The sequence below is a fragment of the Strix aluco genome, chromosome 9, assembly GCF_031877795.1.
Source record: "Strix aluco isolate bStrAlu1 chromosome 9, bStrAlu1.hap1, whole genome shotgun sequence".
Lineage (NCBI taxonomy): Eukaryota > Metazoa > Chordata > Aves > Strigiformes > Strigidae > Strix > Strix aluco.
The window spans coordinates 13,551,094-13,688,110 of NC_133939.1; the positions used below are offsets into that span (position 1 = coordinate 13,551,094).

At 42.3% G+C, this 137,017-nt stretch overlaps 1 protein-coding gene and 1 long non-coding RNA gene across 4 annotated transcripts in view; both read right to left on the reverse strand.

Moving 5' to 3' along the window:
* The window catches only part of LOC141927317 (uncharacterized), a 16,194-nt gene extending 1,052 nt beyond the window's left edge, over positions 1-15,142 (reverse strand). Inside the window, exons 1-2 of the long non-coding RNA XR_012624361.1 lie at positions 15,034-15,142; positions 1,664-1,819 (exon numbers count right to left, since the gene is read on the reverse strand). This is a non-coding gene — a long non-coding RNA (uncharacterized LOC141927317). The remainder of the gene's footprint in view (positions 1-1,663; positions 1,820-15,033) is intronic.
* A 17,741-nt stretch (positions 15,143-32,883) lies between these two features.
* Positions 32,884-120,776, reverse strand: PID1 (phosphotyrosine interaction domain containing 1). 3 transcript variants are annotated; one of them, XM_074834543.1, is made up of 3 exons: positions 120,678-120,776; positions 86,169-86,315; positions 32,884-34,873 (listed from the first exon to the last, which is right to left on the reverse strand). In XM_074834543.1, the coding sequence occupies exons 1-3, from the start codon at positions 120,705-120,707 to the stop codon at positions 34,397-34,399; spliced, it is 654 nt and encodes a 217-aa protein (XP_074690644.1). In that variant the 5' UTR covers positions 120,708-120,776; the 3' UTR covers positions 32,884-34,396. The 3 variants fall into 3 exon arrangements, with proteins under 3 accessions (XP_074690644.1, XP_074690647.1, XP_074690645.1); XM_074834546.1 differs by lacking the exon at positions 120,678-120,776 and adding an exon at positions 117,277-117,735; XM_074834544.1 differs by lacking the exon at positions 120,678-120,776 and adding an exon at positions 106,476-106,589.
* Between the last annotated feature and the right edge of the window lie 16,241 nt (positions 120,777-137,017).

Here is a 137,017-nt window from a genome sequence, read left to right on the forward strand (position 1 = left end):
ATGTTCAACATTTCTGACTGTCTCTCTTAATGGCATACAGTTAGGGCTACCAAAACTGGAGAAGCCTCCTCTCTACCAGCACCAATATTATCTTTGGCTGAGCAGTAGCTCATGGCACACGGAATTGAAAGAAGAGCCATCTACAACAGCGCACTGTTATCTCACACTGTGAAAAGCCCTTGCCCTTCCGCCTCCCCATGCCTCCATCAATACAGAAGCCAATTGCAGGGAAACTTGCCAACGTCAAACCCAGGAGAGCTGCACAGAGGCATCAGCCATGCCATTCCCCTTCACCACCAGTCCCTTTCTTTCATGGGCAGGTTCTGGCGCATCCAGCAGATTGAACTACCCTTACTTGGGTGCAAAGCATCTGTGAAAAGTCAGTAAATTTTATGGACTGAACAAAATCTTCCTAACCCAGGCTTTGTCAGTATCTCCCTGGGCAACAGCAGAGTTCCTGTAGCAAAAGGTGAATCAAGCTTATAAAATGGGAAAAATTTGGTGTGGGTTCAGGAGACATTCTACAGGTAATGGAAAGTTTTCAGCCTAAAAGAGAAACACTAATTTAGGGGGAAGGGTCTCCTAAGGGCAGGAGGAGTGAAGGGTTGGCTTGATTTTAAGGTATTTTTAGATAGCCTTGGGTCATTGCCATACTTGGCCTGGCTGAAGGGATTCCAATTGTCAACAGAAATAGGACTTTGGCTGCAGATGTTCAGATTAGAGCTTCAGTTTGTATCACCTGTGGATGCTTTTCTTCAATGCTCAGAATAGTTAAACTGGTTCATCCAGAAATTGTTTTAATTTGTGAGATTTGAAGATTTGAAAGTCAAATCTTCTAGTGTAGAATCACCTCTGTCAAACATTATTTTTTATGCAAAAAGAAGTGTTCTAGCAGAGATTTTTTATTTTATAGACAGTACATAAATCTAAAAATTCAAATTCTAGTTTAAGACTAACAAATAAAGACACAGCAAGATTACGGCAGGAATGCTTCCCCTGTTTAATTGCCTGTCTGCATTACATCTTGGCAAAGTCCTGATGATTTGTTTGTTTTCTTACGAATGGTATTCTAGACATTTTCTCCATTTTGTTATTTCACTTACTAATACAGGATCTTAGATTATTAAGAAACATCAATTCCTGCAGAACTGCAGACTTTCAGAAGAAGAAACACACACATACATCCCTTTCTATTCAGCTGTCATTATTTAGGATTGTTTTGGTTTTGCTAGGTTTGCTAGGGTTTTGAAGTCACAGTAAGATCTCTTCAGGCCTCGGAAGGAACTATGTGCTCCTCCTCATATTTCTGATTTGAATAATTAGATACAAATGGTATTTTTAAAGAATAGAGGAAACAGTTGATTTCACAATTGCTCATTGAGAGGTAGAGAGTATTGGATTTTCTCTCAAAAAAGTAACTTGGCAAGATTTATTTATATTATCAGGAAATAGGATGGGGGGAAGCTACTTGATGAATCATGTTCCTCTTACTCACTTGTTACACAGAGAAGCTGTTCAGTACAAATTTGCATGAGCAGAAGTTCATTAGATATGTTAATCTCGATTTTAAAAATTAGAACTGCTTCATTATCAAAGTTCATTTGCACCACAGAAGGAGACAAGCTTGAATCAGAGGATTTCTAGCAAAACATGTGCCACTTACAGTAGAGATTTTATCCTCAGGGGTCAGCTCAGGAACACGGAGTCACTCCTCATGAGATGCTAATTATTACCACCGGGCTCTTCAGCTTCCCGTCTCCATTCAAGCTGCATTTTAGTCCTGTTTTCTCAACCATGAGTATAGAGCAATCATAGCAATCTGTGACAGAAAGGCAGATATATAGACATAAATATCCACATGTGCATGACTTGCATGAGCACAGACACACCACACACACACAATATTGTAAAAGTCCAAAACTCTCCCCATACAGAAAGGAAATAAGAGCAAACGTCACCCCACTATTACTTAGGAAATGAACAGTATTTTTTAAAAAAGGGACAAAAAGGCACATTAATCCGTGAGGTGAAGTCTTCCACTTGGGTATCTTCCCTATAGTCACCTCAAAGTTTCTCATCCACAAAGTTAAAATCTAGTTTTGCAGCAATAGCAAGAAAAGCAGATGGGTCAGCTAGTCTGTAGGAGGCTGAGGGATGTCAGCAGTTAAAATACTTCTCTATATCTGTGCTAGAGGTATGAAAAGATATTCAATGCATACTCCTCCAACAACTATTATGAATATTTAGTGCTTCATGAACACTGTATCTCCTATCAGGTGGGCTTTGAGAGGGCACCCCTGTGAAGCTCTGGTTCAAAAACCAAATTGGTGCAATTCCCTTACAGGTTTCATAGAAATCATATCTTCACAAAAAATACCAAGGTCCTTGAGGAAGAGATAAGGAGCACTGTCAGTATTTGGGTATACCTATCAAAGTAGTCTCCATAAACATCTCAAAGGCAGATGAACAGAAAAAAAAGAAAAAAGTTTTTGTCAATTAATTTAAAATACTTAATTTACAAGATGTTGGGGAAAAAAACCACATTCTTGCAGACTTCTTTGAGCTCTGTTTTTTCCCCTCCTTTAATTAGCAATTTATGAAACATTTTAAAACCATTAAGGTTTGCCAAGCAGTTCCATCAAGCTCCATCCATCAATAAGTCTGTGAGTTTTCAGCAGAGTGAAGAACAAATGAGCAATGTCAACGAGGCATTCAGCTAACAGGAACCAGGTGGTGCTTGACACAATATTTTCAAGTTGTGCGTCACTGTGTTGCATTCTTGAGCCTGGTGTGACTTCCTGGGAGCAGTGCCAAGGTCAGGCAAATCATTATTTACAATTAATGACATTTTGAAGATTGTACACTTAGATTTCTCTTGTCCTTGTTTCTTTTGAACTAGTCTTTGTCTTCTTTTGGTTTTGACTGCAAACTCTTTGGAACAAGGATCATTATTTTCAGTGTTTGGAAAAAGGCCAGAGTCTTCGCAGATCAGCCTTCACACATGCGCTCACCAGGAGACAATTGATGGCTTCACAGACATGTGAAATGGTGTTTTCTTCTCCCCAAGGCGCAGCTTGTTGTTCTTGAGTTGTCATCCACCATAAGGTCCCTTATTCACTCCTACAGCACAACTCAACTCCTAACTACCTTTCTGCTGTTCCTCAACTGTTGCATTTCTATCCAGATTAAACACTCAGCCACTCTGGCAGTTCCTGGTGCCTTCTCCTCACTACAGGCACAACCCCACCAAGCAGAGCCCGAGTCCACCTTCCACCTCCTTTCCAACCTCCCTTACCTGCCTCAGTCTCCATTGCAACCAGCACAATCCCCTCTGGCAGGCAAACCTAGGACCTGAGCAGAGTCTCCATCTTCCCCCTCCAGGTTCTCAGGGAATGCCTTCATTTTGCAGATTCTTGATGCATAATATCTGTAATATGCAATTTTCTTAATATATTCAGACATTAAAAAAGCCACCAGCAATATATTTCCTATCTGATACAATGCTGACTCACAAACTCAACCTTGTTGCTCATCCCCATTCAGAAACCTTTTGTGGACTGCTGAATGGCATATACCACCCACCGGCAAACCCTGCCATCCCCCACTGCCTCGTCCCTCACTGATTCCCAGCTCCAGCTAGATACATTGCAACTTCGCAGACAGAAAACGCTGTGATTTTTCCCATTCAGCTCTTTCAGGTTGATTTAACATCTTATAATAGATATCTTTAAACAGACTTTTGGGCTGAAAGGCTTCCTGGGTGCCTGCACCATTACCCATTCACTGTATGTATGCTAAACATCCCAAACCATCAACAGACAAATTAGACTCATTTCCTGCGACCAAGGAAATGAGCTTTACTATAAAAAAAAAAAAAAAAAAGATGATGGTCTCTTGCTGGAACACAATTTAAGGAACATGCAGAACAAGGAAACACACCAAGTGTACGTGCTTGAGGGTAATTTCCCTAACACATCTGTTCAAAAATGGGCTGTTGATACGTGTTTTCCTTACAACAAGCACTACTTGAAAAAAATTTTTCTCCTTGTCCTTCTTCCTAAAAGTCTAAAAGTCTTCAACAGTTTGCCATTTTGTAATTATTTTATTATCTCTTGAATTTATAGTACATTAAATCTCTCATTAGTTGCTTATCCACCAGGAATTGGAGATGATTATCACTTTGTTGCTTTGAATTTATACTTTGATATGATAATTTACTGTCTAGATATTATCAATAAAAGCAGAATGAGGCAGCCTGAACACTCTGGCTGTAATTTGATGAAGGATTTGTGGGTCTCCTTGTTAGTTCCTTAACCATTGATCTCCCCATGCAGGGGCTTCACCTAACCCCTCCCATGAATTACCTTGTGGTGCAGGGGGACAAGTGATTATTACAAAACATTACTTTTAAGTCAGTGTCTAAACAGTGTCTACATCCCGTATGGGAAGGGATGGTAGTAAAGGACTTGTTTACACCCCTGAATGCCCACTTCCCTTGAAATTTATTAAGTAGTTAAATGGCACAAGTGCTAGTCAGAGCTTGTATTTTATGTCCTGTTGTAATTCAGTTGTAACTCCACTAAAAAGGTTGTCAGCAACCTTTGTTAGTTCACAGTTCTTCTGAGGGAACAAAGGGGAGCTTGTTTTTCACTACAATTTATTAATTTACCTATTTAATAAAAGGCTAATGATAGACAGGCTTCCCTGTTAGCAACACCTATCAGAACTGAGCAGAGGAGTAGCACCAGAGTTTTCTGTTTGCCCAGTCTTTAAGAAAATAGCCACGTTTATTTTTGCAGGCAACACGAGCAAAATTCAGCCATTCATCTTAACAAATGTTCATCCCACGGTGAAGGTCCCTGCAATGACTTTGTATCTCATTTTGGTTTAGGAACAAATGAAGCACGTGGCACCCTTCCTCACAGCACATCCCTGCAAGGCCCTATCGTTGGGCTCAACCTCACGTTGAATCTGCACTGCTGCCAGAGGGAAGTCAGACCCGAGCTAGCACTACGGTTACAGGGGGACATTTCTGGATTCAATGCAAGTCTAGACTAAAATAAAGCCCTTGTCGGCTGCATGTACTGAATGTCACTGTCACCAAAGCCAAATTCCCATAGTTTTATAGTCCCCAAAACAGGCTGCCAGACTGCACCTGAGGCAACATTTCTTTGACCCTTTGCCAACATTGGCTAAATAAACTCAGAAGCAAGATGATTACAAACGTGAAAATTGAAGCAACCATAAAATTCTGCCTGTTTGTATTTTTCAAGACAATTCCTGTTTGTAAAAGTTCCCAGTTCCTGGACTCCTCAGCTCAGCAGCTGCTTGCTTGGTTGCATAGCGACTTTCTCTTCTACCTCTGCTTGCCAGAATCAAAAGGCCACGCATTGCATAAAATAATTAAAGCGTTTCTTGGTTCAGAAGGACTGAAGTTCAAGGAGGCTGGCTGGCACATTGTTCCCTGCACTTCTCTCTAACTCCAAACTCCCACCTTGACAACAAGTGATATTCATAGCACTGAAACCACAGACCTATAATTTGCCTTTTTTTTTTTTTTTTTTAAGGGCATAGTATGGTCCTTCCAGTCACTGAGAATCTCCTGCTCTGAAACTAAAGATGAAAGAGGCACCTATACAAGAGGATGATGATCCAGCATAAAGTGGGAGCATCTTGTTAGACAACCTGGCTTTAGTAGTATTTTGATTAGAAGACTCAAAGCTCTCTTGGTCTTCCCCAGTGAGACATGTGATGGCTCTTTAATACTCCATAAAGATGCAAGACCTGACTGCAATGACAACCTCCTCTCTGGATGCCAGTCACGAAGGTGAAGGCAGTCAACTCTGAAGCCCATGAAGTACACAGACAAGCCTGGGCTCACAGCCCTGGCATGGCCAGACTGCAGCATGTCACAGCCAGATGACAGCCCATCAAAATATTACTGACACAGCTTTTGTTGATTTGGTTGGCTTTAGGACAAGACTGGTTGTATTTCAGTACATGGCTGAAGCATGGTGAGCTCTCAGGATGCCTCACCAGCTCCTTGCAGGGCTGTGCTCTGGGAGGTTGGTGGGTGAACACCATTTTGATGGCCTTTCATGTATTTCTGTGTACACACGGGTTTCCTCCCAGAACTGTACCCCAAGAGCAGACATGGCCTTTTGGGAACAGAGAGAACCAGACTGTGCCCCTAGTCACTGCTCTGTTTTATGCTTTGTCCATAACATTGGTAAGGGTAGACAATGACCCCTAATTCTTTCACAAACACATCTATCTTTAGGAGCAGCTCAACTTTCAATAGAAAAAAAAAAATCAACCTGAAAAGATACTTTTTTACAGGATTTTGAGGCAAAAACCTGCACAGGCATAAAATGACAAACAACTGCCTTTGATGGAAATATGCAGATCCATCCATGCAAGACCCAGTCCTACTGTCCCATATTCCTGCTGTTCCTGGGGAATGGGTTCATGGATTTAACACAGTCATGGTCCCATTTCATTGGGTCACAATTAAAACTTCCCCACATATATTTGTATCTTACAATTTGCAGAGCACAATGTCAGCAGAAAAGAAATCACAGTGAACAGTAACTCCATCCCCATGGAGCAAGTTTGAGTCACCTGGGCAATCCAGTCTGGTCCTTGCTGTGTTTTTGGGCCAGGCCACCCATCACCAGTGCCAGTGTTTGCTGCCAAGTGCAAAGAAAAGCTCTGGCCTAGCAAGCAACCATAAGAGCTCACATCAGCCATGGTCAGTCCTCACCGCTTCATGTCAGGTCAGCTGGCAAATATGGCTTCCTGTGCTGCAGACATGAGCAACACACAAAACCTCAGCAGTTTAGGGAAAGCTTCACAGTGGATCAGCCAAAGTGCCTGGCATGCAGCTTCTGAGCAACCCGCTGCTCCCTACCAGCCGAGCCAGAATTGCCTCCTTTCTCCGCCATTCCAAAACCCTGCACCCCCCAGTTCTTCTCTCTGAGTCCAATCCGGTTGCTCAGATGTAGCCCACTGGAGAAGAATCAGCCCTATTTTAGATCTACCCATATCCCCCAGTGCAGGTCCTGCACCAGCTTCAGAGGAGTCACGCTTAATCTACATCACATTGAATGAAAGGAGAAAATCTGGCTATTTTCATCATCCATCCTTTTCCCTAGCACATAAAAGCTGCTTGCCTTGCTGGAAATATGTTGAAATCCCAGATTTAAAACACCTAGGAGCTTCCAAAGATGAGTCCAGCGCTAGATTTGTTCTGAAATGTGCAATGAAGAATGGCATAAGCTCAGATCTTTCTTCTTAGTCTCTATACACCACTAAAATACACATTTTTGAAGACTCGGTTTGCATTAGTTTCATCCTCATTTTGTTGCCTTTTTTGACGTGAAAGACATGTAAAAATCTTCTAAAAACACAATCCTCAAGAACTGCTGCTTACAAACAGCTTCCTCACTATTTTCCTTTATTGATAAAGGAACACAAAATGCACAGAGAGCACTAGAAAATTGAATTACCAATTGTAATCATGACTACATACTTTGAAAGAACATGCAAAGAACTCTGTTAGATTTTTACTGTAGTCAGAGTAATAAATTAAAATCATTAATGTATTATCTCAGATCAAATTACAGGAAAATTTAACAAGAACATTTCATCATAATGAATTCAGATATATAGCGCTCAGAAATGCACCAGGGTTTTTATACATACCTACATATGTAGGGAAAAGAAGAGCAGTATTTCACAAGCACAGGTTCTGCAGACAGGAGCAGGTGCCTGGTTAGTGGCCAAATGCCCTCTGACAAGCCCTGCCCTTACTGCTAATACACAACTAATTCATCTCCTTCATAAACACCCTAAACCCACAGTGTAAAGTGCCTGCTGGGAAGAGAAAAGGAGGTAATGGAAAGACCAGACTTTACCAACACAGTCCTGATTTTGGGTGCCTGCAGTTTGCATAACCACCCACAGATGCCCCAGGTTTCCTTTCCCTGCATCTCAGTGCAGTACAGTGAGGGTTGAAGGCTCTTCAGTATTTCTTGAAAAAAGACCAGCTGCAGGGTAGCAGCATCTATCTGTTAGCAAAAAGTAGTTGGTGCATCTGAGAAGTGTACATAGATCTTTTTTCTCCCATCAGAAAAAAAGAAGAAGAAGTAAACAAAAAGAAAAGAGTAAACATATGCATGTTGCATACTTGGTCAACAAAGTAAGATCAGGTAACATTAAGATTATGAATATTCACTGCCCAACTAAGGAGCAGGAAGAATCATATGTCATCCCACACATTCCTGAACATCTCTTCTGCCTTCATTTTACTCCAAAATGGAGTGCTCTGGTTGGAAGCTGCACCCAGAATTAGCACAAGACCTCCTGAGAAGCCCGTACCAGCTGAAGCTGGGAAACCGGGCCAAGACCTGCCAAATACAGAAGGGAGAAAGGGTTTTTCACATAAATCCAAAAAAAGAGGTTCAGTTTCATGTTGGATTGGGTTTTTATGCTCATCAAGGACATGCATCTCAGACCTCCAGCACACGGTGATATGACCATCCAAAGCAACAAAGCAAGCTGTGACCTCCTGCCAAACCATCACAGGCAGAGGTACCTGCCTGCTCTTGCCTTCAATCCCCTCCCTGGGATCTCTCAGGCTCACATTTTGAAGGGAATTTCATCTTTTGACATTCTGCTCATTTTGCATTCTTTCTTTTCCATTCTGCATTTCTATGAGCAATCACCAGCTGCTTTCTGGGTTTGTTTTTCAATTTAGCACATAATTCAAGGCTTTATACATTGATGTTTAACTATATCCAGGTCACCTCCTTTCAGCTGAGGAGAGGGAGAGCTTCAGCCCCTACTCTTCTCTGCATTAAAAAAGGGAAAAATCACATGAAGATGGGCTGGTTGCCTCTTCCCTTAAAAATACCCAGGAGTGGGTGGAAACCTGAAAGGACAGTTGTGCTCTCTGCCTCTTCTGCTGCCATTTCCCCTTACACACCACAACAAATTCCAGGGAAAAAAAAGTACCCTCAAGCTCCCCAGTCCCATAAACATGTCTTCAACCCTGTAAAGATTACATCTGAAGAGAGGAAGGGCACAGACAGGTTACCTACCCATCTTACAGCAGGTGCAGAACTCCACCTGGAAAAGCCCAGCTGTGTGTGGACCTAGAACAACCAGCATCCAAGAGTAGTAATTTGGGATACTAAATGATCTGCAGGTACCTTCTCAATTCATCTAACATATCTTTCTAAATAATGTCTGGAGACCAAGGCATATATTTGTGCAGGGCATCAGTAATATGCAATTTATATGTATGTGTGTGAAGCTAAATACATGTGCTAATTAGCAAGTATTGATTTTAGAGGGAACTAGGTATCTAAACATTTTTTAAAGTCTGGTTTCAGCTGCAGGCTATAGCAATACTCTGCTCCAAATATTTAACAATGCATAAAAAGGCTGGTTCCTGACCACCCTGAGGACACAGAGACAATTAAAGATTATCCCAGAAACAGTTTCTTTCATTAAAAGCCAATATCCTCCAAAAGATTCTTTCCACCCACATTTCTTCCCAACTGTCTGATACCCGTAGAGCATAAGTACACGCTTAGAGTGGGCAGGAGGCCGGCTGCAGCTTCTCGAGAGCTCAGTGTTTAGATGAAACAGTTATAAAATTCTTCAGTCATCCTTCCAACTAAAAAAAAAAATATGTAAAAAAGTACAAATATCTTTCCTCTCCCTGTAAATCTTCCCCACCTAACAAAGGTCTTGGTGCCCAAGTGTTGATGTGCCCATCCTCGTGCCTGCAGAATGACCTGCTGTCCACGTGTGCTCCTGGGCTTCCCATGCCCACGAGCTCCCCATGGGTGCAAGAGCTATTCTACGGGATTCGGGGGAGCACAGCCACAGTCTACTCTTGCTTGCTGCCTCCGGGGATGCAGGGATGCATTTCCTCCATGCATCACATATTACTTCGGAAACTATGTGCCATCTGATGAGGATTTACACGCAGCCAGGATGTTTCACTCATATTATGAATTTGCCTTAAATCTTCCTGCTACTTCATATAAACACTAGCATGATGTAGTCTGAAAGATGTGCTACAACTCCTGCTGGTTAGGCCAGCTGTGCCTAAAGCAGCCCGCAGCAGACAGAGGTAGGGAGTCAGCCTAAAGAAATGGTGAAAAAATCCTAAATTTTGGCTCTTCAGCTGGGGTAAAAACCACAACTGAGCAATTTGTATTGGCCCAATGTACTCAGGTGAGCAGTTCCACTGTGCACACAGCCCCTATGAGGAAGAAGAGGGGTTGTTATTCTGAGAAAAAACACCATATTTTCTTCCTCACCCTCCACCCTGGCTCATCCTGGAGCAGAGCTGAGGGGTTATGGCTGCTCAGCACCCACAGCCATTCCGGCTCTGGGCAGCAAGTCAAGATCCACTCCCACCGCTGCCTCCTTCCTGAACCCCCTAAAAACCTCTCAGAGAGCAGCGCAGAGCTACCACCCGGCTTTGCCATTCAAATACACAGCTAAATGGGGAGTATCAAGGTCGTGCTGTTGAGGCTGTCTAGTGCCACGGGGTGTTCGGAGGGCTTTCCCGTACGGGCCTGGCTCTGAGCTCCCGTGGTGCGTGGGACCACTCATCAGAAATGAAACACTGGGTGAGAAATATAATTTCCCTCTTTTTTTTTTTTTTTTTCTTTAATGAATGCAACAATACAAGCAGTTATGATAAAAAGTTCCCTCTGGCAAGAGAATCATAAAATAGGAATATGATAAACCCTCTGCTCAAAGCTTTATATTGGTCTGGCATTTTTATTTTTTTAAAATTCCTCTCCAAAGTACATAAATTTGGGCCAAAGCTTATGGAAGTTAGTTTATTGATCTTGAACGGAATTTGCTTCTGTGAAACATTCACTGCAGCTCCTCCTACTTCATACTTGTAGAAATAGACTTGAAAATAGCCATAGAAAAGCAGACTCCTCATGCCATTGCCCCTGTCATCTACTTAGGGGCAAGAAACAGTCCTACTCACCTTCTTTTGATCATCTTTCCACAAGTATTGGTTTTAGACCTTCTATTTCTTACTGAATAGTATATCAGCAACCCAAGACCACACGAGAACAGGAAAGTTTGGCAGGGCTTTGCTGTACAAGAATCATCATTTGGAGGGACAGCAAAATAAGATAAACAGCTCTCACAGGTTTAAATAAATTTTTAAAAAATAAAGTCTAAGGAATAGCAGCACACTAAGGTCAAATCTCCAGACCTCACTCACTACATGCTGTTGTTTCATACCCTGCCCCTGCCTTCCGGATGGTGCTTCTCACTGAGCAGGGGGTCCGTCTCCCCCCGGCACACAGTGGCCTTTGTTTTTCCATCTATTTCTCAGAAAACAAAACCAATTAGAAATCAGCTTGTGAACTGAGGAGGGATGGTGAAACCTGGTGCTGCCCATACAGCTGGAAATCAGGGTTGAATGAAGAAGTATGATGGCAGGAGAAAAGGAGCCTTTTCTGTCAGGGTGGGCACAGGTTTTCCTAGCACTTTTGCTGCACCTGATAACTTAAAATACAAATGGCAACAATGGTCTAAATACATCCTTGTAACACGCCAGCTCTCCTCCACCAGAAAGATTTCCTTCATTTAAATTGTTTGAAGCTTCCCTGGGGGTGTCATTTAATTGTGACAGCGTATCTGTGGTTCCTGTGTACTGTTCAGGGGAGTATTGTATATAGTGCTATTCTTCTGAATATTTCAGAAAAAAAAAAACAAAACACAAAAACTTCAAAACAGTCCCCCAAACAGAACACAGGTATCAATGCCGAAACAAAATGGTAACACTAAAGGCTGCTTGACACAAGACTATTTAGAGAGTGAAATGAAATACTGATTTTTAGAGCACTGAAGAATATGGGGAAAATAATTAGGGCCATTGAAAGCTGTGGGAGATCAGCACTTCTTAAAAACAGATGGTTTATTGCAGTTAAGGCTGAATATTAATGTAGTAACCCTAAGGCCTACATTTTGTCAGCCTGTAAATAAATCACATATATTAGAAATGCTCTCACCCAGCAGTGATGTTCTGCATCAGAAGCAGGTCTGTGGCTGAGCTGGTGGTACAGCACCCAGCACAGCCGCTGAGGGGAAATGGCCATGCACTCAGACCATAAAACCACCACATTGTTTTCAAATAGCTCTTCATTACATAAATTATTTGTTCAGCTGTCGTAATTGTCAGGAAGGTAGCAGGTTGCAATGTCATCAAGAGCAGTGGTCCACCTTGTGAGAGGTACAAGCACACGCCAGTGTCTGCCAGGGATCTGCTTTACAGCTCAGATAACAGCTGGTGGCCTCATGAGCAACACCGCTTCCTATGCTCACGTTTCCAAAAACATGATTAAAAGTACAATTAAACACTAACAGCCAAATCCCACCACTCAGGGAAGTGGCAGGCAGTAATAAAACCAGCAACAACACTGCTTGGCTTTAGGATAAATTAATATTATGGCTCTCCAGTTTTCTGAATGTTTAAAAGTTTGATAGTTTTGTGTTCTGCTTTTGCTTCTCTGTTGCTTTAGGTTTCGGTGTATAACAGTTGTAAACTGTATAATTGCATTACAAGATGTTGATTACTATTCGATAAAATATTCATCAAAGAAAAGCAGTAAAACAGCAGAGCTTCAGAAATATTTTCCTTGAAAAGCCTTCAAAACAAATAAAAGCAAAACACAATTATTAATTAACAATAATAGAATTCTCAAGAGAATAGAAACCAGACTTTTGTTCTGAAATCTTATTTGTTCTGTGTCCTATAAACTAAAAACTATTTTAAAAGGAATGTTTTCACAGCAAACAAAGTGAATTGTGGTTTACATTTATGAGGCATAAAAATTAATAGACTTTTTTTATGAGCGCCTTTGCATGCTCAGTCACAACAATTTTTATATCATCTTATTGTAGAAATGGAAACAGATAAGTGAAGTGGTGCCACATCTGAGCACTTATTATGGCTCACTGAGGACAGGGCTGTGGAAGGGGAACTCCCCATGGGTTTGACCCTGCACTTGGAGCCAGGCATGGCTTTCACTGACAGTAAAGGAGGCTTTACCTGCCCATGGTGACCATTAATGAAGCAGTTCCGTAAGCTGGTGCAAGGCACTGGCTAAGGAACCACCTCTGTTTCCCAAGGGTAGGATCTGGATCTGCAGCAGCTGTAGTGTTGTTAAGTGAGTGCAGAGACGGGGCAGGGATAAAACAAATTATCAGAACATGTTGCACCTTTTGGGATGGGAGGTAACAACAAACAGGGCAGGACTCAAGCTCTAATTATGTAAACCTTAATAATTGAGTCTTTAGGTCCCCATGAGGCTGTAAACCATTCCCATTACCAATATCATACCCAAGTGACAGAGAATAAAATGCTAGCAGTTAAACAACTCATATCAAGAAGAGGAGGCTCGGAGATCTGCATTTTAAACAGCATAAAGAACTAGTCACATGTAGTGCTGAGCATCTTCAGTCTTCAGTAAAGCTGAAACCTTATAGAAAAGGCCCGAACATCGACCCCATTTCTTACCATTCTTTCCTACAGCAGCACCATTTCTGTAACAAGGAACCAATGTTGGCTTATTTGGTTTTGGGTTTTTTTGTTTGGTTGGGTTTTTTAAGTCTATCAATACTGTATAAAAGTATACCAGATCCCACCTAGAAGCAGCCTAAAATCATCTGCTATAATTACCAACCATGTTGCTTCATCATTAACTGCATAAAATCACTCTCATTATTAAGAGCTATAAGCTAGTTCTTGTGAGCTTTAATGAACTGTATTTACTGAAGTTGAAAAATAAAGTATCCATTTTCAGAACATGCTAATATTCCATTGCAGTAAGTGTCGCTTTCTGTTGTTTGGGTTTGTTTTTTTTAATGGACATTTATAAAATAACAGTTCCCTTTGATTATCTAATACTCCAAAATGAAAAATGTAGTCATTTTGAGCTATGACGGACAGGGAGAAACAGGCAAAGTGGAAGGCCAAAGAAAAAATCTCCACACAAATAACTGTGTTAGTATTGTGCAATTTAGCATGAGTCCTAACAAAAATGTAATGAAAGGCAGCTTTATAGAGATGAAGTAAAATCAGCACACATATGTAAAACGAAGTCACCAGTTGTTTTAATGGTAGCAGTCTGCAACCTCTCCTGACACTGCTTCCAGGAATGATATTTATAAATTGGGCCCGTTCTCTGTCTGCAGGAAGAGAGGAGAAGGCCAGACATGCTTTGATGTCCCTGTTGTATCTGCTGGCTTGGAGAAGGGGGAATAGCAAGCAAGCAGACACTGCAGTACTTTTTCTTCCCTTTTGCAGCACAGAATAGCCATTTTTAGCATTTCACCTCTGCTTTTCTGAGGAATAATTTTAAAAGCTCATAATTTTTCTACTAATTTTAAAACACTACCAGTGCTTCACAGAAACAGTGGAAAGTGCCCCAGTCATCAGTCTCTATTCACAGAAGTATCTCTGGACTCTTTCAATGTGTTTATTTTCTTCCCAAATAGAATATCATTTTGTTTTCATCATTAATTATCCAGTCTGGGGTTTGTTTTCCTTTTTCTGCCATGCATCAAGTATCTTTAATTTTCCATAATTTGCTACCTTCCTAGTAGTCTTTCTAATAACGCCAGGAGAGATCTCTCATTAATTGCTTGCAGTGTATGGATTTTGAGATCCTTCCTCCAAATTCACTTGAATTAATCCTGCTCCTGCATCCTCTCCTTAAGTGATAAAAATCAAATACCCATCAATTATCCCAAGCATAATTTGCCCACTTTTAGGTCTGATTATGGACATAAGCCATCTGAATTCCTTTTGACACCAACCCAGATGCAATCATAGTGAGGAGAATCTTTGATCATGGGCAGAATGAAAGACACTAAGGATGAGCATTTTTTCAAGGTTGAGGCCACAGGACAAAAAAATCCAAAACAACCACAAACAAAAAAACCAAGTCTAGACAAAGAAACAAAAAACTCTTTTGCACTTACCTGCACTCTCCTGATGACTCCAGACCTCTGCAAGATCAACAGATAACAGTGTCTTTCCCTTGACTTTCAGTGGTCTTAAGCCAGGCTCCCCAGCCTTCCACAACAGTTTCTCCAGCACGCTCTAATGAGGTAATAGGCACAACTCCTGCTGAGTTCAATTCCCTCACACAGAGAACTCCCAGTTGAACCCTGCCTGTGTAACTGCTGAACGGACCCACATCAGCAGCATTCGTAATCACAGAATTTGTAATCACAGGGAAATGGTCCCTGCAACCATTCAGGAGATGGACCTTACAAAGCCCCTGTGATGTGCGCCCATGGTGGTCCTCTCTTCTCACAGAGGCAGAGATTCGGAGTAGCTTCCATCAGGAGAGACATTTCAGTACTAGAAAAGAATGAGATATCTTACATCATTTTTATATATCATTTAAATACAAGTGACTTTGCATTTCCCTACATATCACCTACTTGATTAGCTCTTTGCATTTATGGGGGTTATCATGAAAAAGTCAGGTTGCATCAACCATTCACTGCTATCCTGTTTTTCCCATTGTTGTAAACAAAACTAATGCTAGTTGCTCATCTTGCATCTGTAGTGTTGAAAAGCAGATCACTGTAGCCTACACCTAAATATTAGGCTGAAAGTTTAGTATAAGACTTTCTTCAATCATATTGGCTCCACTCCATTAACCCAGTATTAGAGCAGTGTCCATAGGTACACTGCTGCTGTCAGGCACTGCCATCTTAACATGCAGAGGACAAAACTTATCCAAAATTAGACTGAGGTCGAAGACAGCAGCCAAAACAGTCACCTGAAAATTTGCTGAGACATGACATTATCTCCCTCTGTATTACTTGAATTGCAGTTTTCCAATAATAAATAATATAGTCTTACAAATTTAATTTAAGTCCATAAACTAAGTGTCCCTAGAAGTGCACCAACACCGGTTATCTGCCAAATTAGAGAGGAAATGATCCCTTTCCCTTTCTTGACATCTCCGAGTTCCTAGGTGAATGAAATACACTGCTACAATCTTCTACTCAGCCATGCTGCATGTATATAACATGGCATTTGCTCTTCTTCTTTCCTAGTTAAATGTTTAGCTTAATAGGTCATTTAAAAAAAAAAAAAAAAGCATCAAACAAAGAGAAATTTATGTTGCTGGAAACTTCACTCTGTTGTTTCTTAACTTTGAGTGCACTGACCACTGCCTAGATGGATATTAAAACTAAGGCAGGAAAGTACTGTAAGTGCTCTAAAATTCCATATAGCGTACCTCATGAAAAAGAAAGTAATACCAGCCATCCTCCCCCCAGTCACCTCCAGCTCAAAACACAAACTGAAGCCTGAAAACCTCCTCTGAGAAGTTTCACAAAAGCAGCAGGTCTGACCTCCAGCGTGGGGGCTCCTCCCAGATGCTGCCCTGGCAGTGCCTGCCCTCCGCAGCTGCCCAGCTCCCTCAGGCTCTCACAGCAGGCTCTTTTGCACTGCTCGAAGCCATAGCATGTTCAGGTAACTCGCCTACCTGTATTTTAACTGTCAAGAACAGCAGCTGCTTCATGACCCGCTTCCAGCAACTGAGGTGCCCTGGAAGGCCAGCCAGTGGTCGTGACTTCTGGTCCTACGTGGCCCTGCCCTGGCCACTCACCCACTAAATGAGGGGGAAACCCACTGGGAGGACAGGCAGGAGGGAGGCGTGTGGCACTGTGTGACACAGCGTTGACACTGTCAAATCCTCTTGTTCCTCTTCAGCTGCCCTGGTGGGACAGGGAGAGAAGGGAAGAAAGTGGGACTCAGTCTCTGGTTTTGTCAGCTGTAATCAACATGTCATGTTTTTACATATACCCTGCTCTGCAAAAGTCTGCTTGCATCCAGACTCTGCTCTGCAGGCTGAGCGTTTGTACAATCAGCTGTTCAGGGAACTCCAACTGTAGGCAGCTGTGCTGGCGCTGGGGCCGAGGGACACTGCTGGTGCCTCTGCTCAGCAGAGCCAGTGCCACCCCTGTAGCTGCCCACAGGATCGGGAGCAGGCAGGGGGGCTCTGAGCACCTTTGGAGGGTGGCGTGGGGGCTACCAAAGGAGACTGGGGAACTGAACCCTTTGCAAGTCTCCTGCACCATCACAGAGGACCATTCCTCGCTCTGAGATCTGCTACTCGGGAAGACAATGAGCTCCACTGAAAAAATGATTCATGACAGAAATATTCCTCAGTGGCTCTTTATTACCCTTGCGAGCTCTGCAGCTGTGGGCAGGCAACACTCACATGGAGCTGGCTTGGACAGGCAGGGGAAAATACCAGGAGGGACTCAATACCCCCTCCAGCCACGGCTCGATGCAAACCCCAGCGAGAGCGGACAACCGCTGCCGCCGGCGGGGACATACCCTGCAACCTCGCTGCAGCTCCTCCAGACGCGCCCGGCTGGGACTGGCGGAAAGAGTACGTGTCCAGCCACTGCCGGTATCTCTTCCAGGACTGCAAAAGGTACAAATTTGTTTCAGTAACAGTGATCTTGGCAGGCAAGAGAGGCAGCTCCAGCATACTTTTTTATCCATACATATTTTGGACTCCCACCGAGAGTTATTAGTTATTAAAAAGCAATCAAATGAGGCTGGCTTTGGAGTACGTTTGTTAACCATATGATATCAATTAAGCCCCAGTCTCCTGACTGCAAGGAACTGACATTACCTCATACACAAGCAGAATTTAATTCCTTCTCTCCCTCTCCCCCTCTTTGAAGTTGGTAATGCCAAACATCTCCCAAATTCCCGGGGAAAATGTTGCAGTTATCCTGAATATGTGGATGCCTTTAATTTGTAATTAATAGAGCTACATAGCAAATACTTTTGCTGGACTATGCAGCAGCAGTGAAGGGTTTGCTTGGCCGTACAGTGCTAAAAAATGTTGTTATCAGTCCATTGAACAAAGCAGGGCCAGTCAGCTGAGCAGCTGCCCACCAAGTCCCAGGAAGACACAGGTGAGATGTTACACTACTTGTTAATTACTGGAGAAAGCGAGGGTTTTCTTTATTCACAAATAGTGGGTTGCCACTAACAGCAAACTTGCCTTTTCTCAATGCTTTGCAAAGCCTAACATTGCAAGCACTCGCTCCCATGTTGTGGGTTGAGGCAGCCACTCTACTGTCAGTAGTATTACATATGGAAGCTGACCACAGAGGTGGATCAGAGGCCATAAATAGGACACCGAGCAGGTAAAATGTAGCTGCATCTTTTGCAACTTCATAAAATTAATATCATCTACTAGCTCCTGCAGAGTTATGAAAAGAAAGTTTCCATCCTCTCACACTGGAGAGGAGTTCGTATCTCAAACTCCACACTTGACATCAACTGGAAACCCTAACAGAAGGGTTAAGGCTTGTATTGACAATATGATGTTATTTTAACAGATTTCTAAATCTCCCAAAGAAGCCTCATTTAGATTTCACTACAGATCTGTGGGTTTGCTTAACAGGCATGGCCTAGAAATGCTTCTGTGATACTGAGCATCAAGAAATTTCCTTCTGGTACCTCTGCGGTTGTCAAACTGCCCTGTACGGACCCAGCAACCCAGTCTGGCAAAGTGATACAAGAATAGATACGTAGAATATTTTGTAGACAAAAGAATTGCTTAAGCTAATGCCATATTTCCTTTTCAAGGCAATTTTATCTCTTCGTGGGTTGTTTTCATCAAGCTTGCCCATTTTAATACCAGTGCTGCAATTTAAGACGAAAATGGGAAGAATACTTTTGTCAGCCAAATTGGCAGCGGTTTTGTATCTACAGCGCTATGCAAAATACATATACACAACTGCTCTATCAGAGTGCAAAATCACAAACAATTGCCAAATCAATTGAAACTAATACATTCCAGATTAACAGCTCTCTTGCCAATTAGTGAAAGAATACCAATTATCAACTGCAATGGATGAAAATAATTTTTTCATAGTTATGTCAAGCACACGGATATTTTTATGAGTGGGAAAACTACCACTACAAAACTGCTATAAAACATTCCAGTTCAAATCATGGATTTTCAAGGTTATGAACTGTGGTTTTAAGAGCAGACTTGTTAAAAGTAACAAAGAACTGTGGAACATTTTTGTAGTTATGCAAAGAAGCTGTACTTGACACATAAACTTGTGTATCTGTCATGCCCTGTAATAAGACTTTATACAAATACATATTTTACATGTATTTTTTAATGTGTACTATGTACATATATTTATATAAAATGAATACTTGTTGGAAATTATTTAGCTTCTGCTCTACAGTTCAGTTACGTCATCTTCATTGCTTTGTCCTGTTTCTATGACTTGAGATGATTTATTGCCAAGATAGTGCACCGTAGGGGAACTCCTACAAAAGTTTAGACAGATTTACTGCACCATAGACAAGACTTACCAATACATCACATATTCATTACTTCCATCAGCTAGGACCAGGTCTCAAGTATTGCATTTGAGATTTGTATTTTAGGTGTACCCAGGTTTGTTGTTGGTAAAAGGGTTTTGTTTCACAGTCACGAAGCAAAGCCCTATTTGCAAATCCTACCTTTCTGAGGCCTATGGATGGAGGGATTTTCACTTCCCCTTCAGGTCCAGTTCAAGGTCTGAGGTAATATTTATGGCTTTGATAAGGTTTCACACAACTGGACGAAATCCAAAGACAAGACATTCCTGGCTAAAAGGATCCAGCTGTTGAAGAAAGCACCGAGACCAGACAAACCAGGGGTATGGCTATTCTTACCTTCTCCTGTAAGACCTTTTGCTTTAAAAAGTCTTCTCCATCATAACCCATAGGGTAATGCTCACCTGCACCTTCCCCACAACATATTCTCGGGAGCAGGTCACATCATCCTCAGAACTGGGCACAACCAAAGACTCCATGATCTCAGCTGTGTGTCGAAAGCTGGCACCCCAAAGCACATCAACACGGGGGATAAAAGTCTCCCCACTTCTCACTGCCAGAGATTTTAAGGAGGGGCTTTCTCTTGAAGCATAGAGGTGATGTTCAAACAATACTTACGTCAGGTGCTACTAATATCCAGTGGTGCCCAAGGAAGGAGTGAAAAGCACAGTCCCGTTGCCATGTGTCCCACAGCGAACACCAATGGCCACTTGGCCACACTCCCATGATCAAAATGGAGAGCCCAGACCTCACGTGGGACAGCAAGTGTAGTGTATGGGAAAAGTGAGCAGCACAATGAAAGAAAATCTGGTCTGGGGGAGATGGTTTATTTGATAGGAAAGGTCAGCTTAAGGTGGAGAAAAAACAGAGGATGTGAGAGGACACAGCAGTTGTAGAGGCTGCTGACACCTGTGTTTGGGCAAGGAAACTGAACAAGCTCCACAATCTCAAATGCAGAAAACTCAAGTGAGAAAACCATGGAGGAGTCAACAAGCCAAGTAATGTTATCAACAGAAAGCAGCCTTCTGCAAAGACAAGGACATCTACCACAGCTCAATTCATTATTACATATCTCAATTTTAGGGTTTCCTGCCCCGACATAAACCTATTCAAGCCAGGTCTACTTTTACATTATATTTTTGGCTGGTATTCAAATAACTCTACCATCAATCTGTTCTCTATTTCCCAGGGACACCCTGACTCCCTCATTTGTTACCTGCCTTTGGTTGTTACAAATAGGAGCAGGATTTACAGAGACAGCATGAGCCTTCACGCAAAGCCCTCTAGCATTCCTTGAGTGCTGTAACACCACGCACTGACGAAACCCATGTGTGTAATCAATGTGTCTGTGTAATCAGTGTCAATTTGCCATTCACTGGCAAAATAAAGCTGAGTTAAACTTGTCCAAATAGCCTTATGTTTGAGATTCCTGAACTTTAGAGTGCCTGACTTTCTAAAGTCAATGTAAAAAAACTTGAAGGACAAGAATATTTGTCACCAAGGGGAGGTTTTTAGGAAGAATCCCTGGCCAGCCTCAGGAACTAGCATTGCCCCAAAACATGCTGCCCACCAATCTCCAGGTGCTTGTGGCTATATTTCTCCTACTGATGCTCATCAAGCATGAGAAACTGCTAACAAACCACCACATTTTCAAATGCTCTGGATGATGTTAAATGTTTCCACTGGTGCAAGTCTATAGCAGTCTCTCCAGTACCAAGGCAGAGGATCTGCCCAGAATGGAAGCACCACTCTAAGAAACATATTGAGAGTTTTATTGCAACTCAGATTGAGTGGTTGGTCCCTATAACAGACAGTACACAGCAGAACTTGGAGACCTTTAGGAAGGAAATAAAAATCAGCCATTATATGCTAAACTTTCAGTTTGGGGCAGACACAAGCACAAGGGCACATAGTCAGTTGCGTGAATAATGGCAGAACAGTAAAGAATGGGGTGATTTTACTGATTATCAGAGAGAAGAATTGTGCACATGGGAGCAAACAGATTTTAAACAGCTTTAAAGATTTACTACTGATTTTAAAAAAAAGTTGCACAGCATGTGCATAATCTATTAACTCATTGCCACTCATTATCATTACATTCAATAGCTTAATAGGGTCCATATACAAATTGGGCATTTCCATGGAAAATGAGAACATCAGCTGGTCCTAAATGAGGTAAACAGGTTTGAAAAGATGTAAACACTCATATTTCAGGGCAGACTCATGAGACTGGGGAAAAAAGTCCTCCAGTGGGCAGGTATAGCATTACAGGACCATCATCTGTAGCCTGGAGCACAAGCCACTTTCAAAGACCTGACAATGCACAAAACCGACCACTGCCTGCCTGGTATGGTAATTCCTGGTCACTGAAGGGTCTCATATTACATTTTACTGTGTCTTCTTACATTTGCATCTGAAAAAAAATTAGAATTTGCTATCCTTGAAGTGCACACAAGAATTTTTGGCTGTTTACCCACATAAATGTAAAATTGCACAATTTGCCTTGGGTTTTCTACTGGCATTATCCTGCCTGTGCCTGGCGCCTCTGAGGTGCTTCCAGACAAGAATTCCTGTTTCTCTGGAGCAAGCTGATGGTGAAGCACAGCACACTGAGCCTTGAAGCTGTGGTTAACCCATAAACAATTTACCAAATTGCTACCACTATCTCAACATTTCTAAGACATTTTTTAAGACATTAATCTGGACCCCAGCATTATTGTTATTACTTTATCACTGCAAATGTCCAAAATCCAGTGCCTTGAAGCCCATTTATTCACATGCTTTCAGTGGGGCCCATGAACTGTCAACCCAGGCACTGAAAATCAGAGGTGGAACTGACCTAATTAAACCTTTCTTCTGATCTCCTTAGCAAATGTCATTTGATACCAGCACTGCCACCAGCCCATTCAAAGGTGTTTTGAGAAGGAAGCAGGGATGGAGAGCTGCAAGGAGCCTTTAACCCTGTTCCTCCGCAGCCCAGATGGTCCATCTGACCGCAACCTCAGCCAGCGCTCATCTCTCCATCATGTCCCCTTTGTCACTGACAGCATCCAACCTGCCCTCTGCAAGATGGCGCAGCAGTGGCAGGGACAACTGCTGACAATCCCATGGACAGCAGCATTGGTGGGACAAGGGCAGGAGCTGGTTCAGTACTGTTTTGCCTTTGGCTGTTGCGAATGCTACTGGAACATGCCCGGACACCAGGTCCACCACTCAGGAAAGCACCAAGCAAGATGAGGGTGGGAAGGGGAGAGGGGGGAGGGAAAATAATATCTATTTTTGGACATTTAAAAAAAAAATCACCAGTGTTGGCAAGGTAAAATACTTATTTCAGGTTTGCAAGAGAGCAATTATATTTTTTAAAGCTGGCATAAAGCTTGCCCTTTGCCCCACTGGATCTAATTCAGTGCCAGCTGAAATCACTTGCCAATGGCTTGCACTTGGGCTTTCGTGTAAGTGAATACTTTACATAAAAATTCAAAGTGCAAAATTACCCAATAGATCTATTTGTAATAAGTACCTTTCTATAAAATGTTGAGCAAATAAGCCCTTATATTTTTAGGAGCATTTAAAATGTTTACTATAAAATTTTATTATGTATTAAACTTAATTACCCAAATTAAATTCTCAATTATTGTACCTGTGCATGCTGGTTTACTTTTTTGCTTCACTAATGCCAGATGGTATAGCTATTCATTTTTATTTTGAAATTTTAATTGCATTTATTCAGCTATTTCATGTTAGCAGTGAACTAATGATAGAACCTGATTAAGCTTTAGTATTACTGACAGAGAACGCGCAGGCTACATACTGGCAATCACGGCTGGCAACACGCACTGGGAATTTTTTTGAAGAAAGGCTGCAGTGATCAAACAAATGAGACTGAAAAGTACTGTCTGCTATGACCTAATGATGAATCAAAAGCAGGTTTCCATTTCGGAGCCAAATCGCTCTTGAAACCAGGTTTTCAGAGTTGAAAACATTACATCACCTTGGGGGCAAAGGATACAATAAGAAATTTTAAGGCAAATAAGCCTTATAGTTTGCCAAGCATATGACTGCTGACGATTAATTTTATTTATGCATTTATGAAACATCTTTTACATTTTTATATCAAGCATAATAACCTCCTCCGCCCACGCCCTGAGTCTCCAATGTATTAAACTACTGAAATAGGAAGTTACATTTTTATTCTTTTGATTTGAAAACTGAGTTCCCTGTTTCTCTAAACGTTGTAACAGGCAGATATATTTTCTGGTAAGCTTAATGATGAGCTCTGCTAGCCACACAAATAATACAAACATAATTCACTGCAAAGATATGCCCCTTTCAGAGACTACTTCATTTATTCTTTGTAGTAGCAAGGAGCTGAAAAATCCAGGCATGAAATCATGTTTTCCAGCTATGCTTTTTGTTATATTTATGGTCTCTTTGGTAAAATCAAAGGAATGCACTTCTGTGTAATGGGGCATAGTTTGAATGGCACAGTAACCATCACACCATAAAATTTAGAGTTGGGCTGCTTGATTACAAAAGCATGTCCTTGCTCCAGCCTTTGCACAATGCAGCTGTTTAAATCACTGGGAGTTTAAAATTGGAGCCACTTGAGAACTTAAATTGCATGTGATGGCAAAATGGTAGAAGATATTAAGCCTGGGCTGCCAATTTCAGAGCAATTTCTAGAAATCTGAGAGCTTACTGATAAAATTATGGGATGTAGAACATGCAACACTCATTAAATTCATTTTCTTTTGCTTGCATCATGAGATTTTCTATCTTGGCACTTCACTGTGGGACTCCTTGAATTTAGAAAAAGGTACCAACAAATATTAATGGGGTAACAAGATTTTGAGGAATGGACCCTTTAACTTCTGCTGGTTTCCTCCTGAGATATGCTCTCTGCTATCACGCATTCATTTATTACTGTGTTGGCCAAAATCTTGCAATCCCTACTTGGTTTAAAAATGTTCATGATGTGACAATCCCATGTAAATTTTCAAGTAGGTAATGACACACTAATGCAGTGATCGCTCTCCTTTTCCTTTTAGGTGATGACATCCCAGAAACCATCAGTCAGACAAGGCACTGTCGTTTACAACATCTGGTACCACATACTGACGCAGGGCGTGAACACAAGGAGGTGGAGCTCCACTGTGACCACCAGGCTCCATGCGAGACGCACCAAGGTAAGGTTTTTCCACAAGTCTCCCACCTATTTTTTATGGTCATGTTTATCTGTACCATGACTTAGTTTTGACAGTGGAGCCACTTCTGATCACATCATCTCCGGCAGGTGGACGGGGAGCTGACCTCCACTACCACATCTCTCCCCCGGGAGCACTAGGCAGAAAGCCCTGGTGAGGTGACACCTCATCACACACTTTAAGTTACGATAATTGCATTGTTATAATAAACTTCAGGGGCTTTTTTCTTGTATTTTTCATCCTCCTACACAGAAGCACCCAAACCATGTAAGCTGTTAAGGATGCCCAGGATGACAGATATTGTAGCTCAATAAAACCAGGTTTAATAACATGCTTTTGCTGCTTTTCCAAACTACAAATACTAAATAGCTCTAAATCTTTTTTGAAGGTAATTTCCAGATTTCCAAAAGACAGCTGAGACTCCTCCACCCAAATATTGCACACTAAAAACATACTCAATACATTTGAGTTTTATCAGAAAACATAAGAAAAATGCTGTGACTATCAGTGCAGAGCTAATGTCTAACCACTGTTTCCTCAGGGTAACATCTCAGAGACCAGGTCTCCTGTCAAAGCATTGGTTACCTCCCATTCAGGAAGGTTTCTGCAGGGCAAAAGCCAGTGCAGAATCTGTCCTCCATCATTTCTCAAAGCAACTTACACAGTTTCCACAGGAGGGACAGTTTAAGGATTACCAGACACCATTACAAGCCTGCTTCTTCTGCTTCTATACTATCCAACCCTCATCCCTGTGGCCAACAAAATGTCAGTATATTCAATAGCTTCCAAAAGCCTGTGATAACCGTGTGACACCTGCAACAGCACAAGGACAAGGAACAGGGCTTGAAGAGTGGTCCTCCCTCCTTACAACCTCAGAACTGTTTAATTAGGGATTGAGTGGAAAGCCATTGCAGAACCAGAGCATCACAGGGAAATAAGGGTACAACACTTTTTCCTTTTCAGCTGTTAAATGGCTGTAGACTCTTTTTTTCCACAATTTGCAGCTATTGTTTCTCTCATTTTTATTAAATCTTGGTTTATACCAGTTCAGAACATTTTGATTTCCACCTGCATGAAAGTTACATACATCTTGCATGGTCTGACATCACTTAATCTACAAGATTAAGAGTTAATTCTCTGTTTAACTAATTAACTCCGCCAGACTGATCATACTTACTTCTCTCTCCAGCTAAGATGCATGCAGCTGCTCATCTAAAGCATACAAATTATCTCATAGCCTAGTTATGCTGCTGACACGAGGTCATGAAAAATGTGCCAACAAAACAGAATCCCCAGTGCTCCAACAGACAACAACGAACCTCATATTTCACTATAACTTGGCAATTAAGTCGGAAGAAATACCTCAGGAGAGGAGCCGTTTTCCAGGATTTCAAGCAGAACAAACCACTGCTGATGAATTAGCTGAGACCCACTGCAGCGCACAAGCAAAATGTGAACCATGTTGAAACCCTTTGTTCTTAACATTTCTAATGGCATAAATTAGGATTTCTGTAAGTAAGGCACAGGGAATGAGGTGACCTGCTGCACGAGACACTGCTGCCTTAGGAAAGCTCAGCACAATTCAGCATCACTTCATCCTGCAAACAGCTGAAGCGCCATCAGCCTGCCAGGCACCCCAGCCCATGGCTCGGCCGAGCTGCAAGAGCACCCCACAGCCAGCAACGCTGGGGCTGTCCTGGCCCCGTGTGCTTCCCGCGTGCCCACAGGTGGCTGCTGTCCCAGAGACACATGCACCAACTGGAACCACCAGTCCTGTCCCATGTCACCATCCTGACATCAAGACTTTATAATGACCTGAGGTGGTACAGACACGGTTGCCCTACTGCATGCACACCAGCAGAGACCTGTAACGAGTCAATTAGTAAATACTGGGCAATTATTGTTGGTCTGTTGGTCATCCTTCTGCAAACTGCAGGAAGGAGACTGTGGCCTTTCTCCCTCTGCTCAGCACAGACTAAGGCATTACCATATAAACGCTTCCACAACACTGATAGGAAAAGATGTATTTTTCTGACATGTCACACAAATTTGATCAGAGCACACTACCTGCAGAAGACACTGCGATGGCCGAGGGAGCAGAGCAGAGCTCACTGGAAGTGACAGTGACCTCCTCCCAGGGACACCGAGGACAGGCGAAGCAGGATGGCCAAACCGTGGTGAGGAGTGGGTGCAGGGATTATGCAGCTCCTCTAACAGTAGACCTGGCTCCAGATCATCCCTGACCATTCCTTTGCTACTGAATAGCAAAGACTATTACAAACAGGGAAGGGAGATGCAAACGCCTTTTCTTTGTGTGGCCAGAGTTGACTTGAAAAAACACAAAGAAATCCACCTGGCAACCCTAGAGGGAATCATGTCCCAAACCATTTAGGAGAGTCTGGGTAGACGTGAAACATGGTCTATTAGTCAAGCACAGTTTCAGATTTCACCTGTTTCTGCACTGGGATAGGCCTGACATCTTTTATGGATATAAAAATATCCCACAGCTCACTATATCATCATTTAACCTCGTTTTTCCTTTCTAGAGGAGTTTCCTTTGAAGTTCCTCTGTGTACTTCATTATTCTCTTGGGATCTGGAAAAGCTGTTGTTACTTGAAACCACCAGATCTGGAATTCATTAAAGATGAGACCAAGCCTGGGAGCACTGGCATGGGACTAAGCACTCAGTCACAACCATTTAACCCAACTGTGCAAAAAAACCTTGATTATATCCTCAGTAATTATGTCTAAAACTATTTCTGCTATCTCTAAATAAGAGGTAACTAATTTGAGATCGCAGCAACTTACTTTTTCACATGCATATGACCCATATCAACTTTGAAAAATTACTTGCTTTCCAAGAATGAAATCCACTCCTGTCCGTCGTTCTCAGAAAATCTATACTGCCCACAGAAAAACATACCAGTCACATTATGCGTTATTCATAGGATTATGTTTCCTCTCTTTCCAAGAGCAATACAATTTACAGGAAAATAAGATAACATAATGTACAATGCAAATCAAAGCATAATAAAGGTTATGTAGCACTATCTTCCCACTCTGATGGAAATTGGGAGAACAATGCTCCAGTCTGCACAGTAATACCACCCTCATGAAGGAATGCCTGGATTCTGTAACATGCGATGTGCACAGTAATTAAAAGGCACTCTTTTGCCATCAGAGCTGGGCTGCTTCTAATGGCATGTTTTCAATAGGTGTTTTCACCTTGCCAATGTAAGTGCACAAACAAGTCACTGCCTTAATACATGAGCTATGTTAATACATCCTCCTGATGAGAAAACATTAGCAGACTTTTCACAGACAACTTCCACCACAGACATTAAAAAAACCAAAACAAACACTCCCCAGACACCCCCTCCCATCTTTCTAGCAATAACTAGAAATCATATTGCTAAAATGTTCCTGTGTCAGGCTCAGGCTTCATCTCCTTAGGCTGTTATCACAGCATTAGTATTATCTCCAAATGCACTACCAGGACTTGCTCAGGAGATAGAAATTGTTACTCCAAGTATTTTTAACACTTCCTCTGTTGTACGTTAGAAACCTACTTTCTCACTTCCAGTTTTTGTGAAAAGAGCTTGCAGAACCCACATCTCTTGCTGAGATACATGATTTGAAGCTACTCTCTCTTTCAGCAGGGTAAATCAGCTATGCAAGTATTTATATCAACCAACTGATGGAAAAAGAGACAGTGCCACCTGAGGAACTCACCGAGCACCCTGTCGTGGGCACGTCCCACCAGAACCCAGCAACTCTCTGCTGCTGTGCACACCCCATGAAGTCCTGGCACCGGGCAGGAGTCCAACATGCATAAACCCACTACCTCCAGGCACTGGCTATACCAGAGCATCCCCTAACCCCGTCGCCACCGTGGAAGCTGAGCGCATCACATTTGTTCGCTCCTGAAGACTTTCCCATCACCCAGTGGTACAAAAGATCTCTGCTGAACTGATCACAGAAAGCTCTTCAACAGCTTATCCTCACTTCTCAGTCTTCACTGAACTCTTCGGTTTGGGGAAGCCATTCAAAGAACAATGAACTACCCAGATTTTCACATATCCAGTTCATGCTCAGACAGCAAAAAACTCAGCCTGGTCATCTCCATTATCCCGTAGACACACTTCCCTGCTGGGGCCTTGCCCTGCCCTTTCACCCCCCACGCAGCTTTAACAGTTTGCAGCTTTAACCCCATTTGTAGCACATGGTCAGCACGTGCATCATGTCTGTGCTTCCAACACATTTCACAACCCTCTTCAGGGAAGGCACCATGGAAGACAGGATATCATCTCTCTAAACATATGATTATTTTCAATAAATCATTGTATCTGCTTTAACGGCCCTGATCAAAATTAATTACAATCCTAACTGAAGAAATTATCATGGCACTTACAATGAATTACTGCTATACAAGAGAGGTCTTCCCAAACTTCAAGCTTAGCCTGTACAACTTAGCTATAAATATTCAAACCAACAGCCTGTCCCAACTTTCTTACAGCCTCCTGCAGCTACCCAGCGACTCCGCTGTCCCAGTCCAGCCTCCTGCACCTGGTCCATGTGCCCTGCTGGGGCAGGAGGGACCCGCCCTGGCTTTCCCCCAGCCTGGGCCCCGGGCAGTGTAGAAGTCATGTCGTGGAGATAAAAGAGCCTTGTGGCAATGGGTATAAGCAGTGATGATCAATTGTACAAGGAAAGGAAGGAAGCATTTTAATGGACTTCAACAAAAAAGGAACTTTTAAAAAACACCCCCTATCTGTTTAAAATTATATTAGAAAAAAGGTATAATGAATGTCACTGTTTTCACAAAAGGATATATTCTCTTAACAGTAAACTCTTGGCAGGCTGAACACTCTAGTCTACAGGATAACAACCATACATTTAAACTAGCACTTCCCAATTATACATAAATTAATAATTGACTGCCACAGGGAAAAATGAGCCCAATGATACATCACTCTTACAGCAGCTAATTGGGCATGTAGCAGGCCGCTCTGGTGGTAAATGGTAAACAATGCATATAGTATAGCAAATTTTGCATGTAGATAGACAAGTTAATTTGCTTCCCACTAAAGAAAAAGGACTTTTTAAGAAGTAAACCATTTATCTCAACACTAACATGCAAGATTGCCTTCACACATACACTTACTATTACATATGTCCATCATACAGAAAGTATTTATTAACAAGCATCACGTTTCAAGATGTAGGTGTGTACACGTGTGTGTATATATATGCATATATATGTGTACACAGACACACAGAGAACCTTACAATTCAAATAAAATTCACTGTGAATACACGGATAGTTAAGTCTCAAAGCTTCCAGGACTAATTTATATATGTAAAATTTTCTAAAAGACTGATATGGGGTTGCCTCTGCATCAAAGGCTTCTCAATCATATGCCACTTATTTGCTGGTTTTAGGAAAATTAAATGCAATTCATTGGCAACGTCCAATTGCTTTTTCACGTAAAAATGAAGCCACTCACTGCTGGAAAGTTAGGGAGTGGAACCAGCTACAGATCGTTTTTTTTTGTTTGGTTGTGTTTTGGGTAGGTTTTTTAAAGCAAAACAAAACATTAAGCTGTTCTTAGGGGCCTTTGAGTTTAAAACATGAAAGAAATGACTCTCTGCTTTTCTTCTTCCCCACAGGCAAAAAAACCCCATACACATCTAAGCAGCTGAGCAATTATGATCACCTTGACAAAGCACCGGTAATGTTGCATATTGTTGTTGAGGTGTAATGAGCTAAATGCTCTCTACTTGCAGATCTAATAACACACTTAGATTTTTGACCCATTTCTACTCTCCCTACAAACAGAAGAGGGAAAGAAATCTCTTACATGTTTTCCTGGCTGAAGTTGAAGGATCTCATCAACCCACAGTGGGATGCAGTAACATCCAAAACTGGTCTCTTTGTAGTTGAAAAGGAAAGTCTTTAGCCAATTGGAAGTGACTTCTGATGGAAACTTTATGATTTTTCTTTTCCAACAGATTAATTGAAGGAAAAGTTTTAACTTGATGCTTCATTCCAGTATCTATTGGCAACTGATAGTCAGCAATAACTGATACACTCACAGTTTAGGAGTAAAAGCTTTTCTCCTTCATGCAAATTGCATCACACATTTGGTATTGATAATGCAGAGGGATTTGGCCTGAATTCCAAATTATCTTAAGGATCCAAACTCATGATACTGATTATTTCTCAAATCTTATGTTTTCTAAGACAAACTGGAGTTCGTATTCCTTCATATTCCCTTGCATGTTTGAACCCTTAGAAAATAGCTGGTTCATGTTTCAAAGGGTATGATTTTCTAGTCAAAAGGACTAGAATTTTGTCCTTTGTATTATATTTCTATCATTCAAAATTCTTATGTAATCCACAGCTTTCAAATGCTGAGGAATTACCGCAGATGCCACAGTATTAAACACCTTTGCGAGAACTCCCCAACCCACTGTAAACCAGTGCAAGGTCAGCAAGGGCTGCACACACGGCAGCCACCTTGCACAACAGCCCCTTCAGGGTCCTCATCAGCACCTAGGAACAGATTTCCAAATGCACACAGGCAAATCACAAACAGGCAAGCCCTGTGTTCCCGAAAGCATCGACTTCTCTGACACCACCCCACGAAATATGACAGTCCAAAACCACAACCAAGTAACCTGCATCCCCATCACTGAACGAGAGCACCACGGTGCTGCTAATGTCAACACATGACAACATGCCCTGACATGGAGCATCACTGTAGACAGAACAGCTTAAAATCACACGCCCAGATTATTCGTGTTCTGAGTAACACCACATGGCTGTGGGCTACAGAGGGAACTAACGCCATAGCCCAGGGCTCTTGCTGGCAGATGCTGCCAGTCACAGATGTGACAAGGGGAGAAGCAAGACACCACTTCAGGGCGTAGAGTAAAAGCACATTGGAGCAACCCTTTGCATTTCTGTTCATGGTTTCTGTGTGTTGCTCACAAATAAAAGCAGCACTGTTTGCAGAAATTCAGACTGTCCTTAAAAAAAGATAAATAAAAAAGACTATAAAAACTCCCACAAAGGTACTCTTTGCATATTCCACACCTCTAGGTGACTTAGGGACATAGGATCTTTTCAGCTGATCCCAACATATTAGAGGAAGGATCATGATTAAAAATAGAATGATGACAACATTTCTGTTTAGTTAGTTGTGCTCTGGCCTGGACTGCTCAGTGAGAAGGGCAGGCAGTGTCAGTCAGAAGGATCACACCCATCCCCATGGCAGGAACACACCCCACGCTTGGAAGTATTTGCTCCAGAAGTGGAAATCCTGAACCTAAATCATCTGTCCTCTGTAGGGCAGGCAGGAGGTTTCTTGGCTCCTGTGTGTGAGGAGGGCTGGTATCTTCCTTCTCCCACTCCTACACTTGAGCTGCCCTTGGTTAAGAGCTGGGATGCGCAGTCAAACCTCTTCGTTGTCAGCAGGGACATCTGGCTGAGAGGATGAAACAGGATTTCACACGTTGACTCATAGCAGCTTTGGTGGCCGAGCATCCAAACAAGTAAAGAAACTAACACATGATTACAGCTCTAGGCAAAAGAAAATAATTTGTCAAAAGTTGAAGGAAGTTTTGCCTTTGGTCAAAAAGTTGCATACATGGCAGGACTCATGATTTTTTTTTTTTTTTTTTTTTTAATCAGCATATAGCCTATACATGACCCTCCACTTCCAAATTAACATTGTGGGAAGAAAAAAATAAATCACTTTTAGAGCCATATTTGGAAACACCGGATCATCCAAAGATTCAGAGATAAACAGTTCTGTAAGCTGCTTATTCCCCATCCCACCATTGAATGCCGCACCTGAGCCACCCTGCAATTTCTGAAGCAGGGCAAGATATCGCTCCCAGTCAGCAGAGCTCGTTTCAACTGGCCAGGTTGGGGGGGGGGGCAGCACCAAGGAGGGATCTCTGCCACCTCCTGAAAAGTAGAAATTATAAATCATGTCCACACACAGCAAATTGAAAAAAAAAAAAAAAAAAAAATCTCACAGCAATAATTTACCTAAATATTTTTTTAAAAATAATTTAAAAGTATTAAAGGTAATTCTCATGGAGACTGATGTAATACTAAATGGAAATAAAATTAACATTTTCATTCCACTAAACAAAATGAACACAGAACCCACACACATAAAAAAACCCCCCAGAGTTTGAATTGGAAAGACAGCTTAAAACTCCCAAGCTTTAACTCAAAACATTTTTTTTTATTAAAGTACGAATGCATTTATGCTGGAGAATAGTTTACATACATTGTAAAGCAACAAGCATATTTCAAGAGGTGTGGGCCCTCCTCAGTATGTCTCCATGTTCAGTCTACATGCTTTAACACTGGACTCACACATACACTCTCACATACAAACATATAGACCCACAAAACACAGACAGAGCTATCATCTGCTTTGATTAGCTTTCTTTTAAGGCTTCTGTAAGGTGCCCTAGTGCCCCTAACATTACCATAATTACAAACAAAATTGTATAAAGGAGCAGCATTACTTGCAAACTATTGATCTGCTCTCGGCCTTAAAAAATATCAAGTGAAACAAGTTTTTCCTTTTATTTGAGTTTTATTAAACATCTGCATTTAAGAAAGGCATGACTCTGTGTATCTGTGAACAAGAAAAGATATGGGAATCTTAACATGAGCTTCTCAACCAGAACAGATGTTCAAACCTGACTCTTAAGGGACCATTTCCTTTGATCTTTACAGTATTGCAGCCCTGCTGTGTGACGAGGCACTACCAGCTCCATCCCACCAGGGCCACTCGATTAGCAATGCAGAGATCGGTCACACAGAGCTGAGGCTACCATGCTCATATCACTTTGGACCTGAGGTTGATGAGAAGTCACAGTTCAAACACTGACAGACTCAAGTGCCCCTCAACTCCCACCAGTAAGCCCCCCTCCTGTGGAGCACATCAGGGTTGGCAAATGCACAGACAGTAGTGCTGGCTTGCTGTACCCCTAGCCATTGTGGAATATTTTTGCCCACCCCTTTTTGGTATCCTGCAGTATATAGTCTGAAACTGCAACTACTGGTGTTGAGTGAAAGACATGGCAGCAGGTATATTAAGAAAATAGGTACAATGAATAAAATAAAGGATAGCATATGATATAATGTGTACACATACAAGCATCTTCTTTCATTTTTTTATCTGTGAAATGTGAATTAACTGCAGAATGCCAGGCCATTAGTCTAAAAGGCTATGTATGGCTGTCTTAGCCTACACATGGTCAAAGGATTTTTGTGATGCATCATGGAGAGAAAGATTCTTCGGGAATCATCAGGGCTTTCCAGGTCTACTTGCTCTTGTGCATCAACATCAGCACCCATCTAGGAATGCCAGAGGAGCAACTAATAAAAGTGCCTGACCAGTCTTATGCGACAAACAGGAATGACTCTACTTAATGGTATGTACCTGAACTACAGAGAGGAGAAAGGGACAGTGATGGGTGGGTGAGAGAGACTGGGAAGAGAGCTTTTTTCCCCTCACTTTTACAACAGCAGCAGATTTCAGTGTAATGTAATTACTTTAATGATGCATATCTGTAGGTACTGAATTGCTCTTTTGATTTAAAATCTGGTCAGACAAGTGTTTGGCAGTCCTTTCATTCCCCAATTTCAATTGTTGCTTATTCATCTCTCAGCTCTCACTCCCTAGGCCATTTCTGCCTTTGCTGAACCATGCATGAGTTCAGTCAGCCATCGTCAGATTCAAATTCATGAGACACTTCCTCTGACGAGCTGTTCCTGTGGATCCGGCCATCGCTTTTCATGCTGTGAAAAGTCTTCTTAAAGGCCTCCATCATGGCATGGGCCAGCTTCTTGGCCTCCAGCTTGCTCTCACACTCTACAGCATGGCAGTCCATCTGGTAGGACAAGTCATCGTTGATCTCCCGATAGACCCAAGCAAAGATGTTTGGGCTGACATTGTGGTCAGCAGTGCAGTAGGCTATACGTGCTACCTGAAAGGTATCCATGTGGACCGTTGCCTCACCTTTGAGGTCCAGATGATGCAGCCAGACTTGGAAAGGGCGAATTTCCAGAAGGGCATTAGCTGGGTAAATATCCTCCCTGGCAAGTGTGTGCTTCTTCCATAATTCAATGACTGGTTTCTCTGTGCAGCCTGACAAAAATTGCATCCCTGTTGTGGAAACCTTACCCAAATACGTAACCTGCAAAGAAGAGCAAAGATAGGTGAAGCACAGACAGCAGACTCTGGTGTTGCTTTCTGCCATCCCAGGGAACTTTCCTTTATCTGGAAAACAAAAGCACCCGCTCTGCAAACTCCCAATTTCCCCATCATCTTCAGTAAAACAGTTTTCAAACTGCTTTCCAATGGTGACTTCACCATCCAAACCCAGATGTTAAACATGTTGAGTCTCTGAGTTTGAAGGGATTTCACTCTCTTCAGCTCTCCTGGAAAGCCTGGCTTTAGAGCCCATGACTGTACCTCTAAGCTCATGTTAGCAAGTCTAAGTACCAGTGGAGCAGACCCCAGATAGCTGTGATGCTAACCACTTTTTTTTCCCTCTACTTTATTTAGATGATTTATTTGTGTCGTATTTCAAACATAAATATTAGGGAGACTGAGACATTCTCAGTTTGATAATGCAAGGCTGCAGGGGGTCAGAAAAGCATGATCACGGCAGAGGATTTTAAATGGTTTGAACGTTATTTTCCAAAATGATCCTGTTTTTCCACCACTTCTGTTGTTTCTACTTAAGTATTAAGCCAGGAATAGCTCAAAGCTGTTCAAAACTCTATCTTCGAGCAGGGCCAAGACATTTATTACATCAATTTAAGAAAATATGCTGTGGAAAAAAAAAATTTAGTAATAAATCTACCTTAGTTTAATCACATCATCTCTGTGCTTTTCTGTCTAGCTCTTTTGAGTAAATACCCTGTTATCTAATCTGTACAGGAACCAAGGTGCTTTTAGCACCCTTACTGTATTTTGTTCACCAAAAATCAAATTCACTGAGGTCCATATCAAAATTTTGTATTAAGCCTGTGCAGAAACATTCCCCTAAGTCTGTGCAGTTGCTAAAGAGGCTTTCTTCCACTTACAGCTGAATGTAAGATTTTTTTATCTGAGAAAAGGGATTTTCTCTAGAAAAGACAGATCAGCACCACATAAATACAATTATGCAGATTATTCTATTTATTGCTGTTGTCAGAATGGTGCATTTAAGAACAACTATATGAAAGCAAAATTGCTTCTAATTTGTCTCTTGCAGCAGTAACTGCTTGAGACAGAATCTTGTGCCTCTCGCTTGTGCATTTTACTCAAGGCGCTTGAAGAAAAAAAGTAATCACATGCACTTTCCAAACTAATTTTCTAAAAATTCTGTATTAAACACACAGTATCAGCTATTTTTATTTTGTATATGTTTTAAGAAATGCAAAGAAAAAATATGGGATTTCCACATTTAAATATATTTTTAAAATCATACCCAAAAGGAATTCAGGATTTGTATTCCGTGCAAACAGAATTTGCCACAAGAAAAATATTTTGCTGCAAGCTTCATAGGTTTTATTAAACTCTGAGACCTAAATTAAACTGTAATTAAGGAAAAAGCTTACAAAACATTATTGGAAGTCCATGTGGCTTAATCATGCCTGCCAAAAAAGCAATTTCATAGCACTGACCTTTCAAAATGGGAAGTCTTACTCTTTGCCTATAAATATTCATGCTTTGGACTGGGAATATGTTAAATCTTATAAAGCTTTATATTTTTTGGAACAGTGGGAAACACAACAGCTAGAACAGTTAACAAGGTAAGACCTACCAGTGTTTTGCTTCATTTTATTTTATTAGTGATGAGAGTTGAGTTCCCTGAAGTACTGTAGAATAACTTAAAAGAAAACCTCAGAGCTCATGGTGCCAACTAAACACATATAAACAGCACATACAAGACCAAAAAGGAATGTATCTGCAAAATACTGGGGCGTATTTCAACATATATCCGCAGTCATATTGCTTTGAAAAGATCAAGATCAGTGTGCAAATCTGCACGCTCAATATATTCTCCAAAGGTTTGCTCAGAACCATTTCATATTCACAAGCCAGCTAACAAAAGACTAACACACACTGTAAATTAACTGAGCAATTGGGGTTAGATTCAAAGCCCACTGCAGTAATAGAAGTCCTTCACTGACTTCAAAGAGATTTGCACAAAGCCTTTAAACCCTGAGGAACAGAGAATTAGCCTCTTGCTCATGCACTTTGTCACTGCCCAAACACAGCTTTGAATCCCTGGCCGCAGGAGAGATGCTGCCACCACTGCAACATTTTGTCCCCCCAGCTGCTGTTTGGAGAAGACAGGTATCACTTGGAGCATGCAGAAATAAGCCCCTCTTGTCAGTGCACAACAGTAAATGCAGGGAATTGTTTCATTACGGGCTTGTCTGCAAGAGGAAGCTGTTGACAGCACATGAGCTGCCCTGCTGCAACAGCGTGAGGAATGGGAGAGGAGAGGAAAGCAAAGGCATCTACATCCCACTTCGGAAGTATTATTACAGGTCTTCCCAGGCAGTTAGCACTGCTAAGCTCGGTGCTGCAAATTCACCCCCGGCACACAGAGCATCCTCTTCTCAGCATGGACGACTCCCAAGTGACGCTCAGGACTCCTCTGGCAGCTGAGGAGCAAGACCGTAGCAGGTTGTCACACGGGAGCGTAAATTGAGTTTAATGTTCTCACTGTTCCTTCCCTGCTGCTAACTGCAACCCGCTGTTGGCCATCAATCCGTGCATGGCTTGCCTAAGGGTGAAGTTACAAAAAAAAAAAATGTATTCCTTACAAATAAATTATTTGTATTTTACAAAGAAAAGCAGCCAAGGCAGAAGTAACTACTAAGAAGGATGGGATGATGGCTTGTTTACCAAAATGGGATGTAATGGTTACTGTCCCAGCTCTGTCCCAGTATAACTGTGTAGGAACCTTCGGAAAGTTGCTTCCTTTAACACCATTTTCCATCTCCATTATATAAATTTCATTTTCCTTTGAGGACACGTTCATAAATATTTTTGAGGTGCTTAGCCATTACAACCAGGAGTTCACAGGGGAGAGAATAAACAAAACCTCTGGTTCAGAGTCTCTCCTGTAGTGTCTTACACAGAAACACCAACACCTACTAATGTTATTTTTTGTTTCTTTTTAAACAAATGATCCTTTTTTTCCTAGCTGAGATACAAGTATTTCACAAGAGTAGCATTACCGAAGCTCTTAGTGAAGACAGATGTCTAACATTTCATTGCTTCACGGTCCCCTGCTACATACAGAACAGGGATACAGTGGCTGGCAAGACACCTCGAATATTTGATACAAAAAAAGCAGCATCCTGTTTAGAACAAAGTTTTCTTCATGATTAAATATCATCTACATGTTATCCATTATAAATTAAACCAACTGAAGCTGGTCATTTAGCAGCTTAGATATAAACATTTACATAATTGCAGGGATGGTACCACTATGAACTAAAACCAGCAAAAGATCGATTTATAGGGCACTTCTGCCTGAGCTCTCAGTTAGGAGGTTATTCCACAAGGAATGCTCCCTGCATTCCGGCTCCTACGTCATCACGTCTCACAGCACAGCCTTCTTTATTTAAATGTCCAGAAACACACATCATTAGAGTAAAGCTATTACAGTACAATCATCTTCCTTTACGATATCCAAGTTTGCCAACCAGAGATCAAAGAACAGATTAATCCTTCCATTATCAAGTGAAAAAGGCAAAAATTCCCACTGGTCTTTTCCACTAAAATCAATGGTGTCTCATCAGTGCAAAGCCAGCAGAAAGTATTAAAAAAAAAAAAAGAATTTAATCTTTAATACTTGTAAGAACCAGATGTGAAGGGCACAGAAAGACGACATCATCATTATTATTATTACTATTATGTGTGCATGTGCAAATACACACTGAAGAAGTGCCTGAACAGAATCAACCATATAGCCTTACTAACTAGAGAGTAATCACTGATTGACAAGGACTGGCAACAGCCACAGCTCAGGCTGAAAGCCTCATCTGTGATAATATAGCTCTGACCACCAGCAAAAGTTCAAATAATGCTTTTCCTTCCTCCAAAACACTGGACAGAGGTCACCTGGCAGCAAACATCAGTCCAGGAAGATGACTTATTTGTGACAGCATGGCACGTCCTATAGCAAGTGTCATCCTACACAAGCTGAGGCCAGTTTCCTCCCCTCTAGGAGGGGCCAGAGTAGCCACAGGTTGGTTGTAATGTGTAAATTATGATCAAGCTATTGCAGCCTTTACCTGTTTTGAACGCTGTATTTTAAGCGAGAAAAAGAATGGAAAAGCCAGCTCAATGCCACTGTGTTAACCGTAAGCAATAAAAGCATTTCATATCATATCTTCTTCCAGGGGCAGGAATATATTTCTTTATGGCACTTTCAGTCCTTTGGTTTGTGTGTTCCATCTTTCCCATGGATTTCTGGAAGATAAAACTCACAACAGCTTCTCGTGTGTTAAAAATTATCCACATTCTTTCCAGCCTTTCTATGGCAAACTGGCATTTTCCAACTGATCCTTCGCTCCCTGGCAAGCCACTGTCACCCAGCATGACATAAAATACACTTGTGGTTTCAGCACTTCTGTGCTTGCAAATATTCAAACCTTTAGCAAAAGCCAAGATACTCTGAAGAGCTCCTTATTTCACCCCAGAGACTTGCTAACACCCATGCCAGTATCTGACAAAACTGTCCTCAACAGAAAAATGCCGTGCCCTTTCATAACACAGCTACAGTCATCAGACATGTAAAGATGCCTCGTGTCAAAGGACATGAGGATTAATCAATGTCATCTTTCATGCGCCGTCCTGGACACAAAACAACATCTGAGTGTTTTGACATTGTTGGTTCAACCCCTTCAGTCCAGTGACATATAGTGAAAATATCTTTTAACAACTAGGCTCAAGAGCCTACCAACTTTGAAAAGACCAATACAGCAGCTGCCATAGACATTTTCACTTCCAGCACAGCATGATTTGTCAGAAGTAGTAAGGGGGTTTTACTTTCCATACTCAATTCTTTTCTTTATCATTGATCTCACATTGTTTACTTGCAGCTCATAGGAGATAAAGAACAGCTTAGCTCCTGCATGTGTCAATCTGACTTCAGATCTGACTCCCCTATGGACCATAAATCCATCCTGCTTCTAACTCACAAGCCTCAGTTGAGCACCTAAAGTTAGGCAGCCCTATTTATTTTTCTCCCTCTGTTCCTTATTCCCGGTTCACAGACTATCATTGCTCCAAGAAAGCAGATCCAAGTTGTAAAGATCCATAATTATTACATTACACAAGGGCAGATGCTCTCTTGGCACAGGAGTCTGGCACATATACACACAGGACTCTGGGCTATCTCACTATTCAAGACCATGATGAAAAGACCATATGGGAAATTAAGTACTTATTTCTTTAATATAAGTATTTCTTTCACACCAGATAATGAGGGTCTTTGTCAACAAAATTAACTAAGAAAATGAAAAAATTAAAACAAACAGAGCACTGAACTTGAACCAGCAGGTATGTACTCTGCATGTTTGCAGTCACCAGAGCATACCCTAGAGGATCTTGAAACTTACACAAATCTTAGTAATAAGTGACTGTCTCTTTCATTGATCTGTGTTTTAAAATAAACATTCTTTTAACCTCAATCTGGTCTAGTTGCATCTGATTAAGTTTGATCCAAGTCAGTAAGATATTCCTCATCTGAAGGTGAGGGAAGCAGAGGTAATGAGACATTTTCTTCCTGAAATCAGAATTTCTTCTGTGGCATCTTCAGGGCACGTGGTAATAAAAAAACAGTTGGAGGGGTCTGTGTCAGGATACACAGGTATAGACCCTCCAGTCAAAAAGTAAACCATCAGCTTGTCCCAGCCAAGCAAGAATCATCAGCCTAAAGATCAGGTAAACTTGCAAAAATATTTAAAGAGGAATACAGAGGAGACTTGAAGAAAGGAGCAGCCAAAAGCAGGTCTGGGAGGACATGTGCATGTCTTGTTATGAATTGCCACTGGAACACAGATGAACACACACTCTCTGAGTTTGCAATACAAAAGCACACGCAGGACAAGAAAGCCCAAGCTTCACTCGGCCTCCATGCATATATTGTCAAAGCCAGAACAAAGCAAGCTCGATCTCCACATCACTACCAGGTCTGGAAAACACTTCAAGAAGCTGCTGCTCAGGAAACCTGGGAAACCTGCACTTGGGCCTCCCTGTGCCCCAGCAGCTGGCCACAGCACCACGCACCAGGCTTGGTGAAGTCCAAAGCTGTCTGGATACTGCCCCATACCCCCCCAGTGCCTCCAAAAGGCATCAAAAGACTGCATTTGATATGGTGCTGGTGGATCCCAAACATCACCTTTTTTAGTTCAGAGACAAAAATAAATAAAAATATATGTAAGAAAAAGTAAGATTAAAAGGGCATGTTTCCCCATGGCACTGCCACCTGGAATACCTACCCTTCACACATCATGTTACCCTTCCATCCCTGGTCACAAAGCTTTGGAGAGACTCTCCAAGAGGAGCCCTGGGCAGCCTGGCAGGACCTACCAGGATGTCTGCTGGTCCCCTGGGGCTGGAGGACCCAGTGTACATTTGAAAAGCCGGCCAGGAGACAAGGTGGCCAGCTAGGAGCTTCACTGCAATGGCAGCATGCACAAAGCCCACAGTGCTTCCCACACGAGGTGGCCAGGGCAGGTCAGGGCTCTCGGAGAGTCACACAGCTTTGAGCGCTGAAACTGGATTTTTTTTATCCACAGCAGAGCTGGGATACAAGCAGGACAGGCCTGCAGCAGGCTGTCCGGCTGTTTAGTTGTAGAGTCATTTGCAACATCTTTAACACACTCAGCCCCTGGTGCAGAGGGAGCGCTCCGTGTCAGCCAGGGTGCCCGTGTCAGCCAGGGTGCCTGTCTCCCCGCACCTCCGCAGCAGCTCGGCTCTTCTTGCCCTCAGGTGCTGTGACTGTGCCCCAGGCTGGCAGCTTCAGGATTTAAAGCCAAAAACTGGTTTTTGGCTCTGGAGGAAAAATAAAAATATCCCAGACATTCCACTGAATCACTGAGCAAATACCATGAACTGCATTCAAGCAACGTTTGCTTAAGTAAGACCCAACAAACTCACTCAGTTAAGGAAAAAGGCTGCACAGTTTCCCTCTGCCTGTCACTGCCTCCTCACCCACACTGCCCACCATCCAGCCAAAGCCTTCACAGCACAAACACGAGGGTCTTTGTGGGAACCGCAGGGCTCCTCAGCACACAGAAATGCTCAGTAAACGCAGTAACGTGGCTTACAGAAATATGTGAAGACCTGTTTTATTTTGGAGACTAAATTCAGAGGGAAAACAGACTGAGCTGGGCAACCATTTAACGGAAAATAACCATCGACTCTGATGGGTGCCCTCTGGTATAGAAGGGAGTGAAAAAAAGATCAGTAGTTAATATCTTGATTTATTTTCAGAAATCAAAGAGTAGCTCCAGAAAAAGCTGGAAATGTCAGCACCTCTTCAGCAGTTATGTCAACAGCCAGCATCTGACTTCTTTTGTGGGAACAAAGCTGAACCTAAGTCTTAAAACAATGCTAAAATTCCCCCTCAAAAACAAAAATAACAAACAAGCCCAGCAAGAAGTGCATTCAACTCTTTACATCTTCAAACTCCTTCAGAAAAACAGCCGCTGGGCAGCAGCTGCTCCTTCCCTCCCTCCCTCTGTCCCCACAGCCACGCTCACAGCAGCTTTTCACAGGTGCCTTTATTTTCTCATGTGTTTCTTAGCTGTGACCATGCAGCAGATCCTGCCTTAGCTCAGTCCCTGAAAGCGTTCACCATACAAGTAAGGTGTACACAGGTCAGTCACTTTCAACATAACTCAATCCTCCAACTAAATCCCTTTAAAGGACACAAGAGCTCTGGTTATTTTTAACCCATCATTATTCTTCCAGGTTTTACAGCCTCCACGCTTCCAGGTAGCTGTAGCAGGTGAAGGAGAAGGAAGAGCTGGAGCACTGTGAAAATGCATTTTCTTGAAAAATGCTCATCCCCCGTAGAAAGAAAAAACATATTACCAATTGCACTGCTGCTTCTCAGCTAGCCTAGAAAGGCTCTTACACATAGCAGCAGGCAGAGCAGATGTGTTAACTGTGGTCCAGGGTGGGTGTCCCAAAGTCCAGTCCCACATCTGCCAGGGCAGCATCTTGGACACAGGGCTTTTCTGAGAGAGAGCAGAGTTCACCCACGAAGGACCTCTCATTCCTCAGACACCAAGCAGGACAAACACTCCAGGGACTGCAGACAATGGACGTCAAGCGCATGGCACATCTCTGAGATCCTGTCCCAGTCTGAGCAAGACACCCAAGAGCACACAGACATCCCAGAGCCCCTCTTCCCAGCCAGATAAAACCCCAGTCCTCCCAGAGCAGAGCTCTGCCAGGCCTCCTGCTGCCAGCACTTGGGAAGGGGAGCAGAAAACAAAAATCTCTGCAGAACGCCCACAGGAGCAGAGCCCTCCTTACCCCGTGTGACCAGCCCCATCACCAACACCAGCCCACACTGCCTGGGGGAGAAGGGTGAAAAAACACTGACATTTGGCAAGTTTAAAATTTAGTAAATAAATGTACCAGAAGAGAAAAATTTACCCTTGACAGCTTAATTTGGAAGCTCTGAGAGAAACAAAAGCAAACAAGAAAAAGTCTCCTGGCTCAACTGGCCAAATAGCCAGTGCAGGACAAGTAAGGCAGCAAGCAGAGCTCTCCCTCGGAAACACAACCCTGAGAAACGCAATGGTCCAAGCATTTCACCTTTCATTACATCATGCTGCTGCTCAACAAGCCTCTTTATAAATGACTCTGGGTATTAAACTACTGTCATTAGTTAGACCTAGGAGCATCTATCCAGCGTCCAGGAGTCTCTGCCTAATTGGCAAAATGGTTAACCAAGCCCAAACACAACCTCTGCAAGAGCCAACTCTGTTCCCTGCAACCTCCTGTTAGCAACAAAAGGATTGCCTCTTGCATTTCATTTTCCACTGGACAGGAAGCTCTTTTTGTGGTTTGGCTTGCGGGGATGAATCTGAAATGAAATCAAGTGGAACTGGCAAACTGCAGTTAGCTTGCAGTCAGAGACACTTGGGTCCTGGTGTGAGTGGAAGATTTATGCTGTACTATTTAAAACTCAAGAAATCAATTTAATTCTAGCAGCAATTTTAAAATGTTGTAGTGCAAGACATAACTGAATGAACAAATGCATCCATGATATACAACCTCAGCAGGGCTGCTGGACACCCTACTGTACAAGTTGATGATTACTTTTATTCCCAAATATTTTCTTTATGTTGCTATTTAGATCACTTTCTTCCTTTGTCTCCTTTCACTGCCTCACATAACTTCCTTTCTCTGTGCCCAGTTACCACTGGGTTGAAATTAATTCTTGGATAACCCAGTTCATTTCCCATTGTCCTTCAGGAGTCTTCCCAGGGCAAGAAGAGAAGTGGAGGCAGCCAGGGAAGTCAGAAGAAAACAAACCCACACCGCAGTCACTAGTTGCAATTACTTGGAGTTTCCTTCACACAAAGTCCTTCCAAAACCTCTCCTTCTCCATCTCAAAACCCTCACTTTGAGAATGTCCCTTCTGCCAGGAGACAGTGGTGTAAGTTTGTATGATCATGATCTCCCCCCAAACAGACATCTACCTTCACGTTTATATTCAAATTACACAGAAGCTTTTTTCCCTCCACATTCTTTATTTACATGAGGTTGAAACCAAGCATGGAAATCTGATTAAGCAACTCATCATGTTTCAGAAAGCTTTTTGGTCCTGGGCTGCTCACAGCTGTTGTCTCATAGTAGAGGGAAGGAGCCCACAGGCAGAGGGGGGGGAGCAGACTGTTTGCTTTTACTTTGTTCCCCTTCCTTTCCAACCCACAGAAAGCTCACTTTGGCACCAGTCCTACAAAAACTTCAATTGTACTTAATGGAGCATGCAAAGAGCGAGTACGGGAATGGCTATGTAACTTGGGCCACCATTTCCACCAAGACATGTGCATTTTACATACTCTCCAAGACTCTGGACACTGAAATACTCCCAGAAAGACATGCAGAGTGCATGTTTTTCAGGATCTTTTATGGCTAAGAGATCTGTCCTCAAGGTTCCCTTCTTTGAGCATTCCCCACAAGATCATTGTATTTCCCCTTTAGTTCTTCCTTTTAAAAGAAGATGCCAAGTAATAAAACTGAACAAAGCCCATGTTACTAAGACGTTCAGTTCTGGAGACCAAACATCTCAACTGCACTTGCTTCCTGGCACAACTTGACAACACCTGAAATTAAGAGCAAAAGGGAAGGGAGCCAGCTTCAGGGACCACTGAAGATGAAATGCAAACCCAATCTGTAGTCAAGAGAAGTGTCAGGCCTACATCATAGGAAGAACAGAAGAAAAATAATGACAACTAAACCATTTCAGTTCTTTCTCCCCCTGAGTGCTGTTAAGACCAGTAACATTCAAAAAAAGAAAAATTTATGAAACGAACCACAGACATGAGAGACTCCCAGACATTGCAGCACTTATTCCTTCTGCTATTCTCCACACACTGCAAATGAAATGCATTCCCTGAAGAGAATGGGGGAACGCAGAAATATCACCTCCCATATAAATGTAACTATACCTGCATCTGCAAAGTCTCCTATTAAGGTACTTGGTCATTAGTTTTACATCCCCTTCATGCATCACTATGTGAAATGAGTTCCATGACTTAGCAAATCCTTAGAGATTTTTCCAGCTCTCACAAGTTTTAGCATCTCCAGGAAAAGTCTTATTCAAAGGCTGGAGTCGAAAAAAATACAGTGCCTACACTGGGATGGAGCTCTTACGCTCCAGCAATGAAAAACAGACCTTGCATATTTCAACTTAATAAAAAGCACTAAATACATTATTAAAAATAAAATATAGTTAAACAACTCTATTGCTAAATGAGCCTTAGATAAATATGACTGATTTATCATTTATGGTTTTTAGTGTTATCAAATTCTGGATCAGGGCTGTAGCAACACAGGCTCTGCGCAGATAGAAAGAATACAATGTCGCTGCCTGTAAGGTTTATAACTTATCTTACAACTTAAATAGAAATTTCACACTCAACAATGCAACAGTATGTTAACAGACTAAAGAAAAGACTTTAAAAGAACAAATACGGCCCACAGAGTGTAATGATGAAAGACAATGGTGCCATACAGTTTTGAATTCATTTCCAAAGCCATGGTTCACAGTGCCTCCAAGGTCCCATTTTCACAATGGATTTAGTGCTTGCCTGTGCCTTCACTACAGTCACTTTCCATTTGGATAATGTCTTTCCACCCAGTACAGAAAGATCTGAAAGTGAACCTTAGCCCCAGTGAGAATCCAGTGATTTGGGTATTCATGCAGGATACCTGGGCTCCAGAGAGGTTTGTCTCCTGGGGATTTCTCCAGGCAGTGAGACATCCTTTACAGTAACGCAGAGGGAGGCTCCCTCCTTTTCTGGCTAATTTAATCACAGCATCACATATGTGCCTTTCCAAAAAAGGCTATATTGCCTCCAACCCATTCTCTTGGCATGTATTTCAGCTCTCAGGTGATGAGCCCACATAGCAGCCAGAAAGCACAGTCTTTAACCACCTGGAGCAAAACCTAAGACATGGAGACTTCTATGGTGCTAATTTAAGATGAAAGGAAAGACCAAGCCTTGGTTTGGAGAGCCTGGAAGGCAGCACTCCAAAGTGGAGCATTGTCTGGAGGAAAGAAGGGAAGGGGGCAAAGGTCCTCTTCTCTGGGGACAGCTCTACTTATCATTGCTGCAGTTTAGATCATCTATTACAGCAGCTTGCCCCTAGTACAATTCAGACAGCTGCAGGTCAGACCCAATCACTATTCACTAGGAGCAAACTCCAAGGAGCTCCCTTCATATCCACAGTTCATCTCTCTGGTATTACAGAGGTCATGGCTTTTACAAAGAGCAGAAAATTCATTTTCATAGTTTTCACTGGCCCTGAAGTTGACTTTGCAAAGACAAAATCTGTAGTGAATAGCGCTGCTGTTTGACGAAGGACAGATGGGTGCAAATTTTAGGAATCGAAGGAAAAAAAGAACTACCTATGATGGAAATAAATAAAACCTTCACTGTTTTTCTTGACACTTATTGTCCTCATGCAACAATAAATACCTGCAATTAAAAATATAATAATCGATAGCATTATAAAAAGGCCTCAGTCTTGCAGATCTCAGCCAACCAAAACTGGCATCTGGATTTTAAAAATTGCTCCAATTTATATTTGCAGAGGATTTCTGTATTTGTATGAATAGTAAGAAAGAAAGGATATAAAGCTACAGTAGCAAACACAGTGGTGGGACCAATACTGATTCAGGGCAACCGCTGAACCTGCAGAGCATCACATTCATGTATTCTCCAGAGCCTACGTTACTTTAGGAGAAGTTAGGGTAAAAGAAATGCAACAGCAGCTCCACTCATTCCTATTTTCTGTCTTCCTCTTCACAGTCTGGCAGTTGCTGGGACTACAGGGCCAAGCCATAGGGAGCAGAGAGCCTACTGGGTGCTTTGCCACTGAAGCTCAGACACCTTTGCTCCAGTTGCTGCTTGGCCTGGGGACAGAGGGTCAGTTCTGGGTAAAGCAAGACTAACTCTCTGAAATAGCTCTTCAGCATGACAACAGAATACAGCTTCCTAAAGCAAGCAACATTATAGGTTGCCTATGGCATTTTCTCTAAGCAAAATACATCCATCCTATGAAGCACTGGCCATTCCATAAGCTCAGTGAGGTCTCACCACCAAAAGTTAGCATATTGCTAACTATGACTGCAATATATATCTGGCAAAAATCTCAGAAGTCTGATGATTGTTTTCTATATAAACAATTATTCAAATATTTTCCATTAACAAGGTGTTTCAGAGCTCTATAACAAGTAAATACTTAGTCTTAGCCATTTATCATCATCCTACACTATATTTTCCATAGTTATTAAAATGATTTAACAGAATAAGCACATCTTTTTAAGAGCTTAGTAGTTCTTTATCATATCAAATAAGAGGCCAACCAGTGCATAATACCTTCTTGAGCACTTTCCAGTATCAGACAGAAAGGGAAGAATAAAGAAGTAGGGTCTGAACTGACAAAGCAATGGCCAAGACTGGAATAAACTGCAGGGGAAGATTTCTCTTCCCCAAACAGCAGGAACCAAATATTTCCAGACATTTGAGGAAAGCCCATGGGTTTAGAGTCCTCTCTCCCTCTGCTTTGAGATATTGACAGAGATATTTTCAAAAGAGCACAGACAGCAACACATGTCAGGCATTTTAAGAAAAGCTGACCATTCTTTCAGTATCTAGAAATACAGAGAGAGATTTGGCAAGAGAGATCGGTGTGTGCATTAACAAATGAGGAATTACTCATCTTTTTAAATTCTGTAACTTTCCCCATCTACGCTGAAGCAAGCAAAGTCAAAGCGCTCCTGTTCCTAGGGCGTCTGATACAACACTGGTATGAGACACAGTTGTACTTTCACTCACAGGATCAAAGCCCTTGCTAAGTCTCTCCTAACAGTCTGGTTTCCTACCAAAGCTGTTATTATTTTGGTTAAATACTTTTAAATAGAAAATGGCATATATTTTAAGTTTAATTATGCATGAGCTTAAATATGACAGCACAACGGAGAGAAAACAGCATTTTGGGTAACATAGAATTTACTTTAGATTTACTTTATGCTAAAAATGTAGACATTTACAGTAAAAGTACACACTATATTATTTGTCCCCTATCATCTGTCTCTAGCTTTCCACTCTCTTCCTGTGCTGCCTCCTCATCAAAACAATTTGGTATCTCTTGTTGGGCTGAAACCATGTAGAAGATTCTTTAATTACAGTGCAAACCCACAAACAGCATTAAAGTTCAAGCCATGTATGCAAAAATCAAAACTGAACAGACCAACCTAGATATTCCTGGGAAGGAATCTTATTTAGAAGAAAACATCCTGCTTCTATAAGAAATTCACAAAAAACCCAAATGAACAAACAAACAAACAAACAAAAAAACCCCAAAAAAACCCTGATAAAATCAACAAACCCTCCCCGACGTGTTTCTTACTCCAGGCAAGGGCAGCCAGCACATGATGCTTCTTTGGAGATCTTGTTTACCTTTTCTTTCCCAAAGAGAAAAAGCTGAAATAGAGGTTAGTCCCCACCTGAAAAGCCAAGTATAATGGCAGACAATATAGATTATAATTTGTTTTCATGTTTTGTCATTAGCAAGGTAAGATTTTTATTTTCATTAAGAAAATGTAGATACAAAACAACTGCATCTCCTTACAAAAGCACCAAAGAGAGATTACAAAAATCTCAATATTTGAAACAGCCACAGCAGGAACAAGGCAGTCCCTCCCGTGGCAGCAAGATCACACAATATGCACTAGTGAATTGGAGCACAGCCCGTCTGGGGATGAACTCACTAACGCCCAGAAATGGCATTCATGCATCATACCGTAATGCCTGTCACAGCCTTAGCTTCCTAAGATCCCAAATTGTTCAGCAGTGCACATAGACAGCTTCCTATCTGTATGCATAAAGTGACACTATGCTATTCTAACAGGATATGTTATACATACATATGTACCACAGAATAATTCCATTGAATTATTTATAACACCTTTCTTTTCAAAGAAGCATTTAGCAAGCTGTATCATTAAAAATATAGACAACAGCTGCCTACATGTCCCTATATGCCTCAAATCCAGAGTTTGGAAGAGGAGGTGATGAATACTATTACCAAGGGAAATTGCAAGGGCAATTTATGATGGAGCAGCGTAATTAATGGAAAAGGAAATTGGGCTCTAGCAAACCCGCTCAGAGTGCTACCCTTGCAAAAAGAGACATAGTTTTCCAATGATTGCAGCACCTGAGACACTGTGCGTCTCATTCACAGCACCGTGTCATTAGGAGAAGTGTCTCCCAAAAGCATGGGGAAGCACTGCCTTTACACCACCATGTCTGCTACACTCTCACTCACTTTGCAGAGTAGGTCCTGGCTACATAAACACCCAAGAATCAGCAAATACAAAGCAGAGGTATTCATGAAGCAAGGTAACTGCACTACTTTCCTGCATCTGCCTCCCTGCCTGCTATTTGCTGTGCCTCCTTCCTTCCCTCCCAGGAAAGTGCAATCCTGGCAATGGACAAGTGCCCCACCACCACTGCCCGCACCAGCCTGGTGATGGAAATAGGTGTGAGCTTCATCTGCTTGGGACAGAGCCTGGACAGAGTGTGGATGCTATGAAAACCAAAGCAAGTGGGAACTTTATATAGGGAAGACCGGAAATGTGTGGAACAGGGAAAGAGCCACGATATGACCCCAAGAAACCTCTTTCTGGATATGCAGCTGTTTCCAGGGCAGATCGCAAACCAGAGTACACGCTTCACAGGGAAATGCATGGATGTCCCTGAATGATCCATAAGGATACTCCTAGGCTCCTTACAGCCACTGAAATGGAGTCAATCTGATCATAAACCAATGATCAGAATGAACACAAAGGTTTTCCCAGACATTTTTAATTTAAGATATTGGGAAGAAATTTTAGAAGGTGAACAGAAGAAATTCCATGGAGTGGTCCAAAGAAAGTGCATCTCAGGGGTAGGTCATACTGTAGAGGATACCAGCCAAAAAGGCTAATAAAATCAGAGAAGCTGTGAGATCCCAGCAGAACTGCCACCTGTGCTCCCCTGAAGGTGGTCCAACTGGATGATGGCACAGTACCACATGCCAAAGCAAAATGTACTCTCCATTATATAAGGCTGCTGCACTTTGGAAAAATACATAACCAGCACAACTAGCAAGCGAGAACTTGAGAGAGGGCAAAAATCACTTTGGCTACTACTTATAGATTGGATTTGGACTTGTATTACAAACTGTCTGGAAGAGATCAGGAAACCAAACATTTCTCTTTGATGTAGAGCACAAACTGCTCTGAAGTTTCTTTTTAAAAGGAAAATGGCCTTTTCCTTTTATGCTTTAGGCAAAGGAGACACAATGTCCTTCACACTTTCCAACACTTAAAACTCTTACACAACACGATGTCAGGTATAACCAAGATCTTGCAGTTGAACTAATTAAATCAAGGATGCAAAGGCAAGAACAGGTTTCATCTTGCTTGGGTTCTTCTCCAGTTCCAGCAACTAAGCTGTCACCTTCAGGAACCTACTTTTTTTGAAAGGAAAATGAAGTAAACATACACACTGCAAAAGAACAGAACAGAAATTTGTATCCAAGAGTGTCCTGCATGTGTGGAAAAGGAGATAAAGCTCTGGGCTTTGCCAGATGGCAAAATCATCATCTTAGGCCTGGAAAAATTCTGCAAGAATCAACAAAAGACTAACACAAATCCTTCCACACAGATGGATAAAGCCACACACAGCAGCTTTCACAACACTTAAAGACTTAGGTACATGTACAGTCACTCTCCTTGATCACTACATAACCTGTTAGGGATATGCACTTCTCAGCAGATGATTCTCAGATGAACAAAGCCCCTAATCACACCAGAAGGACATCATCACATGCACAGCACTGCCAGAAAGTCAACCCCCTCCTAATTCTGAAGACCCACTGAATTCTTCTTTTAAAGGAGCTATTGCTCTTCTCTTTTCCAACAGTTGATCAGCTTGAAGTTACTAAGGAACGACTGTATTTTTTTAAAAAATTAAGAAGATAGACTGGTGTCCAACTCTTTGATAGCAATGCAACAGCAGGAACTTAGAAAGGCCACAGAACAAAAATGACCTTGGACTTTCCAGTGCTCTGTGTCAGCCCATGTGCATTCACTGGACGTTTTGGCAGCAGAGCACAGCAGTCCTCTTCCCGCTCCCCTCAGAGTGACTTCATGCAAAAGAGCAACAGCTGAAAGGAAAATGTGATTTTGACACCCTTGGACAAGAAAAGGCATAAAAGCTGGTCACGATACCCAGGCCAGGGAAAAAACCAAGGGCAGAGCTGGGGGCCCTGGTGACATGCAGGAGGTAACTCCTGCTAGCGAATGTCACAGAGGGAAAACAAACAGTCCTCTCCTCAGCAACAGCAGTAATAATACTTTTCCAAAAATTTTATGAGTCCTGTGATATGCTCTTCTTTGATGTATCATAACCAAGAGAAGCTAGCCAGTAAAACAACTTGAAGCAACTGCAAAGCCCTGGCTCTGGTTCATGGCCTGAATACCAAGTTGTCATACGGACATCTATCTGAAGTATTTCATACTGCCCTGAAGTTATTTCTACCCATTGCCTAAGAGGAAGGTTGTTTGGGCTTTGACCCACTCTGCACTCAGACACCAGCATTTGTGAAGTAACAAACAATTTTAACTTCTGACACAGAACACAGAAAGCAGAAACATGGCAGCCAGCACCGTCTCTTGCATACTGATGTCTGTCATTTGAAGCAATCCCCATTTTTTAATGATGAAGTCCTTTTGATGTCTACTCCTTCACCTCCTTCTTCAGCTGCACAGTCAATGGCCACTCGCATTAAAGGACTTGGACTGAAATGCAAATCTGGAAAGCTCACAGAGACCTGACAAAAAAATAAAAAAGGTTCCATGAACTGTGTTTTCAGTGTGGAAATCTGTGCTTAGTACATACAACTAGATGCCTGATACACCAGGTTTATGCACAGTGCACTAGTACATCAACGTCACGTAGGGAAACGTGGGCCTACTACAGCATCTCCCATAACAGATAAGACCAAAGTCATGGTGCCGTATGGTGAGTAAGAACCAGGAGCCAAGAGAAATACTGTGCTTGCCCCTAATGTAGCTGAGGTACCATAGTAACAGCTGTGTTGCACCAAAACCAAAACAGAAAGGCGTCAAAATCCTCATAAAGTCTTCTGGCGTGATCAAGCCTATTAGGAAGGAAAGCTCATGGTCATACTGAGATGACACACTTGCTTGGACAAGTTAAATTAGTGAGTTAAGTGCAGAGAAGTTACTGTGCAAGGCTTGTGTGATCTCTCTAGGCTGACAGAGGCGGAGGAGAAGGAGGGAAACGGACATTTTATACTAAAACAGAGCAACCAACAATACGTGGAAAAGCCAAGAAGTCAGATAAAGTACTTACCACCACCATAGCATTGGTACAGCTGTAGTGTAAGTATGACCTCCTTCCCAGCTCCCAGTCACACCCCACAAAACATTTCTAACCACCGTGGGCTGGCCTGTCAGGGAGGATGGTGCTGGTGGGGAGCACTAACCCAGGCAGAGATGGCAGTGGGGAGCCCAACCCCAACCACCCACACCCTCCCTAGCACCCTATGCTGCTGCCATCTTCACCCAAACAAGACTGGAGTAAGAGAGGCCCCATACCCACCCTGGCTCCTGGATGGTGAGCTGGGTGCTCACCCAGATAGTCAAAGATGGGGTTCACACATTGTTGTCCCATCTCCCAGCACCAGCTGGCAGAGCTCCTCAGTCACTGGGACATGGGCTGGAGCAGCACCTGCTCCTTCAGTGCTTCTGGCATATGAGCACCTCTACCAGATCAGGGGCAGGGAATCAGGCCTTTTGTTCGGTTGTTTAAAAAAAACAAAACAAAACAAACGAAAAAATCCAGAGTGATCAAAGTATGTAACAGCTCAGCATTTTATATCCTAATATGCTAAATACTAAAATGTAAATGTATGTTTCTGTTGTGTAACTATCAGACACTACCAATGGAAACTCATGATAAAAAAGTGAAGGAGTCCACCAGGTTACATAGCTGGAGTACTAAAAGTTCCAAATGTTTAGCTTAACTTCCTGGATGCCTCTTTCAACCCCTAAATCATCACTAGAAATCAGGTTCAAGAACAGAAACACAAGAGAAATTAGTCATACACTTTCCCATGACAGTCCATTGCTACTTAGAAGGAAAATATAAAGTTTTCTTCATTTGTTAAGATAAAAATGAAGAATGGCTTCCCATCTTAAGCCTTTAAAGGATAAACTATTTCTGCTGCACTGCTGTTAAACCTGCTTTATAGATCTACTACGATGAAAAAGGAACATCACACTTCCAAAATGATTGCAATTATCAGTCATTAAGGATGCAGCTCATAATGCAGTACAAATCCCTTACAAAATACTATAACTTCAGCTGATAATGTTTAATTTTATCGCAATTAAGCACTAGCCTAGAAAGTAATGGCCTTCTTTGCAACTTGAATACAAACCAAAAAGCATATAAAGATTTTGTTCTTGAAGTGTTTGCATACTACTCCCTAGAGTATTTAATGTCACAGGAAGACAGGCCCCATGGGTACCCATATACAGTACACAGTCACTTGTGAGATGAATTTATATAACTTGAAAGGAATTAAAGATTCCTGAAAATAAAAAGTCAACGGAAAATACAATTGGCATTTGCAGTCAAAAAAAACTGTAAGAAAGAACTCTGAAACTCTGAAATTTCATTCCTGGTCTGATACGGTCTCCCATCATGGGAAGCTGGCATTTAGAAGACTGTTTAGAGAAAGCTGGGTGATGTCTGTGGCCAACACAAGTGTGTAGCCACACAGATGTCAGTGAAGCTGCAATCATTTATCCCACCCCAGGCTGTGTGATCACCACCAGGCACAATGTGAAACAAGGAAGCAATCTGCAGTGGATGGGACCAAGTCTTCCCTCTTTTTCAAAAACAGTTGTTAAACTTAACAATGCACTGTGACAAGACATGCTCCAGAGGGAATCGTAATTCTTTCTTTGCTGCAGAGATATCCCATCTTCATTAGGAACTGGAGCTCTATCAAGAGCATTTATTCAGAAATATTGCTAAAGTTCCTCTTCCAACAGCTGCCTTCAGAGTTACATATGCAAAATAGTAGGTTGGAGTTACCCATTAATCTCAGAAGAGAATTAGATTGATGTCACGTAGTTTGAATAGTAATTATAATATGAGCTGGAAACTGTTCATCGTAATAAAACTGATTATAAACAATTCTAGATCCACAGAATATGATGGATGATTTGTTATGACACTGAATAATGTTTTAAATATTGCATTGTCTAAATTCCAGCACACAGGACCATATTCAAATTTAGGGCAACTTGAATTTGATTCACACCAGAGGTTTGCTTGACCCATACTATCTTAATTTAAAAATACGGATATAGCCTATCACCCACAAATGGTTTTGCCAAGGTCAATTAAATGTGATGTTTTATTCGATTTTTCCTTGATTAAAAAAACAAACCCTGGGCAAGCTACCAGGAGGTTTTGGTCCTGTAGGCACATTGCAATCTCAAAGTGTCAAAATGAATCTTAGAAGGAAAACTAAAGCTGGATGAAAAAACTAGCACTACCCAAACTACATGAAGTTATATCTGGCAATGGATGCAGCAGCTTGAACATCTGCCTCCGACACTCTTCATAACTGCACCTGCTGGGAAACAGATATTCTAGCAACCCGACCAAATACCATTTTCAATAGATATTTTTAAACTTTAATCCACCTTTGGCAACCAGCTATTTTTTATGATTCCTACTACTACTTTTCTGGAGCAAAAATTATGGAAAGTTGTTGGTTTATTTTTGTTGCTGCTTGATAGATAATCAAATTTGATATTTATATTGTACTGGGATAATGAAATGTCAAAATGGATATTATAAAACCATTTCTGAAGGTAGTTATTTCACCTTCAGAAATTCAATTTGATTCAATAGTGTCTACACACTTGCAAATAATTGTATTTTAGATCCTTGCAACCTGACGGCAGAAATAGACCCTTCCCCTCTTAGATTGCTGGGTCTGGAGTGACACTTGGTGGCCACATATAAACACTCTTGCTGTAGTAGACACTTATCTAACACCAGCCAAGTGGTCTCATAGAGTCAGCAGTTTGGGATATACTGGATTTGGAAACAATCATTCTGCAGTTGCTTGTATGACAGCCTAGCACAGTAAGAAACATTTTTGCTCCTCATATAAACTCTGGCCATGGGTGTCTGGTGATAGTCAGTCAACATGACCTCAGTGAACTGTAGAAACTCCAACTCTAAAAGCTGAATCTCTCACCTCTCACCCAAAAAAAGCATCTCCAGAGCCAGGCTGTAACAACATGTCCTGTGTGTACCAAGCACAGAGAGGGACCTATAACCCATCCTCACCAGTGGGTAACCGGATCTTGTAGCACTGGGGAGCTTGCATTCATTTATTTTAACCTAAACAACCAGTTTCTTCACATAAGCCAATAGGCCTATTTCAAACAGAGAAGGAATCAGAAACTAAGATGGGGAAGGCAAACGGCAACTTGTAAAACTGGGAGCATCTCAAAAACTGGGAGCATCTCATTATAGTACCACTTGTACACTGCCATCACAGGAGAGTAAATTGCTTTTTATTTATTTGCAGTACCTCATAACTCCAAGCTAGAGCTGAACTTGCATCACTCTGATCTGGCCAGTCTTGAGGGCAAAGCACTCCCCATACTATCAGAAAAACCTGTTTCCTCTTACTCAGCTGCCTCCCAGACACCAAGATGCAACAGGGATTTTTGTGTTCCTACTTGCTTCTTTACACATGCAGCAGCTACCAGCAGCAGCACTCACGTTCAGAACAAGCACCACACAGCAGGCAGGTGGTAAAAGAAAAGATGGAGAAAATTAGTTTATGCATGACTCACATCTTTGACCCTTCAGAGATTAAGGAAAACTTCCAAGTAACACTACAAAAATTTGAGAACTCCTTACAATCACCTGAGTTAGTTTAACTGTTCCTTTTTTCTCGTGGATAGTACAATATATGGGAATGGAGAGCAAAAATTAATATCTTGGATGAAGAATCTTAACTACAGAAATGAGATTTTATTATACCAAACAATGTCAAACATCCATTATTATTCATATTTTTACTATGAGCTTTCCAAATTGCTGGCCAGCCTCTAAGAACATTTTTACATCTTGTTTTCTCTCAAGGGTCAATGGCTCCTGGTAACATTTAACAAATCTAATCAGCCGGCACTTCTATGATAAATATTACTATCTGAATAAATCCCAATCAGATCAAATTAGCTGAATATTCAGCCTTTAATAACCCATCCACATCAGTTTAAAGAGATGAAAAAATACTATCTTATTATAACTTGGTATCAGACCATAAACAACTTTCAAATAGAACACAAGGCAGGAAAATACTATTAATTCTTAATTCAACAAGACATTAACTCACCCTGCATTAATCCACGTCACTGGACAAGTCTCTTGCCCTGACATGACTAATACATGGGCATCAGTCTAAAGGAACAAGAAACTACCTGTAAAGCCAGAAGTTGCTGCATGGGAGACTTGTACCCATGTGGGAAAACCTCAGAGGCTAAGGACCTACTGGAAGGCATGTTTACACTGCTCACTTCAGCTGAGCCTAGGATGCCGGAAACATTTACAGTGATACAAAGTAAAGTCACTACAACTGTGCCTGCACTGTGGCAGCACAAATGTCTTTTTTTTAAAAAAAAAAAAACAAAAACAAAAACAAAACAAACCAAAAAAAAAAAAAAGGAACAAAGTGAAGTCATCATCAGAAAAAACCCACATTTTGTAAGAAATCTGGGAAATTTTTTTTGTAAGAAATAGGGAGCTCACTGCTCCCTATGATTTCATCGCATGAGGGGCCACAAGAAGCAGCTTTGGAATGCAGAAGGCTCTGTAGCACCATTTTTTTAAACCAGGGTAGAAACAGTGATGGTGTGCTGAAACCACATTATCCTTCTGCAGAGGAGGTGATAGCAGAGCCCTGAAAGATGCCAACATTTCTACCGAATCAGCTACAAAGCCATCATCAGCTTTTGCCTTCAAAGATATCAAAAAGCAGTATATTCCAAATACCTTTAAATCCCTGTGTCCTAATAAAAAATGTGGTCTGATCAGTGAACATCTGCAGGCAGCTGCATCCTGTGTTATTCAGCACTTGAAAAAGAAAAAAGAGGGACATGACTTGCTGAGAGCAGGTGAGCTACACACCTGAGATGTGACATGTGCCACAACCACATTTCAGGGAGGCTGAAGTCCAACCAGTTTCATGCTTGAGGAGGGCAGTGGTGGGCTGGGACAAGCCCATAGAGCCTACTGCTGTGGGGCAGAAAGCTGTGCTGAACTGGTCGAGGGCCTGACTAGTAGTTCCTTAGGCTTTTCCTACGACTTCAGCAAAGTGCTTAAGCACAGGAACCTACCACATGGTTTTTGTATAACAGGAAACATTTACTTTTGTGAATGTTTATAAACAGAAGGCTCTTGAAAGAGCTTACTCTCCAACAGGACCCCTTAAATATTTACATTCTGCTGGCTGATGTGCAGCAATGAGTGTTTACTGCCGAGGCTGCTCCGACCATGGTGATCTTGCACGCAGCACACGCCTGTACTGCATCTGTCACAGCAGGGTCTGAACTCTGGAAAACAGGCTGCCACCGCCCAGCTTCTGCCTAAACCGCCCCTCAAGTTCATTTGCAAATAAACCACCTGTATTTCTTCTTTTCCTCCCAGGACACAGCTCAGCCACCATCTCCAATGTCTCTGAACAGCCCCAGCTGCAACTCTGCCCTCCACATCACAGCCTTCCTGAATCCACAGAAATAATTCACTGCAACAGATAGATCTTAAGGGGGTTTTATTTTCTTTTTTTTCTCCAGGAGCTGAAGCTGGCTGTCAAAAGAAGCTGCTAATACAGCCCTTCATCCCCTCCCAAATGCAATTAGTATCTTTGTAAGCAAGAAACCTAAGATGAGTGAAAAGGGAGAAGGAATGAAATAGGGACATTTGAGTCACTTCTGTGACATGACTGAAGCTTTTACTAATTGTGAAAACGCACAGCGCCAATTCAGTAGCCCATTTTTCAGCTTTCCATTTAGAGAGAGAAACAGACATTTACCAAAAGCAAACAAAAATCCTGAAAATTCACAATAGGTGGTTCCTGTTCTGTGACAGCTCTAGTTTATCATCTTTTTTCTTTATTGCTATTTAATGACTCATATCATGCGACTCTTTCCCCATTCCTAATGTCTGCTGCTGAAGTCTTCTCTAGAGAGATAATACTTGGATGCCTGAGGGAAAATCAGAGAAAAAGATAACTACAAAAAAATCATGGGAGTCATTATTTCCTAAGTCTGCATTGAAAGAGATAAAAATCCCATTGCCAAGATTAGCTCATATGGTACAATATATGGGTTGATGGACAGATCTCTTTACATGGGATGATAGGATGAATCTTTCCATCAGATATATATGCAGACACATATGAAATAACTTCTTCAAAATCAGCTGAATTGCTTTGGATTCACAGCCAGAAATCTAAGGTCTGAAATGAGCTTGCTCAGCTGGAAAATCCAACTGATTGTCAGAGAGAAGGTGCATCTTCTTTTGGGATAAAGCCAAGAATTGTAAGCAGAAAAAACAAAACCAGATGTTATAGTAGCATAAAGACCCATTAGTTATTAACCAATTTCATGCACGATGACCTGTTAAACTAAAGCTGTAACTGTCACAAATGGTCCTATCCCTATTTTGTCATTACAGGTTATTTGATTCACCTTGGCTAAATATGAGCCATACTGTAATTATTGAACAAAGTTGCCGTTAAGCCCAGCTCTTCACTTCCATACAATCCCTAAAGAATGCACAGCAGTCCTAAATATTTTGGTATGGCCTGTGTTATATCATAGCAACTAATATAGTTGCCTCTTGCTCTCAAAACTTTAAGTAATAAATCTCTGTTTCCACAAATATGTATTAACTCACTGCTGGCCAACATCCCTGACAGCACAGGTAAGTGAAGATGTTTTATACAGTACATAAAATGGGAAATCAGAGATCTATCCTGTGGAAATCAATAAAACCCACATGATTTCACAACTAGGCTTGAAGAAATTCCTTGGGGATTTCCCTGGAGAGTTATGGCTAAGAATTTAAAAACTGAGGATATTGTAAAACCAATACTAGGGCATTTTCCAAGTGGGTAGATGATTAATTTAGACCATAACATTCCTATGACTCAGTAAAACATACATTATAACTAAATAACAACAGAAACTCTTTTTGAAATAAGTCTGGCTCATGCTGTTTGACCAGCTTTGCACAGCTTTTGACACCAGCCAAGAAAACTGCTATGAGCAGGTCACATCCTCCCCTCCTGCCTACCAGCACCCGCCTTGCAGCCCTGCACCTGGGTATCTCACTGCACTGCCCTTCGACATGCACTCTGCAGCACAGCGTCCCTCCTGCACTGGCTGGATATCCACAAATCTGGCTGCAGGGTACACACCAGTGGATCACAGTATGGTCCCAGTGGATCACATCCCCTATGCTCCCCCTGCCATGTACAACAGGGCAGAGGAGGGTTTCCCAGGTGGCAACCTGCAGAAAAACTGGAAGGGGAGCTGCATACCAACAATTGCATGCGGAAAGAAACTGCAGAAAGTGCTAGAAAATACTATCCATGTTTTCTATCTTCCTGATGAGACTGCAGAAGTCACACCAAAAACCTCTGGCTTCCACTGAAACTAACTGTGCTCAATAGATAATGTCTTTAGAAGGAATTGCACAGAAATAGGAATATATTCTGCTATGGACTGTGGCTGAAGCAGCAGACTGCCAGCCTGTTCATGGCTGCATGAACAGGAAATGCATTGTAGAGGTGAGCCCCAGGCTTCCCCCTCTCCTCCAGGGTGGCATAACACGGTGGGGTGCTGGGACAAGTTGGCGTGCAAGGACCATAGCCAGACCACGTGCACTGCATTCCTGATGCTGCATTCGCACTTACCCCCTACGCAATACTGAATGTGGGTTCAACATAGAAATCTGCTGGGATTAAGATTTTTCCTACGTTCTACTACCCAACATTTTAAAATCTGGCTTGGTTTGACTGTAGTTACCTACTTCCCCACCACCTGCTGTGACTCCCTATCCAGAGCACTGACTGCACAGAAGTAGATACAGACAGAAAGTGTATCCCTTTCTCCCCCAACCATCAGTGGATGCTGCCCATCCCAAGCATCCAGCTGAAGCTCCACCTGCCTTTGATGTTCTGTTCTTGCCATGCAAAGCCTCCAGAAGCATAAGTAAAGGATTCCCCAGTTAAGCAGGAAAGCAATTTATCCTTGCAATTATCAGAATGCCTCACAAATCTTCCAAGCACCCCTCAAAGAGCACTGGATTTGCACTGAGTAATTGGTTCCACTCTGGCAAAGGTGGAAAATTCAGAGACACGTTAGACTGCAGAGATTGGGTGCCCTCAGGAACCTCTCTGGCTCCAGGGACAAAACTATCAATGCTTCACTGCTGAGCTGCTGGAGATGAGCTCTTTGAAGAGAAGGTCTTTCATCACGGATGCCTATTTGATAACCATCAGTCCCTAACGTAAATAACAGACTTCAATTGATAAGCATCATTTAGTGTGCATCAGAAGGACCTCTACTGGTAGAAGGGATTAGAGAACCAGGAGTTGACTCAAGAATGCTTTGAAGCTTTTCCCTGATGAATTTCTTCTTCCAAATCTCCATCATTTGCTTATTTCCATCTCCATAAACAACATTATTTTATCCACCAAGTTTTGCAAATTCAGGTAATTTTGGTAGCAGCTCTCCTTAGGTGGGGAACCCAGGCCCAGGGTTAAATAATATTTTGCCAATTTTGTAATGACATTATAAACGAAGGAAAACATTTGTGTTTGCCATGACTTTGATATGAGATGCATTTAAATTAAGTTAGGCTGAGCTAGGGGCAAAATGAAAAACCCCACATGGGACACAACCACATAGGAAAGCAAATTCAATGAGCTTTGCAGAAATCATTATAGCGATCCAAGCAAAAAAAACATTGTTAACTTGCTGTAAGAATGGCTAAATTACAAAGACAACAGTGAAACATTATAGTCAAAACACGTAATCATGAAAGAATTTGGGATTTTTCCTTGAGGCCGCTGCAGCCCAGGCCCCTAGTGGGTCTGTGCACAGAATTTCTATTGTCTTCAGCAGGAAACTTTTGTATGGAAGAATCACTAACTGAAGGACGACCCTAACAGGAGCAATCCTTTAATCAAAACCAATTCATTATTTTATGTACTGGTTATAAAGTACAAGGATATTTTCATAACAAATTTGACACCAATTTAATTTGGGGGGGAAAGGATGAGTGACACTAAACAAACTCAGTGTAAACTTGGTAATAGAAAACAGAAAGGGTTCCATAAAAGTGTTTTCATTATATTGAAACAGGTTTAAAATATTTATATATAAATACATACATATATGCATATATATTTTTTCAAAAAGTCTTCAAAACCAAGCATTAAAATGAATTTTCTCAACCATGAGAATTGGAAAGGGTACCTAAAATTGTTATCAGAAGAGAAACGAATTTTCTAGAAATACAAAATAATTATATTTTTAAAATTACTTCAGAACTTCTTCCAGAATTCAGCTCATCTGCTAAATATTCCCATTTCTACTACTTTTCTTTTTCCTGAATCTGTTAGAAAGAAAGATACCCTACCTCCTTTCTAACCCAGTGAGCAAGAAAGCCATCTGGCCATATGTGGCAACATCTACTCTGATATCAGAATACATATTCCTCTTCATTTTGAAATGCAATATTAAAAAACTAAATTGCCATACCCTTACTGTGCACTGCAGGACACCTCCCCAGACCAACAGGCTCTCCCCTCCAGCAGTGGTGGCAGCAGCAGCCAGTGGGGCTGAGCACAGTTGCCTCTACTTGTCACCTCAGCAAAAGAGTGACCCGAAGAAGGGACCTGTCTGCCCCACCACTGCAAAGATCCCAGTAAGAGGTGTTCATCTCAGGCCACACAGAGTGAAGAGATTTGTGGCATTCTAGTTATGGTAGTCTTGAATCTGTGGGTGGGTTTTGAGACCAAGAGAATGTTAAAATTAAATATTAATTACTCTCAGTATTTTGTTTAGGAACTTCTCCTTAAATAAGGCAAAATTACATTCAAACCAACTGGGGTTTATTCATCTGGATAGCCCAATAGCATCATCCCAGTGCTTTTGGATGAAGCAATTCCATCGTTGTGACCCACGGCCACGCTTAAGCCACAACGTGGGGAAATGAAACAAGAAGAAAGGCAAACAAAGAAAAGAAAAATAAAATGGAAACTTCTAAATGTGGTTGCAGTTGGTTACCATGATCCAAACTGCATGCCAAAGAACGTAGAGAACTGACAGCTCTTGTTTGCAATCTGCATTTCCCAAGCAGCCAGAAAATGTTGAAATAGAAATAATACAGAGCACCCTAAAAGAAGATACTCTGCAGGTTTGCACTACCGTTCATGTAGCATGCGAACACCACCTCTTCTGGGTATACGATGGCCATTTATCCTGAAAAGCAAAATCCTCAGCAAGATAAAAGGGAAGATAAGGCCCAAGAATAGGCACAGATGCTCTGTCCATGGGCAGCTCTCACCATGTCCATGGTGCCATGTGCATACTCCTATCCTTGGACAGACACAGGAGTAACATGGTGAAAGTAAGCACATACATAACACAGACCCAGATGTAAAAATAGTTAGTTGAAGTCATCATTTTTCTAAAAATACCATCACTATAAAAACAAATATGTTTTATTCTGAGCATTGTTAAAACATAATGCAGTGTGAGATAAAGCAAATTAGAATGAAATCATGGAAAGTTCAGGATCTAGAAATAGCAGTGTAATTCTGTGCCAGATTTTGATTCAGTTACTGCCCTGGAACAACTCCAGGTTTACACCAGCCTGTCAGACTACAATTTACCACCATATATATGAAATCTCCCTCTGAGTCAGTACAAAGAAATTCTACAAAAACCCTGAAGAACTCCAAGAATCTCTGTACAACACAAGAGGCGCAAAGGGGAGTCCAAGAATCCTAAGCAAAAATATTTTGCTTTGTCCAAGTATGCACATGTGGAAAAAGTGCCTCTGAAACAACTGCAGTTTGCAAAACATCAGCACACAGAAGTGCTGAAATTACCTCTCCACCCCTAAAGTGAAGTATTCGCAGCTGCTGCCGTACCCTGCTCTGGTTGGTTGGAAACATGCGTGCTGTACTCCCTCCTCCTCTCCCAAACCTGGAGAGGAGGGAGAAGATAGAGCCATGACCTTTCTGTTTGCTTTTGGCTTTTCACCAACTACAGTCTTTCTAAAAAATAAAGCTGCATGTCAAGAACCAAAAACTCCTGTTCTTGACAAACGATTGCTTCTAGTCCATGGCATGGAAGACTGCCTCGTACTTATTAAAGCAGCTCCATAAAACAAGCTATATTTTAATCAGGATTTTCTTCCTAGACAATATTTTTCACTGAGCACTGTTTTCCCCTTGGAGACTGTCATGCAAGTGCTACCAAAAATTAAGTGGTTTAAAACTAGAGGTTTTCAGGACCATGAGATATGATCTTAAAAAACCTTCTGCCTCTGGCTCTGCAGTCTGTTTGGGTGCCAGCCTTAGCAACAGCAGGGTTCGGCAGAGGGCAGGGACAGACATGGAGACAAACAGCTCGGCCCTACTAGGTGGTGTGTGCCAGGAAGAAATACCGCCAAGTTCTCAGCAAAGCCCACGGCAGCAGCAGCCCTTGGCCATGGACTGAGGACAGGCAGCCCCAGCCTCTCTGAGCTGTGTCACTGTAGGATGCTCTCATCCTCTGGTATCACAGGGCTGTGATTTTGCAGTAAATGAGTGATCTCTCATACACATTTGGAAGGCCATGATGTTTCTCTTGCTTGCTGGTTTGCATGCCCAGAAGCAGTAAAAGGGTACTTTCACACCTCTGGTGTCAATCTGAAAGCAACATGATGGAGAAGGGACAAGCTCCAAAGGGACAAGGAAAACCTTGGCTGTCCTAGCAGCCACTGTAATCAAACAAGAAGTTTGTAAGAGTACAGGGGCCAACCAAAACTCAGCAGGCATATCAAACATATTCTGCTTAGCTCCAGCCCCTTCATGCCTTACCCCAACCCATGTCCATGAAAGCTGACTCAGGAAAAAAATGAAGCAACCTAACAGTATGGGTGCCCTTTCATGAAAGATATCTATAATTCAACACATACAGATGACAGCAAATCAAGAAACACAGCACAAGAGAAAAGCAAAGGACATTTTTTCAAATAAGACAGATGTGTTTAATAACAGCAGTAACAAGAGAAGACTATATAAGTACTCCAGGTTAACAGACTTCTCTGAATTCCTTCCTGCCCCAATTCATATTTCTGTAATACAGGAATACAAAAGTATCCTGAAGGAAACAGTCATTCCAAAATGATGATGTCCAGTCAGTCGTCACGTAGCTGCACAGCCCTTCCCCTCCATGTGGGCACTCAAAAGCTCCTCTCCTCCTGTTTTGCATTGTATCTAAAGCACATGAATGACAGGTTCATACTTATGTGGAAAAAATTGCTTTTTTTGGCAAAGCCTCTTAACTTGCTTCTATAACATCCTACATGTTTTACAGTTTCCCTTGTTCTTTCACTCTTCACATCATTGTCAGCTTGGCTCTTTGCTGTGCTGCTTCTGCTAATGGAGAGAAAGAGGGTGGAGGAGGAAGGTCTGGTTTTGGCTCCAATTCACCCTTCCCAAAGGGAAGAGCAAAGAGCCTGAAAACAGTTTGGGTCCTGCTGCAATATGTGCTGTGGAGTTGATGCTGCAGGAGTCCTAGGAAAAGAAGCTCTTTCCAGATCAGCTGGGCAACTCAGCAGCAGCAACATGCATCATTAAAATCCCCACATCTTTCCACTTAATCAGTAGAGATATATCTACCTGTACAACCCCATCTGGCGTCTCATGTTAGGAAGCGTATTACTGTGTGAATGACTAGGAGCAAAAAGGTGTTTTCATCTGGATTACTTACTTTAAAACTCCTGTAATTACTCCTGCTGCAACCTACTCAAAAATATGCAGTATTGACCACAAAAGAGAATGAACAACCCAGTGATGTCCCTGCTTCACAAGCCTTGCAGAGAAACCAGTCATTGAAATCTACAGTCCACATCCATGAAGGATCTTCTTCCTTTGCCTAATTCCCATAGACTTCTTGAAACTGCATTACTGAACTTGTATACTGGACAAAGAGCTATGCCTGCATGTGCAAAGTAAAACCTTATTAAATCGTTAGTCACACACAGCCTTAGGACAGGGCAGAACAGCATAGCTAAGTTATTTGTAGCTGTTTCATAATTGGACACTGACTATGATCCAGAGATGACGCTTCAGGTCAACACTGGATGGCCGATTTCTTCCATGCACAACACAGGGACCACTGCCACGGCAGCACGTGGGAATAGTCCCACCGTGTCACAGTCCCCCCCCACCTGCCCGTGCTCAGCAGGGCCACGTGGGGCAGTTGTTGTGACAGTGACTAGGGCTGAAGCCACAAGGACTGCTTTTAAATGAACTTGTTATTCATGGTCAGTGTATCTTTACTTCTGTCATCTGTATGGAATTATTGCCCCTTTCAAATTTGAAACAGTACATTTTATTTCAAGATGACTTTACAAGTCCTTCTATGTGATACTCGTTTCAACAGCGTTCTAATATTGCACAATAGTCATATGATCCAGTGTGTGTGTTTTATGAGACAGACATGACACATGAAAATTAAAACCAGGTTCTTCATCTGGAATACAGAGAAGAACTGCAGGGGAAAAAAGAAAAAATAATCAGAGCGTGCGCCCAGAGATCAGGGTGGAGGGAAAAGGGAAGGAAAAAACAGGATGAGACATCAGAGTCATTTCATCCTGCTCAGAGTGAAAACAGCTTTCATCAGTATGAAAGACAATTAATTTGCATAAATGTACTGCAGAATACAATTGAATAGTGCTGCTGTGTTTCAGGACTGGCACTGAAAATAAGGCTTGCTATGCCTATGGCCCAGTCGTTTATCAATAATTTACAATGTCCCCTTCTGCGAGCAAAATTTTTTAATTGCCCTTGCACTTCAAATGACATTTTCTGTAGATACTACATCCACGAAGAAATACATAGAATTGGGTTTTAAATGCACAGGATTTGATGTTTGTTTTGTAACCCATGGTCAGCAAGATCCTCAGTAAGAACGTGGAAGTATTGTCTATGGTCAACAGTATCCATCTAAATGTTCTGCTTAACGTGGAGGATTCAGAGGTATTTCAAATATCTCAGCCCCGATCTGAATGCACCTCTCATTCAGACTCACCCTCCAGATTGCATGACTAAACCATTTATAAGACCACCAGCAGGTACAGTTTAACTTTGAACATATTTGTATTGCCATGTATGCATCATATATTATATCGAGAACAGCATGGGCAGAGTGGGACACCTCCACCTGAGGTGCATAGCAGATGTAGTCTATGAGCTTTTGCAGAGGTCACAGCTGGAAGAATCACTTTTACTTTGTCTGACCTGATGATACTGGCTGAGACAAAGAGGCTCCCTCTTTTAACCAAGTGTGCTTCCTTGGTTAAAGGGTTATAAAATTGGGTAATTTTACAAAGTTAGGTAACACAGCAGGTGTTATATTTACAGCTGTGTGAGCACAAACAGAAAGACTTGAGGTAATCAAATCTCATGCTTGAAGGATAAGAGGATCCATAAGATGATCACCAGCTGGTATCATGCAAAAGTTACTTCATCCCACACCCTTTTAGAAACTGAACAACCAGCCAGGTGCAGGCACTGCTTTCTTGTTTACTTTCCAGTTTCTCCTCCTTCAAGGCATCAACTGCTAGAGGTCAAACACAGAACAAGATGACAGTCCAGGTCCATTTGTTTTAACCCATACAAGCAAGGTGTGGATGAGACACAAATATCTCACCATGTACAGATAGTGGGGAGGCAAGCCTGGTCTAGCCGAAATGCTTGTACTTCTCCATATATCTCAAACATACCACAGGATTACATGAAACTGAAAGCATTTCTCCAAACATGTGAATGATCCTTGACTTTTTCTGCCTCTCTCATTAGTAATATCCCTAGAGATAGATAATAACATTCTTTAGGTAAATATACGTTGCATTGTATGGAGATAGTCTTTTTCTTGAATGAGTTCACCTTTGTGGTATAATTTTAAATTAATACCATCACATGCATATGTGTTTTATGACAGCCTGCCTTTAAAAAATATTTTTAAACATAGATGTTGATTTTATGGGGAACTGAATGCCAAGAAGCAAATAAGTATAAAAATACATAACAAAAGAACAAAAACATTTCCTTATAGTGAGAAAAGCCATTGGAAACAAACTCCTAAGCATTTTTATAACTTCTGTTCTACAGACTACTCAGGACACGCAATACACAGAACATCAATGAGCTCTGCCTGCATATGCAGTTACCCCAACTGTGGTTGCAAGGGACTATTTCTGCCCGTAAACAACCACTACTGTGCCCGTTGGGCCTCTTTGCATATGCAAATATCAAAAAATGAACAAGTACCATGAGAAGTATCTGATCACTGTGAATTTTCAAATTGTCTTTCTCTGCTTTGCAGCTTCTTCTATTAACAGCTTTAATGAGCAATTTATCTTTGTTTCTTCTAGTACCTGTGTATCTACAAAATGTCAAAGTCAGCATCTGGTTGTCAAAGGTATGCTATTTAATGGATAGAAAAGGAAAAAACAAACAGGAGTCATAAATGCGATAGCACACTTCAACCGAATCTAACTACTACCCATATCAAAGGAAGGTTCATCATGAACTTCAAACAGGACTGAAAATTGTATCTAAAACTATGAATAGAAAAGCTGCTCCAGACAGTGAGAGAGCAGGAGAACCGACTGTATGAACAGGACATAAGTAAATTGGCTTAATTCAATCTACATTCATTGATAATCAAGATCACCACTAAACTGCTTGCTTCATACTCTCCACTGCTGCTAGCACAGAATATCACAGAATGACACAGCCTGTTTTTTCTCATCCCAGAAGAGCAATCAATCTCTATTCAACCTAGAGAAAGTGACAGAGGAAAAAGGCAGTAACTGATTTTCTTCATGGCACTCCGCAAAGAGGAACAAAAGCACCCCAAGATCGTATTATTTCTGAGGGCTTCAAAATAAAAAAAGGAAAATGATCCTATAATGGTCATAATTTATTCTTTGTTTTTAAAAAACAAAATAAATTGGAAAATTGTTTGTTTGAGCCAATCTTTTGGAGAATTTCTTAAAGGAATGTTCATAAATGTAAAAGTCTATTTGTCTAAGACAAATCCATATTGCTCACAGTCCTGCAAAACTGCCTTGATCTGCTTTAAGGCAAGTGCCCATTTTAGTTGTCTTGAAGGATGCTAAACACACCATGTAGTAAGCTGGAATTGGTCATGTGTGCATACAACCTTCTGCGTGTGTATCTTACCCCCAGGAAATACATGAAACCTGATTAAATTCAGGCAAGGGTAAATATAATGGTGTCTGTCTTACAAAAAAGAAAAAAGGGGGGAGGGGGGGGAAATGGGCAATTTCCACTTCTGTCATCCCTCCATGTTGAAGTGAACCAGGTAAATGAATTTTGATTCACCAAAACTTTGGTAAAATGAAATAACTTCATTTCTCACCACAAGGAAACCATGAGGATTTAGTCACTGTACCAATACCAGAGTGTACTGCTATATATCCAGCATAACCACTTTCCTAGTTTTTCTGTATGGCCTCTACAAAATAATTCAGAGATGGACAGTACTGTATGGCCAGGGTCTTTACCCTCAATGCAAAATCTGAAATCTAAACTGAAGCTGTCTGCCCTTACCAAGAAGTGGTCAGAACAGAAGATTTGTAGGGACACACTTTGATGTGAAATCTGAAACCACCCTCATACCCATCTCTGGACTGAATCCATTCACTGGGTGTGGAAGGTAACTGGACACAAGGACAAGTCAGGGATTTAGGCATTATTCACACTTTATAAGGCAATCAGCAGGACAACAGTAGCCAATACTGTCTTACCCTTCTTTTCTGTTTAGAATGAAACAGCAGATTAAGTTAATACATATTATCTGCGAGGAATGCATGGCTTTTTGGGGGGTTTCATTTTCTGCTAAAGATCCCTGAATTTTACAACTGGGAATAGCAGCCTGAGCCACAGTGGTTTTTTGATACCAAATAAGCATCTTAAATATCTTAAGATACATGTTGATTATGTCAAACTGTTCCAGACGTGAAAAGACCATGGCTTGCTTTGTGCTATACAGCAACAGCCGCTATCATTTATATGAGCTGGAAATCAGCAAAAGAAATACAAAACAGATTTCACTTGGTAGAATATGAACAATATGTCTCCTATATTACACAATATGTAGGTTTTTGTAGTTTTTTTATGTAACACTCCTCTCATCTTGGAGGAACTTGAAACAGCACTTTATATTGCAGTGGTGGGATATCTGAGCAATTCTCCAAGTTTAGTGCAGTTGCTGTGGGGTTACACTGCTATAAAATGAATAGGGAAATTGCTTATTAATATACAGTGCTCTATTAAAAACATCTTTTCATATCCATATAATCAGGCAGTACTTTCATCATCACCTGACACATGCACCCTAATTTCATGTTATTCAGCTCATCAGCTTTGGGAGAATTAATTGGAAAGATAGCCCTGAGATGTAAACCAACACACCAGCTTAACCAAACCTGAGGGTTAAACCACAGGGCATCTCCAGCTCATTCGCAATGACGATCCTCATTTATACCATCAGTCATACCTCCTGTCAGCTGGAAATAAAGAAACACTGTTCATATCTTGAAGCTACTGTCAGGCATGACTATAGGATAATTTCTCTATACACTGTCTGATTTCAACAGGAGCATGAGATACTAGGGAAACTAGGCAGTTTTCTCTATTAATTCCCTGCTCCCTTTATAACAATCTTCTGGGGTCGGGGGGGGGGAGGGGGGAGGGAAGTAAAATTCCTCCTTATCACCCTAGAATCTTATAGAGAAGAGCCCTGTACTTTACAGATGACACTTCTGACACCTTCTCAACTACAGCCTCAGTCTCTCACACTTCCTCCACACCCCACTGTGATGAGGACAGACAACCCAAGCACCATAAAGCTGTAAAGCAAGGTACGGAGCTCTCATCCAAGGGTCAGATCATGCCACTGAGGAACTACTGAGTTAGCCACATATTTGCATGTTTTAATTGCACTTTCTTGGCCTTTAAAGACTACTATGGAAAACAGTCTGCAGATCGTTTTAAGTGGGTGCAAACTTCAGAGAAAGTAGTGAAGGACATTTGCTCATTTCACACAGAGTTGAATTTGGCACGCCTGCATTTTTGCATAGTCATGCTCTTAGAAGAAGAAAGCATTTATTTAAAACAAAAATTCCAGTCTCTTTTTTCTTGAGAAGAAGGCAAGGCTTCCTTTCATGTACTGGGAAATGTCATTCTTTGTCTATGCAATTATCCAAGTACATCAACAATGCACTTGAAGTAGAGAAGTCATCTAATGTACAAATTACTTAATCCTTTATAGTTGTCCTTCATCTAATAAACAAATCTTGTTTCTATCCCATACACTGTTTAAAGGCATTGCTTCATGAAGGATGTTATAAACCATACCCCATAACCATTGCCATAACTTTTATGTTGTATTTTGGTTTCATCTGAGTGAAGGTAGTACTGCCCTGCGAATACAGATAGGATGGGATGGAACTGGTTCACTGTGCAGCTACGGACCAGTCACTTAAACCTCCCCAATTTCCAGTCTGTCCCTGTGTATAATGGTGCAGCTCTGCACAGGATTGTTATGAGGATTAACTAAGTGACACTAAAAGGCTTTGAGACCTGCTCAGTAAAAATTATTTCTGTAAAAGTGCATATGCATAAAGTGCTAATTGATGCCAGCTGCCCTTTCATCCTGGGCAGCAAGAACAGCTTCTTACCACACACATTTCCTTTAGTGGGCACCAGCAGCATATTTTTTATTTCTAAATTCTTGGGATTGACCTTAAAAACATACAAGCCATTTGATTTTCAGGAATACTACAATTAGGAGATGGATGCAGCAATGTATTTCAGTGATTACCTTGATTAACCCTGCACAAGGCAAAAAGTGTAAAGATTTGAAGGGTGTAAAAAAACACCCTTCAAACTGAGAAATGAGCCCTATTTGCAGTGTACAGCTCTAGATTCAACAATTTGCATCTTAGAGGGTCTGCAGTGTCCTGTTCATTTCCTATACAAACCTGACAATCGAGTTATAATAGCCCTTGAAATGAAACAGAAAGCTGCTGTTCCTGGACTGGCCTTACATGACATGCCACCATCAAATTAAGATACCTAAATAATTATTTTTATTTTCCCTCTGTGCTCTAAACGTCCCTGTTTTCTGGAGCCCCTCCCTAAGCTGCAGAAACTTGGATGTGCTCCACCTGCTTATGTTTGCTGATAGACGCCAGAGGAATTTTCACTTCATCTGTTTCACAGATGCTCAGACTCCTTTCTCAAGACACGTCATACAAAAATGTCTCCAAAATAATTAGTAGGATTTCAGTCGGCATGACTGTGATGGCTGCACATAAGGTAAAGCTCAGACAGCTCTTAAGAAATTGCAGCTCTGGAATGACTGTCTGGGACCTTAGCAGCACTCATTTAAATCTTCCTGCATGACACATTTATAGTTTTTCATGTAGTCAAAAGGGCAAAGGAGTTGGTATGTAGAAAGCTGCTACAATGTGAGAAACATCATGCACTTCTATAACCTCTTGCACTCATACTGACATGAAGGCAATTGCTAACGGAGAGGAAACATGCAACCTAATTCAAAGAGAGGGGAAAAAAAATTACAGAAGGATCTCTAATCATAATTTCTGTGTCTCACTCCAAAATAAAATTCACCACTTTACTGAGGAGCTAACTGGAATAAAAATAATCTTATGAAATGTGTTACAAAGTAGTATTTTAATATTTAATTGATAGATGCACCTTCCTTGGCCATTTGCCTTGCAGTGCAAATGTCAAGCGGGGCTCTTGACCATCACAAGCCTGCCCTGGCTCACTGCTCTTCACCTGTCCCCAGCAAGGCACCCACCAGCCACGCCACAGTGAGTCACACAGCAGAAGATGACAACTCAACTGCAAAATGAGGGCACACTAACAAATTTAAAGAGACAGCAAGAGTGCCTCATGGCTGTTCACAAGGCTCATGCTACAAAGTCTGGGGCCTAAACTACCCAAACTTATCTTCTCTGATTTCACAATACACTTTCAGAGGAGCTGCTGTGGGATGGGACAGCTGGGACTTCAGGGGTGGCCAGTGCTCATGTACCCGCATCCCACCTCAGAGGAGTAGCATGGAGCTGTCAATAGAGACATGCCTCTCACTCCAGCCAACGCTCACCCACCCGCCCTGCATTAGATGTACTTCGGAGCAGAGCTACAGCAATAGCTGTACACTAGTCCCTTGCTTTGGGACAAGTTTCACCCTGGAGATGCACACTGTCTGCATAAAAGTGATAACATTAAACAAAAAATATATACACAGATAAGGAAAGTCTTGCAGAACAAAAACCTTAGAGCAGTTCATCAGTAAGTCACTGGTAATTAAAGTCATTCAGTTTATCCTCACTATTTCTAAGGAAGTGCTGTAAACTATTCCAAACTTAAATTACATATACAGTATATTTATTAGATGTATATCATATTTACCACTTGGGAATGCAGACTCACACAATCTGTTTGGCCTTGTATGAAGACCTTCAAATGCAAAAGCTCTGGGGTAAAAACATACCTTTCTTTAAATCACCATCAAGCTGTTTCATAAAAACCATTTCAGGAATTACTTAATATTTTTAACACTTCAGCCTAATACCAAATGACAAACAGCACTGGTTCACATATGCTGTACTCAATTACTTTGATTTCATTAACAGACTGCTTTCCATCATTAGGAATCCCAAGCCACATGTCAAACTGAACTAAAAGACGATATAGTTTAGGATGGCAGTCAAGTCAAAGGAAGTATGCCAACTTATACCATAGCAAAGCCAGCCCAAAAGTTGCATCCTATTAACAATTATTCCCATAGGGATTCTGGCCACTGTGGTTACAAATGGCTGACAAAGCTGAAGTGTATTATTGTGCTATTTGTAAGAATGAGTCGGACATCAGCACAGGGAAATTACTCCCAGCCTATAGATAGTTCAGTCAAAAAAGCAGCTTCCATAAAGAACTAGAACGAGTTTGTTTCCTGCCCATCCTGTCCCAGAGGATACTCAGAATCAACTGCAATGACATTCTCAAAATAATCACAACACATTATCTGACCTTACTTTATTTTGTCTTTTCCTTATCACCTGTCCCAATTTAGTACTCAACTATACCAGTCTTCACACAGATCCTTCTCTAATCTTGGAGATACTGATTTAAATCTGTTTCTGGCTTGAAGCTTGCTTTCTCCCCTCCTGTTTTATCTCTGCTACTGAAAAATAAATAGTGGGACGGGGAAACCACAACACACACCAAAATAAAACAAGTCCCTGAGGATGAAAAAAAATCCCAGCAAATAACTACTTATTTTCAAATCTTTCTCAGGGAACAGTTCAATGAATCTTCAGTGAATTTTATAAAGTACATTATAAAGACACTTTCACCTTGCTCTTCTTCCAAAATTTGCTCATTTAAGTTAACGTAGTTTCCTTATACCTGAAATGTTCGTGTATGGGTACCTATTATAAATATAAGATTATCCATGTCACAAGTTTGTTATTATCAAGTGCAGGTCACTGCCATACCTTTTAAATCTTGAGAGGAGTTTTATCAGAAGATCATGTCATTATGGCCTTACAGGCGAAAAAATCCTGAAGAGCAGGATTCATTAGAATTAAGACCATCTTTCAGCTGATTAACTCATTATTTTTTTTCCCCAATGTGCTATGCTCTAGCAATCAGAAAGCCAAACTGATAACAGGCAAATGAATATCAGCTCCCGGAAAAGGATAGACCATACTCTCAGTGGGAATAAAACAATATTCTGTTCAATCATAGTTAACAGGACACTACCAATTCAATGTTAGTTTTTCATTCACTGATAAAACTTGATAAACTTAATTCCAAATGTACACTGCTGTGAAATTCAGTATCTTATTTCTGTGACAATATGCATCATTTAATAGGATCTTGCTGTGAAATGATTAAAGGTGAATACCAGAGATCCTTGGGTTAGTAGTACACGGGAAGTTCTTAACCTAGTAGTGCTTACTGATTTTCCAAACCAGACTGTGAACTTTAAGAAAGGAGACAGATCAATTTTAAAGAAGGAAAAAAATATATAAGAAACATACCTCTGTTGCACTTGTTATTCCTATACAACCTAGAATCTCAGAGAAGAAATCCTTCCGAATACCACAAGCCTGAAGTCAAATATTCACAATAGATTACAGAGGTAGTTGATCAGCAATAGATTACATGCATTAAGCCTTAAAATTGCCCAGAAGTACTGTCTAAAGATGGTTACTGTTATGAACTTTTAATTAACTATGCAAAAAAAAAATTTTTATTGAAACAACAAAAAAATGTTATTAGCCTCAGACACTGACATCCAACCTCAGGAATGGAAAAAATTCTTTCCTATTCCAAGCTCATATATTTATACATTACACTGCATTGCAGACTATATTGTAATAATATGAGGAGAACAGGATTACTCCTGGGACCACCAGAAACAGCGGTGGCACACACAAAACATTCTTTTCTCTGATGACAAAATTTTTTTGATTGCAACATTAATCTACATTCTGTCAGCCTGTGCATCTATGAACATGGCCAACGGTACCTCACCTACAGAAGAATGGATCTGTAATCCAATTTCAGCTTCCTTTTTTGCCAATGTCATTTGCTTCAGTGGGAAGCTTTCAGCACACAGGATCAGCCCCAAAATAAGAACTGATGGTTTTGAGCGCAGTACAGCTGTAAACAGAGATTATGAATTCCTGAGAAGGCTCATGTTGGCTCAAACTAGTGTGAGCAGTGGGTACCCAGTGCCAAATGCAAATTTTGCAGTATTCTAATGGAAATCAAAGAAACAATATCTGTGGCTTCAGGGGAAGAGGCACACAGAATACCTCCACAGAATAAGCACACATGTCTTTGTTGCATGAAAGCACGCCTATAGAGATCTGCCAACACCTCTCCCAGCACGTTTCATGCTGCTGAGCGGGGAGGTGCCCACTGCAATAATACGAGGGAGCAACAGCCGCAGAACCAGAAGTTCTTTGATTTTGTTAAAGAATAACTTTGCGTGCTATGAAGAAAGGGTGCCTCCTCCTCCTGAGAGCCAGCTCACAGCAGGGTCCGTATGCCCTAAGGGCCATGGGGAAGCACCAGCATCCCTGTGCTCTCCAGCAGCACAAGTCACAGCTCCATCCTTACGCTGAAACAGCCACACCAAGATGGAAACGTTTCACAAGGACATGCTAGAACAAAACAATCGACAGTGACTGCAGCATCTGCTCGGCATAACCACCATAATAAATTTCAATCTCATTTTAATTTTTAGATGTCAAAAGCTATTAGGTCTCAGATATTTGAACCTTAATTATTATGGAAGCAATCAGCTCCTATGACCAGAAGGCTTTGCCTGAGCAATTCTGATGAGCACAGTATTTTCTACAGTGTAAAAAATAAATACCCTAATATATCTGTGGCTATCTAGGACCTTGCAGTTGCCACTGTGCTTCATACTGGTATCTTGGCTTTGTACAAGACTGCAAAAGACAAAACTTATTGGCATGCACCATATGGCATTATATATTTGTATAATCGAAGATTATCTCCTGAGTTCTGGGAATTTAGAATTTAAAATTTAAATTTTCTTGCTGTAGAGAGATTGTTTTTAAATATTTAAATATTCTTTCAGAGAAAACGATTTTGGTATGCTATTTCTTACAAAGACAGCTATAATTAGACAATGGCTCCAAATACCCTAGAAACTGGGATTTCTAAAACTGACAAAAAACACCCCCACCTTTGGGTTTCAAGATACAAAAGCACTCTGTGGAGTTTTATGCATCAAAGGCATTTCATTAATATATATTACTTTTTAGTACCTTTTTTCAATGCATTATTACTTAATAGAAGTATGTATTTTAATTCTCAGCATCTTTTTTGGTTTTCCCCTAGCATATTTTATCCACAGTACAGTGTGCCCACACAGCCTTCCCCCGAGCTTTGGTGAGCTGATCTGATCTCTGCAAACAGGGCTGCTGGCCGTGAATGGCAGCTGAACAGCAGGGGACAACAGAGATGTTCTTGGTGGTGTTTTGGGATCTTTCTGGGTGAGAAATACTACAGAAGTACAAATGATACATAGTAAAGAGTTACTGAGCCTTCACTAGCACATAGTGTCTGGCCTCCTTGGTACCTCTCAAGTTTCCCAATTGCTTTTAGAAGCAAAGGTAAAATTCCACAAAGGCTGGTGCTCATGCTCAACCAAGTTACAGGGAACATTTTTAATTCCTATATATTTGCATTTTACACAGTGCTCTTTGAATGTCAATCACTATCTCTTCCATAACTAATTGAAATATAAATTGTTTAGTGACTTGGTTTACATTAAGAGGTTTGATTTAGATTACTTCTGCTGATAAATACCATTTGCTAACAAAATTAAGGGCTGATGACTTTCAATTCAAGCTTTTGTTGAATCAAAGGCAACTAATAACATCAAAGCCGTTAAGCCAAAGGAAGTGCTTGATTCCAGCCAAAGGGATTTCTGTTTATGTTAAAAACTCATTTTCCCAGGCTCCGTATCAAGCATCATCACCCATTTTCTTCACTGGGACTCACTGCATCCACTACTGAGACAGAACTACAGCGATAAGAAGAAATGTAAGGTACACAATGGTTGTGCATGCAATACAAAACACACACCAAAGGGAGAAGTAAAGCACAATGTGCTAATGAATGCTCTATTTCCTTGCGTTTTTCAAGGGTTTTTTTGTTGTTTAGAGGATATTTTCTGCAGCCTACTGCCAAGGAAAATGGGCTTGAACACACATATATCTGAGCAAAGTCTGGCTTACCTGGTATGACATTTCTGCTCCTACTTCTTCATGCAAAACAGTGCTGGGAACAGGTCACCCCACAGACAAAGGCAGGGACCCCGGACCTCACTCCCAGAAACAGCTGAGGAGGACCCCCAGCACACTAATTGTCAGGACTTGTGGTGGGGACCTCTCTGGGCATCATCTGCATGGTCCACAATAATTGGAAGCCTTCCTATGCAGCCCAAGGAGTAGGGGACACAGTCCTCTAGTCCTCCTGGGAATGTGCACACACACACACGACTAATTTCATTGCAAACCTCTCTGTGAAACCCAGCTCACTCCCTAATTTTCCTCACAATATGCCCAGCCTTGAGCTCCCACCCTCTTGAAGCAAATCCAAGGGGAACAACAGGGAGAAAGCCCTGCACCCAGGGTAGTTCACACCCTGTGCTGGCCACCAGCATGCTAGGCAGCTCCCAAAAATCCTCTTGTCACTGTCATCAGCGCTCTCCTCCCAAGGTGGCAGTCTTATTCTTTTTATGGAACTTTTAAAAATGGTTTGAGACACATATTCTCAATGAAATCCAAAAGCAAACAGAAATAGGCAAAACTGTTTTCCTTTAATTAATATACATATATTCAGAGCAAAGTTACTCCACTTTATGTAGAATACAGTCATATACTTTCTCCTGTAAAGGTAGTTAAAGCAAAAATATGAAGCTGACTGAAATACGTGATGATTTTTAGATGGGATGTAAGAACTTCCTGAATAACAAGATGCCCTTTACTTGAACCATGGTTTGAAAAAATGTCACCGGTGCAAATGCTAAGAAAAAAAATACCATCAACATATCTGACAGGACATAACTTCCACCACTCTCAGAATACATTAGTCCTACAATGCCACTTTACCAGTAAGCAAATAAAATTATGCCAAAATACATCCAACACAGCAAAACTGAACACTGCAGATCCTATTTAAAGCAGGCTCAGTTTAAGATTAATTCAATTGCTTTAGCCAATTTATATTCTCCACCTAAGACTCCTGAACTTCAGAAAATGAAGCATTACAATACTTTAACAACATTCTCCACTTGTGTCTACCCTTCGTATTTCTATTAGCTCCTCTGCGTTCATTTAAAGCATAAATCCTCACTGACATAAATGGGCTTTCCATGCATGTAATAAAAAAAAAAAAAAAGACTCACATGCAAGAGATCCTCTCTGAACCTGGAAGCTGAGAGCAGCCAGGGCTAAATGCTATGCAGTGTGTGCTGCCTGAAGGCTGCTGCCATCCTGCTTAGCTACATCCCACCACACTCACAATGGAGCCTACAGCAAAGCTCTCATTAACTTCATAGCTGCAGAGCAGGACCTTACCATACAGTCATGCTTTGAAAATGAAATGAGCACATGCAACTCTCCATTTTCAATATTAGAACAAGACTCAGCCAAATTCTCTAAAGCAGTCTGGGACACAGTCATGTGTAAGGCTTCTGCAGGCAGTTTACTCTTCCCTAACTTCAGTATTTTCTTTTTTTTTTTTTTTTGTGATTTCTGTAACACTACATGAAGAAAAAGTAAACAAAATACTTCATCTTCACATAGCATACTTGTTGGGGCATTAGTTTATTTGATGCACTTCACTTTTGGAAAACACATCATTAACGCCTCTGTATCTCTTACCAACAAGCACTATATACTGAAGCTATTAAGATTTGCCCCATGCAAGAGTTCACATGCATCCTTTTGGTTTATTTGATGAGGGGAGAAAGAAACAGAAAAACAAGCTCTCAACTCACAGTACAAAATATGTAATGCTTAAGGATAACAACAGAAGGCCTTTAATGAAGCAAGAAGAAAAAAAGCTCTGTGTTTCACAGTCACATTAAATGTGATGGAAAACGGTAGGCTGGGGAGGGATGGTACAGTTTAGCTTGTCTCACTTGTTTAATCTATTTCTTTGTTAAAGTTAATGACCATCCTAATATTACAGGCTTACAAAATGGTAATGAAGACTGGACAGCTAGCTGGACTTGTATTTACAGCTGGATAAACCTGCACTCAAAACAATCATTCCTGACCATGCTATAGCTGCAAAGAGAACATTTCTATTAAGCTTTATAAGGATAAAGTCGGGTGGTCTTAAGAATATGTGCAGCTTCCAACCAGCTATGGTTTCAGTAGCCAAAACAGCAATAAATGTTCATGAGGCACAGATTTTTTAAATTATCTATGGAAATTTAAGTAAAACACTAGACTGGTAACCAGTCATTTATGTCATCTGGATTTTCCCATCTCAGAAAGTCTTAGGGAACATTTTCAGTTCTTTTGAGCCAATAGGACAGTACAAACTGGAAAGAGAACCTTGGTCTCTGGATACTGAAATGAGAGACAGTGTTCTCTTTGCATTAATTTTGATGGATTCAGTATCAAGGCACACAGAAACAACCCATGTACAGTAACAGAGCAGCACAGGGGAACCATTTGCCTACTCTTCAGATGGCCAGAGCAAAAATTCTGGGTTTGGGGAACAATGAAGGAGAAGAGGCATGAGGCTGGGGTTGCCACCACCAAAACTACACTGTGTGGGCTGCTGGGATGCATGAAGCTCAGAGAATGGTTCATCAATCTGACATTTTCTGAATGTTGAGGGGCCACCAGGCCCAGGAGGTGGGGAGCACGCAGTCTCCTGAAAGCTAAAGCAATAATATATTGGGCCACTGCCATGGCTGAGCTGATTAGGATGGGATAGAAGTGGCAGAGGACAAAAATGCTGGGCAAAACAACTTGGGAAGGTCTGAACTAGAGGGGAAAAAAAACCCAAACAACCAAAGAACAACAATTTAAATTTTTAAAGTGCAATGACCAATAAAAGCAGCAACGCAGCATTAATAGATTTTCTACAGAGGCATCTAGGGTAGAGTAGAAATGGGGTATTTTGCAAGCATGTGGTAAGAGACAGTCCTGCTGCAAGGCCTTTGCAATCAAAATTAACAAGGCAGAAAAACTAAAAATAGGCAGTAATATCTGAGCAGACATTATTCCTAAATGACTCTCTTACACAAGGCATTAGAATCAGGCCTAGCAGGGCAATTTTAAGACAATGTTTTATTTATTTAATAAATATCCCATAGAGAAACATTTTATTTCTATGGATCATAATCAGATCATGATCAATATTACTCCCTATTCATCCTATAAACTTATTATGAACTTTTCGCTTGCAGACTAACTTCCAGTCTCTGCTATTATGGTTTAATCCTGTTGCTCAAAGCACACAGAGATTTATTAGTAGGGCCCACAGTTGATGGTATACATTGTCTCTAATGATAAAAGTTACTTTTGAGAAATGAAGAAAAATGGGAGAAAGAGACACAAAAGGGAAAGTGAAAACTTGGCAGCAGCCAGCACGGCCAGGAGAAGAGCAGCAACAAAGGGCAACAGGCTGCCCCAGTGGCTTTGGTGGAAGGGCACAGACCGGCACTTGGAGAGCAAGCTGCAGGAACACAGAGGCAGGCCCTTGGCACTGCACAGGTTAAGGCCCTTCAGGCACTGCCCAACTCTCCCAGAAAACACCTCAAATCCAGTTAATAGGTTGACACCAATGTAACATCATCAGGTGTGCCCCAGAGTTGCAGCAGTCAAGCTGGGTGCCTTACTGCTGACACTATGCTCTGCCAGGGAAGCCCATCTGTGGCAATGGCCCCTTCCTGCTACACAGGCCCAGAATAAACCCCACCGTAACCACCTCCCTGCAGCAAGCTTAGTACAGGAACCATTTTCGTTTTGCCTCTTGAGTAAAGCAATTAAACTATTCTGAAAGACCAAGCTCCATTTATTTATATCACTTCTTGGCTATTTTTAAAATCTCTCTCAATATGTGAAAGGCTTGATTTTAAAACACCAGTACCACTCTAATGCCAGTTATACAAATTGCTAAACAAGACTTGTCAATCTTCAACTAAGATACACCATCACAGAAATTTCAACATCATACCTTCCACAAAGCCTGAATTAATGATCTCACCATTTCAATCCAGTAAGACAGGCAAGCAATGAGTATCATGGTTGCAACAACCATAACATTAATACATATTTTCCCATTTAGTAATGCAATTATTTGCACTGTTTATGCTCCTCTCATCTCAGCCTCCCAGACTGCTGAGAAAAGCTTGTCCACTGGTGGGAACCGAAGGAATAAGATCGCCTGATCCAGGTGGAAATAACAAGCCACTGATTATTCAGCACTGATTTCATTTTGAAGAGCCTTCCAATAGAAAGATTAAAAAAAAACCCCAAAACCTATGACACCACTTCAAAAATTACAGGCAGCATTTTTAACCTCTGTCCTTTTGCATTACTGCAGCAGTGCCTGGAAAAGCTACAGCAGAAGAGAGAGTCATTTAGGCAGTTCCCTTCATGCCACCACCATAGCTCAAAGGGACAGAAATCAAGAAATATTAGAATCAGTGTAAGCCAATTAGGACATAAAGGAAGAATAAAACACACTGAACTTAAACAAAATCTGTAAAAACGCACAAAGAAAGCATGCATTTCTGAATAAAGAGCCACTTATTTTCTGGACATACTCCAGATCTTCAGTCTTCATCTGGTGGTACTTAGTGTTGTGATAAGAGAAAAGGAGGTTTCCAGCTGAAACACAAGAGTGCACAACATTTGACACAAAAGACCTACAAGCAGGACAGCTACAGTCTAATCAAAATCCTTGAGATCTGAACACGGATGGACATATTTTTATATACACGCATCTAAATCACACTTGTGCCTGTATAGAGAAACATGCTCTTTTAAAATAAAAGCAAATTAGGAACCTGTGATTGAAAGTGTGGTCCAGGTAGGAAGAACAAGAGACTTATTCTCACTCTTTTTTGTCCTTCTCCAGCAATGGGTGGTTTAGCTTAAGCTGAGACTTGGCATTTACAGGTATACAGTAAGCCAGCTGGGTTTTTTTATTCTTCAGAGCAGCTATTGACCTTAACACTTGGTGCTCCAGTATCCACAAACACTACATCTGTTGCAGGGAAGAGGCAGGATGCACATGGGTGCTCAGCTGTGGCTGCCAGAGAGATGACAACCCTCTGGGCACTGCATCCCACTGCCTTGCCCCAGCAGTCTCAGCTGGAGGAGCATGAGAAACTGTGGATCCTCTGGGGCCAGAGATCTGCCTCTCACCTAACGTATACCACAGCTCAGATAAAAGTAAAAAACACCCCAGGAAAAACCCAGAGTCCAAGTGCTTTATTGTACCCAGAAATCCTGCTCTGTTTTAGGCCATCTGCTAAGCAGGGCTGCAACAGTCCAACCCCGGGGTGCAGGGCTGTCACTTCTCATTTGCAAGCAGGACTAGTGGGAAAAGGAGGGGAAGCGGGGAAAGAAGGTGCCCTTTGGGAACTACACCCTCCAAGTCAACCCCATCTCAGGGAGCAACCAGCACCACAAGCTCCAAAACATGTGCGCCTAAAGCTCTGTGCTGCAAATCAAAGCAAATACTATCCATTTCTCCTGTTTGGTGAAATCATGCCCACGAGTCTAGAAGAGTGGGAACCGCGACAGCACAGCCAGCCTAAGCAGGCAGGTGTAGACGTGCACTAACAGGAGGAACTAGTCTTAAGCCATCCGCTGTAAGTAAAAAAATGTATTTTAGGAAACACGATGGCAACAAAGTTGCATCAGATCTGGAATTGTGCAGGAAAGAGAAGCTCTCTGAATGTGTTCAATTATTTAACTTTACAGATTTTGTGCGGGTTCCCCCTAGATTACTTCACGGAAGACATTTCTCTGCCATTCTTAAAACCATCCCATTCAATTAGAGAATGAGATTGGATCTCAGCAGAAAAGTTTCATTTTTTCAGGATTCAGCAGCTAACACCAAATGAAAGAGAAAAGAGAAGCCTGTCTTGTGATGAAAGGACAAGGAAAGGAGCAATCACACAAGAAAACCAATGCCTAGACCTCTGAACAGCAAAGCAATTGCATGTGTCAAGTTCCCATAACAAGATGGTGCCAGCTGAGGCTTATGTTAAAACCGTGCAATAAAATTAGATGTCTGGAGCCTCTGTCAGAAGAATGATGCTATCTCATTAATGGGATTACATAGAAAAATTGGAGGGATTTCAGTCAAGAGGAATAAAACGATTAAGGATCAAAAAAGTGTGACTCGTGAAAGAAAGTAGAAACTGGATACTGTACTCTTGCCTGAAAAGCCCATGTCTGAGAACTGGAGATGCTCCGTGGTACCAGTAACAGTACCAGCACCAGTACCAGCATCTCCCCCCTTACACCTGGAATAACAGTGATAGATCAGACCCCACAGAGCAAAAACTCATATTGTAAAATACTGGCTTTGTTATGGCAACACTATTATTGTATCACTCAGCAAGAAACTAATAATCAGAGGGGAAAGAGGAGAGGAAAGCTAATTACCTATAAACAGCCGGAGGATACAAGCCCCGTAAGAGAAGAATACATTTAGTCAGAAAGAAAGAGAGGGGAAAAAGAAAGAAATTGTGACTAGAAAGCCTGGGTAAAATCAGAGCCTTTCAGTTAATGACTGGAGAGGATTTCTTAGCCATAGGAACAACATAAATGTGGAATCATCTTCCCAATGTGGGTACTGAAAATCAGAACTGCTGAATCATCTAAAGAGGGGCTGGCCACCACCCAAAACCACCACCGTAAGACTCCAGCACTGGCAGTAGGTGACTAGCTACAGGGGGAAGGGGAGAAGGAGAAACAGTACAAGCAGGAAAAGGGGAGCGTTGTTGCAGCAGATGTTCCCTAGTCACCACTGCTATGTTACATTGCAGGAAAAATAAATGAATAAATAAAAGAGATGTCTAAATATAGAATGAGATTCTCTTCACTGACAAGTTCAACATCTCTTTGCAATCCATCTTTTCCAGTTGAAGGACCATAGGTTAAGCAAAAAGGTTCATTTAAATTCTACACACATTCACAGAGATAAACTGATTTCAGAAAGCATTATTATGTCTGAACTCTCTCTCACTAGGGGTGAAAGCCAGATACTTTGTGAACCATTTTTATGATAGCTAATATTCTCTAAAAATTCATTAAATGTCAACATAAAGGACAAAAGACATCACCATGAAAGAGCAGATGCTATGAGCTACTGTATAAAGCATATTAGGGTCACTTGCCCTGCATTCCTCTACATCAGCACTGGGCAGCACTGCTTCAACACCCAGCAGCAGTCTTGTTTCTTGGCTATTTTGACAGGCAAAAAGTCAAACAAAAATGACACTTCAAGAAGAAACTTTGCTGAGGAAGTGCCAGACCTGGAGGTGCCCAAGCAAAGCCCTTCACGGCATTCCCACAGCCCATGCCATTCACACAGTATGCCAAGAGAAGCAGAGGAACACACCAGGAAGTGTTCTTCCAACCCCATCTCACATCAGATCCTCCAGCAAGGAAGAGTGTGTGCACACACATGTCTGTATACACACTGGCAGTGGAAGGGATTAGGGCATTTAACTGCACTTGGGACCTTATCCAGCAAATGTAGAATCAGGCAATGGCTCTTCTAGAGCTGACACTTTATGGAGCAGTGGAGGCTGAAGCCCAGTTCTCTCCATTTTCATCAAGACACTTGAGGGCAGGTGACAGCCGGGCTGGGTGAAGAGGACTTGGCTGCCAAGCCCCGACTGACAGCACAGGCCAAACTCAGTCCAAGCACCAAGGTACCCAGCTCAGTCTGCAAGACTGCCCATGGCTCTGCTAGGCTAGGTGAGCTCTGCGAACAAGGAAAACTGTTCCAACAGAAGATGCAAACAGAGCAGATTTGTTTGCTATTTTTATATGGTTTCTTACCACAGAAGAACACACTCGAAGCTCTTATGACATTAAACTTTAAAGAAGAGCAGCTTTTTCAGCAGCTGTGCTTTGATGTAATGGGGCAACTTCATCTTGTTGCTTAACTAAATCAAGATCCAAGTCTCCTCCCAGCCCCTTTTTTTTGGTCTCTTTTAAAAAACAAAAACAAAACACCAAACTAACCTGGAGTTTTAAGCTGCAACACTATTTCAGTAGGTATATGCCTCTGTTAGTACAGACTGCTAAATACATATACACAGCATTTGGCCCTTCATCTCCCATCTCAGCACTAGCAGTTACAGAAACAATGGCAGCATTTACAATGAGCGATGTTCATTGCAGGCTGTTAGAAATCCTCCATAATGTGCATCATGCCACACTACCCAAACCCTTTTTTTTCCTGAAGCCCGAAATTTCTGGTCAGAAATACCCAATGACTTTTTTCATTTAGAAACTTTATAGTAATAGAAGCAGTTAATGGGGTTTCCAGAACAACAACAATGCCCATGTGGGTTACTTTGGGCTCTTTAGAGTCCTCACACATACATGGGACACCTCCACAGCAGTCTCGTTCCTTAAGTTTATACTCTGAAGTACCTTGCATCCAGTGTGAGTCCGAGTCTTCATGAGGGGAGTTGTGGTGCACAGCTCAATGGCTTCTGGTTCATGGAAGATCACTGTTGGGAGAGGCTCTTTCCGAAGAGTTAAGACATTCAACTTAGTCTTTAACATGGTCTGAAAGTGCTAAACAGAGAAAGAAGAACAATTATCTCCAGTTCTAGTGCAGAAAAGTGAGAATTAATAGTTGATTGTGTCTGCATGTTTCACTTGCTGTTCAGTTTCCATGGGGAGAGTTAACAAGTTTTACAACTTAAGACAATGAACATTCATTATTACTATTAAAAATGTAGAGATTGCTTTTAATTTAAGAAGATATACACACACAAAAATGAAAGGATTCATTAGAATCCCTGTATGTCCCAAAAAGGGTCTAAATTCAACCTCTGATCACTCCGAGGCCTATTATAAAACTGTTCATAGACCCAGTTCCTCTACTAATGACCATATGAAGGGAAGACAGGGGATCAAAGACCATTCAAAGAACTGTGGATTCATCCATTCTTGTTTTCTTTCCTCTGTACTTAAATCTCATCCCACTGACCTGTGTAGATATTACTGTTTCCACAGAGCTGAACGCCTCATCAGTTTGCCTTTATAGCATGTGAATTTTAAACTCTCTTCTTCTGTAAGCAACAGTTCCTCTAGTCTCCAATGTAAATGCCACTACGAACTAACAAATAGATGTCATTCAAAACTTGTCAACTGCTATGACAAGAAATAACTCCCGACGCTTGGGTGAAGAACTATCCAAGTGGACAGTAATATCATTGAATGAAAAGTTTCTCAGCAATTGCTTAGAGTGAAGAAAGCCAATCCTTGAAATTTTTCCAAACCAATTTTGTGGAATCAGGGAGTCAGAGAAATTTTTCAACATTTAGATGTTTCTTTGAACTGAGTTCATTTGAGAAACTGAACATTTTCGCTTGCTACTACATATCTAAGGGGGAAAACGTAGATATGAAGCAAATCAATGTAGTATTCCCAGCTAGTAAGATGCTGCAGCACTGTCTAAAGACATACATGTTTATTAAAGCTTCATAACTTGACTCTTATAAATCAGCAGTTATTAGACATATGTGCAATGACTCCAGATTACTTACATCAAAACCAAAACTATTTGTTTTAACTTTTGATAGGAGATTCTTAACTTGCAGTCACCCCTTTCCTCAGCCTCCTCTCCACCTCTGCAAGGCAGACAAACATTACGGGGTCTGGCTGGCAGAAAGAGATGCTAAGTGACTTCCCAGACCTGTACAAGAAGTCTATCAGAGCTAGAAAATCAGCTCAGGTCCCTGCTTTTCAGTCCTGTGCTCTAAGTGAGGAGAGTGCCTGTTAAACATTTTATTTATACACAGGGGATGAATCAACTATTTAGATACTATGCTGTTTTCATATGGATTTTTGTGGATTCAAGTATTCTATTGAAAATGCATGAGAATTTCTTGGAAATAAATTTCCTAATCAATTCATAAATACTTTATCATTAGCTAACTGAAAGCCTGTTAACACAGTTCTAAAACAGTTTAATCCTTAGCTCATCAGTGTTTAGATCTAATAACTGTTATGATACTGGATCTGCAGCACCTTAAACACTTTCATGAGCATATTCAAGGCATAAACACTAACAGTTTGTGAAAATAGTACTTGCTTTCCTACCTCACGTGTGAAATTACAGCCTATTATAGCAATACTTTAGGGCCTCTGTGCTGTTTGTGCAAGCATTCAAGTTTCCATCCCAGTGAAGAAATCTACTCATATTATTTTTCATCTGGCTGACATTACATGTTATCCCATTCACTCTCCCAAACACAGCTTCAGCAAAAGAGTACTCCATTTAAGATGATTATACATTAAAGAATATTCTTTGACATGTTTCTGAAGATAACAGAGCAATTTTCCAGCTAGCATTACTAAACTTACTGAGAAAACCTATTTCATTTTACTTTTCAGTTGTGATTAAGAGCCTTTTGTTTGGAGTTTCCTAGGCTTCTCTGGTTAAGTTGTTAACAAAGGCTAAACAACAGATAACCAGCCATGACAAATGTAAAGCAAACTCAAAGTCTGAGATCCTGAGTTTGAAGGAGCACCGCTGATTACCAACCGCAGCGCTGGGCTTGCTGGTCCCATTAACTAACTGCTGACTACTACAACTGTAGTTCTATTAGCTTGACTTGCTTTTACATACAGGCTCTAAGTCTGCAGAGGTGGTATTTCTGGAGGAGAAAATACTCAGAAGGGAGAGGGAGCTTGAGACCTGCTGTGCACAGGTGACGGCGATTCCCTGCCTGTCACCGGCCCCTTTTCAAGCATGAGGAAATGCTGTCTCCAAGGTCATCTGCTGCCTTGTGCGTGCAGGGGATGGGAGAGGAAGGCAGAGGTGGAAAATTTACCTGTATGTATTTTTAACCTGAAGTTTTATTATTTAGCTGGTGGGGCAATTTTGGATCAAACCAGAGATAATGGTTGTGAAATATCAGGTTGAAAATCCTATCCTGGCATTTAGCTTCTCCCTCCCCGTGTGGTGAAAGAGCTCCGTTTCCATAGACGATCTGTTTACAGAGGTTCTCAAATAAAGAATGGTACTTCCATTAGATACTCAATAGATTTAAAAGAATGCATTTAGCCCCTCTGAGTACTGAGCTTGGACCTCCAAAATGGTTTTCTCCTCTGCTAGCATCTCTATCGACTTTACTGACAGCACAATTTGACCAAAATGAGGAAAATTATGACAATGATCTACTTTTTTCATGTTGTAACAACCACATATACAGTCTTAAACAAGGACAAGACTACTCTCTGCCTTACAAAGGCAATTCAATACTTGCAAGAGCAGCAAGTTGGAGTGGTTGGGTGCCAAAAACACTAGAGCACAATTGGCAGCAAACAGATAATTAGTTGCCAGAGAAGTGCAGGACGAATTGGGGGCGGACACAGTAATAGCCTTTTGCTTCAGACTGCATGGCTAGCATAGACAGCACTGCACTCTCTGCACACAGGTCATATGATAGCTGCCATAAGAAAATCTGCCAGGAGACATCACGCAGTGAGCCCCCAAATAAGCAAGTTATTTAAACACATGCCTAACTTTCACTATGTGAGCAGTCCCAGTAAAGCACACGTGGGTAGTCAATGGGATTATTCATGTGCTTTAAGCCAAGAACAGGATAAAGTGCTTCAGTGAACCTATTTCTTAGTTTCCACTCTAAACTGGCATCTCCTGCGGAAACTGTTGGCAAATGCTGACCTATAACAGTAGCCAATGTATTTTTTGAGAAGAGGCATTAGTTCTCCACTGCTGTGAACCCAGAATATTTCTTTAAAGTGCTTTAAGTTCACAAAGTTCTTGAAAAGCATGACTTTGGCAATTCAGTGAATAAAGGTTCAGGGAACATTATGCCATCCAAATTCCATGTGCCAGAACCACTAGGTTCATTTCTTACACTGAAAATCATCAAAAGAAGATATTCTTAACTGTTATGACTATAATAACTGCTCAAAACTGCACATCATTCTTCCTTTATCCATTTAGATGGTGCTACTGATACAGACTTTACGTCTGAAAGAAATGCAAGGAGCAACATAACAGTAAGAAATTGGCAGCAAGTTTTAAAATTCCTTGAGCAAACAAAATACCTTAAGTGCCAAAGAAAGGATCAGAGTTGTAATTAGCATTGTATTTTCCTATTTGCTGAATGTGAAATAATTCAGAGTAAAATTTAAGTAAAGCCCTGCCCCTAATAACATTGGAAAATTATCTTAATACAAAACCATAGTTTTGCTTATTCAAGGATTCAAGTTCCATCATTTTCTTTTGCTTAGTTTACTGGTCTTAATGGCATCCTTTCCCCTATAGAAGAAAACTGAAGTGTGTATAACTGGTAGTCCAAACCCACAGCAGGCCAAGACTGTCACTACAGAGGTACAATGTATACCTGCCTCCTTGGTGACCTTCAAAGTGCTCTCTATTTCAATGAAAACCCTGTCATCACTAACCCTCTTAGCTACAGGTTAACTGAACATAAGAATGCAGAACTTCTAAATTGTTTTCAACATATATTTTATCAGCTCAACACTCACACGTTAGCTCTAGATTAACTATTTCACAACATTCAATTTGCAAATTTTAGATGCTATGTATTTAGTCTAAGCATTATTTCTGTTGCTGTTAAAACTAAACATTAACAGCATTTGGGTTTTGGTTTAGTTTGTCAGCAAACAGCTCAGGCCAAATGTCTTGGAGAAAACAACTGTAACTCTATACAATTAAATATGCCTTGGAGGAGAAAAGTATGCACTGATAATTTGTAATAATAATGCTTAACACTTCTGCACAACTCTGCATCTTCAAGTCTTAACTAAACAGTCACTGCTGTTCACAATATTAAGTACTCAGCAGCCAAGCCTGGGCTAGTGGATCTTTTCATTTTCACGATGGAAATAAAACAAAGATTCAAATTCAATAAATCTAAGAAAGGGTTAGACGTGAATATAAAACTAAATGTTAAGAAAGAGAGGACTGCAAATCATTGTAATCTGTAATCCAGCAATAGGGAATGAGAAAATGAACACAGTTTAACTGGGTTGCGACAAGGTGAATGTAAGAAAGCCTTCAGCACCTTAGCCCTCAGCTCCCATATCTCTTAATGTCAGCATTACAACCAACACATGACTGCGTAAACTGGCATCACATTTCCAGATGACCTGTATTAGGCTAAATTTTGCTGGAGACACACACTGAGAGCAAAGCCCAAAATGATAGGATGTTAACTTGTGGAAAAATTATTCTACAAGTTCACAGCCTCTGAAAGAGGGGTTTGCCAGAACGACAAGCAATCCTCTGGGCAAGTCATCCTTCTACAGCACCTACAAAGGAATTCCCAGATGAAATCCATGTTAGAGCATCAGCAAAAGATCAGTCCCCAGGAAATTCAAAAATAACCTCTATAATTTACTACTTCAGTGCAAGTACTTGCTCTACCTTTGAAATCCACTTAGTTCTGGAATGAAACCAAAACTTTTCAACAGCATCCCACAGCAAGACACAGCAATTTAGGAAGGGAAAGACACAACCAAGTGCAATGAACTGCAAGAGAAAGTCCAAATGTCCATTATCACCAATTCCCAGCAGAATTTGACTACGAATTTATCTAGCCTGTAGATACAAGACTCTGCTCTTACTCATGGTCAGAGGAGATGACAGCACAGTAGTCCTTTAGCAATATGGTTACACCATCACTGACATGAGCAAAACTGTGACCTGAGGACCACCCCACTCCAAGCCTCTAGCTTTTCAGCAAGAAAAGAGGAATTCTGATAGATATGAAAACTGATCCATTTCAAGGCTTTGTTTTGTTTAAAGCAAATGCTATCCAGTACAGATACATGTCACATCTGATCCATTTCTTGTTAAGCAAATATTGCTAATACAGTTTAAATACTTTGCCTCCCCCATATTAAACTTTACTGTGCTGTATTTATTTATCCTTTACTAGCAGTTCATATAAACATTGTACTGAACACTACAATAAAACCCTCTACAGAGGGGATGGAAGCACTTATCAAAGTCAGAAGTGATCCCATCAGCAGCCTGCTTTGTAACACAAAACCAACTGGCACGCACAAATCCAAGATCATGTCATGACTCTTTATTCTCAAGCAGATCCATCCCAAGTAATCTTCTTGAAACCAATCCAACTCCAGAAATCTTGTTATTAAAAGTGTATCTCATCTACCATGTCAAGAGCTATATTTTGCCAGCCTATCAAACCGAACCCATTCAATCTCTTTCAGGTAACAGATGCTATTTAGGTGAAAAAGCAGATAATTATGTCTGAATTTACATCTCTTAACCACTAAGAAATGGCAACAGGCACAAGGGTTAAGACAGACGTGCCTGCTGGCACCTTGTGACACATTCTGGAAGTAGAAGAGCTTGGGCCTGCCCATGGCACAACTTGGCATGTCTCAGTGTGCTGAGGGCACGGCACCCACAAGGATCTTGGGGCAAAGCATCTGGGAAATGTCATGATACAAAAAAAACCCCAAACCGAACCACTACAAAAAAACACACACAAAAAACCCCCCAAACTTTTGCCACCCATGCACATGCCCAACGCCACCCTGCATGGTTGCACATAAACCAGTGCCTGCCACCATCTCCCCCCTCACATCCCCCTGCTCCTACCACCCCCACATCAGAGACCATAGAAGAGAGACAGGGGCAGCAGCGAGCGTTTTGGCACAGAAAAGAGTAATCTGCATTTGCCAGGGTAAGCTCACCAAGCAGAAGATGGCATCAAAGCAAGCAAGGCATGAGACTGGGGAAAGGAAAGCACCAGGAGAGGCAGCACCCAGTGTGCTGCAAGCAATGCTGCTTGCTGCCAGGCACAGGGACCCTCTCTTGGACTTCTGCCATTAGTGAACATAACAAGGGAGTCAAGGATAAAGCTCTGATGGAAAAACCTATAATATACAGAAAAAATGGATAGATGAAGGGAAGGGGACCAGATAGAAAAGCAGAATGAGGACACAGGGAACCTTTTTAGGACGACAAGCCCAGCTGCAGTGCATGGTACAGAGGAAACTGAAATCAGCAGAGTGTCAAAAAGCCTTTCAGCAAAGATGCTACTGGATCTTTGCATGCAAGCACTGAGAGTTATTCCATCTTACTCTAATACCAGTTTCTTAGGGAATAGTCTTCTTCCTGCAGTGATAAGACATATCTCTTAAAAACACACAACTATCACGATTTCATAAATAAAACTTGCACTCCCTAATAGCCCTGATGACACAGCTGCCTGTGTAACGATGCTCACGTTGCCGTGTTTTCTTACAAGTTTAAAGAATTTCTATTTCCTCACAATTTAATTCATGTGAAACGTTTTGTTCTCAGACCCTGTGTACTTTGAGTTTGCTCTGGCTGGATGCCTCCGTTCTGTTGCCAAGCTTATGCGATTCCAATCAGCAGGATCGCTGCCCAAACAAAACACAATCCCAGATACAAACACCCTCCAAACTGCAGGGAACTTCAGAGCCAGATGAGAATTTCATGACTGATCCTCTAACATCTCTCTACACTCAGCCAAACTAAACTCCCCAACCTAAGCAAACCTAAATATACAGGATATTCAGAGACTAAGTTCACAGTTTAGCCGTAATTGCTCAAAACCTGAAGTCTCATTATAGAGATCCACATCAGAGTAGGAAGGAGTCAATATTTCAGGACACTCATAATCACGAAAATAAGACCTCCCTAAAATATCAGTGAAGCAAGTAAAAAAAAGTCAAGTAGTACAATAAAAAGTTCTTTGATCAGTCTCTACATTGCGGTACCTAAATTCCGAGCCCATTATTTCAGTGGAAGTCAGGCATGTGGATGGAAGATGAAAATCTAAATATGTCTGTTTGCATTTGGGCTTTTACAATTTATTATTTGCTGATGACTGTTAAACATATTTTGAAATGAGTTGTAGTTTCCAATGCCTGGTATTCATGGTGTATATCTTATACCAGAACAACATTTTTTTAGCATCAATAGAAATAAAGCATAATGACTTTCACCAGTGTATCAACTGAGCTGCTCTCATAAATAACTGCTTCCCAAACTTTTGGGCCCAGAAATCACCCTTAACTCTCAAATTTTAATAACTTGGTAATGACTGAACTAGCTCTTATATCACACAAACCCCATAAACAGATAGCTGTGTCATGTATGTTATTAAATGAAATCACTGTAAACAACATTTACACTTGCAGTAACAACTCTGCCTTTTTCTTCCATCCCATTCCTGATAATGTTGATCTTCAAACTATGTTCATAATTCCAGCAAACAAAGCCAGCTTGGGAAGCACAGCTCCATCACACGGCACTGAAGGTAGGCAAAGTCATCACCGTTATCTGCTGTTCATCTTCTCATCACCAAAGCAGCACCTCCCCAAAAGCACCGTGTCTGTGTGCAAGCCTGGAATTTTAAACTAGATTACAATTTCAGAACTACCAGTATGCCAGAATTTCTCTGTGCAAGCAGAGGTATTTATCAGCCCCGGCATTTTTCAGGACAAATGGCAGTCAAAATACAAGCCCAAGACCAGACAAATGGCTTAAAAAAAAAAAGAAAAAAAAAGGAAAAAGAGGAAAGAGTAGAAATAAATTAAGAAATAGGAGCTGACAAGAAGAGAAAGAACAAAATGGGACATGCAGCAGCATAGATATGTCAAGTTCATTCACTCTGATTTTGAGCTGACCCCTTAGCTGCTTTCCAACATATTTTTCCCCTAACATGAGTTTCCAGTAGATGTATTATTTGGTATAGTTGGCCCAATATTAAAACAATGGAATCCTGCAGCATGAAGGCGGCTGTTGCTTTTTCAATTTGCTCTTGGAGTCTTTCCAATAATTTCTGTGTCAGAGGATGCTTTAAAAAGTTCTTTCTCCTCACACTGTGCCTGGCAGAGCAAGCCCATCTCATACAGTACCTGCCAGACAGCCACTGCATTCCCCAGTACAGCCCTTTCAAAACCAGCATTTCACTCTCACTCTTCTTCATTTTTTGCAATAAATCAATAACTTGTTAAGTAGTTATGTAGTTCAGTGACCTCTCTTTTGCCTTGCTAAGACTTGTTCTCTGAGATAGGGATATGGACTGGATGACATAGCTGCCTGCTACAAACAGGGAATATGCCCCAATTATTTGCTAGAGGTAACATTGCGCTTAATACTATGCAGAAACAAAGGGCATAAATTCTTGCAAAACAATCTTATGTATTGCTTAAATATGAACCAAATGAACTTTGGGTCTAATGAATTCTTGTATTTACAGCTACAAGATAATGAGAATCCATTCCTTCCTCTAAAGCTGTCCATTTTATCACTGATTCCTTTGATACTAATTTACAGCACTGCTTTTTCCAGGTCTGGAACACCCTCAGAATTTAAGCCTGGCATTCCTGAGGGTCTCTGAGAGGGGGTCCTCCTACTTCCCATGGACACAAGCCATCTCCAAATGAACAGACCTGCTTCTTCAGCAAGTCAGCCTTTTTGGAAAGCCTCCATCAGGGTGCATCCCCTTCAAATCTTGCAGATGGCCAAGAAAGAAGCCTGGTGGCTTTAGCCTTCCCTCTCTCCACACATCCCCATGAGCACTGTCAGTATGTGCTCCAGAGGGGAACCATGTCTCGCCAGCACTGCTGTCCCATCCCATGCACCTTCCCAAGGAGACTTCCCCAGCCCTAACTATACTCACAGGCATTTCACCTGCAATATTCCTCCTTTCATGACTCCACCAGAAAATTATTCATCATGGGGGAACTCTGCCAGGATTTATGGCTATACAAACATTCGAGCAGATGATGCAGAATATCGACAAAATTTGGGTCCCACTGCAGTACAAATGCATAACCCCTATCCCCAGGGGAACTTCACACAGTAGGTCATCCCACTTCTTAAAGCTGTGAATAAGAGTAACACACCCGAGAGCCCACATCAGGAATAAGGGAGTCTACAGAAAGTGATCAAAAATACCCTTCCACAATGTCTCTCATTAATTCAACAAAGCTTTAGAGTTGGATAACTGACAGGATTCGCACCAAGAAACCTTTACAAAAGAAAATCAAACCAACTCATTTACATTCTTGTTTTTCACTGGTTAAGCTGAGCCAAAACAGCCAGATGCAAAACAACTCTGCTTTTTCCAGTGCTGAATGAGTCAAGTAAAGGGCTGAGGATGGCGCTCCCCTTTCCTGGGGCTAACCTATGGCACAGGACAGCCCTCTCATATCCACGCCCTCCAGATATAAAAGTTAAATCTGCATGGTGTTTTCAAGGTTTTTCAAAAGCAATTAATCTTTTCTGTCGTTTCCATTTTTCTGATTTTTAAAGAACAAGTCCTTAGCCCTTGATGAGAAGGGAGATTAAGCTTCCAAGTTCTCACAATTGAAGTGCCCAAACCCAGAGATACTCAGAAACTTCAGCTTCTCCGTAAAACCTGTTTCTTCTTTACTTGTCAGCAAAGTTCAGATAATTTTGCAGAAGCTTAACTAATCCCTCAGCTAAGTATTAAGTTTCAAAAAGTGATTTATTATACACATATATACATATCTACAGTTCTCAGAACAAAGAAAGAAAGAAAAAAAAACACACCAAAAAAAGCAAATCCCTCCAGAAAAGAAATAAAATATGCACCATGAGATTCAACCAGATGCCCTTATCCCCCCAAGGCATGATTAATATACTATCTGCCAGTACATATGGGACCAATTAAAAAGAGCTAACTCCTCACACAGGCGCTGCAGCGTCACTCTGGAGGAATCCACAATTGATTAAACAAACTCAAGTAATTCCATTCTGGAAACACGTGCTCATTCATAACCAAATCCCAGTCTTTAGGAATCTCATATGCCATGAAAAAAAACCATCCCTGCTTCCACAGAAATATGTGGCAAAACAAATCTCAAGTTCAACAGGAACAGAATTACCCTCATCTTTACTGCTCCTTTACATGTGCTACTACATGCACCTACATGAAGAATTATGACTACTTTTTAGAGTAGTAATTGAATTGCTATTTCAGTCTTATAATTCAACATTGCCAACGAAATGAAGAGCATCGAATGATGGAGCTATTAAATTGTTTAACTAAAGAAAATAGAAGAGCTCAAAACTATCCAAACGCTCCTTTCCAGCAAGACCAGCAGAATTGGAAGACTTCAGGCTTGTACAAGGATTATCATTCAACCTCTTTACGTTGTGAAAGCTACTTCCTCTTTTTCCAGTAATTATACTCTCACTTTTGGCCAAACTGCTCCCAACTTTGATCATCACAGCAATGACTTGCAAGTTTTCCACACAGAAAACAGCTGCAGAATAAACAGTCTCGCAGAGCAACAAAGAGGAACATCCTTATTCTCAGTACAGACTCAACTTTCTTCCCCCTTCCACTGATTGCTGACCACCATCCATTCTCAGCCACTTTACAACTTAAATAATTTTGTGTTGAAAAAAGCCAATCAATTTTGAATCTGCAAGTTTTGGCTCAACTTGGAAAAATGAAGTTGCAGAAAAAACAGGAATGTAAATGGGAGGGGGTTTTTATTATTATTAAATGTTTCTTGGTGCAAACCCTGTCAATTATTGCAAACAATATTTTAACATGTTTCAGGCTTAGGGGAAATGAAATAATACAGAACATCAACATCCACGGAAAAGGGCCTGGGCTGTTAAAGCCCTGAGCTTCTCTAGATGCAGATCTAATATATATTCCTGTAATACAACACGATGGAAGCATGCTGAATACCCATTACATTTATGGTCTCTGGTGTAGCTGTATAGGGCAGCTACTTAAACAGATGTGAAAGAACCAACAAAATTAAAATAAATTAAAACAAATTAACTGCCTGCCCAGTATTTCCCCACTGTTTTCTTCCTTTGCCCCATTCAATTTAACTTAGAAGCACTACTGATGTAGTTATTCCACCATGCCTCAAAGCACATGGAGCTGCAATTCTACAGGAGATGTTAACAAGGTGGCTTTTATCAAACTTGATGCATCTGAAACCAAAATTACTTACCCTGAAAGAGAAGGGAGCAAAAGAATTTGGGGGCCTCTGATAAAATATTAAAGTATTGAATCTTGTGAATACCAATTAGTCATTCCTCCAAGGAAAAAAATGTTTAAAGACAAATATTTCTTTTAATCAAAAAAGGCATGTATTTGGCTGAAAAAACCCACACAACCATGATGCAAATGTTTGAGCAGCTTTACAAATTCAGTCCTCTATAATTATACTAAGACTGCTAAAAATTCCACTTCCACAATGACCACAAATAAATAATTGTCAAAATAAATCCAATAGATTACCATGCAAAAACATGTCTTCTACAGCTTAATCTTGCGATAATGCTTTTTATAGCATGTGTCTCTGCCCAGATTTGCAGCTTCTGTTATTTGCATTCTGACCACTAAGCACAAGGGCTATCAATCTTATAATTCATTTTTTTTAATACTTGAAATTCTTCATGCTGCAGCCCTACTGATGGCTTCTCAACTGTGCTTATTTAAGCTGTCTGCATATATAATCTCCATACAGTTCTTTCAAAAAAATCTCCAAGCCAAACTAAGTGATGGCAGTGACATAATCTGGGCAAAAGAAAGAGAGAAAAAGAAAGAGCCCGATTCTGAACATTTACTGATGTGACAGTAACCAGACAGACTGCAAGTATGAGGCAGATGGATGCATGCGCACAGGGATTCAATATGAATCTCCAGTGCCACTTCTGTATGGGTCAGCACCAGTTCTGCAATGGAAGAAGAATCCACGGAAGACTTTTCAAGGCAGTCTGTCAAATTTCCTGGCCTCTTTCACAAATACTTCTAGGAAAAGTAACTGTCTAGCTAATAGTGTTTTTTGTAGCTTCTTACCTTCAGAAAGCAAGGATAATTTAGAAAGCAACTAAACACCAACCCATGAGTCAGGATCATCAAGGCCAACTACTCTTACAGAGCACCATCATCAGAAGGAAACCACACTGGAGAGCTGGTGAACCTATATAGCATACAGGGAATAATACAACAGCTATGCAACAATTCTGCCTCATCACCACTCACTTCCATCAGAGTTTTCATTACAGCTGCTGAGATCCTCAAGACTGCCCACTACAAAGCTTCTCTGCCTACACACTAGTCAAGAACATCCAGCACAAAACGTTACACGTGGGAACAAAATAAGGCTTTGCTGCTAGGTCTCCACTTGGGAAGTCAGAGGGAGATCAGAGCCAAATGCTCAAAATTAACATTTTTCTTCCTGAGGGTTGATTCTGAGCTAGATGACAGAGGGGTGTTTTCTTGCTTTCCAAGTGTTACCATTTCTTAAAAGTCTGTAAAAATATTTGTACTATTGGTAAGTTACTTGGGAGACCACCGCAACTAAAATATTTTTGTTTTTTAAAAAAAAAAAAAAAAAAAAGTATGTCATTTCAGTCCAGAAGCAAAGCTTGAAACAGATAACCTCAAAAGTGGAAAGTCTGGGCAAGCTTGTAACTGAAGTCACAGATTTTGAGAGGGATCTTTAACTCCACATTAATTAATCACTATAAGTTCACCTCTGAATCCAAATACCCTATTTTCAGTCTTAGATGGCTTTAGGAGCAGAAGGCATCCTTGTTTGATTTTTAGTCAATTTTTGATCCCAGGTTCTCTGCCTGGAACAGATTTTCAGATGACATTAGAAAAGCCTCTGAAATAACATCAGTCAAGTTTTTCATGCACAGGTATTTGCACAAGCCAATTCTACAGTTTTACAAGACAATCAGCTATATAAACATGCCAGCTCCACTCTGAGCAGCTGATGAGCACAGGAGACCTTTGATCATTCAACAAAGCCTATTCCCTCCTGGGTACAATCCAGCAACCACCATAATTGAAGTGTTCCAAGTTTTGCTTTTTCCTGTCTTTAAGTGCTGGTTGGGTATCATGTGTATCTCAGTATCATCCACACCACAACAAGCACAACAGAGAAGATCAGAGGTTGAAGAGCTACAGCATCTCCCTGCAGAAACAGGAACACAAACTACCAACATTTACTGTTGTTCAAGCCAGGCATATCCATAAAGGATGACCATGGGTTTTGACTGTAGCACAATGAAAAAACTGTATGACAGTTACATCTGCTTAAGCACTGATTTTAAAAAATAATTAATTTGTAGAAATTAAGGTTAGAAATCATTTGAAAACCATGATATTCTATGCAGCACTTCATCACTAGTATAAAGATTAAAAGGGAACCAGCTTCAGCCAGAACATGAAACAGGACTGTGGTTATAATCTATTTTCCCTGTAGTATCTGTATAAAAGTGATTAGTTCCAACTCCTGCCCTATGACATGAGCACTTCCACTTTCATGTTTTATCACCAATATAGTCGGAAATTAACAGACTCTGGTGGGTATCACTGATATTCCCAACCCAGCAGAGTAAAGCCGTTCCTGAAGCAGCTTTGGGATTGCTTTTTCTGCTTACGCAGTAGACAAATCACAAATGCAGTTTACTGTGAAGCTGCCAATATTTAATAGTGTTTAATGGTGCAGTATGTATTTGAGTGGGAAAAGGGTACAAGCATCTATCTAGAGAACAAATTAGTTCATCAGATCCAGTACAGTTTCCCTCCTTGCCTTCCTCCCTGAATATGTGCTGCTGTATTGGAGAATGGGAGTAACATGCAGCTTGTGGGCTATTTATTCGCTGAAATACCATCTCAGACAAGACAATTTTGGGAAAGAAACAGGAGACAATTCTGAAAATAGTGTAAGCAACAAATGCACCATTGACTAAATAACATACAGGATGCAGGGGTAAATCTCAGTGGTAACTTGGCAGAGCTACCTACAGCAACCCATGCCACCTGCCCTAGGTTGCACAAAACACTCCCAGGGTGTTGCTGCCCCAATAGGAGGTTAAATTTGTAGCTAGCCCCACTGCCCCCACAGCTGCTTTGTCATCATCATCGTCACAGTGGGTGGCTATCTTCCCATTTATTTAGCTGTACATGTGCATACACAGCAGAAGGAACAAGCAACACAAGGCTCATATTTTCCCCAGCCCATTCGGTTTGGAAGAGATTATTCTCCAGTTCGGCACATGAACTACTCTGGCTTCAGCCTCTTTTCCATTTGGCAAACAATCAAACTGTATTTAGAGGAAATCAAATTCTTCTATAAAAGTTGCATCTCAATAAATTGTGTCTTACCTCTCTTCCCTATACACATTCAAATGGAGAGAGGACTGTATGGCTTCCAAAGCCATTCCCATTTGAACATTACTTTCCATCTGTACATGTTTCAACTTTCAAAACCACACTCAGTGAGAAAAAATGAACACCAAAGAAACAAGGTTGTCTTACCGTATTATATTCACTTAATAATCATAAGCAATTTCTCAGAGAAGTCCTCCAGGCACAGTTTTAATGTTAAAGCAATTCTTTCTTCATTTTAACCATCCACTGATGCAGAGCTGATAGCCCCGCTCATTAAAAAGTACAAAGCACTATTTCAAAAAATGCCATAATTTATCAGGCAGAATTCAGTCATGCTCCACACAGCAGCCTGGATGCACAACACCAACGGCCTCTGACACTTCCTGAATCCAGCTCTGAAGTCCCGCAGTTTCAGGTTCAGCTGCCCATGGTTCATGAAGTGACATGCAAAGCTTCCTGTTACAATGGTAAACACATCATCTTCTACCTGCAGTTTTTCAAGAGGCTTAGCTACATTTAAAAATGCATGAATCCCACTTGAGCAACAACCCCTTCTTCAGGTTAAGCATTTGCACCCATTTAACCACCTAAAAAACTCATTACAAGAAGGATGGTTGGAGAGAGGATAAATATTGCAACCATTTTTTGCAAACTTTATGATGTTTACACAGCACAAAAAGTCACACATTACTTTGATTAATGACTTGAGTCCCGAACAGCAACAGAGCTCTCACTTTGTGCTGCTGGACATTGGTTGTTGATCAGTTGATTAGATCCCACGCCTTGACCATGCAAATTAGAACAGGTAAAGAAAGGAATCTTTGTGGGTTGATGTTCAATCTAGTCCCCAAATTATTCTTTCGAGGGTCTGTGTTTCACTTCTCACAAGTACTCTCCAACACACAGGAGATACTGGTCTTTGGACTCATGTAAGACAGGAATGAACCACCTCTCCTATCCATTGGTAGGTATCCTTCCAAGAAAACAGGGATGAGAGGAAAGTGATAAGCCCTCACTAGGAAGGTGCATATTTGGGACTGAACAACATAGTGGCAGCCAAGTGATAATTCCATCAGGAAACTCAAGTAGTGGCTCTGCTAAACTAGGTGCTACACCCAAGCAAGACACTGCAAATCCAGAGTACCTTCCTGATCCACACTGACTCTGCAAACATCACACTGCTCTGCTTAAGGTTTTGTGTTGCTTTCTGGAAGAAAACCTTATTTTTAAACTAAAGCCCACTAGAAGAAGATTAACTGCCCTTAAAAAATACTTAACAACCTCTTTGCTTGTTATCAAGTAGCCCATACATATGCCAGATGAGCACTGTAGACGATGATAATGCATTAAATAAGCACTTCTGTTTAAAATCCATAAGACTACTTATGACTAGTTTGAGACATACAAATATCTACAGCTTATTCAGTTCAAGAATCCTCTGCTCTCAAAATGTCCATTCAGCAGCCCTGCCAGATACTGTTTCACAATACTACAGGCTCACTTATTCATAAACAAATCATTAACATTCTTGACATAAATCCATAGCGTACAACAAATCCCAGCTATGATAGTGTTTTACTACATTTGCTGTGCCCATCATGAATGGGAGTCCTGTTTTCACCAAAAAAAACACCCTCAACAAATAAAAGGCAAATTATTCTCTGCGAGAAAACCGCCAGGATGAAATGCCTATGCACAGATTACAAACTAATTATCAAGTTCATATAGTAATAAACCTGGAGTTTAGTTAGTGAAATAGGCTGACACAATTTATGCAAGAAATTTTCTTGCCAGAACTCTAATAATTAAGAAACTCTGATGGTAAAATACACCATTACAGACCTTTAAAATTGCCTCAGCTACCAGGGAAACCTTTTACACATCCCTGTTTCTCCACACACGGGCACAAGAATCATCTGAAAAGACCCTTCTAAAGCCCTTCAGCATTCACTCACTGCCAGGGGTTTATTTACAGCTCTAGATCACAGGGTTTCAGCCAAGCCCCGAAATGATCAAGGCCCATTTTACACACATACATCACAGCTCAAATTAGACTAATTAAAATGAACGGAATAGCTTAACAAATGCATCAGGACCAGGCTGCTTATTCTCTCTGAATATACTCTGCATAGATGGCAGCACTGAGCAGTAGTTTAAATCAGAGTTTCCCCAAAAAACAGTCCACAGATAAAACCTCTGCAGGTACCCCAAAAAGGCTCCAGCCTGCAGGCAGCAGCCCCCGCACCGAGGGACATGAGGGGTACAGCGGGACGGGATTCCCCACCCGGGGCTGGTCCGCAGCAGGGAGGATGCTCCCGCAGCACCTCCTGGGACAAACACGCATCACACGGCATTCAGCCACCAGCAAAGCTTCCGAAATCACAGGGTTAAACCCTCTACCCTGAATTCACTAATGCCTTACTTGCAATATTTAAAGAATTAAACGTCTCTCTGAATGGCCATATTTAAGTAATTTAAAAAAAAAAAAAAAAAAAAGCTTAGAAGATAGTTAAACTTTCTATTGATGCTCTTGGCAGATGAGAAATACGCTCACAAGAGCTGGACTTCTCCCTGAATTGATAAACATAAAGCAGACTGCCTTCTGTGCTGACTTGCCAGCTCAGCCCAGGGAATAAAAGATGTTTTCAATTCTGGAAAACATACATGTGCATTGAAATATTGAATACTTAGCAAGGCCTCAGTTCTGCAAGAAATCAGATCCTGTCTTACTGTGCAATGCACAGGCCTGTGAGCACTAGTGGCTGCTCACAGTAGGTAAAAATACATATATGGCTGAAGTTCTGCAGAAATGAGACCTTTGTTATTGTAAATACGTGCACACTTTTATAGCAATTACACTACAGCATTTATTAGGGGCATGCCCCCTACTTTTGTTATTCGGATTGGCATGGCTTTTCCATTTACAGCTTGCTTTAGTTCCAGTTTTGTGACCACTTCACTGCAGTACATTCGCATATGAATATATACAGCATGAACAGCTCAGTCTTCAGGTCTCAGCTACTGAGAGATGTTCTGTAACTCAGGAGAGCAAGTTTACAGGATCTGTTTATGGCCTTCAAAAACATTTCAAATCTATTTTTGCAGCTGCTGAAGAACCACTAGGGTTGTCTAGCCTGGCTTTTGGTACCACAGAAGTCACCATCCCTAATGGTTCTGGCTTTCACCCCTGATCTCCCAAAGTTGTAATGTATCTGTTAGTACTGAAACTGTCATGGCTGAAATAGTGCAAGGGATGAATAAATTTAGCAATCTTCTCCATTTGCCTCCAGGTTTTCTGAGCATCTCCGAATCAGCAGTTTTAGATGTTGTCTGTGACAGTAACAGATATAAGCCAATTTTAAAAAAGCAACAACAATTTAGGGCAGAAAATCACACATAATCACACGTCTATAGAAAATGAGGCACCACAGACATCCCAGGCTGAGGGTCAGGCTAAAGTGATACATGATTTGAAAGAAGGCAAACAATTCTGCCAGGAATCAGCAAGGAAATCAGACAAGTTAAGCAGTCGTTTGCAGTACAATACAACAGCAAAATTACACTGAAACCTCAGTGTCAGGAGACCCAGAAAATGGCCGCGCTGCAGAGCCGCCCAGGAAGCACCTTGTTAGGAACTACACACCACACAACTTCGCGAGAGGTGGCTGGGAGAGGGCAGGAGTGAAAACAACTAAAGTAATACTGGAAAAGTCAGAGGGAACAGGGTACTCAAATTTGGAATCATTTCATCCTCCTGAGTTACAGGTAGCTCAGGGGACTTGCTGGGCAGCTTTCTAAGAGGGAGCAACACCTGCAAAATACTGCCCGCAAAGTGCCAAAAGCCCCTGGGATGGCCCATGGAGAACTGCAACTGGCAAAGCCAGAAGACAACAGCAAAAACCCTGCATTAATTGGGAGGCTGAGCAGAAATCCTAAGGACATACATGTTTGCCATCTTTGATTTCTCATTTTCTGGAAATACCAATATTGCCGACCCCAACTTTCCTTTGCTGACTGTTGACAGCATAAAACACATCTTCTAAACTCTGCAAACAGCTGCATGTTGCCTGGCACGGCTAATAGTTGTCCACTAACCTGGTTTAGAAGTCAAAATAAACACTACACTTTTGTTTCTAAAGGCAAAAACTGATCATCAAACCCCATCTCTCACGGGCTGTGCTCTGAAACACATCTCATGGCAAACTTCAGCTTGTGCTTGCACAACTGTATGGTGCACAGCCCATACACAACGCTCCAGCAGGGCACACTGTCCTACCCACTTCTCTCCTTCAACATACTAATGCTATATTTTGCCCACTGATTTAGTCCTTTTAAAAAAAAAAAAAAAAAAGAAGAAAAAGGAAAAAAAGGAAAAAAAACCCAAGGCACAACCCTCATGCCCTGATCCAGCAGCAAAGTCGTCAGTATTTTAACAGTGATTTCACACAGGAGCAAAGCCAAGCCTGAATCCTCAGATTATCCTTTGTGAAATCCCAGCATCAGCATTAGCAAAAGAAAAGATCAAACTGGTTGGCTCAGACAGACTGTTATTTCTGTACCTATATTTATTAACACTAGGTACATAAAACTGAGAAAAACTGAGGAAGTGCTAGAAAAACACATAGTGATGTAACCACAATGGCAGACTACAAGTATGTACTGATCCTTTCCTTCAGCCAGGAAATATTTTCAAGCTGTTTCTTTTACGGCTAGTCACTGGGTAGGAAATGCTTTTTAGTCAGAAAAATATTTTCTTTTCCAGAAGACTCCATAAAATCCATGCACAGAGCACAGTGTACATTTGGATGAGAATAAATCACTTGTTTACTAAGGTAGTTCAATACACAGGTAATCCCCACACATTGTCTAAACAACTTATTTTCTCCAGTAAGTGAAGAATTGTCAACAGAAACAAAACATCTTGATTTAAAAAAAAAAAAAAAAGAAGAGGCAGAGCACTGGCAACACATCTGCAGGCTGTAAAAAGCTGAAGAGTGACATTAGAGAATACAGGAGGATGTCCTTTGTGCACCTTCCAGTTTTTTCTAAGTGAAGGTATTCCAGAATAAAATGTTACCAAGTATAATGGAATTGAGATATTCTAATATACAAAAGTGTCCTAAACCCAGAGCTGTTAATCCTTAAGAGCTGTGGGCTGTAGTTTATCATCTAGAAGTGAAGGATGGTTGTAGCAGTTGATTCCATTTCTCCCCAGTGACTAAATCATGTACTAGCTAAATCATTTATTAATGTCAGAGGGTGACATTTTTCAATTAAGATAATGAGATTCTGGAGGCTCTGGCCATCTGAACCCTATTTGTGCATTCTCTTGCCAATTAAAAAAAGCCAAACACCAAAAAACACAAAAGAAATCAGTCTCACAAACTTTTTACTTAAACTGGGTAATAAGTACTAACAATTTAGCATTAATCCTACCACATATCTGTAGCTGCATACCAAGAATAAATATTTATACTAGTAACCACATGGTGTTAGGGGTTAACACAGGGTTAGCAAGACATTTAATACAAACATGTACATTAGAAACTGAAAACATCTTGCTCCCCGTTGTAATTCTTCAGCTCCTCAGGTAAGGACCCAGCCTTTGTCCGTCCAGTATCTCAGCAGACAAACGCACAGCATCTCAGGTCTGGCTGCTCTAGGAGGAGAAGAAAAGGCAGAACAGCCAAGACAGAAAAACAAGGAAATGCTCACTCACATGGCAGGGAAGTGGGCAGCCTCCCTGCCACCCAAAGTGCCCTGCTGATCCTGTGCCAGGTCCAAAGGAGAACACATACCTCCGGCACCAAATACTGCCCAGGAATGGAGATATATTCCAGATCTTTGTAAATACAACCCCTGTAAGTGAGCATCCTGCCCATTAGACCCTTCACTTCCAGTGGAGTATCTATAATGTATGTGCTGGTAGCAACAACCATTTTTTTTTAAGCCATCTCACATCCACTGTTTAAAATAATTCTTTATATTGACCCACTGGCTTGTGGGGAAAAAAAAAAAAAGCAAAACACAAAGAACAACCACCACACAGTGAAAGTTAAGATAAACTACATAGGGTAAAACCAAAATCCCACAAAAGTTCAGTAAAATCAAGTCTGAGAAATAATACTGCATTGGACTAGCTGGTTCAGATATTACTAAGTGCTGGCCAGACTCCACACGCCTTCTCTTTGCTTTATTTTACTTACAATTAGTTTGCAAGCAATGATGATTAGCTAGAAAAACCACATTTCCTTTTAACCCCCAGGTCTACAAAGCAGAACAGCATTAAGTATTTCCTAGAGCAAACCTTGGATCCGTACGCAGGGTGCAGTAAACCACTGCATGGGATAACCAGCCCCAGCAGTAAATCACTGCGCAGCATTCACAGTACAAACTCTCGCTATGGAGCCCATTAGCTCCTGGTCAGATCAAGGCACACAAGCAACTGAAGGCACTGAGTGACACAGCAGTCTCAGGCAGGTGCCTGCCTCCAAACTCTATTCCAAAGCCTTGTTCGAAGGCTGGACCTGTACAAACCACCACATACATGAGAATTTTACAAAGCACAAGATTACAGTCCAATTCTCTACGACAGTGTGCGCTGCCAGCCCAACTCCCTGCTCTGCTGGAGATCTGGACTTTAGCATCTCTGTACCCTCTTCATGTCCATACACAGGAAAGATTAGAAGGGCCAGAGTGTGACAACAATGCCAAGTATTGTGAATCACCTGGGCAAAGCAAGTGGTGTTATTCTGGTGCAGACAGCACCACACCCTCTGTTCACCAGTCTAAGGTCACTGCACAGCGCAGAGGATCCAGTGCACAGTATCACCTTGACATTGCTGGTGCTATAATCACCTCCTTCCAAGTGAAAAAACTGATTACATTAAGGAGGTGATGATATGCTTGGAAGTCACTCCTCCACACCTCCAAAAGATGGACAAGTTGTGCTGTGTCAGTTTGTTCCCATTGCAAAATAGTCACCAAGTCCCCCAGAATCATCCCTGCTCCCTCCCCAGCCAGCCCATCCCACTGGCATTGCAAAGGGAGACCTTACCTGCTCCTTTAGCTAGAGAGTCCTAATAAAAGGACTTTAATAAAACTCTATCTTAAATAAAACTGTACTGCTGCCTGTTGACACCTACTAACTGGGATGCCACAAAGACTGTAATTTTTCTGGAAACTATTACACAGCCATAACCACTCTGTGTTGATGGCTCTGCAGCACAATTGCAATGATTAACAGTGACTAACTTTGTTATCTGACTCTTCAGACTCACAACATCACCTTACTACCAATATGGGAAGCCACCTATGGCACTGGTATGATACTGTAAGGGCTACATCATTTTAAAGAAATGTTTCAGTCTGATTTTATGCAGATTTATACCGAGTTGTAAAGGTCAGTAAAGAGACCAGATTTTAAAATCTCTCAGAAAGCTACTGAAAAATTTTTTTAAAAAAATTTTAAAATCACCAGATAGATTCTGGGGTAATGAAGAATATGACTGCACTTTCCTGTTGTCCTGTGCATGGATTCGAGAATAAGAAAATGTTGGGAACAATGCTTTTTTCCCATGATGAGGCAGACTGCTCTCTAACGACAGCTGCTGGATAAGAAACACCGTTTTGTTCCTGAGAAATGCTGAAAAAAGTAAAAAGCAGAGTGGGCATTTTAAACCCTTTTGAAGAAACAAGTATATGAAGTTTTCACAAGAAAATATGAAAATAAGAAAAGGCCTCAGAAACAGACTGGATTCACAAATAAGAAACACGGTTTTCAGCTGAAAACTGAAAATATTTGCCGAAGCTGGGCAGCGGGCTGCACGCTGTGCCAGGAGGCTGCGGGCACCGCAGGGCACTGGGGCCGACAGCCAGGGATGCTCTGAGCCTGCTGCTGGGGCAGCCGCCACGGCCCTGCACCGACCCTCCGCGAGGGACCCACACTCCCTTTTCCCCCTTGCAGAGGGGAGGAACTGTGCAACTGTGAGGCTTATTAACGCTTCCATAAATATTTTGTAAAGCTGTTTTCCCGCCACCCCAAAGCAAGCAAGCGGTGAGCTCACAGCATGACACAGACGTTCCTCTGTCGGATACGTAGCAGACCCTTATCCAAACAGCATTAGGGCCCGGTCCAGAATGACTTCAATAACACACACTTTCCAAAAGAGAGTCATACGTAAACATTCAGTTCAGCTCTCTTAGACATTAAATCTTGTCACATATATCCACTCTTTAAAAAAAAAAAGGAAGAAGAAAAATCAGATCTAAGATTTGGACTCTTAAACACACATGAAGGTTCTTCTCAATCAGAGTAAAAGAAATACAGAGTAACTCCGCTGGCATTAGTAATAGCACTTAGATTTATATCAACATTCTCAAGATCTGAATTTGGACCAAAAAAAATACCCACATATAGACAGGGGCATAGTTTATCCCAAGTGAAAAAAATGACATCTTTTTAGACATTAATGGCTTCTGAAATTCTCTAGCTTGATACAACATTAGTGATTTAAATGCCAAACCATATTTACTTTGTTTATCTTGGAAAGCTCCACATCGGAACACCCTGAGACCATAACAAAGGAACGAAAGGTCAAGCTGTTACTTCCAGAACCGGTGCAAGTAAACTTCATAACAAACAAGGTATGGGCATTTCCCTGGTCAACGCTGCCCACTGCATGTGGCTATTTTTCTAATATGTAAACTGCCTGAATAACTTCTGATGCTGAGAAATAAAAATCCTAACCTGAAATTACAATATAAATGCCCTCTGAAGATAATTTAAATCAACCAGAAGTGAGCTGTTTCAATGCAAGGTTTCTGCAGATGGGGCTCTTGGGCTGTGCATGCCCCCAGGCCACTCTGAGAGCTCTCTGGTCCCCAGCTGCCAACCCATTCCTCCTACCCCCAAGGAGGTCCACATCTCTACAAAACATTTTACATTAATCCAAAGCTTCCTTAGATTCTGTCTTTCTGACAAATGTCCCCAGAAACCTTCACCTATACAGACCTCGCTGCCCCACACAGCTGGACCCTGCTCTGACCTGCTGGAGCCCAGTCCTAGGCTCAGAAAACTGGTGGGAGCTTGTTCGACCACAGGGATGAAATCCCTAAACTGCAGCTCTGGGATGTCTCTTCCCAGGTGAAGATCTTACCATAACTCATTTCAGCTATCACTTGCAGCTTACAATCTCTTCAAATGTGACTCTCCTTAGAGTAGATGAGCTCTACCACTTCTGCAACCTGAAACTTGTCAGCATTTTAAACATGAGAAGGATATAGGAGAGTGGCTTAAGGAAAGGAACAATTAAGCAGTGACTAGAACTTCAGTGAGTATTTTTTCACTGTCCTGAAGTGCCAGGGCTTTTCATCACCCTTGACTATGAAAGGCAGTAACCTCATTTGTTTAGAGACTGGTCCCAGGCTGTGATGCACAGAAAGGCTGCCCTTCACCTCTACAGACCCTGAGGCAAGCCCAGTATTTCTGATGGGTCTATTTCCTACACCAGGCAGTCCCAGTCCCCACTGGACACCACATGGAAATAATCGGAACTCTGTCACTGTTGAGGAAAACAAAATCCCAAGTCTGCAGTGGGGTAACTCCTTGTGTGTGTCCTATTACAGAGCCAGAAGCTGTAGGATTGCGAAGGGAAGTACAGAGAGATTCACATGCAACCTTAAAGCTACAAGAAAGAGAAAGAACTAAATATTGCAACACTGATCAGCAGGCAAAGGCAACAACAGGACCTATCTCAGTTTCTGTAGCTTTTCAAACTGTGCAACTCTTCCTCCTATAGCAACTCTTTATTTTCGAGGTACAAGATTAAAAGGTTCCCCTTTGAAAATGTTACACATCCTAGCACCAAGCTTCAGGCTCTTTAATGAAAAAAAGATCCTCTAAACACCAGATCAAAACAAAACAGTCAGTCACAAATGCTTCCAAACATTCCTTACGAACCACTGAAAAGTTATATTGCCATCTCAAATGGCAAGATAAAATTTAATGTATTCAAAGGCATGGGGATAATACTGCATTCTTAAATCTGAGTGATTTAACACATATTTATCAAAGTGAACTGTCCAATCTTGTAGAGAGTAACATCTCTTCTGCAGACCTTGGCACTGATGCTCCACCAAATAGCTTCGCCCAAATTCGCAGTTCCCAGGGGCAGCCCAGGCCGACCCCTGTGCCTTGTCCTCTGCTGGAGGATCACTGGGCTCCAGGTGTCTCGGGAATCACTGCTGGGTTCACTCTTCGTTGCCTACCAGAAGAATTAACCATCCAGCACCCTAACAGCACTGCACATCCCTCCACCAGTTCATTTTAGCAGGAGACACCAAAGCTGTCTTTACTATCAGGATTTTCTCACACGGTACCAAGCTCAATAGGTCCTTTCAGCCAAGCTATTGAGAGGAGCAGCGTAAAATTTGCAAAATAACTTTCCTTCTGATTCTAATCCAAACAACAGAGCACAGCTGTGAAAACTGGAGCCTGTGTAGATCTGCACTGTACAGGCTTCTTCTTAAAAGCACTGGGACAAGATTCAAGCTTCTACATTTCTGACTGAAATTTACAGTCAGGCACAGAAAATTGCCGTGGACTAGGGAAAAGAAGAAAGAAAAAAAAAACCAAACCACAAAGCAAAAAAACCACCCCACATTAAAACTGATTTAATATCATTGAGCAATGCTGGGACTGGCAGCACAGAAAACAATATGGACACTATGGGATAAGCAAGACAGCCACAGAAATACCTCACTTCATCCTCTGCACATACATACAAATGCTTCCAGGTTTGGGTTCACCTCTGCCTTAAAATCGCTATGTATGAAAAATCTGCTAAATCGCCCATTTCTGTACCTGAAGTAATACTTCATCAGTCCCCCTCACAAACAATCCCATGACAATATCACTCAGCCCAACAGACAATCTGAAATCCCCAGCTGCATAGCAACACACAACCAAAATCCTCTCTCTAATGTTTGTATTGACTTACTCCTGTTAATCTGATGCACTTAAACTGACAATTTTCTGGAAGATGAAAGAAATCCACTGCTACCTTCCACAGACACACAGTGCAGCAAGCCGGGGCGGAGGTACATGCTATGCCCCAACACCCAGGCAGCTCAGGGAGCTGCAGCTTAGTGTTCGCCTAAGTTCCAAAAAGTACTTTTCTGGTCAAAAACTGGAAAAAAAAAAAAAAAAAATCCAAATGGAAAAGCTAAAAATGGGAAAAAGATTTTGTTAAATAAATAGTCTCAAATCAGGGAAAAAAAGATTAAAACCCTGGTTTTGAAGTCTGACGTATTTTTTTCTAACAATTTTGCTGCTTGTCTTTACACTCTCCAGCTCCAAGCTGGAGCCAGAAGAACCAGCACACTATTACACAACTCTTCTTGTGGTGTTCCTTCTCTCCAGCAGAAGGAAATACTAGAAAACTGAGGACAAAATTTCTTAACGTAACACTAGAAACCAACTTCTTCATATTAATTTGGACTGGGAAATTTTGATAAATAACAACAGACTTTGGTTTTTTTAACCAGAATGACTGCAGGGAAGTGTAATTTCCCTCCCCAAGAAACTATACCATTTTCAGGTCAGTATCACAATCATTGGCTCAGAAAGCACAGATTAATCCTGACAGCAGGAAAGCTCATCCCCAGCTACAGGAAAGTCGCAGAGCAGCTGAGACTCGTTCTGGAGAGCCTCCCCCTGCAGCCATTCGGAGAGGAAATGCTGCATCCGACCGTCCCTCCTGTCTCTCAACACCCAGGCTCAGGGAGGGAATGGAGAACTAGAAACTTGCAGGCTCGGATGATGTATGTGATGTTGACCCCATCACCATGGAGGTCCCATGCCCTTGGTCCTCTGCAGATCCCAAACTCCTCTGTCCTGGCTTCCAGCCAGCAGACATTCTCAGGAAGAAGCTCCGTAGCATGGAGAAATGTTTGTTTTAAATTAGACTATACAAACTTTATGGATCGCCCATAACAGCCTCATGGGCAGGATTACTGCACTGCTCTACAATCCAGTCAGGCTCAAGGTTGGTACTGACCCCAGTGGAGCTTGGACCAGATCCCACTGCAAGATCTTCAGGTCAGCTACTCCACTGGTGGGACCAGACTCTGAACATCATTTCTCTCCAGGCACTGAAAGAATGGGCAAGTTTTCAGAAGAGCTCAGTCCACCAGGTAAAATGGTCTCTGGAAAAGCCTGACCCTACATGGAGACTCCGAATACTTGGCAACTTACTCCAGGGTCATTCTGAAAGCTTCACACAAAACATATGGAATAACCATCTCTCAAACCCAGAGGGAGCCTGGCACGGGAAGAAAGGTGGCCACAAATCTGAGCTTCAGGACACTTAATTAACTTTCTATCTGCTCTCAGTGTTCTTGGCAGTTCCCATCAAATGTATCTGGAGAAAATGTTTTCACATGAGGAGACGTTTGAAAATTTGCTGGCATGACACAGACCCAACACCACAAAGGGGTATGGCGCAAGAGCGATGACTACACCGGTGCTACGGCACAGAGATGCCAAACCCAACAGCACTGCACTCATAGCATAGCTCGGTCAGTAAAACTCATTATTAGTAACTCAGGTCAGAAATTTAGCTGTTAACACTGCCTGGAAGCACAACCAGCCATTAAGCTGTGAGAGGGGAATGAAACAGCCCAAAAAAGGCCCCCGACCTGCTCCTTTTCCTTAAGATTCTATACATCAAAGATTCATATTTGATGTATATTTGTGTATGTATATTTGATTCACTCCACATTTTCAGTATTTCAGCAGGAAAAACAAATCATGAAAAGTCATAGTAGGTCTTCTCAGGACACATTTACAATCATCAGCATTTAAAATCTTTGATCAAAGAGTTCTGATGCACTTACTCAGAAACAGCACAGAAGACTAACACTAGTGTCACCTGTAACTTTTCCAGCTATTATCTGAAGTGCAAATAAGTTCAATTATTATACATGAAAGCACTGTGACCAAAAAAAGGGCAAGTACTAAACATTGCTTAAAGGGACTTTTCAGCTACACATCTACATGTCTCTGGGCCAGACTATCATCTTCCTTACACAGAGAGCCAAATCACAAATGAAGTCACCACTGTACTGCTCTATGTGTGAGGATGCTAGTACAAAGCCTCGGCAGCATAGCACACCTCCCACCGCCCAGCTGAAGGTCTCTCCTGTGAACTCAATCACACTCGGAAGGAAACGGTAATGCTCGCGACACACCACTGCCAACTGTCACAGTGACAAAGAGAAAATAAGAAACTGGCAGTTAAAATTCTGAACTACTTAGACTGAAGGCTTTAGTTTGTCTTCCTTCAAGGAAATCACTGCTTTATTTTTTTTTTTTTTCTTGGTCAAACAGGCTGTCAGCTTCATAAACAGAAACCAGTAGTACACTATAAACGAACCCTTAAGATCATTTCCCGGGGGGCTTTCCACAAGGCAGTCACTGATTTTGATTTTCTTTTGGTCATAGAATGCTTCCCAAAATTAGCATTTTTCCAGAGCCATTCATTTTCTACAAAGAATAAATAATGTAGAAAAAAGGAACTGCCCAAGCTAAGTGGTGCCAGATGAGCTTGCTGGAATCACAGAGCTTTGTTTTAAAGATCCCTGACTGCTGTAAAGTCATAGCAGCAAACTAGTGCAAAAACTTTGATGCCTTGAAAGATATCCTGAAGCTATATAGTGCCAAAATACTGGGCTGTAAGAGTTCCCGGACATTTGCATCCACATGACTCAAGCTTAAATTTCAAATACTTTCCACTTTTTCCTTCTGACAGAATATTTAATGAAACCAGAGTTCAGTAGTAGTATCAGTCCTGCTATACATGTCTCACAGTGGTTTCTGCCTAGACAGCTGTTTGTGTGCTTTACACTTACAACCTGTTTGTGTTTGGTTTAAAAAGGAGGTTTTCCAAAAACTGGAAAACTATTGTTTCAACTGTCTGTACACTACATTTTTAAACATACATATGCATCTGAACACTGGACATATAATAGATGAGAAGTTGATTTTGAAAGCCCCAATAGCACCTAAAACCACATTAGGTCTGAACACATGCAAACATTTGTCATAAAACCACCACACCCGTGATACCTTAAAGCCATCACACATGTGTAAGTCTGCCGAGAGCTGACTCTTCTTTAGTGAAGAGTTGAAATGTTCCTGACATGAGAAATGCACTTGATGTGTATACTAGGTGGTAGTGGATGCATGTAATACAATATGTATTCAGCGACAGAGTCTATCATCCCAAAATCTAAAAGTATCAGTAGATTCAAGATGCAGTTACAGGGTACAGTAACAAATCCCAGCAAAACAAGCAATCCGTTTATGAAACCCTGGAGAGCAACGCTTGCAACCAGGCCAGAAGGTGAGCAGCAACACTCCCAGTATTGCTGCTTTCACTTTTTTCACTTCCATCAATAGCTACACTGTTTTTACTGTGTATCTTAATGATGTGGAGGTAAATTACACCAGCAACTTAAAGACTATGGTAAAGCAACCTTACACAAACTTATTTCCCATAGACTTCAGACAGGCTGCTCAAGTTACATGATGGCAAAGTTAAGTCTCTGGGTTCAGAGAATCAAACTTGCCCCAGTAAAGAAGGACTTGAAGCTTCCTGCCCTCCGTCACCCACTTCGCTTTGTCTCATCTCACCCACCCGCAGCTCTCCCTCACAGTACTTCACAGCACATTAGAAGAGATGCAAAACTCTGTGCTATGAAAGAAATAACTTCTAGCAATATGAGAATACACTGCAGTCACCCGCTATTAAATTCTGGCCCAGAAATGGCCCAAAACTGTGGGTTTTGGTAAGAATAGTGAATTTCCAGATAAGCAGACAGAGAATCACTGAAGTCCTACTATGAACACTTAGCTATTTGCATGTCCTTATGAAACCACTTCACCAAATGACGTCCAGCCCCAAAGCAGGGAGGTGGCAGGCGGCAAGGGGGTCCTCTCTCGCTGGCGCAGATGACAGCAGAAGCCAAGCGACCGCTTGGCCAGAGGCAACTGCATGCCCAAGAAAAGCATCCGAAAGAGCAGCGTTTTCCCACCCGGACCCAGAGGCAAGGGCAGGATGTGGGACGGGAGCCAGCTCCACAACACAGCACGCCTGTCTGCTCCCCGCTACCTGACCCCAACTTGTGCAACCTCACCAACGGTACCACCTGCAGAAGAAATGCGAGAGCTGCTCCAAAAGGAGGGCTCGTGGGCACAGCTCAGCTCAGGCACACCTGGCATTACAGCACGAGGCTGGGCAGCACCAGCACTGCTGCGTCTCCCACATCAGGGGAAAATGTATTTGGATGCAGTGATCCCTATCCCACACATGTTAAGAGAAGCAGGAAAACTTATAAACAGGGCTTATAAGCAGCATGACCTCGGAAACTATGCACCCACTGGGATTTATTATCTAGAAACAATGTCTGGCATCAAGCTTCCAGGAAAATTTACGTTTCAAAGCAAATAGCAGTCATCTCTCAGACAGGCACACGAAACTGCATGAAGACCTTGCTTGTTTTCAAAAACCACTTCAGAGTCCTCATGGGAGCATTGCCGAGGCCAGCAGCTCCAAAATCCCAGCTGCACTGCCGAGGGCTCCCAATCCTTGCGTCCCAAACCAGGCACAGAGGGTACATTTGGAAATAATTTTAAAGAAAGATTTCAGAATATTTTCGGCATCGTTTCAACCAGTGTCGCTGCCACAAATGTCAAGCCAAAAATCAGAGTGCACTGCTTATAACCATCGATAAGGTCTGCTGCAAACACAGCAATGAAAACCATACCCAGAAGGCATAGCAAGCCCTGGGCTGGAGCCCCAGCATTCCCAGCACGGAAAACAACCCTTAAATACCTGAAGCACACACTAGTCACATCTCCAGCAGAGGAGACAGGGAGGTACGCGCATGTTCAGTCCATTCACCTGCATTTTACTGAACACAAACCAGGAATGCCGCCACCGACATTAGAGGGGGAGAAGTCTTCAAAGAAGACACAGTCCCAGATCATCTCTTCTTACATTGTGTGAATAATGCTAATACCTGTATTACCTGCAAAATCAGTTTTCTTAAGTACCACAACAGAGACTCACTGATCCCTATGGTACATTCCTGCAACATCCCAAATGTGCAGTTTCCCGTGTAACTGACTGTCCCACTAACTCTGGAAAAAATACATGTAACTGCAATGTTGCTATAGGTGAAAGAATCACAAAAGGTGAAAGGAAAGGAACAGCAGAAGAAAAGCAGGCTTCACCATATCATATTTTCAAGGAAATTCCAGAAACCTAGATATTTACATTTTTCTAGGTGATTCTTCTAATCCATTTAATTCAGTTCAACATATCTTCCAGAAACAGAGAGGCTTCTTCATTAAGCAGCAGGATAACAGGAAAAGGTTCCATCAGAGAAAAGTGGAGTGGAGAACAGAGTAACAACAACAACAAAAAAAAATTTTAAAAAATAATTTAAAAAAAGTGATCACAGATTATTCCAGCAAGGCCAGAAACCAAAGCCCCAGGAAGGGGGGCACATTTCAGTAGCAGATGAAGCTTTCAGCAGTGAGTGGCCACAACAGCAGTGAGGAAAGTCCAGCTCATGCCCCAGCTCACTGCATTTTTGTAACCCAGCTGCTGATGACACTTCATTCCTATTGCGTATGCATGAGCTCTGCTGCTGACCTCACTACTGGAATTGTACCCGTCTAGTCAAGGCCAAAAATTTCAGCACAAACTGTGAAACTTGACAGGACTGAGCACATTCGGAACAAAAGTAGATTTCACACAAACGGCCACAGACCAGGAACGTGCAGCCTTGTCATACACTGTGTGGGACGGGGAAAGGAGACCCGCGAGCAATAGATGACTATTGCACACTTTGTCAGAACACGACAGGGGTCTTCACACCATGAAGCTCGCTGCCATTTAAGTTAAACATACGCAGCTTGCCTTAGCAATGAGGGCAGGACTGACCCATACCAACAGGCATCCACTTCCAAAGCTGGTTCATACTTTCCCTTACTGAACCAGGCCAAAAGAAATATTCTGAAAGATGAAAATATTTTCTCTGCCGTTTTACTTAGTACAGAGCTACAGCATGGACTAACAACAGACCTGCACTCTGCCATGCCTGGATATTAACCTAAGACACATCTGGGTCAAAATTACACCACATACAGCTCACACATAAAAACATCAAGAAAGCTGTGCCAACTCCACATTTTCTGCATCCATACATCATCTCAAAGGAAAACCTGTAGAAGATAGGACTGGACCTGCCATTAAGCATGCCCCAAATATCCTACAGTAGTGACTTGGCATTACCCATAATCACAGAACACACGAATAGAGACCATAAGACATCATCTACTCTACCCAGTGACCGAATATCCCCCTGCTACAATCAAAACCCCATGCCCAGTGCAGGGAGAAAGAAGGGAAAAAACATCCATTTATTGCCTTGCACAAGCTCTCCTCGGGAGGGCCAGGCGGCGCTGCCAGCAGCTCTGGCCAGGCTGCTGATGCACAACATGCGGTTTTTGGAGACAGAAGGGGAGATCAGGCTACTTGTAATGACCAGGTTTCAAAGGTTTTTTGGAGAAAAAAATTCAAGGGGAACATTAGATAAGTCTACTGCCCATGCAACTCTGGATCATGTGTAGATGGATCCAGCTTTCAATTACAGGATCACATGCTAGTTACTCCCAGCACCCTTCCACTCACTGCATTCATTTTGTCCACCATTCACTATGTTGTTATTTAACCTCTTGTATGAACACAGAATTATTATGGGCTTCCTGTGACTTTTCCAAGGCTTTCCCCCTTCTCCACAGCTCTTCATGCACTTCCCCAGCAACTCCTGTTGGCAAGAACTTCACTTACAGGCACTCAACATTTTGAGAGGCTCAGGACGTCTGGAGCCTCCAGCTAGAAGCAACCAACAGTAGGTTGCACAAAGTCAACAGCCGTTGCTGAGAACTCTGGTGCTCATGGCTCCCCTCCAGCAACAGGGAGGATCATGGGCTCCCCTTGCTACATGCCTGTGCTGTGCTCCAACAGGTAAGCGAGAGGCCCAGTGAGCATCCCCCCTCCAGGCAGCCCTGGTTCCCCACAGCACACGGCCTTTCCTACCCACTCCCTAAGGCAAGACCCCTACCAGTGCACAGGGATACATGAGGCACCTAAATAAGGTTACACTCACAACCTTGTTCTGCAAAACACATGCACTTGGTTCTCTTTAGCCTGGCATGCTCTTGCCAAGAGTATCAGGTATTTGTGATATTAGTATCTTGTTATTTTAACACCTCCTAATTCCACAAACGGGGCACCCAGTCAGTCAGCACGATCCAGACCAGCACAACACTACTAACCTCAGCTTTCCCCTCCTCTTTCCCTTCCCTCACCTTCTTTGTCCCCGACTGTAGGGTGCAGCCTCACCTCAGGTCCTTCCCTGCAGCAGCATAACTCCCCAGGGAACACTCCTGCCTGTACAACTGGCCCCAAATCATTAATTGCTTAACACAGGTGATCTTGCTGCTTGCGTTCAGCACAGAGAGGTTTCTGGCTAACAGGAGGAAACAAACAAATAATAGCATGCTCACACAGTTTCTACCCTGAAATCTATCAACTATGGATGTGGTACATCATTCCTATCCACTAAAAATCAAGTTTCTCACTGTAGAGAAAAGTATGTCTTTTTAAGAACAAGAATTATTCCTGTTACTGGCTGGTGCAGATTAAAGCTCATGGATCTGCTCAGCTTGGCTGTACTATCAACTCAAATCAAACCACTGAATTTTCTGCTAGATGATATCAAAGCAAATTCTCAATTTGAATTGCAAAAGCAATAATAACCTTTCCTTGTCATCTACTAAGACCATTGATTCTTATTTAAAATGTCCAGTTCTCTCTCACTAGACACTTGCTCTGGAAAACTATATGAAGTCGACACAGTGGAACTACAAAGTGAGTTTTATTTCATCTTGCTCTCTGCCTGTCTCAGATTTCACCCGGAATATGAAATATGCATAAAAGCATACATTAAAAGCGACAGAGCCAGAGCTAGCAGAGCCCGAGCTAGCAGAGCCCGACCCGCGGCAAGGGGGAGCGGGCCGCCCGGCGGGGCGCGGAGAGGCGGCGCGGGGGCGTCCAAGTCCCCATGAGCCATCCGGACCTGTAGATTTGCGGGTGGCAAACGGCTCCCGCGGAATTTTGTGTCCCCCGCGCTATCGCGGCGGGGGGACCCCTCCCGCACGGCGGGTCCAGGCGGCGGCCGGGCCGCCGGGGCTCCCCCTCACCTGAGGGGTGCGCGGGGGGAAGCCCCTAAACGGCTCTTCCCCCGCCGCAACCCCACCGAGCCGCATCACCCCCGGGGCCGGGGTGGCCGCAGCCGCCCCCCCGCCCGCGGGCACCGGAGCCCCGCCAGGAGCGCCGGAGCCGCCGGGCAGCGGCAGCCGGGACCCCGGGATGCCGCCGGGGCAGCGCCTCCCTCCCCCGCGCACTGTGTGCGTCCGTCTGTCCGTACCGTTCCCCCCCCCACCCCGCCGCACACCCACCCTCCGCGGAGGCGGGGGGAGAAGTTGTAGCAAACTCCCGGTACCGGGGGGTGATGCTCCGCCAGCCCCGCTACCGCCGCCGCCCTCCCCGCGCAGCTCGGCGGGCTCGGCCCCCCCGCCCCGGCCCGGACCCCCGCCCGCGCGTACCTGCAGCCGCTCCGTGGCCGGTTGCCACATGGTGCCGCGGCGGCGGGAGGCGCTGCCGAGCGGGCGCCGAGCGCGGATCTCTGCGGGCGCGCTCCCCTCCGCGCCGCGCTGCGCCCCGCCCCGCCCCGCCGCTCCGCCCACGCGTGTCCGCCGCGGGACGCCGGGGGCGGGGGCCACGCGCGGACCCACTCACCGGCGCGGGGACCGGCTGCCGCGCGGCATCGCCCGCGGGCTGGCATCTCCCCCCGCGGCGTGGCCGCCACCTGCGCCGCTCGCTGGGGACACGGCAGGGCAGGGCCGGGGCGCGGCGCGGACACCCCCGGCTGCCCGCACAGCCCACCGCCCCCCGGCATCGCGCTCCCCGGGCGGAGGTGCATTCGAGGGGCGCTGCCCGGGAGGGTGGAGGGGGCACTCCAGGGGAGCCCTCCCCAGAGGCCGCCTTCCTCCCACCAACTGAAACTTTTTTCTCCTGTTCTGCGAGAGGTTTAAACCGCTGCCCAGTCAGCAGGTCGCTGCCCGGCTCCGTAAGGCCCTGCCCGTGCCCGCGCCCAGGCTGCTGCTGGCACCGAGGGGCCGTGGAGCACCGGGGGCCACCGGCTGGGGTCAGGATCCCTCCTGCCCGGTCGGTCCCGGGGTGGCTGAGGGGCCCACGCCACACCGGCGTCAAGGCCACGCTCGGCTGTTCCACAGCGCCTGGCATCATCAGCTCCAGCAGGACCAGGACAGGCTTTGGGATCTGCCGCCTCCTGCTACGGGGCAGGAAAATCCCCCATGGAGCGTCTCGACCGCCCTTCCCCACCACCAGCCCGAGCCTCTGGTGCTACATTTGGGATGCAGATGGTGGAGTGAGGGCACAGTGCCATGGGGAGCTGCCCCAGCCCTGCTGAAGCTACAGCAAGAGGCATTGGGCTCTCCCTCACGTCGGAGCACAGCCCAGCCCAGGCCCCAGCCACACTTTGGGCTCCTCCTGCCCCTCACCCTGTGCGAGGCCTGAGCTGCTGGAGCGGCAGAAATAGGACCATTTCCACCCCCTAACTCTGACAGAGTAGGGAGCAGCAGATTAAGGCACAGCACTTGCAGTCAACAGATTTGTTTCCAAACACTGAGGTGCAAAAACTCGCCTTCTCCGCTCCCACAGCACACACCCACCCGCCTCCACCCCAAGACCTGACGAGATACACCCACACCTCAGCTTACCCCAGACACCATGGCGGCAGCACCGGTCTCAGCTCCAGCTGCCACACAGGCGTATAAGGAAAACTGTCAGTGTTATTAAAATAACGTGTGAATTGCAACGTTCACGTCACCCTCACAATTACCTGACTTGATGTTTCCGTCTCCTTAGATGGATCCGCTCCGTGGCGCCTGCCGGGCAGTGGGGGGGGATGCTGTCACTGACCCCAAATGAGCTGTCAGCTAACAGCGCCCTACACCGGCACGGGACATCCCTTTAAGCTGTAAAAGGCAAAAACCCAGACCTGAGCCTTCTTCTGCTGTCCAGGAGGTTAAAGGCAAAACCTCCAGAAGTACCTAAATGACATTGGTGCTTGGGCACGGTTTAGGTCATGGCAGAGCCGCATCCCGGCTACCTGGCACGATGGAGGGAGCAGGGCCAGGAGTGTGATGCAGCCATAGACCCTGGGGGTAGCGGTGGGGGCGGCAAGGTGGGGGCTCTCCCATGGCTCTGCCCCAGCACTCGCAAGGACACGCACATGCTCTGCCCCCAGCTTGTGCAGAGACGTGCAGGCATTGCTCTTCCCTGTGGAGATCAGAAATGCCACAGAAAAGGGAAAGTCTCTACAGGTTCCTGAACTGCACCAAAGAACATTTTTCCAGGCATAAAAGCTGCCCCCAGCCCTCCCTACTGACCCAGGGCCACCTGGCAGTGCCTCATGCTTGGGTGCCGTGAAGATTTGTTAAAAAGCCAGAGGAGCATGTGTCATGCTTGTCCCAGGCATTAAGCACCACACCCAGCAGCCTGCAAGCCAGCCTCCCAAATCAGTTGTGGGTGCGCCAGCCTGAGGGGCAAGTGTGATATCATTTCAGTGTCAGTGCTTTAAATAGCAAAGCAAAGCAATACTTAAGGGCATTTTCTCAAAAAGCCAGGTATCAGCTTCACCTGTGAAGAAACCATGACCCTCGCAGGGCAGCTCTGCCACATGGCCAGTCTGGAGAACCAACACCCTGAGACATGTTGCAGGATGTGGGTGAGGCTGCATCTGGTCATAGTGAGGCCTTAGTGAACTTAAACTTTTCAATTGTTTCTGAAAACACTTTACCACTACATCCTTTAGCAGTGACAGACTAATTAAAGCGATTCAAGTCTGGCAGCCTCACTTACTGATGCATCACCCTCCTCCCTCCAGGAAGGGAAGCACTAACCCTGCACCAGCTCCTGACCAAGACACCCACCAGAGCTCTCCCCACTCTCTGAGCAAGCACAGTGTCCCTGTTACCCTCTTGTTTCTTCCAGCTGATGCTTACACTTCTGTGCAAGGGCATTTTCTAAAAGCCTTGATCTTCCTCCGGTGAACTCAGGAGCAGTTTCATCACTCCTTCCCATAAGGGTGAATCCACCCGCCATCACTGCTTGAACCAGCTGGGAGCAGGCACAACCCGGGCTGTCTGCAGCAGCCCTGCACAAAGGAAGTTCAGGATCTGCAATTAGCAGGAGACCAACCCTATGGCTGGAGGCTCCTTCTCTCTTAGTTTACACGACTTTTATACAAACTAAAACAATTCAGGGGGTAAGCTGCATTTACTGCAAAATGGGTGGCATGCTATTAGAACAAACAAGAACAGTCGCTTACTCAATTTCCAAAAGGATATGAGAACAGAGAAAATGAATACTGTAGGCTTCAGGCTGAGGTTTTATGACAGGAAGGTAGGAATATGCTTATGGGTGGAGAGGAGCAGCTTGACTGCAAATTTCTGAAATCAAACTGGTTGATTATAAAGCAATCTGTGAGCCCTGCAAGCCCCACCAGCATCCTCCCTAAGCCTTACCCCTCACCAAGGCAGTGAGCAGCACTGTGGAGATGAGACAGCTACAGAGCCACCCTGCTTGGGTTTGTTTAGTCTCCAGGAGTACTGGAGCATCACATGGGTTACGGTGTGTCAGGAAATTCACCCCTTTCGGACATGCCCCGTGACGCCCCTGCAGGAAACTCACTTTCTGGCTGGACCGAGCGCTGCTGGGGTGGCGAGGGCACCAACCAGAGCCCAGCTCAGGAAACGATCAATTAAACTCGGGTGACTTCATGTCACAATCTCACTAAGATGAGGTAATTTTTACCTAGACTTTCTAATATTTTAATCCAAGCATCATTTTTTATTGGGTATCTAAGCTGTTCTGCATTAAGTAAGTCCTGCTGCCAGCCAGTCAGAGATCTTTTGCTTAAATAAATAGTGTGAATTCATATTTCCCGGATGTACTGTGTTCCAGAATGTGCCTGAAGAAGATACAGATATTTTTTCTATTAATTTTCCTTTTACTGTGCCAAATTGTGGAGTTTCTCTTCCTGTAATAAGTTAATATTAAGACAATTCTTTCCAAAGACTGTAATACTTTATGCAGGTTGGTCCCACTTCCCTCAGTCTCCTTCACTTCTGTGCTCACAGGACAAAAATACTGGAGCCAGGGGAGTTCTTGCATTTCAAGAGGGAGTATTTGATGCAATAGGACCTATTTCACTTTTATTCACATAGCAAATTTGAAGTGTTTCCAGCGACTCCAGAATATTTTCTCTCTTTTAATGGCTCCTAGTTATTTAGTGTGTCTTTCTTTTGCATCATCTCATACCCCAATGTAAGGTGTTTATAGCAACATGGCTGCTCTGCATTTGAAAACAAAAATAATCTACCTTTTTTTTTTTTAACTGTAGACATTGCTTTTCTAATTAACTAAAATTGTCTAATTGCTGATCCCAATGAATTACTGGACTTCACAAGCTCCATTTAGCTTTAGGAGCACTATTACTTCTCACTGAAACATGACTAGAAGAGTCATTCAGTTACTTAAATTCTGCTTCCCCAAATATTGTGCAGACTTTGCAAGTCCTGTTTCCAAGATCCTCTTTTTGATTATGCAACTTTACAAAGTGTACAGTTTACCTTGGATTTGCTTTTGCAGAGTAAGAGTTTGCCTAATTAGCAAATTTAATGTTCTGTAAAGTGCTGTAATTAATAACATACTTCCAAAATCTAAATACGCTTGTTACTCTTAAACATGTTGTCAACTCACTCCAAGCAAATGCAGCATCCTTGCATAGATGAAGGACATGAGATACATTGTATAAGTTTTCTGATATCATTGTGAAAAAATGTTTTGTGCGGAAGCAACCCAAAATACACTATCCAAGTAATTCAAACTGTTTTCTTTGACAACTATCATATTTTAACATTCAAGTTACTAATAAATATATTTTTAAGTAGAACTTCATCTCTTGCAGATGTCAAAGCTAGATGGGATGGCATGGTCTCAACTTTATGTCAGATAAATATGGCAGAGTAAATACCCAAACTAGAGATTTCCAGCCCCTGTGGCAGGGTGGGTGCTTTGGAGACTTGGCGTGGGGGAGCCGCGGCACAGGCACTGCTCAGGGAGGACACGGCCAGGCTGGGCCTCCAGCACCGTGGCCAGCCATGGGGTGCAGGCAAGGGGTGGCTGGGGCAGTGTCAGAGCATTGGCAGTTTGCAAATGCTGACAACAGAAACCTGGACTTTGAGGGGACTCAATCATCTGCAGGGTTCAGGGGCTATTGAGAAGCAATTTAAATTACAGTTATATCTAAATGACAGATATACACCCTTCGATAGGCACAGCAGCATCTAAAGATCTGGCTCTGTATTCCTTACCCGGGAGCTTCCTAAAGTATGGTTGCTGTTAAGGTAACAGCAATTCAACAACAAAGATGTTTCATTTGAATACTGGGAAAATGCAGATCACATATCTCCAGAGGTCCTTGATTTCCTTTCAGAATTGTGTTTTGGTAAATTGAAGGGAAAATTTATTTACATACTTGCTTACTGTACAATCCCAGCAGTGCAGTACTGTTATTTAGGTAGTCATTTTTATCCCGATGATGTAGGTGCATTGGGATGATTGCGCAGACGCGGGAGCACAGCTCCACCAAAAGTGGTTCAGCAGAGGCCACTTCTGCTCGCAGTGCATCTGGCTCATTATCCCTTTCGCAAGTATTTTAAAATGGCATCAGGAGATGCTATAAACCTGAAGCAACATGGTATTAATGATTTGTTAAATTGATGCAGCAATAAGTATCCCAGGGAAGGGATATAATTCAGGTTCCGATACACCATGTTCTCCCACCCATCCAGGCTGGGCTTGTCAGGTATCATGAAGTCCTGATTTCCAATTTGTTTGAGAAGTTCTTGCTGGGGTTCCCATAGCAACCAGGTGTCTTTAATGACCTGTGCTGGCACCAAAAGATGTTATGGTTCTGATTACCTCTTCAGCTGTAACTTCCCCACCACCTTCCCCAAGAACCAGGATAGCTACCTCTCTTCCTCTACCAAAAATAACTTGGACAATTTTGAAGGTACCTGGACTAAATAAATGCATACAATGCACAGGTAGTGACCTATTTGTCCATATTTATGTGATATCCCTTTCTTCTTCTCACCTTTTGGCCTCATCCTTAGAAAGGCAGATATTTGGTCTCACTCCTCCTTCACATTGGCACTGTACCAGTCCTACTTGCAGCAGCAGTGAAAATAAACCACCAAAGCCACAGTAGGTCAAGTGCAGAAGGGAGGTTGCTGCAAAGGTCTTGCATGGATTTAAAAGGCCACATCAGTTCTGCACAGGACAAAATATATGATAATACAGGGACAAGCAAGTTTTATTCTTAGTATTCCCGTCACCTCTGCTGGCAGCACCTCCATTGCAGCCAGCGGAAGCCCCCGGTGAGCAAGCAAAGAAGGGGCGTCAGCCTCCCAGCAAACACAAAGTCGATCTTTCGAAGCTGCCAACCCTCTCAAATCAGTACCAACTAGGCCCCTTTTTTCCTAACCAGCGTCAGGAAAGAAAGGACTAATCTGTGGATTTTGGCAGTGGCCGTGCTGCGGGGGCAGGGCTGGGGCTCGGGGGCTGTGGCTGCACCAGCTCCCCGGGCGAAGGCGGCCTCCTGGCTCCGCGCCCTGGCAGCCTCACGCCAGCCAGCAGGAAACACCGGCCTGCGGGGAATTCAGGCCGTCCGAATCTGGGCCATGGAGGCAGCAAGAAAAGCGCCTGGAGAAAGCGGGAGGAGGTGAAGGCGGCTCAGAGGCTGTGGGCCAGGCAGCAGTCCTGCGGCGAGAGGCAGGGGATACCCAGACGTGGGGACAGGGGAGAGGAAGGGCAGGCACAGGGAGTACTGTTGGCAGTCACCAGTCCCCAGCTGCCGTGTTAGGAAAGGCTGAGCACAGGGGGTCCCAGCACGGGATGTGTCCTGAGGGATCCCCACCGAGGAAGTGGGACTGGGAGGAGACAGACAGCAAGGATGAGAAAGGGGAAAAACCTGAGGCTCAGAGCCTGAGGAAGCCAAAGGATAGGGGGTTTGGGGGTGGTGAGGACATGTGGGAGGCAGAGTAAATGCCAGAGAGACGGGACAGAAGAAGTCCTCACCTCCCCAGGGAGTGCTCCTACCATGGCACCAGTGACACAGATGGTGGCCAGACACCTCCTTGCCAGGACAATGACATCTCCCAGACAGCCTCTAGCAGCAAATCTTGCATTAACATACCCCAAGAAGCTCAAGCCCAGCTCTTAATGCACCAGTTAATCTTGTAAGCAGCAGAAAACGACTGCCATAAAATCTTCGGGTTGACATGTGTCACAAACTTACACCTTCACTCTCTCCAAGGTCCAGAAGAACTTGAAACAGGACCTATTAAGACCCCTGTCAGCTCTGTGCACCTTTGACTGTATTGTCTTTATTTGTGAATTACCCCAGACAATTATTAAATACTTACTTGTCTGTGAAACAGAAATATGTACCTCCACAAATCTGTACAGAGATCATCATCATCCTACATCAGTTTTACACCAAACTAAATCCATGGCATCTTCACAGCTTCTGTCCATGACTCTTCTCTGAGTTACACTCTGTGAACTTAATTTAAATTACTTTTGATTTTTAGTAACATAAGCAAGAGGAGAATCGTGTCTATATAGATAAGCTGGTTTTAGAGAGAGCACTGAAGACGATGGAATTATAAAAAGCAATGAAGAATCATAGGTGATAAATATTTGGGCCATTTTATATGCACTGGATATTCCCTCAGAATCAGAAAATTTACTGAGAAAAGATACTTTTGACAGTCTTCAATCAAAATTTTTGTTTGCAGAGCATCACTGTAACAAGAAAAAGCTTTGGCAATCTGTGATCTAGATTTCACAATTTCCAATGACTCAAGATTATCCGTGAAAATAGGAAGTTTACTAGAAGCCACACTTCCTATTTCAGTGACATGTACCCATTAGTTATTCATAGGCATAAGGAGACTGGTCAGCTATGTGATAATCTGGGAGATGTTTCTCCTTCCCCCACTTGAGCACTCTAAAGAGTCACTCTTATAACAACCCAAGTTCTCCTGGAAATGCCTGTGCATACAAAGGTTCTTTCACAGATAAAACCAGATAATTTTCACATTGCCCTGCTGAGATGTTCATGGCAGAGGGTGTAATAGGATGTGTAACAGTACTGGTGTCATTTGTTTAATGCACTTGCTGTCCTCCACAATCAACAACAACCAGTAACAAGAAAACACTAATGTCTGAGTATGTCAAATCACATAAAGGGGCAGAAAACAAAAAACATTGTAGGACAAGGGACACATATTCCCTGCTCTGCAGTGGTTCTAGACTATAAAATGTGTGAGACAGGAAACAGAGCAGAGTTCAGGGATGAAACCACGCTCCAATTCACCCAAGCCCTAATTAAGAAAAGACAGATGGGTAAGTGGGCTGTGGAGGGTCTCCTTCTTGATCTGTAACCTGGGCACTGCACTGATTACCGGGAAGATTTTTAACATATGTGCTGCTGGGTGGATGTGAACTGAATTGCTGGAAAATACCTATAGAGGTTGTAAATACAGATTTATAAATCATCCAGAGAAGCCCAAGAATCACCCTCTTGTGTACAATAATTTAGTGGTACTCAGTCCCTTCTAAGTTTTTGGGAAACAGAATGAATGCAGAGCTCTCACTGAAGATATAAGGCTAATGTCATCAACATTTCAACACAAGATTTTACCAGGTTTTGCAACTCATAGAAGAACCCTACAAACATGTAACATGTCTTCAACCCTAGAAGAGGCAAAGATACATACAAGAAAATTAACAAACCTCAGAAGTCCTTCATTAAGCTCATGCTTAAATTTCAGCATGAGCAGTCCTCAGTACAGCAATGCAGCTGGACTCGCATGCTTTGCTTGAGTGCCGTGTGGGAACTTGTTTCAAGCTAAAAGCAAGAGATCGGTTAAACAGACTGACCCGTGACAGTCGGAGGGGCTCTTGATGGATCCATCACATAAAATGCCAATGCCACCTAGCCAGAGCAGTTTTTACGCAAGTAACATATCTATGTGTAATTATGAGATGGATTATTATGAGCTGGGATTTGCATTTTTCCTTTCAAAAAGCTTATTAAGCATTGTCTTTTTAAAGAAATTTAAGGGTTGTGTGCCTCTTTGGTGTGTAACAAAGAATACATCCCCATGCTGAGGGAAGGGATTTGCCAACTATTGCTGCAGAATATTACAGAGAAAATTACACTCATAAATCACCCCTGACACTGAAGTTTGAAGAAGAGGGATGTAAATCAGAGACGACACATAAACGAAAAAGAGAGACAATGAATTCTCAGAAATCTCTAGGCTGAGATGCTTTTGAATGAAGAGCATATTTAATTGTTAATTTGAAGTCTGATATTATTTTTCTGCCCGCAACTTCTGCCCTTCGTGAGAGGTACTGCCAGATGGAAAAAGCGATTTCTATATTGCTTATGCAAAATCAGGGCTTCTTGAAAAACAATTTAAAAAACATGGGTAGTGCCAGCCCTACTGACAGAGTAGGGTAGTGGTTTTGTTGGAAGATTTTGGTTTTCTCTGCAGACAGGAGTCCCCTGAAGTGGAGCAAAACTAGATAATATTAACCAATTTCTACAGAAATTTTGTAGTATTGCATAAAACTTTAAAATGTCATCAAAGCACCACCATATTTACCATTCAATAATCAATTCCAATTGAAGTCTTTCAAAATTCAGCAACATATATCACTAAGTAAATCACAGCTGTGAGATATTTTGATTTAAACTTAACATGTCTGTCAATACTGCTCGCTTACTACCCTATTTTAAATGTTGCATGTATTAAAATATAATAACTCTTCAAAGCTATCAGGAATTAAGGCATCTCCATGGAATTGTAAAATACTCTCTCTGTGGAAATGAAGTGGTTCAAAGACAGGGGGAATCTGATAAACTCTGCACCTAATTCAGCACTCTAAAAATCTCCACCAGGCTTTGTCCTTATCGCATGCAGGACAACGCAGGGCAAGGGGAGAAAGGGAAAGCAGCGTGCTGAGTACTGGAGATAAAAATAACTGGTCATCATCTTTTATATGTAGAATAACCTCAATTTCAAATGCATGGCAAGATGAAAGTGGAATGGCATAATAGGCACATGCAAAAGCAGATCCTTTCTTATTTACATGACGTTTTTGCCAGTTTTGTTTTGACAGACCATTCTAGCAAATGCCATACAAGGGGAAAACAACTGAAATATATGTTCAAATTAAATTAATAGGAGGTACTGGTGTCACGTACATACCACAAATAAGACATTATGGACAGCACATCTTAAGTACAAAATCCTTGAAAGAAATTATTCTGCATCATGACAGTTATTGCCTGATTGCCTTCTACACATGACAGATGCAATATAGCGAGTCAAACAACCACAGGCTGGTCTGTAGAATAAATATTAATGCCATACAATGGGATCTACAAACAAAAAGTTTTCAGCAAGTTAATACTGATTTCAGCTCTCTGTAATCTATCCATGTGTTGCACTGTGCTCTTAGAGAAAGAATCAGAACTGGAACCTGCTGTTTGTGTTCTCCCTGTCTCAATACAGTATAGGAAATAAGCTGACTTTCAGAAATTGCTGGTTGCCCAAAGTCAGATACACTAGGTATAAAGTATGCAAGACTTGGCAGTGAAGGTCTGTCATAAATATTGCTTCCACATTCAACAAAGCATTGATCATATTTTTCAACCTGGCTGAGATTTTATTTGTTAGATTTTATACAGATTCATAAATTTCACGTGTACTAAAACACGTGTAAGTCATTAGCTAAATGGGAAGTTTGGGGAAACTTTTTTTAGAATCATGGGCATATAAAAAGCCTTTCATGAAAAGATCTCAGACCATTTCAGAAACATTCATTAACTCTCCTAGTGCAAAGGAGGTGAATTTAATTACATGCAATTTTTTGAATTTAGAATAAATCACTACCCTGTGAATTTAAGGGCTGTGCTGATAGTCAGTAGGAGATTCATGGTGAGATCCCTTGAATCTCTTGTGGTCTCGTCGAGCTACAGCTGTAGGACAGTGCTCGCAATGCCACTGCTGCATTTGCAAAGACTTTTACTCTAACCTTTGAAGTGTCCCAAGCCACCAGCCTGAGGAGTGAGGATACATTCTTGTGGATACATTCACAGGTCAAATCCATGTGGTCTGACTGTCATCAGAAGCATCTTGTGCTGATATTTTGACATAAACATGTCCTATCTTTGTTATTAGAAGTTGTAGATACTTTCCTCCCAGGAAGAGTTCCAAGCACTCTCGAACTTGTATTTGTATGTCAAACACCCCAAAAGGGGCAAAAATGCAATTATGTCAAAATGCTGAGACTTTGAACAAGGAAACAATAGAAAGCCATGGCTTGAGGACAAACAAGGGCATTCACATAGGCTACAGACCACCACCTCTATTACTGCATTATTTAAGTGCTAAACACTAGAGTCCTGACTGAGCAATGTTATGCTGAGTTATTGCTGTCCTGATGCAATAGCAGATGCAATCTTTCATCAACCAAACCATGTACGGGAAGGGAAGAAGAGATTTAACTGACCAAAGACTTACAGATAGATGAGTCAAGAGAGTGTCATAAGTTCATCCTGGTCTGGCTTGCCAAATAGATTCACAGCTGAGAACTCTTCATTGACCAATTTTCATCTGTTTTTCTTGCTTCTCTTCATCTATGGTATCAATGGTTAAATTTCTCCATAAGATACACTAGAGTGACAAGGCAGAATACACAGCACAAGCAAAGGGAGAAAGCAGATGATAAAATACATTTCAGCAGTGATCACCCCTCAAACCATTACAATTGAGGGTGAGAACTAAGTCTTCTGCTGACAAACTAATCATAATTGCAGCTGCTACATGCCAGAATCAGCTAAATTGCATTAGGCTACTTTCTCTTTCCACAGCAGCTACACACATTTTTGTTAAATTGTGCAACTTGTATCTGGCTTATAGGCTCAGATTTCAGGCAAAATTACTTCAGATTAGTTCAAATCCACATAAGTCAATAAAAAATTGTGGCAAAGAAGAGAACAGTCTGATCTTTGAGCACTCTGACTTCTTTGAGCAGTGGTGGACTGACATCCATGTATGATCCCATGCATACACACGTAAACTTGCTCATATGGAAACATGAATGGAGTCCAAAGTTTAAGACACTGCAAATTCAGATTATCGTCCATGTGTGCCCTACTCCCAGGAGGTGGAAGAGAAGTCACAGCTGACCTTGTAAGAGATCTCTTTCTCTTGCAAGGAGCTAAGGGCTAAGGCCAACTGCACGAGTTTCAATAAGGCCAAATGCCAGGTGCTGCACTTTGGCCACAACAACCCCCAGCAGCGCTACGGGCTTGGGGAGGAGTGGCTGGAGAGCTGCCAGTCAGAGAGGGACCTGGGGGTGTTGATTGACAGCCGGCTGAACGTGAGCCAGCAGTGTGCCCAGGTGGCCAAGAAAGCCAATGGTATCCTGGCTTGCATCAGAAATATCATGGCCAGCAGGGACAGGAAAGTGATCTTACCCCTGTACTCAGCACTGGTGAGGCCGCACCTTGATGACTGTGTTCAGTTTTGGGCCCCTCACTGCAAAAAGGACATTGAATTACTCAAGCGTGTCCAGAGAAGGGCAACGAAGCTGGTGAAGGGTCTGGAGGACAGGTCTTATGGGGAGCGGCTGAGGGAACTGGGGTTGTTTAGTCTGGAGAAGAGGAGGCTGAGGGGAGAGCTCATCGCCCTCTACAACTACCTGACAGGAGGGTGCAGAGAGCTGGGGATGAGTCTCTTGAACCAAGTAACAAGCGATAGGACAAGAGGGAATGGCCTCAAGTTGCACCAGGGAAGGTTTAGACTGGATATTAGGAAGCATTTCTTTACAGAACGGGTTGTTAGGTGTTGGAATGGGCTGCCCAGAGAGGTGGTGGAGTCCCCATCCCTGGAGTTGTTTAAGAGTTGGACTGACACAGCGCTGAGGGATATGGTGTAGTTGAGAACAGTCAGTGTTAGGTTAATGGTTGGACTAGGTGATCTTCAAGGTCTTTTCCAACCTAGACAATTCTGTGATTCTGAGCTACCTCTGAAGGGAAGTAGACCAGTTCACAGGAAAAGAAACAAATCAAAAATCCAGACTGAAGGGCATCTCCTTGAAGAGACAGCATTGCTTCCAGAGTGATAAACATGATCTGTCCTGGTCTGTGGGACTCTAGCAAAAAGTCCAGGGTCAGCAAGCTAGAGCAGATTGTTTCCCTTAGGCTCTTCCTAGTCTGTTATTGGAGAAAGCACAGCAGCTTATTTTCCTAAATTATTAACTTTGTTGCCTTTTCTGCTCAACACACCAGATAAAAAAGTTTATTCAGTCATCTTATTTATTTACATTCCTATGCCAAAAATCTCACCAAACAAAGCCTATTTGATGATTTATTCTTTGCTAAAGGGGAAGCTTATTTACAATAATCATCTTATCATAAACTTCTTAAAAGAAGGATTTGGAACTGGAATTCATAACAGAGAAATCTGACTTTTCCAGAGAGGTCATTTTTTGTTATCCATTTTGCACTGTAGAAGAAATGAAGCCAGCTGAGCCCAGATGAGGCTGGATGTGGCATAACCACTTTGAAGTTTTGTTTGTTTTCACTGGTTGACCCACTTCCTGTCAGAAGGAATCACCTTCACCTAATTGGAGCTCTTCCAAATCATGAGGGAGAGAAAGGATATAAAGGATTCAGATGCTGGGTCCCACAGAGGGTGCTCTGCAGCACAGACATTGCACACGAGGGATTACCTCTAGTGCAAGCAGAGAGGAAAGAGACAAGAAGTACAAAGACAACTTCTGAGCAAGGCCTCTCCAGTGACCAGCACGTCAGACTGAGAAGGAGCTGGTGGGAGCTGAGAGCACATTGCACTCTGCCCATCTTTGTAACAATCTTCAGCTCTTTTAGGTAGCAGCAGTATTCTGATTGCTCTGGTGATAGACTTCGGCCAGTCACATCTCCTTGATGAGACATTTAAGATGAACGTAAAGGTGGCTGTACCATCATCCCTCCTTGTCCTTATCTCGATTCCAGAGCCTTTTGCTTTATTTCCTTCTTCCCGTTCACGAGGGGGAAGGAGTGAGTGGCTGCATGGTGCTCAGTTTCCCTCTGGGCTCAAGCCACTACAGTGACTCAGAGTCAAATTTGCTGTATGCCATCCCTCCTGACCCCACACAACTACAGTGTTTTGGCAGATGCCAGTCAAAGTCTCAGGGAATGGAGGACAAACTTGCAAAGGGAAGATAAAGCAGATCTACTCTGTATCTCTCATTCAGCACTAAGTGCTTTGCCCTTCTCTCACTGCTCACCTGGTAGTGCAGAGCGTTTCATAGGGGTAACAGACTCTGACAGATAAAACATATTTTAAACAGACAAACAAACAGTGCCTCAGAGTCACTTTTCTGTTGTTAGCACTTGGTAATACACCCATTATTTTAACTATTCATAGCAGGGAATGGCCTGAGAAACTAAACTCTTCCCTGAATTAAACTGGTTTTCATCTCTCTTCCACATTCAAGCAGGAAGAAGAGATCCACGGGAGGCCCATACTTCTGCACACCCTCTGAGGTCAGGGATATGAGAGCAGAGTAACGTACAAACAGCAATATCAGCCCAGCCATTACTGAGCAGCACATGAACCTTGGAAACATGGCAGTAGGGAAAGAAAAAGAGGTTCCCAAAGCTGGTCACACAGCAAATAGCTTGCACAGAAACCAGGCTGGAGGCACTCAACGGGAGGATGGGCTGGATTTGTTCAGCTGTAAGGACAGGGCTGTCTGATGCAGTGTGCCTGTCGGCTCTGCAAAAGCTGAGCAGTTGTGGGCGAAATGAAAAGGGAATCTCAAAGAAATTTTGGACACAGAAGGATTTAGCCACATGAAGGGGCAAAGGAGGTCCCTGTAGGCATAACTCTGTCAACACAAGTGAGGAGGGGCTGTTTAATTCCTCTCAGCCATCCACACAGAGAATAATATTCAGAGGTGTTGAATTTATTCCTCATCAGGTGTCTATTGCTATGAAAAGTGAAACTATACATCTTCAGGAATGTCACATCTGCTCCGGCATTTCTCAACAAAGCCCTGCGAGAGAAAACCCAAGCTGTTTCCAGAAACAAAGCTGAGATAGGATGTAAACATCAATGCCATGATTGAAGTTTCACCGCATGAGACTTTGCTGAAGCAGGCAATGTTTACTGTAGTGCTATACACCTATGGTCAGATTATTTTATATTTTTAGATGCAGAGAGACAACAAACCAGTTTCCCCCAAAACATCACAAATGCCATCTTCAAACTCACATTGTTTTCAAAGGGATTAACATGTAGAGACTTTTGCCATTTGGAGATGTGCTTTACTGAGCTTAAATCTCTCCTCAGTTCTCATTTCCCTCCCACCAGTGTAGCAGTTGGCTATATTTGCAGTGGAGGGAGTAATAGCAAAATCAGATGGGTGGATTCGGTGTAGGATGTTACCCAGCCTGGTTTGACAACGCACAAGGTTATTCATGGCAGGGGGTGCCTCAAGTCTCCTTGCAGCTACTCATAGACCACCTGTGTCTCTCCTGAACTCTCCCTATGTCCCTGGCCATGAGGCTCCCTCCAAGCCCACCATTTGATTAATCTGCTAACAGAAGCAGGGTAAGCTGAGAACAAATACGAGTTCCCACAGGCTTGCACTGGCTGCTTACCCAGGGCCTAGCCAGGTCAGGACCATGTCCTCAGGTCTTTCGTCCTCTGTCTGCTTCACCGGAACAGCAGGAGGGCGAGCGGCCAGGGCTGCTGGCTGCCATTCGAGGAATGGCAGTGCCAACTCCAGCTCCCAGCAGCGCCTCTGCTGCCGCCTGCCCAGCCCGGGCTGTCACTGCATACCTGGCACACAGACACATCAACGGTTTTTAAAATGTATCTCCAAAATGGACAGATGGCTCCGCACTCAGCAGCCTTCTCCGGCCACAGAAAGGCCAGGGCCCCTCACCCAAGGAGCAGCGCACTGCAACACAGCACACCGCAATGAGCCCCGCGATGGGGACATGGCCTTCCTCGTTGGCGGGGAAACCCTGCCTTCCTTCACAAGCTACCTGCACCCCTCAACATCAGTTTTCACCATGTATTGAGAAGAAGATGAAAAGTGTTAGGGAGGATTGAGAGCCAGCTTCTTCCAAGTACAAGGTCTGCTACGAAAACTGGTCCTGGTGGGGGACCAAGGCTTCTCACCCAAGGGTTCGGCTACATGTCACCTCTGGAGGCTACACAGGTAGCATGCAAATCCCCAAAGCACCTCCTAGAGACAGGATGCAAAGAGAGGCTCAAGCTGTGACAACAGTCTAATTTTTCTCAGCTAAAGTTAAGGTTACATCTGCAGGTTTTAATGGGGATAATTTGTATGGTTTTAGTCAACATATTTTCTAGTTGTTGTCCTCAACTGTTCCCTTGGGCCTTGTATTTATATCATACTGCAGTTAGCCCAACTACATGGACAGGGTCACTGTCTTCATCATTTTGGACTGACTCCATCCAGAATCCATGTAAATCATGACATTTTCCTGTTAACGCATGTATCACCACTCTGAGCTGTAACTGCAAGTTTCACACCACCCCAAGAAGCATGCAAGAATAGATGTCCATGCTGCTGGAGGAAAAACACCCTGGGATGTTCTCCTGTTACCACAGGGAAGAGGAAGGAAAAAAGAACCAGACCTGGGGAGCAAACAAATACTGGAGGTTAATGA

Excerpts from the sequence above, each read along its gene's own strand:
- PID1 (XM_074834543.1), bottom strand. The coding sequence starts at position 120,707 with ATGTGGCAACCGGCCACGGAGCGGCTGCAG. Across the intron at positions 86,316-120,677 it reads CGGCCACGGAGCGGCTGCAG|CACTTTCAGACCATGTTAAA; the intron begins GTACGCGCGGGC and ends TTCTCTGTTTAG. Across the intron at positions 34,874-86,168 it reads GGACTCACACTGGATGCAAG|GTTACGTATTTGGGTAAGGT; the intron begins GTACTTCAGAGT and ends TCTTCTTTGCAG.